Raw genomic sequence first — 144,179 nt, 5'->3', positions numbered from 1 at the left:
CAGTTGAATGTGAGTTTTTTAATCACACATTTGATGATGAAATTGGGTGAACTGTGCAAACTTTGCCGCTCCTCCACGCTCAGGCACAACATTGCCACCGTGAAAAACTAAAACCCTTGGTCGTAGATACGTTCTGGGCATTCATCCTCTACGATCATATTGTGCATGATCACACAAAACAGTCATCACCTCCCACGACTTATTGGTGCTCCAAATTCTAACAGGATGTCGAACGATGCCCCATCGAGATTGCAAAATACCGAAGGGCTCGACAACCTTCCTAGCACTGTCTTGCTCTTGGGCAACTCTTCCTCTTCTCTCCTACAGGGTTGGAGATTGTCTTCACCATGTAGTCCATTGAGAATAGATATCGTCAGCTAGATAGTACCCTTTATTGTAGTTGTGGCCATTGATGTTCCTGTTCTCTCCGGGCAGTTGCCTTCGGCAAGCCTTGCAAAAATCAGATAGCGTTGAAGCACGTTGATATCATTCTGTGATCCGGCCATGCAGAAGGGCGGTTCTTCCACTCCCAGTGCATTGTGCATACAATCTCTGCTACCAAGTATCTCCGGAAAGTCCCTGTTGGCATTCATCATCAACAAGAGGGTTGTATCTGCAACATTTGGCTCTATTAAATACTCAAGGCCAAACACTGTGATCACAGCTTTGTAGAACTTTTACATGGACTCTAGGCACGTGGACTCGCTCATACGGACATACTCATCAATGAGATCATCGGCGACTCCGTATGCAAGCATCTGAATAGCTGCAGTCCATTTTTTGATAAAAGGAGAAGCCAATCTTTCCAAGGGTATCCTCCTTGCACTCGAAATACTTATCTTATGCCACCACCCCCTCAAGGATATACTTGAAAACATGCCTAGCAATATGGAAATGACGGTGGAATAGGTAATGTTTGAAGAGCAGGTTCGGTGTCTCGAAATAGTCCTTCCAGAGAAGCAAATGGCCGCTCTCTCGGTTGCGATTCAACGCAGGAGTGTGCCCCGGGATCGAGCCCCGGAACAATGGTCGTTCCCTACTTAGGTGGTCATGGACAACCAATACAGCAGCTACCATCTCCTCATCGTCGGATGAAGAATCATCCGAGTCACAAATGAAATTGTGGAAAAAGAACCCACCGGCGGAGTCCATTTGTACCTTGTGGGAAAACCGTCGAACAACTTGCGGGTGTCGTCGAAAAAGCAGATAGGCGAAGACCCCGCGCCTCCCATGGACCAGGTAGCTGGCCTGGCGGTGTCCGACGAGCTTGGTGGTGGCGCGGGGGCGCAAGGTGGCGATGGCGGCAATGTTGGGAGGGGGCCTACTGTGGGGAGGTATGTGGGTGTGGACGGATGGCGTGAGCACTAGAACTGGGCGATGGCGACGACGGGGTGGGGCAGCCGGGTGGTTGCTATCATGGGAGGAAGAGAATGGCCCACGTGCCACCTGATGGGGAACATCGCATGGAAATCAAACAAAAAATCCTACGGAACACCCAATATCTAATCTAGAAGATGCATTGCCATCCGATATAATCTATATATTAGCGAAGTTGAGTGTAGAAATTGATGAGATTGAAGGGGGACCAAATATCTTAACATGGGTTTACCTTAAGTTAAGTAGTCACGGATGCTTACTAATAGTTTAAACCATAAGTGCATAAAATTCCAAGTAATGGTTGATATGCTAGTAGAGACCTCTCCCACATATAAAATTGCAATGCCGATAATCGATTTAGTAAGTTAGCTAATTGCATATGGACAATTACACACAACATACCACCACTACTCCACACTTGTTATTTGTATTATATTGTACTATTATTTGGGCATCACCTACTTTTATGTTTACGTTCTTCGTTGTCTTGCAAAACTATCCTTTTATACCCAATTTATACTTTTATTTCTCGTTACAAGATAAAGTAAATACTCAGTGTACTTAGGGTTGTATCAGTGGCAGATATGATCTAAGAAAATATTGATCTTACTTTTAGCTTCCTGTGGGATCGACACTCCATACTTACCATCTCCATCATAGGAAAGTGATACGACAATACCTTCCACTTGGGGATTATCTTTTGGATTTCCTGGACCCTAGCCGGGTCTCATGTCATCATGGGCCTACATGATGGGAAATAACCTCATTAGGTTGGATGACCGCCCCCTATCCACTGTTTGCGGACATGTCTGAAGGTGTCCGCGGACGTTTGGAGTTTCCGTTTTGATTGACGACCTTGGAAATACCCTTATCTTTAGCCCAGCCAACAAGAGCACAATAGATAGAGGCGTAGGGGCGGACCAAAACATCGTAAAACAAGCAAGGATGAGGGAGGAAGGGGAGGGGAGCCAGCTAACGAAGGAAACTCGATGGATAGGTAGGATCTCAATGACTCACCGACCGCCGTCGGCCTCGCCTGTCGATGACTCCGGTGCCTCCTCCTCATCGGCCACCAGGATGGTCGAGATATCCGACGACGAGGAGGACCACTCCACCACGGCCGTCGTCACACGCCAGTTCCCCTCCAGCCATACTTGGTGCTGGCGCTGGCAGCGAGCGCATGGCGTGGCTTTATCGGCCGCCATGGCCGCAGCAGCGGCCGACGGAGGTCGAGGAGGCCTCGCCCGAGTGTCCAAGAATGGTAAAAAATTGTCTTCTACTCCCTTTGTTTTAGATATAAGGTGGATTGGTTTCCATGCAAATCAACCATTTGAACGTTTAACCAAGATTATAGAACAAAACAACAACTTCTGCAATACCTAATTGATAAAATATGAAACTACTTTTCATGATGGATGAAAAGATATAAATTTTGTATTGTGGATATTGATATATTTATCTAAAAAACTCGATCAAACATACACTCGTTTGACTTTTAAAAAAACAAATGCACTTTATATAAAGGAACGGATGAAGTATATAGGAACCTCTTATCAGCGTGCTCGCACAAACGTGTTATCTTGCTTCATTAGTGCTAGGGGACTGACTTCTAGTATCATTTTAAGTGTTCAAAAGCAGGGCAGCGCTAGCTAGGCTAGTGGCGGACCTAGCCCACTGGGCCAGGGTGGGCCGATAGTGCTATTGTACATATACATTTATTTTTATTTTATTTTTTAGCCTTTCTCCTATGGTATAAAAGCTATTTTCAAATCTCAGGATGGGCCATGGCCCACCCTGGCCACCCTCTACCTCCGCCACTGAGCTAGGCGCCCGCTGGCCGGCCGAAATTTAGGCTAGTCGGCTTGCAGTCATTCTATTGGCGTGAGTAGGGCCGCATGATTTGCTCTTCTCCTTTCTCCCGAACAGGGTCAAAATCCCCCATGCCCCTTCATCTTTGCAGCGAGCTTGTCCGCTCCCCCCTCTGCACCCGCGCCACCATCCTGTCCTCATCCACGAATGCTGGCCACCACTGCTCACTCCTTGGTCATCGTGTTCGCCATCTCCCACCGAGAAACAACCCGCGTTGCCCGCAAAACCAAGGTCGCCATCATGGAAGCATTTCCAATGCCGGTCATAGCAAAATGGAGACACGGTTGCAACAAATATTGTGTTTACTGTCGCGCTGGTTGTAGCTCGGCATGCAGGGGGCCGCAAAAATATCGCCACCGTTGTGTCAACTGGTTGTAGCTTGGCATGCAGGGGGCCGCAAAAATATCGCCGCCGTTGTGTCAACGATTTTCGTTGCTGGTCGTAGCAAAATAGAGAAAATAAGTGCCGCCGTCGCCGCCGGTTGTATCTCGTTGTGCAGGTCGCAACATTTGTGTTGCCGGTCGCAACATTTGTGTCGCTGGATGTAGCAAACGACCTCACAGGTTCCAGCCAAATTACACCATGGTTCCAACATTTTTTGCTGCCGGATGCACAGCCCCCTGGTCGTAGCCGTCCGCCCGGCGCGGCCATCGGCTTCGTGTTCCAGCAAAATGCATAGTCGTATCCAGCAAATGGTGTTGCCGGTTCCAGGAAAAAAACCCGGTCCGTGGCAACACGCGGCCGCAACTTACCCGTCGAGAACGTTTCACCGTACTTGCTTGACGAGTTGACGTTGCTGTTTTCGCCGTCTGTTTCAAACAGTAGCCCATCCGAATGCGATCGGGAAACGTCACGTCTCACAAGCAGTAGCAGCTCGATCGGCCGGTCTCTGAGTGAGATGGATGGAGTCACAGTAGAAACCAACGCCAACATTGCTCAAACTTACAGTGAGCAACTATTTCAGCATCTCGGAACATTCCACCTACAACGACGGGCGACAATGACGGCCGCGCCGGTCTCTCCGCGCGCTGTTGTGCCACTCCGGGACGGGACGGCTCGGCCGGCCATGGTAATGTAACATCAGCGATGGTGGCAGCAAGTATAGTACGTACGCTGCAGGTAGGTCAATCATAACTCTGGGTTCTGGATCAATCAGGTGCATGCATGTCTGCATGTTGTGTAAAAATATGTGATTCTTCGAACGACCCAAGCTATATGTTTATGTGCTAGTTGAGTTATGATAAGCCGGGGTCGATAAGGATGAGATCAGATGGTGCGTTGACACCCTGATCAACGAGTGCAACAAAACGAAGCATCGGTTGTTTATGTGTGGCCCTGTCCTGAGAATGAGATAATCAGTGAGACAAAATCAAGGCTGTTTTATTATAGCATTAGGGCTGCTGGTGACGAGACGAGGTACCACCACCATGCCTAGTTTAGGCTCGCGGCAATGCCCAAATGCGTCAGCCGTGAGCTCATTCCCTAACCACCTGGACAAACCCTGAGTAACAAAGACGATCCATCCATCGATCCATTGCATGTTTAACAATGCGACGCACGACGGATCGATGTCGACGGAGAGGTTGTTGTGGTCCGAGGAAGTAAACAAGGCGCCACTTGTACGATGTTTATGTTCGTGGATGCCATGCATGCATGACTGCATGTGCCAGCGGTCACACACGAAATAAGTACTCGAGATCTTTGGATCGATCCAACTCAGCCCACCTCTCTGGCTACCTGTGTCTGAATGCTAGTACTACGTCGTACAAGGGACTTGAATGAATGGATTCATCTAGAGATGCTTGCCGTAGCAACAGCTGATAGCCTTGTATTCCCTTGCGATCGAGATCGAATTACTGCCGTGTCGGAAACAGGTAGTGTATCAACGTACGTGTCGCCCCGTCCGTCCATCCGTGCCGTGCCGTGCCCTGCGTGGCACGGTAGCATATATAAGTTCTCTGACGAAAGGCAGTGCGTGCGTACGTACGTTGCAACAGGAGTTAATGGAACAGTGTAGGAAGAGCCTGGGAGCGTACACGTAGGCAGCTGGAGACGCGACGGTACAAAGCAAAAATACTTGCACTGATGCGTGTCCCCAAGTTCCCCCGTCTGGCGAATCAACCTATGGTTGAGTTGGTTAGGTGGACAGTGGTATTCCCAACCCATCAGGGTTTAAATCCTGATGCTCGCATTATATCCTGAATTTATTTTAAGATTTCCGGCGATGCGCTTTCAGTGGGAGAAGATGTTCCCGTCGACGACGAGGCGCCTACGGTGACTTCGTAAATCTCAAGATGATATGCCGGCTCAGTCTCTCGGAGGTGCTCATAGGGGTAGGGTGTGCGTGTATGCGTTCATAGGGGTGAGGATATACGCGTGTATATGAGCGCTTGTGTCTGTACTGATGCTAAAAAAAAAGTTCTCCCGTCTGCGGTACTTGTGGATCTTGCCTAACGGTTTAAGATTTGAGTTAGTACTGACTAGCCGAGCAACCAACCGCAACGCGTCTCTTGTGTGTAGAACCGAGTACTCGTACAGTTGTATTGCACTTGAATACGCACCCTCGCTTTGTATTTGAGGGATATTGTATTTATGTAGAGAATATGAATAGCACTATATGCTTTGATGTGGGCTCCGTTGGGTGTACAACGGCGTGCGTGGAGTGCGTCTGTGCGTTTGGTGCATGGCTGCGACTCGGAACCGTGGCGGTTATTGGTCTCGGGCAGCGCTCCTCTTTGCCTTGCCGGCATGGTGCTCAGCAGGTTGCGGCGGCTCGTCCTGCGTCTGCTCGGTCATCGGTAGATCTGGTGGCCCGTCATGATATTGAACCGTCGACGGTCTCCGCGAGGTGCGGCTGGCTATGGCAACTTGATGTTCTTTTTCGTCGACGGGATTCTTCGAGGGTGGTGGTAGTTGGTGGGCTTGTCAGCGTTGATGCGGGATGATGTGCGGTGAGGAAAAGCGCGTGCTTGGGTGAAGACATGGCTTCTGAAGGGACCAATGATGGTGGCGGCTATGGCTGTCGTTGACCTTTTTGAAGACATTGTTGCTTTGTTGCCACACCCTTCTCGCACGGATCCGCCCAACGTGGCCTCTCCAGGGGAAACCCTTGATCTTGTGATCGGACATTGACAATGCTTTGGTGTGCCCTTTTCCCTCTTGGGTGTTCATCTCGCAGCTCTGCATTGGCAAGCGGTACTAGTGGTTGGTGGCGGTCGTGGCGTCCAGGCTTCAGTGACAAAGATGATGGCGGGAGCGATGTCAGCAACGCGGCAATGATTGCGGGAGTCAGCTCTTCTCCGACGTGTCTGCGGGATGGTCTCGATTTGTTTGTTGTTGTGGAGTCAGCCATACCTACAGAATATGGTAACTGGCTGCATGTGGCTAGTTCAGCAATCTTTCGTGTGGTCAGCCGTACTTGCTTTTTGTCCTTCGGCGTCCTCTGTCAAAATCGCTACGTTGCCCGGTTGTGTGTGGCTGAGTTTTGGCGTGGATGTTCATTCAGCTTCACGTGTCCGTTGCGATGTGGGTTGTGTTGAGATCGCCTACGGCAAAGTCGAAGTCGATTGCTCAAAGATTAGGGATGGCGATATCGCCTTTAGGGAAGAAGTGATGACGATCTGGTTGCCGCTCGGTTTTTTCTAATTAACTAAGGAACTATTTTTTTCTTAATGAATGCAGAAATTCTGCCATTTCCAAAGGAAAAAAATCGGCTGCTGGTGGCGATGCGACGTACGACTCGACAGCCAGAAGGTACCGCCTACCATAAATGATTCCCTGCGGTTTAGTAGTTCAGAAGAGCGTAACAGAAGGATGGAAGGAAGAAGAAGCCGGTTGCTTCCTTGCTTGAGCCCGGTGGAATGCCCGTAACGCAACCCAAGTTCCCCTTTTCTTTCCTTTCCTTTACTGTGACTGTGAGACGCCCCGGTTTTTTCAGACCACGGCCTGCATTGGTTCCGCGTGTCTCGCCCACGGAAAAATTTGAGTTCGCCTGCGCATGCACGCATGCATGCATGCCGCACCCTGCACGCGTGCCGTGCATGTCCTACGCGGAGTTGCTGTTTTGGCACAAATACGGGCCCGGCTGGGTTGTCGCCATGCAAGAGAGAGCCGCAGGGATCACGCGCCTGATGCTGCTGCCGCCGCATGGCATGCCGAGGTGCAGTGAAGGTGACCGGCCAGGCCAGGGAGACATGCACCGAAAGGCGCTTTGGTTTCAGTTTCAGGACGCCGTGACGTGTATCAGTTGAGATCAGCCGGTGAACCAGGGAAAGTGGCCGGCGACTGGTCCTCTCCCCTTCGTGTTTGTCTGTGCAGAACGAGAGGGAGAAGAGGTGAGTGGCGTGACGTGATCGGGGCAGAGGATAATAAAGATGGGTTTGAAGAGGAGCCAGGCAGAGGTAGACGATGACCAAAAGAGCAGATGCGTTGCTTCGTGACGCGACACTTGCAGCAGACCCATGCATATAGGATTATATCTTTGTTTGCGCGGTCATACAACTTTTGTGGTTGATGATGGAGCAATGGCTTGACTGCATACGTGGGCAGTAAATCCGCATCCTTTTTTACTGGTCAAATCTCGACCTTGTAACGGCTGCCGCTACCACTACCCCCCTGCTGTTGTGGCTCACATGTAACGTTGCAAGGACAAATAGTCTGAAGTAGACGGGCCTTCGTAGTATAGTTGTATTGGTACAACTCCTCCGGCCTGGCCCTTCCACGCTGTCCAGCGGAGCAGAAGCAGGATATCTTATCAAGTTAGAGCATCTCCAACATGTGCATAAAAATTCCGTGCCTAAAAATAGTTTTAGCGTGTCACTGTAGTACTTTTAGTGCTGCGGATCCAACATTGCTTTAGAGCATCTCCAACCGTTGGCCCCATAGGAGGCGCTAGAAATCGCCCCCTGGGGGCGCACCAGCGATAACCGCGTGCTGGGGGCGTGATGCCCCCCAGTCGCGGCGCCCACGAGGTATTTGAAAATACAAACTAGGCGCAAATTCATCCAAACTTCGACAAGTTCATTCATATTTAAAATATTTTACAAAAAAAGAAAAAAAGCTACTCGTTGTGGCCCGCTCTCGCCCTCGCCGCCCGCCGCCCTCGAAGCTCTGCATGCCGAGGAGCCTGTAGAACTTCGTGTAGTCGCCGTCGTCGTCGCCCCCTCCGCGGCCGCCGTCCCTGTTGCACCCCTTCCCAGGTTGGCGCGGCGGGTTGGACGGTCCGGGGGCGTCCTCGTCCTCGTCGCTGTCGAGGATCACCACGCCGTGCTCGTACTCGCAGCCACGCTTGCGGGCGGCTATCTCCTCCAGGGCTCGGCGCTGCCGGACCATCATGTCGCGAAGGTAGTCGCCCCGTGCCCACTTTAGGGCCTCCTCGTCGGAGAAGCCGCGCCTGACTATGGCCTCGTACTCCACGGGGAGGCCGGGCTCCGCCTTCGGCTTGGCGAGGACGAGGCGGCCTGAGGTGGGAGAGGAGTCGGCGATGCGGACGCCGGAGCTGCGGGTGCGGTGGCTGACCGGCGTGTCCTGGGGCTCCGGCTTGACGGGGCGGAGGCAGGGAGAGGTCGAGCGGCCGGACGAGGAGGAGGACGCCCCCGGGTCCATGCACCTCGGCGTCCACGACCTCCCACGCCGACGGGGGAAGGACGGGGGAGCGGGGTACTCCAGCCTGGGCGTGTTGCCACCCTCGATGTTCTCAAGAACGGCCTCCAGCGTGCTGCCGGGCACGCCCCACCATCGGCGGTGGCCTTCAGAGTTGAGCCTCCCGGAGGGCACGACGCCGTTGGTGGCGTCGAGGTGCTCGGTGTGGCGGCGGCGGAAGTACGGCTCCCACAGCGGGCTGTCGGAGACGTACCGTGGGCCTTCCCTCGCCGCCTGTGGCAGAGAGGCGCGGATACGCGCGATCTCCGCACGCCGCGCCGCTCCGGTGGGCGGTGGGGGCACCGGGACCCCGCCGACGCTGACTCTCCACGCCCCGGACACCCGCATGTCCGGCGGGACCGGGTACTCGTCTTCGTAGAGGAGCCGAGTTTCGTCCTCGTGGAGGTGGCGGCGGCCGAATCCGTTCGCCGCCGCGCCGTCGCCAGGGAACCTCTCGGCCATCTTTCTTTTGTCGGCGGAAGAAAGAAGAGTGCCGCTTTCTACGTCGGGGAGGGGGGGAATGAGAGCTGTGGCGTACACCGGTGAGGAGGCCACCTTTTATAGCCGTGGCTGGGCGGCGTCGGCGATGCGTGGCTGGACGCGCGTCGCGGCGCGTTCACTGCGCCGCCCGTTAGGCATCAATGGAGGCTGACCGGTGCGGCAGCGCGGCAGCCTTCACATTGATTCCCGCAGGAACCAAGACGATGAGGGCGACGAAGCGGCGTGTCGCTGACTCAGCGGGCCCATCCGCTTTCGCGCTAAAACGTCTCGCCCCGGCGCCCCTAGCGCGCCAGGTTCGGCCTGGGTCTGCCGGCGCCAATTTCGGCCCAAGCCGGCGAAAAACGGGCTCTTGGGGGCGCGACTAGGCCGATTTTTCGGCGCCGGCGCAGAAAAAACGCCTGGGGAGGGCCCGTTGGGGGCGCGGCTGGAGATGCTCTTAGCACATACCCAAAAAATTCCTCAAAAAAAGCACATACCCAAAAACGCGCGCCCAAAGAAACACACAGTGTAAATTGTGAAGTGCGCGTAATCCGGTGCCTCAAATTTACAGCTTTTGATAGCGTTTTTCAGCGCGCGCACTGTTTTACAGCTTCTGCTGGAGCTGTCCGACGCCCAAAAAACTCAGATTTTAGCGCGCGACCCAGTTTTTAGGCGCATGTTGGAGAGCTCTTAGGCACATGGTTTGTTTTGTTTATTTAAAGCATCTACAGTCGGGTGCCCCAAACCGGCCTCAAACGGCCAAGCGGCACGCCCGGTCATTGACTAGTAAGAAAAATCTTACCCAAACGCTAGAGTGCTGGCTCGAGCTCCTTGAGCAGAGCCGGGCAAGGCACGAAGACCGGATCGCCGTGGGGCTACCTCCGAATGCAGTGAATCCGGAGAAGGTGGAGGAGGACGACGACGAGGAGGAGGAGATTGAGGAGGGGGAGAAGGATGAGCAGGAGGAGGAAGAGGAGGAGAAGATTAAGGAGGGGGAGAAGAATGAGCGGGAGGAGGATGTGGGAGACGCTGGCGAAGCGGATCTACAGGCGGAGCAGCAGACCATCCTCGATTCCTATCGCTCGGAGTCGGCTACGAAGGACAAATGCCGTCGGCAGCAGGAGATGGAGGCCGTGGAGGAGGCGAAGATGCTCGCTACATGGATGATGTCGAGCAGGAGGAGGATGAGCTCCTACCCGCCCGTCCAACCGACGTCTGGCAACGACACCGTCGTCGTGGACATCTCCGACGACGAAGATTAGTAAGGGTAGTATGTAGGATTTCTTTTGCATGTTTTGTATGGATCTAGGATCACGGTCCACGGACACGCCTGGACGCGTCTGCGTGTGTTTTTTTAGAAAAGGAGGATGACCCCCGGCCTCTGCATCTGGGAGATGCATACGGCCACTTTATTAATTATTCTCAGGACCTTACAAAGTATTACAACAATGAGTCTGAATCCACCATCTTGGCAACACATGCCGCTACTTCTATCCAAAATGATGAAGGGGTGCTAGCTGGGCCACTACCCAAACCACTCAGCTAAGCCTAACATCAAAAACCGGAAACCGAAACATATTCGGAAGCCCCAGCCGAGCCACATACCGGGTCTGGGGCACAATCCGGTCAGACGCACTCGTGTGTCGTCACCGCCATCTTCCACAGGTCCGTATTCAGATCATATTGAGGCTTCTACCTTGACTGGCCACTCTGCCATCGACGTCACCATGACGCCAGACAGCAACCTCCTCCTGCGCGAGTCCATGTCGGCGCATCGGGCGGCGAGCCTCCACAGCGCCATGCCGCCGATCTTCGCCGCCATCAATGAGTGAGATGAAGTACCGCTCCACCACGACATGTACAAGATGAGGAAGGGCGAGGTCCCCATCGGAGACACGGCCGGAAGAGAAGCACCGCAGCCCCGAGACACTGCCCGGAGCTGCGACGCAGTAGTCAGGCGGGCCGCCACCAGGAACCAGACAAGCTCACCATGCACACCCAGCATCCCATGCCCAAGTCGGTGCCTTCAAGAAGGTGACGACGTTGTGGCGCCGCCGCCGCTTAGCCATTGGGGCTAAGGTTTTCACACGGGCGCAGGGGAAGGGGGGAGGCAGGGGAGGTTTAGCCTCGGCGCCGCCACCAAGGAGGGAATGGCGTCCGGGACGCCATCGACGCCGTGATCGCCACCGGCGGCCAAGGGTTTCCCCCGGCCAAGCGCCCTGTGCGTCCACCACCGAACCAGCCACAACGTCAGCAGGCGCATGTATGCTGGAGATCCAGGCCGGCCGGAGGTCATGCATCACGAGCAGAGCAGGATCGCCTCCGATCTGACGAGGGGAGCCCAGGGCCTCCCCGCGCCATGACCTGCGCCCACCGGGACCTCGCTGCCCGCGCAGCCGAGGGGATCCGGCCTACCTCACCGACGAGCACTCCCCGCCGCCGGAGGAGTGTCGTCCGCACCAACGAGGCCGCCGCCTCAGATCCGGACCCTCACCACCGAAAGGGAGCGGTCTCGCCCCGCCGCCACCATCCCGGGAGCCGGCGCCGGCTTCGCCGGCCATTCCTCCAGTGGCGGCGAGGTGGGGAGGGAGGTGGGAAGGGTGTAAGGCGCCGGATCTGGGTTCCCCCATCGCCGCCAGGGTGGGTGACGCGGGGGACGCGGGGTGGGAATGTAAAAAACTGAAACTCACATATTATTGTTTGCCAAAAAAGGTGAGTGTCTTAAAATGGGAGAGAATTTCACTTCCCGGCCTCTGCACCAACTAGAGATGCATACGGCCATTTTAGTATGAGTATCAAGATAAACATGGTCTGAGTATAAACATATTTCTTGATGTGTGATTCCATCACACACCAAACTTGATCCTCAATAAACAAGGGAAAACCCTTGTGCATCACCTATCAATTCTAGGATTTGAACTCGGATCGTTAGGCTGCACAACTGCATACCCAACCACTGAGCCAAGGTTCTCTTTGCGTCTGCGTGTGTTTGAGTGACCGAATTTGTAAAGTCCGACTGTAGATGCTGTGACATGATTACTAAGTTTAACACACGGAAAAGAGATGATGCATGCCTTACGTTCAAGTCTGAAGCTGCAACATTTCAAGTTTGAATCTCTCGACTAAACCCAACCACCACATTACATCCATCGACAAGATGCTACCCCCGGAAGGCGTCCCTTCACCTGACACTTTCCTAAGTGACAGCGAGGACTTAATTGTATTGAATTGCTACTTGTAACAGCCAACAAACAACATGAGATTAGTCACAATGGAGAGTAACATATACTAATAACGTACACATATCCGTAGACTATGTTACTACCTTCATATTAACATATACTAGTAACATTACTACTTTCATAGTGGATAGTAACATAGGTGAGGTGTCATGCAAAGCTTCATTTATTAGGTTATAGACTCATGCTGCATTGGGATATGTGATGTTAAATTAACTAGCTAAGTTACTAGAACTACCTCTCTCTTCATTAACTCATTGTCACATACTAAACAAATTTGCTGAGTTGGATTTGAAGTTACTGCTGAAGTTCCTCCCATTATGGCTAGTCTGAATGTGTGTCCGTCAGCGCAGGGGAGAGCTATCACCCAAAAAGAAAGGGTAATCAATGAAGAAAGCCGCTCCACTGTACAGCATCGTACTAACTCCTAACTTCTACTACTAAATTCCGTGCTAGCTATAGTTAGCTAGCTGCACTCCGGTCGGTCATGTCGCCACCTTCGTCCTCCATGGTTGCTATTAACTTGCAACTCTACATCTAGTGTGTTTCAAGAAAAGAAAAGAAGAAACTGTATAAATATAGAGTCGGTTGGATTTTCGTGTTCATGTTAACCTCTTGACAACGACCTCATGTCGCGATGCTTAAACTTTGGAGGGCGTTCGACGACTAGTCATGGTCAAGGATAACAATGAGGCTATACGGCATCAATAATTCAGAAAAGGAGGGAGAAAAGGATAGGGCGACGTCCATGACCGCTACCGGCATCATGTTCTCTTCCCATAAAGATAACAGTAGCCACCTATTACCTATAACTTTGCATGGAACAGTTAAGGTAAGACGTTAGTAAAAACCTCATGTTCTAGCTCCAACAAAAAGATCATAGGGTTCTGGGGCTTGAACTAAATGGGGTACTATACTTGCCCTCTTGTGTTTATAGGGTATATAGATAAACATTGATCCTGCTTTATGTTTCGCATGGCCACACCCACCGGCCACCAGATCATGTTGCCCTTTCATCATCACCATCACTGTGGCGGTACCAAGTTAGGTCTAGATTAGATGGATCAGGAGCGGTAGCTAATTTCGTGAGCATCTATATTGGTCCACCTGCAGCTTGGGTACTAGGAATGGGACATGGGTTGTGATGCCTACTTCCCAATAAGGAATACATTAACGTCTAAACTGACATCCAGCTAGATTTTCCTCAGCAAACTCTTATAGCCATACGTTGAGCATCTTCCAAATGTGGAGTTTGTGGCCACACTCAAACTTCCACTGTTCCACACTTGGTCTGTCCCAACTACCAACAATAATTAAGAAAAGCCCATACGACACTTGGCAAGATTTCCAATATTGGGGTTATATAGTTCCCCATGGCAGGCGCGTTGTTTCTGCGAAATAGCCGCGTTGCAACTAGGAAATTTTGCCTACGGAACAGTTATTTTTGCAGAGTGTATGAGAATAACTTCACAAGAGAATTTTTTGTGTGTGGATATTTTGTGCCCCTCTGCTATTGCCGAGTCTATCTGTTTGAGAGGAGTTCTAGTGCTATGAACACTATTCTTTTTCCCAAAACAAGGAAGACCTCTGATCTCCCCATCAATCAAACAATATAACTACTTTTTATTGTGTAGTTCTAATCACAAACAAAAGGGGCTAAAAACGCTGATTAAGCCTATGACAACCACAATAGAAATTTCATGTAGCACTTGTGTGTCCGTAGTCATGTTGCTATATCTTTATTCACACTAGTTGAACATAGTCCGTGCTACCATCTCTAAGATGGTTAGAGGGACCTAAATGATTGCAAGGCCTAACGACTAGTGATACGTCTTCAACGTATCTATAATTTTTGATTGTGTCATGCTATTATCATACCACTTTTACATACTTTTGACAATAATTTATATTATTTTTAGTTGGACTAACCTATTAACCTAGTGCCAAAGGTCGGACCTTCTTTTTTACTCCCTCCATTCCATAATATAAGGAATATTTATTTCCGTGCAAGTCAACCATTTAAATGTTTGATCAAGATTATAAAATAAAACAACACCATCTACAGTACCTAATAGATAAAATATGAAATTACTATTCATGATTGCTCAAATGATGTATATTTTGTATTGTGGATATTGATATATTTTCCTAAAAACTAAGTCAAACATTCAATCATTTGAATTTTGAAAAAACAAATACAACTTATATAAAGGAATGAAGGGAGTTTTTTTTGGGGGGGGGGGTTATGTGAAAAATTCACGGAGCTGGAAATGACCTGAATTTTTTTGTGAATTTTGTATGGAATACATCTAAATTTTGGTCGAAAATCAATGCATGGCGGTACTCGTGGGGTCCACAAGGGCATGCCGCGCGGCCTGGGGCCCACCCGCACCATGTGGGCTTGTGGGAATATCGTAGGTCGGTTGGGGCTCTAGTTTGGGCACAAGAAAGCTAATTTATGGGCAAAATCGTGTAAACATTTCTGTCCGATCGGAGTTATAGATCTCTGGATATTTAAAAAATGGTGCTCAACCGCATAAAAAATTTCAGAAAGTAACAAAAATAGTGAAGAAATCCGAGAGAGGAAGAGATCCAATCTTGGAGGGGCTCTCGCCCTCCGTGAGTCATGAAGGCCAAGGACCAGAGAGGGAACCCTCTCCCCGTCTAGGGGAGAGGCGAAGGAAGAAGAAGGAAGGGGCCTCTCTCCCCCTTTCACTCATGGTGGCGCGAGAGCGCCACCAAGGGAACCATCGTCATGTCGACCATATTGTCTTCATCAATACATCCATAACCTTCCTCCCTCTCTATTCAACGGTCCACTCTCCCGCAACCCTTTGTAATCCCATATTTGAACAAGGTGTTTGTGAAGGAAATATGCCCTAGAGGCAATAATAAAGTTGTTATTTATATTTCCTTATATCATGATAAATGTTTATTATTCATGCTGGAATTGTATTAACCAGAAACTTAGTACATGTGTGAATACATAGACAAACAGAGTGTCACTAGTATGTCTCTACTTGACTAGCTCGTTAATTAAAGATGGTTAAGTTTCCTAGCCATAGACATGAGTTGCCATTTGATGAACGGGATCACATCATTAGAGAATGATGTGATTGACTTGACCCATCCATTAGCTTAGCACTATGATCGTTTAGTTTATTGATATTGCTTTCTCCATAACTTATACATGTTCCTGTGACTATGAAATTATGCAACTCCCGAATACCGAAGGAACACTTCATGTGCTATCAAACGTCACAATGTAACAGGGTGATTATAAAGATGCTCTACAGGTGTCTCCGATGGTGTTTGTTGAGTTGGCATAGATCGAGATTAGGATTTGTCACTTCGATTGTCGGAGAGGTATCTCTGGGCCCCCTCCGTAATTCCCATCACTATAAGCCTTGCAAGCAATGTGACTAATGAGACAGTTGTGGGATGTTGCATTAAGAACGAGTAAAGAGACTTCACGGTAATGAGATTTGAAGGAAATATGCCCTGGAGGCAATGATAAAGTTGTTATTTATATTTCCTTATATCATGATAAATGTTTTTTATTCATGCTAGAATTGTATTAACCGGAAACTTGGTACATGTGTGAATACATAGACAAACAAAGTGTCACCAGTATGCCTCTACTTGACTAGCTCGTTGAATCAATGATGGTTATGTTTCCTAACCATAGACATGAGTTGTCATTTGATTAACGGGATCACATCATTAGAGAATGATGTGATTAACTTGACCCATCCGTTAGCTTAGCACGATGATCGTTTAGTTTGTTGCTATTGCTTTCTTCATGACTTATACATGTTCCTATGACTATGAGATTATGCAACTCCCGAGTACCAGAGGAACACTTTGTGTGCTACCAAACGTCACAACGTAACTGGGTGATTATAAAGGTGCTCTACAGCTGTCTCCGATGGTGCTTGTTTAGTTGGCATAGATCAAGATTAGGATTTGTCACTCCGATTGTCGGAGAGGTATCTCTGGGCCCTCTCGGTAATGCACATCACTATAAGCCTTGCAAGAAATGCAACTAATGAGTTACTTGCGAGATGATGCATTACGGAACGAGTAAAGAGACTTGCCGGTAACGAGATTGAGCTAGGTATTGAGATACCGACGATCGTGTCTCGGGCAAGTAACATACCGATGACAAAAGGAACAACGTATGTTGTTTATGCGGTTTGACCGATAAAGATCTTCGTAGAATATGTAGGAACCAATATGAGCATCCAGGTTCCTCTATTGGTTATTGACCGGAGATGTGTCTTGGTCATGTCTACATAGTTCTCGAACCCGTAGGATCCGCACGCTTAACGTTCGGTGACAATCGGTACTATGAGTTTATATGATTTGATGTACCGAAGGTAGTTCGGAGTCCCGGCTGAGATCGGGGACATGACGAGGAGTCTCGAAATGGTCGAGACGTAAAGATCGATATATTGGATGACTATATTCGGACATCGGAAAGATTCCGAGTGATTCGGGTATTTTTCGGAGTACCGGGGAGTTACGGGAATACGGGGAAGAAGTATTTGGCCTCATGGGTCAAGTGGTGGAAGAGAGGAGGCAAGGCGCGTGGCCCCCTAGCCCAAACCGAATTGGACTAGGGGGTCGGCCCCCCTTTCCTCCTTTCCTCCCTCTCCTTCCTTCTCCCCTTCCCCCTTCCTTTCCTCCTCCTAGTAGGAGTAGGAAAGGGGAGTCCTACTCCTACTAGGAGGAGGACTCCTCCTCCTGGCGCGCCCTAGGTGGACCAGCCGGCCTCCCCCCTTGCTCCTTTATATACGGGGGCAGGGGGGCACCCTAGAACAAACAAGTTGATCATTGATTCCTTTGCCGTGTGCGGTGCCCCCCTCCACCATAATCCACCTCGATCATATCATAGCGATGCTTAGGCGAAGCCCTGCGTCGGTAGCAACATCATCACCGTCATCACGCCGTCGTGCTGACGGAACTCTCACTACTAGGAAAAGGGCTATAGATGATATGGCCATTAATGATGCACCAGACATGTGGTGCGCCACTACTATATACTAATGGCGCACCATGTGTTGGTGCGCCATTAGTGTCCAAATACTAATGGCGCACCACACCCACGGTGCGCCATTAGTAACAATTCTTTTTCATTTTTTTTTCAAAACTAGTAATGGCGCACCAGTGGATAGTGCGCCAAGTAGTAATGGCGCACCACATCCACGATGCGCCACTAGTAATTTTTTTCAATTTTTTTATTTTTTTTCAAAACTAGTAATGGCGCACCATATCTACGGTGCGCCACTAGCAATTTTTTTTTCAATTTTTTTTCAATTGTTTTTATTTTTTTGTCAAAACTAGTAATGGCGCACCGTGTGTGTGGTGCGCCATTACTAGTTGAATTAGTAATGGCACACCACTCCCACGGTGCGCCATTACTAACTTGGCCCAAAAATTCCACCGAATGCACCCCCCTTGGACCGCCTTTTCAGTTTAAAAAATAAATAAAAGAAAATGATGGAAATATCAAAAAATAAAAGAAAATGGTTTCCCATGTGATATGTGGTCTACTTGTTGGGAAAATTTACAAATATGAATTTCGACTTTATTTACAAAATCTCTCTGGAATTTGTAAAATGGGCATAACTTTTGCATTCGAACTCGGATTAAAAAGTTTTTTATATGAAAAATCATCTACTCGAAAAGTTACATCCAAATTTAACTGGGGGAACCCCGTTAAAATTTTTCAAAATCCCCAAAAACCTAACAGAAAAAAAAGTTACGGGGCTTTTAAGATCTAGAGGGAAAAAATGGAAAAAAAATTGAAACTTATTAGTGGCGCACCGTTTGCTAGGTGCGCCACTAGTAACAGAAAAAAAATGGTTTCGAAAAAAAAATTCGATTTTTTTTTCAAAATATGATACGTAATATGATCAGGAAGTTTGAAATATTTTTTCAAAATTTCATCATACTCACGAATATGAACAAAGTCCTAGATATCAATAAGGTTTAATAGGATTGATATGATAGATATATCAACAAGTGCCTGTGAAGTGAGCTGGTGCTGGGGTTGGATAGAACTGTGAAGTTAAGCTCGCTCGGGCTGGAGTAGTGTGAGGATGGGTGACCTTACGGGAAGATTGACCACAGAGTGCGATTTGACTTGAGATTAAGCATATTGACCCGAGATTAAGCCATAGTGACCTGAGATTAAGAAAAAAACAAAAAAATTAAATAAAATTTTAAAAAAAATCTTATTTTTTTAAAAAATTGTTACTAATGGCGCACTTCTATGTGGTGCGCCATTAGTATACCAGATACTAATGGCGCACCACTGGTGCGCCATTAGTAAAAAATTCTAATGGCGTGGTGCTAGTGGCGCACCTGTAGTGCGCCATTAGTAGCGAAAACAGGTGCGCCACTAGCAGCCATTTTCCTAGTAGTGTCTCCCGTGAAGCTCTGCTAGATCGGAGTTCATGGGACGTCATCGAGCTGAACGTGTGCTGAACTCGGAGGTGCCATGCGTACGATACTTGGATCTGTCGGATCGTGAAGACGTTCGACTACATCAACCGCGTTCTCATAATGCTTCCTCTTACGGTCTACGAGGGTACGTGAACGATACTCTTCCCTTTCGTTGCTATGCATCACCATGATCTTGCGTGTCCGTGGGAAATTTTTGAAATTACTACGTTCCCCAACAGTGGTATCAGAGCCAGGTTTATGCGTAGATGTTATATGCACGAGTAGAACACAAGTGAGTTGTAGGTGATACAAGTCATACTGCTTACCAGCATGCCATACTTTGATTCGGCGATATTGTTGGATGAAGCGGCCCGGACCGACATTACGCGTACGCTTACGCTTGACTGGTTCTACCGACATGCTTCGCACACAGGTGGCTGGCGGGTGTCAGTTTCTCCAACTTTAGTTGAATCGAGTGTGGCTACGCTCGGTCCTTGTGAAGGTTAAAACAACACATACTTTAGGAAATATCGTTGTGGTTTTGATGCATAGGTAAGAACGGTTCTTGCTCAGCTCGTAGCAGCCACGTAAAACTTGCAACAACAAAGTAGAGGACGTCTAACTTGTTTTTGCAGGGCATGTTGTGATGTGATATGGTCAACACGTGATAAGATATAAGTTGTTGTATAAGATGATCATGTTTTGTTGAAGTTATCGGCAACTGTCAGAAGTCTTATGGTTGTCTTTTTTGCATAAGATGCAAGTGCCAAATAATTGCTTTACTTTATCGTTATGTGATAGCAATAGTTGCAAGAGCAATAGTTGGTGAGACGATCATGTGACGACACGTTGATAAAGATCAAGATGATGGAGATCATGGTGTCATGTCGGTAACAATGAAGATCATGACAGTACTTTGGAGATGGAGATAAAAAACACAAGATGATGATGGCCATATCATGTCACATATTTTGATTGCATGTGATGTTTATCTTTTATACATCTTATTTTGCCTAGTTCGACGGTAGCTTTATAAGATGATCTCTCACTAAATTTCAAGGTACAAGTGTTCTCCCAGAGTATGCACCATTGCGAAAGTTCATCGTGCCGAGACACCACGTGATGATCGGGTGTGATAAGCTCTACGTTCACATACAACGGGTGCAAGCCAGTTTTGCACACGCAGAAATACTCGATTTAAACTTGACGAGCCTAGCATATGCAGAAATGGCCTCACAGGTGCAGCACACAACAGTATACATAGTGAGGTATGCTACCTCTTGAGCACTACGTTGGTTTTCCCTTGAAGAGGAAAGGGTGATGCAGCAAAGTAGCGTAAGTATGTCCCTCAGTTTTTGAGAACCAAGGTATCAATCCAGTAGGAGGCTACGCGCGAGTCCCTCGCACCTAGACAAAACAAATAAATCCCCGCAACCAATGCGATAAGGGGTTGTCAATCCCTACACGGTCACTTATGAGAGTGAGATCTGATAGATACGATAAGATAATATTTTTGGTATTTTTATGATAAAGATGCAAAGTAAAATAAAAGACAATGAAAATAACTAAGTGTTGGAAGATTAATATGATGGAAGATAGACCCGGGGGCCATAGGTTTCACTAGTGGCTTCTCTCAAGAGCATAACTATTTTATGGTGGGTGAACAAATTACTGTTGAGCAATTGACAGAATTGAGCATAGTTATGAGAATATCTAGGTATGACCATGTATATAGGCATCACGTCTGAGACAAGTAGACCGACTCCTGCCTGCATCTACTACTATTACTCCACACATCGACCGCTATCCAGCATGCATCTAGAGTATTAAGTTCAAGAGAACAGAGTAACACTTTAAGCAAGATGACATGATGTAGAGGGATAAATTCATACAATATGATAAAAACCCCATCTTGTTATCCTCGATGGCAACAATACAATACATGCCTTGCTGCCCCTACTGTCACTGGGAAAGGACACCGCAAGATTGAACACAAAGCTAAGCACTTCTCCCATTGCAAGAAAGATCAATCTAGTAGGACAAACCAAACTGATAATTCGAAGAGACTTGCAAGATAACCAATCATACATAAAAGAATTCAGAGAAGATTCAAATATTGTTCATAGATAAACTTGATCATAAACCCACAATTCATCGGTCTCAACAAACACACCGCAAAAGAACATTACATCGAATCAATCTCCACAAGAGAGGGGGAGAACTTTGTATTGAGATCCAAAAAGAGAGAAGAAGCCATCTAGATAATAACTATGGACCCGAAGGTCTGAGGTAAACTACTCACACTTCATCGGAGAGGCTATGGTGTTGTTGTAGAAGCCCTCCGTGATCGATGCCCCCTTCGGCGGAGCTCCGGAACAGGCCCCATGACGGGATCTCGTGGATACAGAAAGTTACGGCGGTGGAATTAGGGTTTTGGCTCCGTATTTGATCGTTTGGGGGTACGTAGGTATATATAGGAGGAAGGAGTACGTCGGTGGAGCAACAAGGGCCCCACGAGGGTGGAGGGCGCGCCTGGGGGGGGGTAGGCGCGCCCCCTACCTCGTGGCTTCCCTGTTGGTAGCTTGACGTAGGGTCCAAGTCTCCTGTATCATATTCGTTCCGAAAATCACGTCCCCGAAGGTTTTATTCCGTTTGGACTCCGTTTGATATTCCTTTTCTTCGAAACCCTAAAATAGGCAAAAAACAGCAATTCTCGGCTGGGCCTCCGGTTAATAGGTTACTCCCAAAAATAATGTAAAAGTGAATAATAAAGCCCAATAATGCCCAAAACAGAAGATAATATAGCATGGAGCAATCAAAAATTATAGATACGTTGGAGACGTATCAAGCATCCCCAAGCTTAATTCCTGCTCGTCCTCGAGTAGGTAAATGATAAAAACAGAATTTTTGATGTGGAATGCTACTTGGCATATTTTCAATGTAATTCTCTTAATTGTGGTATGAATATTCAGATCCAAAAGATTCAAGAAAAAAGTTTAATATTGACATAGAAATAATAATACTTCAAGCATACTAACTAAGCAATTATGTCTCTTCAAAATAACATGGCCAAAGAAAGTTATCCCTAATAAATCATATAGTCTGGCTATGCTCTATCTTCACCACAGAAAGTATTTAAATCATGCACAACCCCGATGACAAGCCAAGCAATTGTTTCATACTTTTGACATTCTCAAACTTTTTCAATTTTCACGCAATACATGAGCGTGACCCATGGACATAGCACTATAGGTGGAATAGAATGGTGGTTGTGGAGAAGACAAAAGGGAGAATATAGTCTCACATCAACTAGGCGTATCAACGGGCTATGGAGATGCCCATCAATATATATCAGTGTGAGTGAGTAGGGATTGCCATGCAACGGATGCACTAGAGCTATAAGTATATGAAATCTCAAAAAGAAACTAAGTGGGTGTGCATCCAACTTGCTTGCTCGCGAAGACCTAGGGCATTTTGAGGAAGCCCATCATTGGAATATACAAGCCAAGTTCTATAATGAAAAAATCCCACTAGTATATGAAAGTGATAACATAGGAGACTCACTATTATGAAGATCATGGTGCTACTTTGAAGCACAAGTGTGGTAAAAGGATAGTAGCATTGTCCCTTCTCTCTTTTTCTCTCATTTTTTTAATTTGGGCTTCTTTGGCCTCTTTTTTTATATTATTTTTCGTCTGGAGTCTCATCCCGACTTGTGGGGGAATCATAGTCTCCACCATCCTTTCCTCACTTGGGATAATGCTCTAAAAATGATGATCATCACACTTTTATTTACTTACAGTTCAACAATTACAACTCGATACTTAGAACAAAACATGACTCTATGTGAATGCCTTTGGCGGTGTACCGGGATATGCAATGAATCAAGAGTGACATGTATGAAAAAATTATGAACAGTGGCTTTGCCACAAATATGATGTCAACTACATGATCATGCAAAGCAATATGACAATGATGGAGTGTGTCATAGTAAACGGAACGGTGGTAAGTTGCATGGCAATATATCTCAGAATGGCTATGGAAATGCCATGATAGGTAGGTATGGTGGATGTTTTGAGGAAGGTATATGGTGGGTGTATGATACCGGCGAAAGGTGTGTGATATTAGAGAGGCTAGCAATGGTGGAAGGGTGAGAGTGCGTATGATCCATGGACTCAACATTAGTCATAAAGAACTCATATACTTATTGCGAAAATCTACAACTTATCAAAGCAAAGTATTACGCGCATGCTCCTAGGGGGATAGATTGGTAGGAAAAGACCATCGCTCGTCCCCGACCGCCACTCATAAGGAAGACAATCAAAAAATAAACCATGCTCCGACTTCATCACATAATAGTTCACCATACGTGCATGCTACGGGAATCACAAACTTTAACACAAGTATTTATCAAATTCACAACTACTCAACTAGCATGACTCTAATATTAGCATCTCTATATCTCAAAACAATTATCAAGTATCAAACTTCTCATAGTATTCAACACACTCATAAGAAAGTTTTATTATTAATCTTGTATACCAAGCATATTAGGATTTTAAGCAAATTACCATGTTATTTAAGACTCTCAAAATAATCTAAGTGAAGCATGAGAGATCAATAGTTTCTATAAAACAAATCCACCACTGTGCTCTAAAAGATATAAGTGAAGTACTAGAGCAAAACTACATAACTCCAAAAGATATAAGAGAAGCACATAGAGTATTCTAACAAATTCCAAATCATGTATGGCTCTCTCAAAAGGTGTGTACAGCAAGGATGATTGTGGTAAACTAAAAAGTAAAGACTCAAATCATGCAAGACGCTCCAAGAAAAACACATATCATGTGGCGAATAAAAATATAGCTCCAAGTAAACTTACCGATAGAAGTAGACGAAAGAGGGGATGCCTTCCGGGGCATCCCCAAGATTTGGCTTTTAGGTATCCTTATATTATCTTGGGGGTGCCATGGGCATCCCCAAGCTTAGGCTCTTGCCACTCTTTGTTCCATAATCCATCAAATCTTTACCCAAAACTTGAAAACTTCACAACACAAAACTTAATGTAGAAAATCTCGTGAGCTCCATTAGCGAAAGAAAAAAAAGGCCACTTCAAGGTACTGTAATGAACTCATTCTTTATTTATATTGGTGTTATACCTACTGTATTCCAACTTCTCTATGGTTTATAAACTATTTTACTAGCCATAGATTCATCAAAATAAGCAAACAACACATGAAAAACAGAATCTGTCAAAAACAGAACAGTCTGTAGTAATATGTAGCTAGCGCAAGATCTGGAACCCCAAAAATTCTAAAATAAATTTCTGGACGTGAGGAATTTATCTATTAATCATCTGCAAAAAGAATTAACTAAGTAGCACTTTCCAAATAAAAATGGCATTAGTTCTTGTGAGCGCTAAAGTTTCTGTTTTTTACAGCAAGTGTAACAAGACTTTCCCCAAGTCTTCCCAACGGTTCTACTTGGCACAAACACTAATTAAACACAAAAAACACAACCAAAACAGAGGCTAGATAAATTATTTATTACTAAACATTAGCAAAAAGCAAGAAATAAAAATAAATTTGGGTTGCCTCCCAACAAGCGCTATCATTTAACGCCCCTAGCTAGGCATAACAAGCAAGGATAGATCTAGGTATTGCCATCTTTGGTAGGGAATTCTTCGATGAGGCATTTACCATCTTTAGGAATTTCTTTATTTTTATTGATTATCAAATTTTTAGGCACAAGATCGAAAAAATCATTTGTAACAAATGTTTCCTTAATGATAGCAAAAAGATTGGGATGAACACTTATAGATTTCAGATCCGCTGTTTCCTTACTAGAGGATTCACCCTTATTCTTAGGAACATACATAAGCTTGGCAATTTTAGCGGGAGCACTTGGAGTGTTCTTTACGGAAGAAAAAGTGGTTCCCAAGTTGGAAATAATATCCTCAAGTTTATCAATTCTAGTGGAATCGTGATTTATTTTCTCATTAACTATGGGTTCCTTCTCTTTAATATTTTTCAAAGTGACCCCTACTTTAGATCCATATTGAGAGATTCGGTTGTGAATCTTTTTATCCAAATTTTCAATTAACTCTACGGTAGCAACCTTATTTTCAATAATTTCAAGCCTTTGCATTACATGCTCCAAAGTTTATACATGTCCATTAACCAAAAGAGGGGGTGAGCCAAACAAATCTAGCATAGCATTATAAGAATCAAAAGTATGGCTACCCAAGAAGTTCCCTCCTGTAGTAGTATCAAGGATATATCTGTGCCAGGGAGTTATGCCTACATAAAAATTGCGAAGAAGAACGGAAGTAGATTGCTTCTTGGTAGATCTATTTTGAGCATTGCAAATTCTATACCAAGCATCTTTTAGATTTTCTCCCTCCCTTTGCTTAAAATTTAGAATTTCACTCTCGGGAGACAATGAAGAAGATAAGGGACTAGCCATAACGACAAGCAAACGAACTATCGCACAAGCAAACAAAAAACACGCGGGCAAAAAGAGGCAAATAGAGAAAGAGATGGAGGATAGAGAGAGAGGGCGAATAAAACAGTAAGGGTGAAGTGGGGGAGAGGAAAACGAGAGGCAAATGGCAAATAATGAAATGCGGGAGATAAGGGTATGTGACGGGTACTTGGTATGTTGACTTTTGCGTAGACCTCCCCGGCAACGGCGCCAGAAATCCTTCTTGCTACCTCTTGAGCACTGTGTTGGTTTTCCCTGAAGAGGAAGGGATGATGCAGCAAAGTAGCGTAAGTATTTCCCTCAGTTTTTGAGAACCAAGGTATCAATCCAGTAGGAGGCTACGCGCGAGTCCCTCGTACCTGAACAAAACAAATAAATCCTCGCAACCAACGTGAATAGGGGTTGTCAATCCCTACACGGCCACTTACGAGAGAGAGATCTGATAGATATGATAAGATAATATTTTTGGTATTTTTGTGATAAAGATGCAAAGTAAAATAAAGGCAAAGTAAAAAGCAAAGGAAATAACTAAGTAGTCGGAGATTAATATGATAAAGATAGACCCGGGGGCCATAGGTTTCACTAGTGGCTTCTCTCGAGAGCATAAGTATTCTACGGTGGGTGAACAAATTACTGTTGAGCAATTGACAGAATTGAGCATAGTTATGAGAATATCTAGGCATGATCATGTATATAGGCATCACGTCCGAGACAAGTAGACCGACTCCTACCTGCATCTACTACTATTACTCCACTCATCGACCTCTATCCAGCATGCATCTAGAGTATTAAGTTAAAAACAGAGTAACGCCTTAAGCAAGATAACATGATGTAGAGGGATAAACTCATGCAATATGATGAAAACCCCATCTTGTTATCCTCGATGGCAACAATACAATACGTGCCTTGCTGCCCCTACTGTCACTGGGAAAGGACACCGCAAGATTGAACCCAAAGCTAAGCACTTCTCCCATTGCAAGAAAGATCAATCTAGTAGGCCAAACCAAACTGATAATTCAAAGAGACTTGCAAAGATAACCAATCACACATAAAAGAATTCAGAGAAGATTCAAATATTGTTCATAGATAGACTTGATCATAAACCCACAATTCATCGGTCTCAACAAACACACCGCAAAAAGAAGATTACATCTTATAGTTCTCCACAAGAGAGGGGGAGAACATTGTATTGAGATCCAAAAAGAGAGAAGAAGCCATCTAGCTAATAACTATGGACCCGTAGGTCTGAGGTAAACTACTCACACTTCATCGGAGAGGCTATGGTGTTGATGTAGAAGCCCTCCATGATCGATGCCCCCTTCGGCGGAGCTCCGGAACAGGCCCCAAGATGGGATCTCGTGGATACAGAAAGTTGCGGCGGTGGAATTAGGTTTTTGGCTCCGTATCTGATCGTTTGGGGGTACGTAGGTATATATAGGAGGAAGGAGTACGTCGGTGGAGCAACAGGGGGCCTGATATGTCTCCAATGTATCTACTTTTCCAAACACTTTTACCCTTGTTTTGGACTCTAACTTGCATGATTTGAATGGAACTAACCTGGACTGACGCTGTTTTTAGCAGAATTACCATGGTTTTATTTATGTGCAGGAGCAAACGTTCTCAGAATAACCTAAAACTTCGCGGAGACACTTTTTAGAAAATAAGAAAAATACCTGCCAAAGATGAAGGCCAGGGGCCCCACCGTCTTGCCACGAGGGTGGGGGCGCGCCCCCTACCTCGTGGGCCCCCTGTTGCCTCTCCGACTCCAACTCCACCTCCATATATTGAGTTTCGATGACAAAAAAATCAGAGAGAAGAAATCATGGCGTTTATGATACGGAGCTGCCGCCAAGCCCTAAAACCTCTCGGGAGGGCTGATCTCGAGTCCGTTCGGGGCTCCGGAGAGGGGAATCCGTCGCCATCGTCATCATCAACCATCCTCCATCACCAATTTCATGATGCTCACCGCCGTGCATGAGTAATTCCATCGTAGGCTTGCTGGACGGTGATGGGTTGGATGGGATCTATCATGTAATCGAGTTAGTTTTGTTAGGGTTTGATCCCTAGTGTCCACTATGTTCTGAGATTGATGTTCCTATGACTTTGCTATGCTTAATGCTTGTCACTAGGGCCCGAGTGCCATGATTTCAGATATGAACCTATTATGTTTTCATCAATATATGAGTGTTCTTGATCCTATCTTGCAAGTCTATGGTCACCTATTATGTGTTATGATCCGTTAACCCCGAAGTGACAATAATCGGGATACTTACCGGTGATGACCGTAGTTTGAGGAGTTCATGTATTCGCTATGTGTTAATGCTTTGTTCCGGTACTCTATTAAAAGGAGACCTTAATATCCCTTAGTTTCCGTAAGGACCCCGCTGCCACGGGAGGGTAGGACAAAAGATGTCATGCAAGTTCTTTTCCATAAGCACGTATGACTATGTTCGGAATACATGCCTAGATTATATCAATGAACTGGAGCTAGTTCAGTGTCACCCTAGGTTATGACTGTTACATGATGAACCACATCCGGCATAATTCTCCATCACCGATCCATTGCCTACGAGCTTTCCATATATTGTTCTTCGCTTATTTACTTTTCCGTTGCTATTGCTATCATCAATACAAAATACCAAAAACATTACTTTTACTACTGTTACCTTTTGCTACCGTTATCACCACTATCATATTACCTTGCTACTAAACACTTTGCTACAGATATTAAGTTTCCAGGTGTGGTTGAATTGACAACTCAGCTGCTAATACTTGAGAATATTCTTTGGCTCGCCTTGTGTCGAATCAATAAATTTGGGTTGAATACTCTACCCTCGAAAACTGTTGCAATCCCCTATACTTGTGGGTTATCAAGGCCCACAAGGGTGGAGGGCGCGCCTGGGGGGGGGGGGGGGTAGGCGCGCCCCCTACCTCGTGGCCTCCTCTTTTGTGTCTTGCCGTAGGGTCCAAGTCTCCTGGGTCTTGTTCGTTGAGAAAATCACGTTCCCGAAGGTTTCGTTCCGTTTGGACTCCGTTTGATATTCCTTTTCTTTGAAACCCTAAAACGGGCAAAAAACAGCAATTCTGGGCTGGGCCTCCGGTTAATAGGTTAGTCCCAAAAATAATATAAAACTGGGTATCATTATTCTTTATAGCATACAAGTCATCACAATAATCATCATAGATAGCAACTTTGTTCTCATAATCAATTGGAACCTCTTCCAGAATAGTGGACTCATCACAAAATAAAGTCATGACCTCTCCAAATCCACTTTCATCAATATAATCATCATAAATATGAGGCATGCTTTCATCAAAATAAATTTGCTCATCAAAACTTGGGAGACAAAAAATATCATCTTCATCAAACATAGCTTCCCCAAGCTTGTGGCTTTGCATATCATTAGTCTCATGGATATTCAAGGAATTCATACTAACAAAATTGCAATCATGCTCATCATTCAAATATTTAGTGACAAACATTTTAATGCATTCTTATTCTAACACTTTGGCACAATTTTCCTTTCCATCATACTCACGAAAGATATTAAAAAGATGAAGCGTATGAGGCAAACTTAATTCCATTTTTTATAGTTTTATTTTATAAACTAAACCAGTGATAAAACAAGAAACTAAAAGACTCGATTGCAAGATCTGAAGATATACCTTCAAGCACTCACCTCCCTGGCAATGGCGCCAGAAAAGAGCTTGATGTCTACTACACAATCTTTTTCTTGTAGACGTTGTTGGTCCTCCAAGTGCAGAGGTTTGTAGGACAGTAGCAAATTTCCCTCAAGTGGATGACCTAAGGTTTATCAATCCGTAGGAGGCGTAGGATGAAGATGGTCTCTCTCAAGCAACCCTGCAACCAAATAACAAAGAGTCTCTTGTGTCCCCAACACACCCAATACAATGGTAAATTGTATAGGTGCACTAGTTCGGCGAAGAGATGGTGATACAAGTGGTATATGGATGGTAGATAAAGGTTTTTGTAATCTGAAAATATAAAAACAGCAAGGTAACTAATGATAAAAGTGAGCGTAAACGGTATTTCAATGCGTTGAAACAAGGCCTAGGGTTCATACTTTCGCCAGTGCAAGTTCCCTCAACAATAATAACATAATTGGATCACATAACTATCCCTCAACATGCAATAAAGAGTCACTCCAAAGTCACTAATAGCGGAGAACGAACGAAGACATTATGGTAGGGTACGAAACCACCTCAAAGTTATTCTTTCCAATCAATCCGTTGGGCTATTCCTATAAGGGGTGCTTTCAATGAGAGTTTCTCTGTGTCGTCGCCGTTAGGCTTGATGGCTCCTACTATCATCGATAGCGATGCGGTCCAGGGTGAGACTTTTCTCCCCTGACAGATCTTCGTATTTGGCGGCTTTGCACTGCGGGCTAATTCGCTTGGCCATCTGGAGCAGATTGAAAGCTACGCCCCTGGACATCAGGTCAGATTTGGAAGTTTGAATTACACGGCCAACATCCACGGGGACTTGATCTTCGACGGATTCAAGCCACAGCCGGGCGTGCCGCACTGTCGCGATGGGTATGACCTAGCTCTGCCACCTGACGGTACCCCAGAGGCCGCGCCCGCATCAGCTCCGACCCTTAGCTCCGAGCCAACTGCGCCAACCGAGGACGGGTGGCTAGACACCGCCTCAGGGGCTGCAGTCTCGACGGTGATCGAGCCAAACACCAGCATAATCCTCTGCGCGGCCCGTGACTCCAAGGTGCCGGACTCTCTTCCGGACCCCGAACCATCCGCGCCCCTGCCAATCGAATCCGATTGGGCGCCGATCATGGAATTCACCGCCGCGGATATCTTTCAGCACTCGCCCTTCGGCGACATTCTGAATTCACTAAGGTCTCTCTCTTTGTCAAGAGAGCCCTGGCCAGATTATGGCCAACAGGATTGGGATGCGGACGACGAAGAAATTTGACGCCCACCCACCACCCACTTTGTAGCCATTGTCGATGATTTAACCGACATGCTCGACTTCGACTCCGAAGACATCGACGGTATGGACGACGATGTAGGAGACGAAAATGAACCAGCACCTATAGGGCACTGGAAAGCCACCTCGTCGTATGACATATACATGGTGGATACACCCAATGAAGGCAATGGCGACGAGATAGTGGAGGATGACCCCTCCAAGAAGCAACCCAAGCGCCGACGTCAGCGGCGCCGCTCTAAGTCCCGCCAAAGCAAAAGTGGTGATACCGGCACAGGAGATAATAACACTCCGGATAGCGCCGAAGACAACAAAAATCCCCTCCAGCAAGATTTAGAGCAGGAGGATGACGGAGCCAGCTCTCCTGAGAGAACGGCTGGCGGAGAGGAGGAGGACGACAATTACATGCCCCCCTCCGAAGAAGAGGCAAGCCTCGGCGACGATGAATTCACCATACCAGAGGATCCCGTCGAACAAGAGCGCTTCAAGCGCAGGCTTATGGCCACGGCAAATAGCCTGAAGAAAAAGCAGCAGCAGCTTCAAGCTGATCAAGATCTGCTAGCTAACAGATGGACTGAAGTCCTCGTGGACGAGGAATATAAACTCGAGCGTCCCTCCAAGAGTTACCCAAGGCGCAGGTTACTACCCCGACTGGAGGAAGAAGCGTATGATACGGCTGATCGGCCACCTCGTGGCCGCGATAGAGAGGCATTCCAGCAAAAAGCTCAGCCTCCACCCTAATGCCATCCAAATAAAAAGGCATGGGGAGATACGCCAGACCTGCGAGACATATTGGAGGACAAAGCAAAGCATTCAAGATCGATCTACGGATCACGAGGGCGCACCACTCTGCGAGACGGTAAACGTCACGCCTGAAGGAAATATGCCCTAGAGGCAATAATAATGCTATTATTTTATTTCCTTATATCATGATAAATGTTTATTATTCATGCTAGAATTGTATTATCCGGAAACATAATACTTGTGTGAATACATAGACAAACCAAACGTCACTAGCATGCCTCTACTTGACTAGCTCATTAATGAAAGATGGTTATGTTTCCTAACCATAGACATGTGTTGTCATTTGATTAACGGGATCACATTATTAGGAGAATGATGTGATTGACATGATCCATTCCATTAGCTTAGCACCCGATCATTTAGTATGTTGCTATTGCTTTCTTCATGACTTATATATGTTCCTATGACTATGAGATTATGCAACTCCCGTTTTCCGGAGGAACACTTTGTGTGCTACCAAACGTCACAACGTAACTGGGTGATTATAAAGGAGCTCTACAGGTGTCTCCAAAGGTACATGTTGGGTTGGCGTATTTCGAGATTAGGATTTGTCACTCCGATTGTCGGAGAGGTATGTCTGGGCCCTCTCGGTAATGCACATCACATAAGCCTTGCAAGCATTTCAACTAATGAGTTAGTTGCGAGATGATGTATTACGAAACGAGTAAAGAGACTTGCCCGAAACGAGATTGAACTAGGTATTGAGATACCGACGATCGAATCTCGGGCAAGTAAAATACCGATGACAAAGGGAACAACGTATGTTGTTATGCGGTCTGACCGATAAAGATCTTCGTAGAATATGTAGGAGCCAATATGAGCATCCAGGTTCCGCTATTGGTTATTGACCGGAGACGTGTCTCGGTCATGTCTACATAGTTCTCGAACCCGTAGTGTCCGCACGCTTAAGGTTTCGATGACAGTTATATTATGAGTTTATGAGTTTTGATGTACCGAAGTTAGTTCGGAGTCCCGGATGTGATCACGGACATAACGAGGAGTCTCGAAATGGTCGAGACATAAAGATTGATATATTAAACGGCTATATTCGGACAACCGGAAGTGTTCCGGGTAATTTCGGAGAAAACCGGAGAGCCGGAGGGTTACCGGAACCCTACCGGGAGAAGTAATGGGCCATATGGGCCTTAGTGGAGAGAGAGGGGCAGCCAGGGTGGGCCGCGCGCCTCCTCCCCCCTGGTCCGAATTGGACTAGGAGAGGGGGGGCGGCGCCCCCCTTTCCTTTTCCCTCCCCACTTCCTTCCCCCTCCTAGTAGGACTCCTACTCCTACTAGGAGGACTCCTCCTGGCGCGCCAATAGGGGCCGGCCGGCCTCCTCCCCTTGCTCCTTTATATACGGGGGGAGGGGGCACCCCTAGAGACATAAGTTGATCCACGTGATCATATTCTTAGCCATGTGCGGTGCCCCCTTCCACCATAATCCTCGATAATATTGTAGCGGTGCTTAGGCGAAGCCCTGCGACGGTAGTACATCAAGATCGTCACCACGCCGTCTGCTGACGTAACTCTACCCCGACACTTTGCTGGATCGGAGTCCGGGGATCGTCATCGAGCTGAACGTGTGCTAAAACTCGGAGGTGCCGTAGTTTCGGTGCTTGATCGGTCGGGCCGTGAAGACGTACGACTACATCAACCGCGTGGTGCTAAGGCTTCCGCTGTCGGTCTACAAGGGTACGTAGATCACACTCTCCCCTCTCATTGCTATGCATCACCATGATCTTGCGTGTGCGTAGGAAAATTTTGAAATTACTACGTTCCCCAAGAGTGGCATCCGAGCCTAGGTTTTATGTGTTGATGTTATATGCACGAGTAGAACACAAGTGAGTTGTGGGCGATATAAGTCATACTGCTTACCGGCATGTCATACTTTGGTTCGGCGGTATTGTTGGACGAAGCGGCCTGGACCGACATTACGCGTATGCTTACGCGAGACCGGTTCTCCCGACGTGCTTTGCACAAAGGTGGCTAGCGAGTGATAGTTTCTCCAACTTTAGTTGAACCGAGTGTGGCTATGCCCGGTCCTTGCGAAGGTTAAAACAACACCAACTTGACAAACTATCATTGTGGTTTTGATGCATAGGTAAGATTGGTTCTTGCTTAAGCCCGTAGCAGCCACGTAAAACTTGCAACAACAAAGTAGAGGGCGTCTAACTTGTTTTTGCAGGGCATGTTGTGATGTGATATGGTCAAGACATGATGCTAAATTTTATTGTATGAGATGATCATGTTTTGTAACCAAGTTATCGGCAACTGGCAGGAGCCATATGGTTGTCGCTTTATTGTATGCAATGCAATTGCGCTGTAATGCTTTACTTTATCACTAAGCGGTAGCGATAGTCGTGGAAGCATAAGATTGGCGAGACGACAACGATGCTACGATGGTGATCACGACGGTGCTTCGAAGATGGAGATCACAAGCACAAGATGATGATGGCCATATCATATCACTTATATTGATTGCATGTGATGTTTATCTTTTATGCATCTTATCTTGCTTTGATTGACGGTAGCATTTTAAGATGATCTCTCACTAATTATCAAGAAGTGTTCTCCCTGAGTATGCACCGTTGCGAAAGTTCTTCGTGCTGAGACACCACGTGATGATCGGGTGTGATAGGCTCTACGTTCAAATACAACGGGTGCAAAACAGTTGCACACGCAGAATACTCAGGTTATACTTGACGAGCCAAGCATATACAGATATGGCCTCGGAACACGGAGACCGAAAGGTCGAGCGTGAATCATATAGTAGATATGATCAACATAGCAATGTTCACCAATGAAACTACTCCATCTCACGTGATGATCGGACATGGTTTAGTTGATTTGGATCACGTAATCACTTAGAGGATTAGAGGGATGTCTATCTAAGTGGGAGTTCTTTAGTAATATGATTAATTGAACCTAAATTTATCATGAACTTAGTACCTGATAGTATCTTGCTTGTTTATGTTTGATTGTAGATAGATGGCCTGTGTTGTTGTTCCGTTGTATTTTATTGCGTTCCTTGAGAAAGCAAAGTTGAAAGATGATGGTAGCAATTACACGGACTGGGTCCGTAACTTGAGGATTATCCTCATTGCTGCACAAAAGAATTACATCCTGGAAGCACCGCTGGGTGCCAGGCCTGTTGCTAGAGCAACACCAGATGTTATGAACGTCTGGCAGAGCAAAGCTGATGACTACTCGATAGTTCAGTGTGCCATGCTTTACGGCTTAGAATCGGGACTTCAACGACGTTTTGAACGTCATGGAGCATATGAGATGTTCCAGGAGTTGAAGTTAATATTTCAAGCAAATGCCCGGATTGAGAGATATGAAGTCTCCAATAAGTTCTATAGTTGCAAGATGGAGGAGAACAGTTTTGTCAGTGAGCATATACTCAAAATGTCTGGGTATAACAATCACTTGATTCAATTGGGAGTTAATCTTCCAGATGATTGCGTCATTGACAGAATTCTCCAATCACCGCCACCAAGCTACAAGAGCTTCGTGATGAACTATAATATGCAAGGGATGAATAAGAGTATTCCCGAGCTCTTCGCAATGCTGAAAGCTGCAGAGGTAGAAATCAAGAAGGAGCATCAAGTGTTGATGGTCAATAAGACCACTAGTTTCAAGAAAAAGGGCAAAGGGAAGAAGAAGGGGAACTTCAAAAATAACAGGAAGCAAGTTGCTACTCAAGAGAAGAAACCCAAACCTGGACCTAAGCCTGAAACTGAGTGCTTGTACTGCAAGCAGACTGGTCACTGGAAGCGGAACTGCCCCAAGTATTTGGCGGATAAGAAGGATGGCAAGGTGAACAAAGGTATATGTGATATACATGTTATTGATGTGTACCTTACTAATGCTCGCAGTAGCACTTGGGTATTTGATACTGGTTCTGTTGCTAATATTTGCAACTCGAAACAGGGACTACAGATTAAGCGAAGATTGGCTAAGGACGAGGTGACGATGCGCGTGGGAAATGGTTCCAAAGTCGATGTGATCGCGGTCGGCATGCTACCTCTACATCTACCTTCGGGATTAGTATTAGACCTAAATAATTGTTATTTGGAGCCAGCGTTAAGCATGAACATTATATCTGGATCTTGTTTGATGCGAGACGGTTATTCATTTAAATCAGAGAATAATGGTTGTTCTATTTATATGAGTAATATCTTTTATGGTCATGCACCCTTAAAGAGTGGTCTATTCTTATTAAATCTCGATAGTAGTGACACACATATTCATAATGTTGAAACCAAAAGATGCAGAGTTGATAATGATAGTGCAACTTATTTGTGGCACTGCCGTTTGGGTCATATCGGTGTAAAGCGCATGAAGAAACTCCATACTGATGGGCTTTTGGAACCACTTGATTATGAATCACTTGGTACTTGCAAACCGTGCCTTATGGGTAAGATGACAAAAAACACCGTTCTCCGGTACTATGGAGAGAGCAACAGATTTGTTGGAAATCATACATACAGATGTATGTGGTCCGATGAATGTTGAGGCTCGTGGCGGATATCGTTATTTTCTCACCTTCACAGATGACTTAAGCAGATATGGGTATATCTACTTAATGAAACATAAGTCTGAAACATTTGAAAAGTTCAAAGAATTTCAGAGTGAAGTTGAAAATCATCGTAACAAGAAAATAAAATTCCTGCGATCTGATCGTGGAGGAGAATATTTGAGTTACGAGTTTGGTGTACATTTGAAACAATGCGGAATAGTTTCGCAACTCACGCCACCCGGAACACCACAGCGTAATGGTGTGTCCGAACGTCGTAATCGTACTTTACTAGATATGGTGCGATCTATGATGTCTCTTACTGATTTACCGCTATCGTTTTGGGGTTATGCTCTAGAGACGGCCGCATTCACGTTAAAGAGGGCACCATCAAAATCCGTTGAGACGACGCCTTATGAACTATGGTTTGGCAAGAAACCAAAGTTGTCGTTTCTGAAAGTTTGGGGTTGCGATGCTTATGTGAAAAAGCTTCAACCTGATAAGCTCGAACCCAAATCGGAGAAATGTGTCTTCATAGGATATCCAAAGGAAACTATTGGATACACCTTCTATCACAGATCCAAAGGCAAAACTTTTGTTGCTAAATTCGGAAACTTTCTAGAGAAGGAGTTTCTCTCGAAAGAAGTGAGTGGGAGGAAAGTAGAACTTGATGAGGTAACTGTACCTGCTCCATTATTGGAAAGTAGTACATCACAGAAACCAGTTTCTGTGACACCTACACCAATTAGTGAGGAAGCTAATGATGATGATCATGAAGCTTCAGAACAAGATACTACTGAACCTTGTAGATCAACCAGAGTAAGATCCGCACCAGAGTGGTACGGTAATCCTGTTCTGGAAGTCATGCTACTAGATCATGATGAACCTACGAACTATGGAGAAGCGATGGTGAGCCCAGATTCCGCAAAATGGCTTGAAGCCTTGAAATCTGAGATGGGATCCATATATGAGAACAAAGTATGGACTTTGGTTGACTTGCCCAATGATCGGCAAGCAATTAAGAATAAATGGATCTTTAAGAAGAAGACTGACGCTGACGGTAATGTTACTGTCTACAAAGCTCGACTTGTCGCAAAAGGTTTTCAACAAGTTCAAGGGATTGACTACGATAAGACCTTCTCACCCGTAGCAATGCTTAAGTCTGTCCGAATCATGTTAGCAATTGCCGCATTTTATGATTATGAAATTTGGCAGATGGATGTCAAAACTGCATTCCTGAATGGATTTCTGCAAGAAGAGTTGTATATGATGCAACCGGAAGGTTTTGTCGATCCAAAGGGAGCTAACAAAGTGTGCAAGCTCCTGCGATCCATTTATGGACTGGTGCAAGCCTCTCGGAGTTGGAATAAACGCTTTGATAGTGTGATCAAAGCATTTGGTTTTGTACAGACTTTTGGAGAAGCCTGTATTTACAAGAAAGTGAGTGGGAGCTCTGTAACATTTCTGATATTATATGTAGATAACATATTACTAATCGGAAATGATATAGAATTTTTGGATAGCATAAAGGGATACTTGAATAAGAGTTTTTCAATGAAAGACCTCGGTGAATCTGCTTACATATTGGGCATTAAGATCTATAGAGACAGATCAAGACGCTTAATTGGACTTTCACAAAGCACATACCTTGACAAAGTTTTGAAAAGGTTCAAAATGGATCAAGCAAAGAAAGGATTCTTGCCTATGTTACAAGGTGTGAAATTGAGTAAGACTCAATGCCCGACCAATGCAGAAGATAGAGATAAAATGAAAGATGTTCCCTATGCTTCAGCCATAGGCTCTATCATGTATGCAATGCTGTGTACCAGACCTGATGTGTGTCTTGCTATAAGTCTAGCAGGCAGGTACCAAAGTAATCTAGGAGTGGATCATTGGACAGCGGTCAAGAACATCCTGAAATACCTGAAAAGGACTAAGGATATGTTTCTCATATATGGAGGTGACAAAGAGCTCATCGTAAATGGTTACGTTGATGCAAGCTTTGACACTGATCCGGACGATTCTAAATCGCAAACCGGATACGTGTTTACATTAAACGGTGGAGCTGTCAGTTGGTGCAGTTCTAAACAAAGCGCTGTGGCGGGATCTACATGTGAAGCGGAGTACATAGCTGCTTCGGAAGGAGCAAACGAAGGAGTCTGGATGAAGGAGTTCATATCCGATCTAGGAGTCATACCTAGTGCATCGGGTCCAATGAAAATCTTTTGTGACAATACTGGTGCAATTTCCTTGGCAAAGGAATCCAGATTTCACAAGAGAACCAAGCACATCAAGAGACGCTTCAATTCCATCCGGGATCTAGTCCAGGTGGGAGACATAGAGATTTGCAAGATACATACGGATCTGAATGTAGCAGACCCATTGACTAAGCCTCTTCCACGAGCAAAACATGATCAGCACCCAAGCTCCATGGGTGTTAGAATCATTATTGTGTAATCTAGATTATTGACTCTAGTGCAAGTGGGAGACTGAAGGAAATATGCCCTAGAGGCAATAATAATGTTATTATTTTATTTCCTTATATCATGATAAATGTTTATTATTCATGCTAGAATTGTATTATCCGGAAACATAATACTTGTGTGAATACATAGACAAACCAAACGTCACTAGTATGCCTCTACTTGACTAGCTCATTAATCAAAGATGGTTATGTTTCCTAACCATAGACATGTGTTGTCATTTGATTAACGGGATCACATTATTAGGAGAATGATGTGATTGACATGACCCATTCCATTAGCTTAGCACCCGATCGTTTAGTATGTTGCTATTGCTTTCTTCATGACTTATACATGTTCCTATGACTATGAGATTATGCAACTCCCGTTTGCCGGAGGAACACTTTGTGTGCTACCAAACGTCACAACGTAACTGGGTGATTATAAAGGAGCTCTACAGGTGTCTCCAAAGGTACATGTTGGGTTGGCGTATTTCGAGATTAGGATTTGTCACTCCGATTGTCGGAGAGGTATCTCTGGGCCCTCTCGGTAATGCACATCACATAAGCCTTGCAAGCATTTCAACTAATGAGTTAGTTGCGAGATGATGTATTACGAAACGAGTAAAGAGACTTGCCGGTAACGAGATTGAACTAGGTATTGAGATACCGACGATCGAATCTCGGGCAAGTAAAATACCGATGACAAAGGGAACAACGTATGTTGTTATGCGGTCTGACCGATAAAGATCTTCATAGAATATGTAGGAGCCAATATGAGCATCCAGGTTCCGCTATTGGTTATTGACCGGAGACGTGTCTCGGTCATGTCTACATTGTTCTCGAACCCATAGGGTCCGCACGCTTAAGGTTTCGATGACAGTTTTATTATGAGTTTATGAGTTTTGATGTACCGAAGTTAGTTCGGAGTCCCGGATGTGATCACGGACATAACGAGGAGTCTCAAAATGGTCGAGACATAAAGATTGATATATTAGACGGCTATATTCGGACACCCGAAGTGTTCCGGGTAATTTCGGAGAAAACCGGAGAGCCGGAGGGTTACCGGAACCCTACCGGGAGAAGTAATGGGCCATATGGGCCTTAGTGGAGAGTGTCGGTGTCAAAACCGGCGGATCCCGGGTAGGGGGTCCCGAACTGTGCGTCTAGGCTGGATGGTAACAGGAGGCAGGGAACACGATGTTTTGCCCAGGTTCGGGCCCTCTCGGTGGAGGTAAAACCCTACGTCCTGCTTAATTAATATTGATGATATGGGTAGTACAAGAGTAGATCTACCACGAGATCAAGGAGGCTAAACCCTAGAAGCTAGCCTATGGTATGATTGTTGTATATGGAGTTGATTGCCTACGGACTACAACCCTCCGGTTTATATAGACACCGGATAGGGTTAGGGTTACATAGAGTCGGTTACAATGGTAGGAGATCTTGAATATCCGCATCGCCAAGCTTGCCTTCCACGCCAAGGAAAGTCCCATCCGGACATGGGACGAAGTCTTCAATCTTGTATCTTCATAGTCCAGGAGTCCGGCTGAAGGTATAGTCCGGCTACCCGAACACCCCCTAATCCAGGACTCCCTCAGTAGCCCCTGAACCAGGCTTCAATGACGACGATTCTGGCGCGCAAATTGTCTTCGGCATTGCAAGGCGGGTTCCTCCTCCAAGTCCTTCATAGAAGATTGTAAACACCAAGAGTAGTGTCCGGCTCTACAAAGTAAGCTTCCACATATTGCCATAGAGAGAGTAATATTAACACAAATCAAATCTGCTGACGTATTCCGCAGTGCGTCATCATACTACAGCCAAGTCCTTCACTCGAATCGTTTTCACTTTTCCACCTCAGCGTGTTTTGCGAGGCGGTTTCCTTGGCACGTCTTGTCAAAGCAGAGATCGTGTGCCCCCCTTTTACGGGATTCTCATCAATACAGACGTGGGTAACCCAATCGTGCCCGTTAGCATGTTTTCTCGATTAAAGGCGAGTCCCAAACGGTTACGAGGAGGGCTCCTGGTATTCAACCTCTTATAAAGAGACCAGGGCCTTACTCATTTTCTCCAATTCCAAAACGAGTTCGCCCGTCACCTTGAGTTCCAACACCCTAGGCTCCAGATTCCGGGCGCCTCAGACCTTCGACAATGTCCAGTTCCGACCTTCAAGGCCGATGGATGCCCTCCTCCGTCACGGAGGAGGACGTGCTAAAGTTTAGAGAGGCTAAGTTCTTGACCGCCGAAATTTTGCACAGGTTGCCTGCTCAAAGGCAGGCTATCCCCAGTCCCCAGCCCGGTAAGAGCGTAGTGTTCGTGTCTCACTTCCTTCGGGGGTTAGGCTTCCCGATGGATCCCTTTGTGAGGGGACTGCTGTTTTATTACGGGCTAGAATTTCACGACTTAGCTCCGGAGTCCATCCTCCATATCTCCTCGTTTATCGTTGTATGCAAAGCGTTCCTCCGTGTTACCCCTCACTTCGGATTATGGCTCAAGACTTTCAAAGTGGAGCCGAAGATGATCAAGGGACGACACACAGAGTGCGGATGCGCTGTTATAAGCAAAAATGCTGATGCTCCATGGCCCGAGGGCTCTTTTCAAGAGGAGCTAGGCTTGTGGCAGCGAGAGTGGTTTTATATCACCACTCCCCGGAGCACCAAGTGGGTGGCGCTTCCTGCCTTTCGCTCGGGTCCCCCACCACGGCTAGCGTCATGGGTTAACAGAGGGTTAGATTGGGGTTTGCCCAAAGACGTGCCCTTGTTACAGGGCCGAATTAAGGATCTCTTGGAAGGAGACCTCAGCTTGGTCAAGGTGACGCAGGTCATGCTGATTCACCGAATATTGCCCGGCAAACGTCGCCCCCTTCGCCTGTGGGAGTTTAATCCAGAGGGACCGCGAGCTCTCCAGAAATTTATGGGCGCAACGCATGCGGAGATGTATAGACTGTTCTTCGGATCACAAGAGATGTGTCCGGATTTAACCGAGGACGCAGGCCTAAGCTGCAATCGCCCGGATACTCAAGTAAGCAACCTTGTGCCCGGACCTTCTATCCGTATACTTGTCATAAACTTGCCCCTAAAAGAGCCGTCCTTTTAAACAGGAGTGGATAGCGAAGGCAAAGCTGATCAGGTGTCCGGCTCCCCTTCCTGAAACCAGGACGGATCCCGTGCTGGTCAGGATGCTGGAGATAATGCCTTTGGAGGGGGAGGACAAGGAAGCTATGGCCTCCTCGAAGGAGGCTGCTCCGAAGGGAGGAACCGACAATTCCTCTCCTAAGGGGAAGAAGAGAGCCGCCTCTGACGACCCGGAAACCATGGCCTTGAAGCGGGGGAGAAAATCCTCGTCAGAGGGTCCGACGCCGGGGAATTCCTCGGCCGGACTACGCCCTCAAGGGGATCAGCCCTCCAGCGAGCCGTAAGTGGAGAAAGATTTTCCTTTTGAGGGACGAGGGAAATCCTTGATTTATATCTGAGAAGATTAACCAAACCTTTACCTTGTAGCTCGGACCTTAGCCCTTCTCAGCAGAGCTCGTCTTCGGGGGATCTCCTTCTGGAGATGATGGAGAGCGGAACGCCTCCCCCTGCCGTGCCGCCTAGCGAGGCGGGCGACCTTGAGATGTCGTCGCGGAGGGTTTCTCTGAATCCGGCAGGGGCGGAAGGTAGCTATGCGGCCCCCCCGAGGTTCTCCGCATCCGGCCTTCGAAAGAGGTCATGGGACAAGCCCGGCACCGTCTGGTGCTCGGCCGGAGGAGCTAAAGATTCTGCTGGGGCGAGCTTCTATCTCAGAGGAGCACCGCGCATTGATGGGCACGGTGGTTGAAAGGATTTCATCCGCAGAGAGCGGATTGTATGAGGTCGTCAAAAGTTTACTGACGGGTTTCGAGGTACATTAGATAATGTATACTTTTGTCAGTTGCGCATGAATAAGATGCACCCTGTGTAGATAGTAGCCCGTGAGACTCTGCGCGTCGTCAAGAAATGACGGCACGCGGAGGATCATAATCCCAGGTCTAAGATGTTACCTTTGAATGTAGGCGGCAGGGTGTCCGGAATCGAGCCGAACTGACGATTTTGCCGAACTAAAGCGGCAATTGGACGTGGCAGATGCCGACATCATGCTTGTCAATAAGCGGCTTGACGAGGCTCAAGGTATGGAATTCCTCGGGCGGCATCAGGTAAGAACAGTTTTATGCCTGTGTCTTACGATGTGTGTGCTTTGACGCAGATGGTGCAGCCGCCGTGGAGAGTCTTAGGGCAGAACTTGCCCGAGCTAAAGAACAAGGCAGTGAAAGTGATGCGGCCACCAGGAAAGCCCTTGAAGAGCTGAGAGCCGAACAGGCTGCTCATTGCCGAAGCAAGGAAGAGATGGCCGAGATGGCCGAAAAGTTAAAAAGCGCTACAGACCGTTGCAGACTTCTTGAAAAAGAAGACCAGGCGAAATAGACGGACTTAGAGAAGGCCGTTGCCAATGCCAAGGACGCGCGCTCTGCGATGAGAGCTGCGAAGGAGGATCTGCGTCAGGCCGAACAGATTGCGGCTGGAAAGCCCTTTATGCTGTGAAGGAAATTTTGCGATCCGAAGTTTGCTCCGTTGGACCGGATGTGGAGTGTGGAGGATACCTATCTGGACTTGGCAGCGAGTGCTGCTTATGCGACCGAACACTTTCGAGATCAGAAAGATCGCAAAGTGGAAAAGCTTTTCCGGTCGCAGTTTCACAATCCAGAGCATCCACTGGCAGTGGACGATCGTTTGGCTCAATGGGCCGAACTAAATAGGTTGTCTGGACTTGCCATGAAGTACGTCATGGGTCACCTGTGGCCGGGGAGATCGGAGCCGAAGAGTTATTTCAGCTTAGTGCAGCAATTCCTTGACGCGGTGCCGCGTATAAATGCAATGAAGAGGTCAGCATGCATAGAGGGCGCTAGGATGGCTCTTGCCCGTGTTAAGACATACTGGGCAGAGATGGAGACCACCGTTGTTGTGTCCCGAGATTCGGACAAAAGCCGAGTGCCCTCCGAGCACTATTTTCAGGAAGTTCTTGAAGGCGCTCGTCTAATAGAGACGCAGTGCCCGAAAGATGCTATGTTATGATAGCATATGTACTTGTAAAGTAATATTTTGATAAACTGTAGTGGCCTTTTTTATACTTGTGCCTCCAAGTATTGGGAACACCTCCTGTGCGGCCGTTTTAAGATATATATGTATACAAAATCTGAAAGATGGCAGTCGTTGGCTTCAGCCCCCACGCACATAGTGCGGGGGTGCTCGCAGAAGACGCATTTTCACACTTAACCCAACGTCTTGGTCCTACAAAGGAGGTGATAGCGCAGCGGGCCAGGCAACCGGACTATAATGCTTTAACACTTTCACTTAGCCATAGGATCTTGATAGTGAGACTATTTAGGTAGCCCCTTGGTGGCGACTGCACTCGCCCGAGTTCGGGGCGCGTATGTGCCTGACCGGGAAGCGGCCCTTCATTAAAGTGGAGGAATCCGATAGATTCCGATAGGTCCTCGAGTGGCTGACCAGTCTCACGCTACATCATGACAGTCAGTTTTCGGCTTTCTCTACTGAGGTGCTCGCCCGGCCAAACCGGGGCACAATCGCAGTAGTTCTCCTGGTGCTACCTTAGCCGATAGAGCGGAACGGAAGGTAGCCGAACTCAGGAGCCGGGCAACCCAACATTTGAGCAAAGACATGATTCGGAGCTGATGCATATAATGCCAAAACTCGCGACGCCGAACACTCCCTAAGGTGTTCAGTCTTTATGAGTGCGGGCGAAACAACACTCTTTATTATTAAAAAACCCCTAGTGTCCAGGTACGTGCAAAAATTCTGACGTGGCCACATGCCAAGATACCAGCCTCCTCCTTGGTTATATCAGAAAGAAAAAACCAGGGGATGTGTAGCAACAAGAGACAGTAAAAAAGGTTTACGCAGGGTCTTAATCTAAAAAGAATCCTTTAGGACGGGTCCCTACTGCACGTCTGCGCCTGTGTCTCCGTTGTGCCGTATCCTGGACGGGCGCCGCACGACGTTCATCTGTAAAAGAGAGGAACTGAGTTGAAAACGGGTCGTGCCGAAAAAGTTTAAAATAAACAAAGTATAAAGTAAAATATATAAGATTGATCTTTATTGTCTCTTATTGTATATGCGTGGAGCCCCTAGTGCGGGGGTATATGGCTTCTAGGCCTGCATCAATGATGATTTTGCACCGAACTCGTCTATCCGCGTTCGTGGTCTTGAATGACCTATTTCGAAGTTTTTTGGCTGGTGAGGCCATTTTGCTGTGGGGCTGTCAAAGCGGCCGCACAGTCCTCCGCTTGGGGAGGTGCACTTTAGTGCTTCCCCTTCAAAGAGATGATGCCTCGTGGACCGGGCATCTTAAGCGTGAGAGATGCATAATGCGGTATTGCGTTAAAGCGGGCGAAAGCTTCGCGTCCCAATAGTGCTTGATAGCGACTTGATAACGGGACGATATGGAAGGTCAGCTTTTCACAGCGGAAGTTATCGGCAGAGCCGAATATAACTTCGAGCCGGAGAAAACCCATACAATGGGTGTCCGGACCAGGTGTTACCCCTTGAAAGGAGGTTTTGCTGCGGCGGATTCTTGCTGGGTTTATCCCCATGTGCTGGATTGTATCCTGATATATCAGGTTTAGTCCACTGCCGCCGTCCATAAGGACATTTGAAAACTGGAGTCCGCCAATTATTGGATCGAGTATCAAGGCAGTCCAGCCTACATTCTTGATATTTCTAGAGTAATCTAGTTGATCGAAGATGATCGGTTTTGACAACCAGTGGCAGGACCCTTTGGCGATGGGCCGTGTGGTGCGTAGCTTTAAGGGCGCCGCACGTTTTGTTATGTGAAGTGAGTTCACTGTTTTTACTTCTTGTGGGAAGTTCTTTTGTTTCCCGGTGCTCTGCTTTTGGGGTTCGTCCTCGTCTTTGCTTGGTGTGTCGAGCCCCTTGTGTTCGGCATTGAGTCTGCCGGATTGTTTGAAAACCCAACAGTCCCTGTGGGTATGGTTAGCAGGCTTCCCGGGAGTACTGTGTATCTGACATATCCTGTCCAGGATTTTATTTAGGTTGGATGGATCGTCCCTGTTATCCTGGGGGGGGGGGCGATTTTGCCTGATTTTGTCGTGAGCCTTTGAATCCGGCATTGACTGCCATGCTCTTCGGACTTTTGTCCTTAGTCCAGCGATGGTCCTTGTTGCGTCACGGTTTTCCGTTTCCATCCCTAGTTTCGGATGTACTTGGGTCGCTGGGGCTGCACCTTGCCAACCAGCTGTCCTCCCCTGCACAAAAGCGGGTCATGAGGCTTGTTAGTGCGGCCATTGTTCTTGGCTTTTCTTGGCCGAGGTGTCTGGCGAGCCATTCGTCTCGGACGTTATGCCTGAAAGCTTCTAAGGCTTCGGCGTCCGGACAGTCGACTATCTGATTCTTTTTAGTGAGGAATCTATTCCAGAACTGTCGAGCTGATTCTCCGGGTTGTTGAGTTATGTGACTAAGATCGTCTGCATCCGGAGGGCGGACATAGGTCCCTTGAAAGTTTTCTCGGAAAGCATCCTCGAGCTCTTCCCAGCTTCCAATTGTGTTTTCGGGAAGGCTTTTAAGCCAATGCCGGGCTGGCCCTTTAAGCTTAAGGGGTAAATATTTTATGGCGTGGAGATCATCTCCTCTAGCTATGTGTATGTGGAGGATATAATCCTCGATCCAAACTCCAGGGTCTGTTGTTCCATCATATGCCTCTATGTTTACGGGTTTGAATCCCTCTGGAAATTCATAGTCCAGGACATCATCGGTGAAACATAGGGGGTGTGCGGCGCCCCTGTATTTGGGTGTGCCGGATTCTGATGATGGCTTCATAGCGTTGCTTACGAGAGCTTGCTTTCTTGGCCCATAAATGGACCTGACTGGGCCATGATGCGAATCCTTAAGTGGGTCGCATGCTGATTTAGGTGCGGTGCCGCTTGCCGCTTTATGGGGTCGTCTATCCGACCGTGTGGCTTTCTCATTTTTTGAATGCGAGGGCTCTAGGGCCTCTTCGTCGAATTCAGGCAGTAGCTTTCTTTTCGGATAGCTTTTAGTGCGGCGACTGTCGCCGTATTTATCTGCGGTATTGATTACTTTGCTCCATCTAATCCGGAGTGCATCTTCTGCTGTTTTTAGCTTCCGCTTCTACTTTTTTAGGCTGCGTGCAGTTGCAACGAGCCTCTCGTGGAGATTCTTCTGCTCCATAGGTTTATTCGGTGTGAGGTCGTCCGGAATGCCGTTTTCGCCGGAGGAGGGATGTTCGGTTTCTCTATCCGTGTTGCCCTGTTCGGACGGTTGCTCTAAGGCCTGCTCGTCGTCTGCCGGCTCGTCCTGCTCTATGGCTGGGTTTTTGTCGAGGCGGGGCTTTGGTCGGCGTTTATGCCGACGCTTTGATTGCTTTTCGGGGGGTCGATCTCCCGTCCCATCCCCTTTTTCCTCGTTGTCGCTTCCTTTAGGGGTATCCACCATGTACACATCGTGAGATGAGGTGGCTGTCCAATGCCCTATGGGCGTTGGTTCGTCGGTATCTCCTGCATCGTCATCCATGCTGTCGATGTCTCCGGAGTTGAAGTTGAGCAAGTCGTTTAAATTGTCGACAGTGGCTACCAAGTGGGTGGTGGGTGGGCTTTGAATTTCTTCATCGTCCGTATCCCATCCTTGCTGACCATAGTTCGGCCAGGGCTCTCCTGATAAGGAGAGAGACTTGAGAGAGTTCAGGATATCGCCAAAAGGTGAGTGCTGAAAGATGTCTGCGGCGGTGAACTCCATTATCGACGCCCAACCGGATTCGATCAGCAGGGGCGCGGGGGGTTCGGAGTTCGGAAAGGAGTCCGGATCCTCGGAGTCACGGATCATGCAGAGTGCGGGGCTAGCGTTCAGCTCGATCGCCTTTGAGATCGAAGCCCCCGAGGTGACGTCCAACCGCTCATCCTCGGTTGGCGCAATAGGCTCCGGGTTAGGGGTCGGAACCGATGCGTGTGCGGCCTCCAGGACACTGTCCGGAGGCAGAGCTAGATCATGCCCCTCGAGATAGTGCGGCGCGCTTGGCGGTGGCTCGAACCCGTCGAAGATCAAGTCTCCGCGGATGTCAGCCGTGTATTTTAAGCTTCCAAACCTGACTTGATGGCCAGGGGCATAGCTTTCGATCTGCTCCAGGTGGCCGAGCGAATTGGCCCGCAGAGCGAAGCCGCCAAAGACGAAGATCTGTCCGGGGAGAAAAGTCTCACCCTGGACCGTATCGTTGTTGATGATCAAAGGAGCCATCGGGCCGAAAGGCAACGACACAGAGGAACTCTCAATGAAAGCACCAATGTCGGTATCAAAACCGGCGGATCTCGGGTAGGGGGTCCCGAACTGTGCCTCTAGGCCGGATGGTAACATGAGGCAGGGAACACGATGTTTTACCCAGGTTCGGGCCCTCTCGGTGGAGGTAAAACCCTACGTCCTGCTTGATTAATATTGATGATATGGGTAGTACAAGAGTAGATCTACCACGAGATCAAGGAGGCTAAACCCTAGAAGCTAGCCTATGGTATGATTGTTATATATGGAGTTGATTGCCTACGGACTACAACCCTCCGGTTTATATAGACACCGGATAGGGTTAGGGTTACATAGAGTCGGTTACTGAAGGAAATATGCCCTAGAGGCAATAATAAAGTTATTATTTATTTCCTTATATCATGATAAATGTTTATTATTCATGCTAGAATTGTATTAACCGGAAACATAATACATGTGTGAATACATAGACAAACAGAGTGTCACTAGTATGCCTCTACTAGACTAGCTCGTTAATCGAAGATGGTTATGTTTCCTAACCATAAACAAAAGAGTTGTTATTTGATTAACGGGATCACATCATTAGAAGAATGATGTGATTGACTTGACCCATTCCGTTAGCTTAGCACTCGATCGTTTAGTACGTTGCTATTGCTTTCTTCATGACTTGTACATGTTCCTATGACTATGAGATTATGCAACTCCCGTTTGCCGGAGGAACACTTTGTGTGCTACCAAACGTCACAATGTAACTGGGTGATTATAAAGGAGCTCTACAGGTGTCTCCAAAGGTACATGTTGGGTTGGCGTATTTCGAGATTAGGATTTGTCACTCCGATTGTCGGAGAGGTATCTCTGGGCCCTCTCGGTAATGCACATCACATAAGCCTTGCAAGCATTGCAACTAATGAGTTAGTTGCGAGATGATGTATTACGAAACGAGTAAAGAGACTTGCCGGTAACGAGATTGAACTAGGTATTGAGATACCGACAATCGAATCTCGGGCAAGTAACATACCGATGACAAAGGGACCAACGTATGTTGTTATGCGGTCTGACCGATAAAGATCTTCGTAGAATATGTGGGAGCCAATATGAGCATCCAGGTTCCGCTATTGGTTATTGACTGGAGACGTGTCTCAGTCATGTCTACATTGTTCTCGAACCCGTAGGGTCCGCACGCTTAAGGTTTCGATGACAGTTATATTATGAGTTTATGAGTTTTGATGTACCGAAGGAGTTCGGAGTCCCGGATGAGATCGGGGACATGACGAGGAGTCTCGAAATGGTCGAGACGTAAAGATCGATATATTGGACGACTATATTCGGACATCGGAAAGGTTCCGAGTGGTTCGGGTATTTTTCGGAGTACCGGGGAGTTACGGGAATACGGGAGAAGAAGTATATGGGCCTTATTGGGCTTTAGGGGAGAGGGAGAGGCAGGCGGCGCGCCCCCAAGGCCTAGTCCGAATTGGACTAGGGGGAGGGGCTGCGCCCCCTCCTTCCTTCTCTTCCCTCTTCCCCTTCCTTGTCTCCTACTCCTACTACATGGAAGGACTCCTAGTTGGACTAGGAAAGGGGGAATCCTACTCCCGGTGGGAGTAGGACTCCCCTAGGGCGCGCCATAGAGAGGGCCGGCCCTCCCCTCCTCCACTCCTTTATATACGGGGGCAGGGGGCACGCCATAGACACACAAGTTGATCCACGTGATCATATTCTTAGCCGTGTGCGGTGCCCCCTTCCACCATAGTCCTCGATAATATTGTAGCGGTGCTTAGGCGAAGCCCTGCGACAGTAGTACATCAAGATCGTCACCACGCCGTCGTGCTGACGGAACTCTTCCCCGACACTTTGCTGGATCGGAGTCCGGGGATCGTCATCGAGCTGAACGTGTGCTAGAACTTGGAGGTGCCGTAGTTTCGGTGCTTGATCGATCGGGCCGTGAAGACGTACGACTACATCAACCAAGTTAACACTTCCATTGTCGATCTACAAGGGTACGTGGATCACACTCTCCCCCTCTCGTTGCTATGCATCACCATGATCTTGCGTGTGCGTAGGAATTTTTTTGAAACTACTACGTTCCCCAACAGTTACAATGGTAGGAGATCTTGAATATCCGCATCGCCAAGCTTGCCTTCCACGCCAAGGAAAGTCCCATCCGGACACGGGACGAAGTCTTCAATCTTGTATCTTCATAGTCCAGGAGTCCGGCTGAAGGTATAGTCCGGCTACCCGAACACCCCCTAATCTAGGACTCCCTCAGAGAGAGAGAGGGGCAGCCAGGGTGGGCTGCGCGCCTCCTCCCCCCTGGTCCGAATTGGACTAGGAGAGGGGGGGCGGCGCCCCCCTTTCCTTTTCCCTCCCCACTTCCTTCCCCCTCCTAGTAGGAGTCCTACTCCTACTAGGAGGAGGACTCCTCCTGGCGCGCCAATAGGGGCCGGCCGGCCTCCTCCCCTTGCTCCTTTATATACGGGGGCAGGGGGCACCCCTAGAGACATAAGTTGATCCACGTGATCATATTCTTAGCTATGTGCGGTGCCCCCTTCCACCATAATCCTCGATAATATTGTAGCGGTGCTTAGGCGAAGCCCTGCGACGGTAGTACATCAAGATCGTCACCACGCCATCATGCTGACGGAACTCTACCCCGACACTTTGCTGGATCGGAGTCCGGGGATCGTCATCGAGCTGAACGTGTGCTAAAACTCGGAGGTGCCATAGTTTTGGTGCTTGATCGGTCGGGCCGTGAAGACGTACGACTACATCAACCGCGTTGTGCTAACGCTTCCGCTGTCGGTCTACAAGGGTACGTAGATCACACTCTCCCCTCTCGTTGCTATGCATCACCATGATCTTGCGTGTGCGTAGGAAAATTTTGAAATTACTACGTTCCCCAACAACGCCGGATAGAGTAAAAGCAAATCCGGCCGGGCCGAACACAGCGGGCAGGACCCATTCGAGCCGCGTCGCGATATAGCCCAATACAGAGGCACCGCACACCCCTTATGCTTCACAGACGAAGTAATGGAACATCAATTTCCAGAAGGTTTCAAACCTGTAAACATTGAATCATACGACGGCACAACAGATCCCGCGGTATGGATTGAGGATTTCCTCCTCCACATCCACATGGCCCGCGGTGATGACTTACACGCCATCAAATACCTCCCACTAAAGCTCAAAGGACCAGCGCGACATTGGCTTAACAGCTTGCCAGCGGACTCCATTAGCTTTTGGGAAGATCTGGAAGCCGCATTCCTCGATAACTTTCAGGGCACTTATGTGCGACCACCAGACGCCGATGACTTGAGCCACATAATTCAGCAGCCAGAAGAGTCGGCCAGGCAATTCTAGACTAGGTTCCTTACAAAGAAAAATCAAATCGTCGACTGTCCAGATGCGGAGGCCTTAGCGGCTTTCAAGCACAACATCCGAGACGAGTGGCTAGCCCGGCACCTTGGTCAGGAAAAGCCGAAATCTATGGCAGCCCTCACGACGCTCATGACCCGCTTTTGTGCGGGAGAAGACAAATGGCTGGCTCGCAGTAATAACATATCAAAGAACCATGGTACCTCAGACACCAAGGACGGCAATAGCAGGTCACATCGCAACAAGCATAAGCGCCGCATTAACAGTGAAAGTACTGAGGATACGACAGTCAATGCCGGATTCAAAGGCTCTAAACCCGGTCAGTGGAAAAAGCCATTCAAACAAAGTACGCCGGGTCCGTCCAGCTTGGACCGTATACTGGATCACTCGTGTCAAATACACGGCACCCCAGACAAGCCAGCAAATCACACCAACAGGGATTGTTGGGTGTTCAAGCAGGCCGGAGTTAATTGCCGAAAACAAGGACAAGGGGCCGCATAGCGATGACGAGGAAGAACCCCGGCAGCCGCACATTGGAGGACAGAAAAGGTTTCCCCCGCAAGTGCGGACGGTGAACATGATATACGCAACCCACCTCCCCAAGAGGGAGCGGAAGCGTGCGCTCAGGGACATATATGCGTTGGAGCCAGTCGCCCCAAAGTTCAACCCTTGGTCCTCCTGTCCGATCACCTTCGATCGCAGGGACCACCCCACTAGTATCCGTCATGGCGGATTCGCCGCACTGGTCCTAGACCCAATCATCGACGGATTTCACCTCACTCGAGTCCTTATGGACGGTGGCAGCAGCCTGAACCTGCTTTATCAGGACACAGTGCGCAAAATGGGTATAGACCCCTCAAGGATCAAACCCACAAAAACAACCTTTAAGGGCGTTATTCCAGGCGTAGAGGCCCACTGCACAGGCTCCATTGCACTGGAAGTGGTCTTTGGATCCCCGGATAACTTCCGAGAAGAGTTAATCTTCGATATAGTACCGTTCCGCAGTGGTTATCACGCGCTGCTTGGACGAACTGCATTTGCTAGATTCAATGCGGTACCGCATTATGCATACCTCAAGCTCAAGATGCCAGGACCTCGCGGAGTTATTACAGTCAATGGAAACACAGAGCGCTCTCTCCAAACAGAGGTGCACACCGCGGCCCTTGCAGCAGAAGCGCAAAGCAGCCTCTCAAGGCAATCTACCAGTTCGGTGTTTCAAAGCCCAGACACGTTCAAGCGCGCTCGGGGCAATCGGCAAATAGACCGCCTGGCGCGATCTGAGCTCGCGTAGCAATATGGCGGCCACCCCAATCCTAGCCCAACGGCGATATTCGTGTCGCGCGTACATAATTACACATTAAAAATACCATGGGCACAGGTGGGGAGGGGGGGGGCACAACTGCGGCACGCCCCAAAATGCGGCCTAAACCGCACTAGGGGCTTCCCGTTTGGTTATTTTTCTTTTTATTTCAGGACTTTAATCTCTGGAAACACTGTCCGGCAGCTCTATTGCCGAACACATGATACATCAACCAAGGAGGCAGACATCTACGTTATACAACGGAATTCTCATGTTGATTACAGATTTCATATCATTCCTCAGCTCGTCCTTGGAAGGGACATAGTCCTACTCTTTTGCTTATTGCACCATCTGTATCACTCTGCTTTAATGCAATTTTTTAATAAACAATGCATGACATTACGACTATTATTGCATTCTTGTTATATATATTTATGTGTTCATTAATGACGCCTTGCAACCGTACACTCTGGTACGGCCAATACACCAGGGGCTTACCTACCCCAGAATGCGGTGTGAAAAGTCCGAACACTTTCACAAGTCTGGCACCCCGAACTTATAGCATTATATGCATCAGCTCCGAATCATGTCTTTGGTCAAATGTTGGGTTTGCCCGGCTCCTATGTTTTGGTACCTTACGTTCCGCTCTATCGACTAAGATAGCGCTAGGAGAACTACTGTGATTGTGCCCCGGTTCTGCCGGGCTGAGCACCTCAGTAGAGAAAGCTAAAACTGACTGTCATGATAAGGCGAGAGACTGGTCGCTGTTCGGCGAGGTTTTTCGAGTCCTTAAAGACTCATGCCGCTTAGGGCGAGGGGCCGGCTCTGTCCGGCTTACAGGCGTGTATCGCGCCCCGAATTCGGCCTTCGAATAACAGGGGCTTCGCCCATATTTAAAATTATAGAATTCTATGGCTAAGTGAGAGTGATAAAGCATCATTAGTCTGGTTGCCTTGTTCGTTGTGCTGAACACCTCCCTCGAAGGACCCAAACATGGGAACAAGAGTGCTCAGGTTTATCCCGAACACCCCAGCACTCGTGGCATGGGGGCAGAAGCCGAGGACTAGCCATCTCTCAGATTGGATAAACAGCCAAATAGAAGGTAATATTTTAAATTTTAACAAGCGTTCCATAGCGAATACGATACACGTTTTCATACATACAGGACCAAACGAGCAAGTCTCATTCAAATATTACATTTTGTGAACACTCATCCGCGATAAGGCGGGCACCCGACAGAACACCCTCGTAGTACATCTCGGGGCGGCGGTGCTCCTTGCCCTCCGGTGGCCCCTCCTTGATCAGCTTCACGTCGTCTAGATTGACCCATTGCATTTTTACACGGGCGAAAGCCCAGCGTGCACCTTCAATGCAGATGGATCGCTTGACGACCTCCAGCCGTGGGCGTCGCCAGGCCGAAGAAGCTGTTCGGAAGGGCGTCGCCAGGCCACAACCGGACTATGAAGCCCTTCATGGCCTGATCGGCCGCCTTATGTAGCTCGACCATCTGCTTCAGCTGGTCGCTCATTGGCACCGGATGTTCGGCTTCAGCATACTGAGACTAGAACAGCTTCTCCGTCGAGCTCCCGTCCCCTGCCTGGTAAAATTGTGCGGCCTCGGACACACTGCGGGGAAAATCTGCGAATGCTCCTGAAGAGCTCCGGATTCGGGTAAGTAATCGGTAATTCACTCTTACATGCTTGCTTTGCATATAGAAAGCCTTACCCGCCGCTATCTTCTTCATCGCGTCGATCTCCTGAAGGGCCTTCTGGGCCTCGGCCTTGGCACTCTTCGCGCTCTCACGGGTCGCGGCAAGTTCAGACTCTCGCATCTTCAAGTCAAGCTCCAACGCCTCGTGCTTCGTCACGAGAGCCTGGAGCTCTTGCTGCACCTCGCCCACCTGAGCCTCGTGCCTCTCCCGCTCGGTGCTCTCCTTGGCCGCTGTATCTTCGGCCTTGGTCAGCGCTTGCTTCAGGGTCGCCACCTCGGCCGTGGCCCCTGGCAAAACATACAATGATCCTGTCATTCTGCAATCATGCCCTTTCTTATATATACATATATCTATAGACGGGGCACTACTTACCCTTGTTCTCCTCGAGCTGCCTCTTGACAAGGCCGAGCTCTTTCTTGGACCCATCGAGGTCCTGCTTCAGTACGGCGACCTCCCCAGCTAGTGCGGCGGACGCCAGCAGAGAAGCCTGCATATGCATATTGACATACTTATATTAGACTCCTGCGATATTATTTGATCCTCTGTTCGACTTTTCTTTGCGAACACCGAACAAAGCATCAGGGGCTACGTTCTATGTGGTAATACTTCTACTACATTTTAAAACACTTACCTCGAAGCCTGTTTGTCGTGGTTTTGTCACGGCAGATGTCCTAGAGAAAGGACTTGGTCGTGGAGCCATCGCGACAGGTTAGCTTGAAGGGGTTAAAGCGGACACAGGGACGCAAGAGAGTTTATACTAGTTCGGCCCCTTTGATGAAGGTAAAAGCCTACGTCTAGTTCTGATGGAATTGATGGGGTTTCGATGACCAGTGAGCAAACAAGCTTCGCCTATGTCTCGAGTTGTTTTCTGTTGTCCTTGAACCGCTGCCGGGTCATCCCCTTATATACACGGGTGACGCCCGTCGGTTCACAGAGTCCCAATACCGGCTCATAGATGTGTCCGGTTTGGTCTCTAATTATTCCTAACTTACAATACAAGTTAAATACCAACGTCGGTTTACGGCTACAGGCCTTGAACCGACTGTGGGCCTTGAGCCCTCATCTGCCTTCTTGGGCTTTAACATACATAACTACTGACGAAGTTAACCCGACCCAGATAGGCCGGTTTACGCCCAGTAGTGATATCCCCAACATTAGGCCCCTGATTGATTTGAACATGTTCATGTCAATCCTTTAGCAAAAATCTTCATCTTCAATATCTGCTTGTAGTTTGTTGAACCGCCGTGATGTCATCTTCTCTGGTCGTTGTAAACCAGCGTGACGTCACCTGTTATAAAGGACCTTAATAGGTCTGCGACAATTAAGGCGACATCTTCATTTCCAAACCCATGGTCCCTTGATTTTTGCGCCTGACTCTTGTCCATTGCCTTATAAATAGGACCGAAGGGTCATTTCTTTTTCCCCTCCGTGCCCTTGTGCTTCGTCTTCCTCGCGTCGCCCAGCTTCGGAGCTCCGCCGCCACCGTCAACCTCTGCATCAACCTTGGCCGTTGCATCAACCTGGGCGCACCAGAGCACCGCGGCAACCTTCCGCGTCTTTCTCATCTCCAGTAAATCTTCAATTCTTTTCAACACAGATCTGCTCTAGGGTTTCATGTTCTTCTAGTGTTCATCGCCTGTTTCATGTTCATACGATAACTCCCAGATGCATCTGTGAATCCTTACTCTGTGTAGCGGTAGTTTTTAGCATCCGCCTTCAGTTTCATGCCTCAAGACCATAGATCTATATGTATCTCTGCCCATTGATTCAGTACTGTTCTTTTTTGAACCTTGAATATTTTCGTTATTTTCTGAACTTGCTTCAGATCCGTCGCTGTAGAGAAGTCTTATGAAATATGTTTCTGTAAACTTACTCATCTGCTTCAATGTTTAGACCAGGCGGTTTAACTTTGTAGAAAAAATTGCCAAACCAGTATATACCATTAGTCCCCTTGTTGAACCGCCAGATGTTGTTGCTTCATAAAACTCCGGTTTAGATAGATCTGTCTCCGGTTTAACATTGCACATACCAATGTACCTTAATCAATGCATTTTTGAACCGGGATCACCTACCTTGTAGATTTCATCATGGCCAAGCAAGTATATGAGTGCAACTGGGTTCCTTCTCGCGTCACAGAGGCTCAACTACACGATTTAGTCCTGATCGGCGCCTTAGGCAGCAAAGATACCATCCATTGGAGAGCTCCTGGCAAAGAATGCCCTCCCACACCTCAAGAAGGAGAGGTCGTCGTTTTCGTAGATCACTTAGCCCGGGGCTTTAAGCCGCCCGGTTCTAAATTTTACCGGGACGTTTTAGCCGATTTTAAACTCCACCCACAAGACACTGGTCCCAACTCTGTTACAAACATGTGTCACTTCCAAGTGCTCTGTGAGGCATTCTTTCAAGAGGAGACCACAGTGGAGTTGTTCAGATACTGTTTCCATCTAAACCGCCGTACTGAGTTTTCTGATGGTTCCAATACGGAATTGGGCGGTGTGGCGATTCAGAAAAGGAAAGAGGTCACATACCCTCATGCCAAGCTGCATAGCCACCCCAAAGAGTGGAATCAAACATGGTTCTATTGCAAAGACACCTCCCCTGCTGGTGAAAATCCTTTGTGTGGCTTTCGTCCGGAGCGGCTTAGCAATACACACCCCTTTCCGCAAAGGTTGACTACCAAGGAGAGAAGCAAATACGCTCCTCAACTGTCAAAGCTCAGAGCCTTTATGGCCAATGGTTTAACAGGGGTTGATCTCGCTCGCTGTTGGATATCATGGAGCATACTACCCCTTAGTCAGCGCTCCGGTTTGATGTGCGAGTATACTGGCAGTGTTGATGACCCACTGCGACATGCTAACATCCAGCTCACCGACGAAGAGATCACAGAGGCCGTGAATAAGATGCTGAATGAACCGGAACACATCTGTGCTAAAACCGGCCTGCTTCCCTTCTGTGCCACCAACAAACCGCCAGCTGTAAGAGTTTGATTTTTCTTTTTGCTGAACCTGTTATTGATATATCTGGTCATTGTTTAATATCAGTGCATGTGTAACCAGGGCAATGATCTGTTTTGGAGCAAGAAACTGCCGCAGGAGAAACCAGAAAAACCAGACAAACCGGAAAGATCAACCCGGCAAAAGACTAAAGCTGTGAAGAAGACTGCCCATAGGAAAAGAACCACTGCATCCTCTAATCTAGCCCCTAATGATGATGTGGATAATCCGGACCTTGAGGTAGGGCTTGACTCACTTGGCTTATTTTTCATGCATCTTATTGATGGTGATATTTGTCAGGGTGATGCCGAAGCCAGCCATGCTAATGCTGCAGAGGTAATTATTCTCTCTTCCGATTCAGAACCTTTGCCTTCACTAAAAATCTGTCAGGCAAACCGGAAAGTTAAATTTTCTCATCCTCTTGCTTACTTGGATCCCAAATTTCTTATGAAGACCCAACAGCACGAAGCTCGCCGCACAACCCAGCACAGCGGCCAGGTAGTTACCTCCACCGGTTTACCGAACAGTCCGGTTCAGAAACGCCGTTCAGAGGTCTCTAATTTGATTCTCAGTGCTTGTCCTAAAGCGGGCTGTTTTCGTCAACCTCTTAATCCATTTGACTCCGATTATTAGGTTACTTCCCACTCATCCTCTGGCGAGTCATCGGCTACTCAGCTGCCACCGCTCAAAACGGTGCTTGGGTAAGCCATACTTATCTTAATATTTCCGGTACATCACCTTGGAACATATGCTGTATTTGACTTTGTTATTACTTTCTGGGTCAGGCCTAGGCCGAGCAAGAAGGCTCGCCTGGATAAAGCGGCCGAGGAGGATGCCGTCCCTGAACCGGGCAAAACACCAGATGTTGAAGCGGCTATTCCTGAAGATATACCCAATGATCCACCGCAGCAAGACGATGATCTTATTGCTGAAGAGAGGCCTATTGATACCTCAAATCCTGTCAACCAGCCCACAAGCCCCATCCGGATTGAGAAATCCACCGGTCCAACAAAGCCTACTGATAATCCAACGGCCCCAGTGCAAACCGGCGACGCCAAGGATGATGAAGTTGTTATCACTGGCATTGGCCATACAGAGCCAAGCAATCCTGTCGCTTTGTCCAAACATACTGCCAAGGAAGAATTTGCTGCCTTTGGCAGAGGAAAGTGGAATGCTGATCTAGCGACTTATGCTGCTCTGAACGCCCAAGATATCCATTCCGGCTACCTGAACCGGCTGTATACCAGTCGTGACTACGAAGCTGGTCTGGTTAACATGATGAAAGATAAATATGAGGTAACGTCCATATGCTCTTTCCTGCTTGTACATTTCAATCTTGTTAACTCTCCTAGCCCCCAAAGGCCGGTTTAGAATCTGCATCCAAACCTGGACTTGCTAATATAAATCCTAATGCTTCGGAACTCGCCGATGTAGCCCCCAAGGGCCGGTTCAACTTAGTTTAGTTAAACCGGGACTTTAAGTAATTGAGATCGCCGCATTAGAATATGTTCGAGCAAATAGCCATTAGCCCCCAAGTGCCAAGTTGAATACTTGTATTGATCTTGGGACTTTATAACCAAGTGAAATATGAAGATCAAATAGGCATTAGCCCCCAAGCGCCAAGTGCATAACTTGTTATGTGGTTGGTGCTTCAATTCTTGTACTGCTTGCTGAATCATATAACTGTCTGTATGCAGGCTAAGCTGAAGACAAAAGAGACCCAAATCGCCGATCTCCAAGAAAATCTGAAGTCCCAACAGACTGAAACCTCAAAAGCCAAAGAGGAGCTGACCAGCGCCTTAAGCGTCATGGAACAGCTTAAGAAGGATTTCAAGAAGGAGCGGGCGGATTGGGCTACTGAAAAATCCGCTTTAACCAAACGAGCAGAAGACGCCGAGGCTCCACTAAAACCGGTGGTGGATGAACTGACCAGCATAAAGCGGCACGTGTATGCCATGACCGTTGCTATCTTTGGTAAGCCGGTTTGATTTTTGAATTGATTCTGCCGTCTTACAGAGCTACCGGTTTGTTAACCCTTGGTCATATTTCAGGGACACACATTGGTCACTTGGGGTCAGATGTGCGGAAGAAATTGAAAGCCGCCTACACGTTGATCGAACAACTGTACGCTGGTGCCCAACGGATCATCTGTACTGCCTCCCACAATAAGCCGGCGCCCACTTTGATTTAGGACACTCTGATGAAACTGTCGGTGCTTCCTGCCCGGGTTGAAGAGCTGAAGAAATATGCTGCTCGAACCGGTGCGATCAATGCCTTAATCCGGGCAAAAGCTTGGGTGCCGGATTTTGATCCTATTGAAGCGGCTCAGGGCTATCCCAGCTTGAAGGAAGACGGGTCAGAGTTTAGTGAAGCGGATCTGCGAGCAATAAACCGGGAGGTGCGTCCGCTAGCTTGTCAATTGGCTGAAGAATCAGACTTGTCTCATTATCAAGCCCAATATGACAATCAAAACAAGCGAGTAGCTGCACCGATTCATGAAGCGGAAAATCTTATCCCTCCAATCCGTAAGCATACTTACGCTCCTGATATTGACCCGTCGTTGCTGATCCATGATGAAGCTGTCTTTCAAGCATTAATGGGAATCGACTGGACAGCTGTTGATTTCCAGCCGCTGGGTAAAGAAACTGAAGCTGAAGCGGTGCGGGATGATCCACAACCATCAGGCCGGGCTGGTGACCAAGCTTGAACCGGAAGCCGGTTTAAAACTACTTCTCCCTTGCGAAAAACAATGATCTTATTGTGGGCACCGTGTTGCCTTGTAATAAGCTAGCTGATACTTTTGATGTTGATATGCCTTCGTGCATAATTACTGCAACTTGCTCTTCCTTTGGGTGATGAACCTTCCAAAGTACTTTCTGCAATAAAAAATCTTAAAGTGCCACCACGGTTGTACCGTCAGGCGGAATATGATGTCTGCATACATCAAAACATCCGAATTTTTTAAGTATATGACCAAATTTTTGAGATACATAATACCTGCCATCGTTGGACGTGAAGTTGGCTTGGCCAATCTTGAAGCGGAGTTTTATAAACCCACACTGTTGGAGGAGATAGCAGCTCCTGTATATATATGATGCCGGTTTACCATGTAAACCGTGCTGGGTTATAATAAACACCGTGTTACTCCATAATAGGATTTTAACAAAAAATCAAACCGAGCAAATAGTCTCCGGATTAAAATGGACCGTGTTCTGTCAATTGACAGTTTGAACCGGCTTAAAACTTTGTCGGTTTAAAAAACACAATAAAAAGAAAGAAATATATTTCCAAAGAAAAATGTGAAGCAAAGGCAATGACAAAACCGTTTGCAAAAAGAGGCTTATTTGAGCTGATCAGATGGCGTTACCATGGTCGGACACGACCAAGCTCCCGATAGGTGTAGCTATGGTTCAAGTCAGCCAGGTCCCCAAATGAAACCGTGGCATTTATGCCGATCAAGTGGCATGGCAATGGTTCGGGTTCGACCAAGCCCCCAAGTGATTCTGTGGCCTTAGGCCGATCAAGAGGCATGACTGGTTCAGACGTGACCAAGTCCCCAAGTGATCTGGTGGCTCTCGCCTATCAAGAGGTATTGCATTGGTTCGGACACGACCAAGCCCCCAAGTGATATAACATGATGCTTTTGAAAAGCTAACTCAAGGGGTAAACCGGAGGCCGCTTTAGAACAACTCCGTGTAACCACACATGATGTAAAAGAACAGATACCCCACTTTAGCTGAGGTTCCGGTTTATTATATTTAATCATAATATATACATCATCGTAATATGTACATAAGTGGAGCCAATAGCTCAGGTATAGTAAGGCCGAAGATGAGCTATGTTCCACGGCCTGTTGGTCTCTTCCTCTGATGTACGTGAGACTTTATGCTCTCGAATATCGATCAGATAGTATGACCCATTGTGCAGATTCTTTTTGGAAACCCAAATCTTCTTCATAGGCGGTCCATTCCTGCAGTTAGTACCAATGTACCTGGCAAACACTTCACCATTCTGATTCTTAAACAGTTTATAGTTTGCATCAAAGGATTCATCAATGATAATGGGGTTAGCACAAGTGAAGCCAGATAAGTTGGATGGATCTGCTGAAAGTTCCTTTGCAGCAACCCATGTGGTTTTGGGGTACTGCTCAGGTTTCCAGTAAGAGCCATCTGCATTGATTTTCCTCACAAATCCAACACCCTCTTTCCTAGGGTTTCGATTCAGGATCTGCTTCTTGAGAACATCACATAGTGTCTGATGTCCTTTAAGACTTTTGTACATCCCTGTTTCAAGCAATGTCTTCAACATAGCATTCTCATCAGCAATAGCAGTGGTATCCTCAGCAGAGGGGTTAGTTACCACGTCAACAGTTGAAGATATTGCAACAGCAGTAGAAGTGGAACATTCAGCAACAAAATTAACATTATCACGCTCAATGCATTTAAGACATGGTGGTTCAAATCCTTCCTGAGCGGGACTGATCTGTTCGGAGCGAAGTGACTCGTTTTCCTTTTGAAGATCTTCATGAGCCACCCTCAATTTCTCAAGTTCTTGCTTCCTTTGAAGATAATCATAGGAAAGCTTTTCATGAGTTGTTGAGAGAGTATCATGACGATCTTCAAGTTCCTGATACTTAACGTGAAGGTTTTTTATGTCTTCAATTAAGGATTCAGATCGAGTCATTTCAGCACCCAATAGATCATCGCTTCTGTCTAACAGTTATTGAATATGTTCCATAGCTTTCTGTTGTTCAGTTGCAATTTTAGCAAGTGTTTTGTAGCTAGGTTTTGAATCACATTCAGAGTCATCGTCACTAGATGTTTCATAGCGAGTAGTGCGTGTGTTTACCTTGGCACCACGTGCCATGAAGCAGTAGGTAGGAGTGGAGTCGTTCTTGTCATTTGCGTTGGTGTTGGTGATGCAGTCATTGTCTTCAGTGTTGAAGATGGACTTGGCGACGTATGCTGTAGCCAAACTCGCAATGCCAGAATCAGACTCCTCCTCAGACTCCACCTCTGCCTCCTCAGATGCGGACTCCTCCTCTGAATCCATCTCCTTTCCAACAAACGCACGTGCCTTGCCAGATGAGCTCTTCTTGTGTGATGAAGACTTTGATGAAGACTTGGAAGAAGACTTTGAGTATTTCTTCTTCTTCTTGTCGTCAGAATCATATTCCTTGCTCTTCTTCTTCCTTCTGTTCTCATTGTCCCACTGTGGACACTCAGAGATGAAGTGTCCAGTTTTCTTGCACTTGTGACATGTTTTCTTCTTGTAGTCATGAGCAGAAGCTTCATCATTCCTTGAGCTTGATCGTGAAGATTTTCTGAAGCCTTTCTTCTTGGTGAATTTTTGGAACTTCTTCACTAGCATTGCAAGTTCTCTTCCAATGTCTTCAGGATCATCAGAACTGCAGTCAGATTCTTCTTCAGATGAGGAGACAGCTTTTGCCTTCAAGGCGCGAGTTCGTCCATAGTTTGGACCGTAGATATCTCTTTTCTCAGAAAGCTGAAACTCGTGTGTGTTGAGCCTCTCAAGTATGTCAGACGGATCGAGTGTCTTGAAATCAGGACGTTCTTGAATCATCAGGGCCAGGATGTCAAACGAACTATCAAGTGATCTCAGCAGCGTTTTGACGATTTCATGTTTGGTGATTTCAGTGGCGCCGAGGGCTTGAAGCTCATTTGTGATGTCAGTGAGTCTATCAAATGTGTGCTGGACATTCTCATTGTCATTTCGCTTGAAGCGGCTGAAGAGATTGCGAAGGACACTGATTCGTTGATCTCTCTGGGTTGAGATGCCTTCATTGACCTTGGAGAGCCAGTCCCAGACCAGTTTGGATGTCTTCAAGGCACTCACACGGCCATACTGTCCTTTGGTCAGATGACCACAGATGATGTTCTTGGCAGTAGAGTCCAGTTGAACGAACTTCTTGACATCAGCAGCAGTGACACCTTCTCCAGCCTTGGGAACGCCGTTCTTGACGACATACCATAGGTCGACGTCAATGGCTTCAAGATGCATGCGCATCTTATTCTTCCAGTAGGGATATTCAGTTCCATCGAAGACAGGGCACGCAGCGGAGACTTTGATTATCCCTGCAGTCGACATAGCTAAAACTCCAGGTGGTTAAACCGAATCACACAGAACAAGGGAGCACCTTGCTCTGATACCAATTGAAAGTGCGTTATATCGACTAGAGGGGGGGTGAATAGGCGATTTTTATGAAAGTCTTCACAACTTGGGAGTTATGAAGACAAACAGTGAAGATTATGCCTATTACTATGCAGCAGAAGTTAGATTACACTAGGCCAGCCATGGTCATGTATTCAATAGAGTGAAAGCACAGTGACAAACAGCTTCAGTGTAATAAGGATCAAGTAGGAAGAAGTTATGAAGCCAAACAGATCATGCATTCACGTTGTGAAGACAAATGATAAAGCAAGCACGCAATGACTTCACAATGAGTAACAACAAGAGAAGGAAGTGAAGATGAAACCAGTGACTCGTTGAATACAATGATATGTTGGACCAGTTCCAGTTGCTGTGACAACTGTACGTCTGGTTGGAGCGGCTAGGTATTTAAACCTTAGGACACACAGTCCCGGACACCCAGTCCTGAACACACAGTTCAGGACACCAAGTCCTCACCGTAATCTCCTTGAGCTAAGGTCACTTAGTCCTCGCCCAATCACTCTGGTAAGTCTTCAAGGTAGACTCCCAAACCTTCACAGACTTCGTTCACTGGCAATCCACAATGTCTCTTGGATGCTCTGAACGCGACGCCTAACCGTCTGGAGGATTCACAGTCCTCAAGTGTAATAAGTCTTCAGATCACACAGACAAGAAGACTTAAGTGATGCCCAATTTACTCTGGCTCTGGGTGGTTAGGGCTTTTCTCCTCACTAGAAATTTTCTCTCAAAGGCTTCGAGGTGGGTTGCTCTCAAACGACAAAAGCCGTGCACTGAAATCTGAGCAGCCAACTGTTTATGGTTGTGGGGGTGGGCTATTTATAGCCACTTGGCAACCCGACCTGATTTGTCCGAAATGACCCTGGGTCACTAAGGAACTGACACGTGTCTCAACGGTCAGATTTCGAACTCTCATGGCAACTTTACTTGGGCTACAAGCAAGGCTGACTTGCCCGGCTCTGGACAAGATTTGCTCTCATTGTCTTCACTCGAAGACATAGGTTTTTGATTTAGGCATCACTTAAGTCATTCTGACTTGTTCTCCTGGACCCCACTTAACAGTACGGTGGTTCCTATGACTCAACAAAAATAAAAAGAACTACGAAAGATCTAAGTCTTCGAGTTCCATAGGCTTCATAACGTGTCTTCTGTTGTCATAGTCTTCAATGTGAATATCTTCATATACCACCTTTGACTTCAATGTCTTCATTCATTTTTAGGGGTCATCTCTGGTAGTAAACCGAATCAATGAGGGACTTCTACCTGTGTTTTCCTGCAATTCTCACAAACACATTAGTCCCTCAACTAGGTTTGTCGTCAATACTCCAAAACCAACTAGGGGTGGCACTAGATGCACTTACAATCTCCCCCTTTTTGGTGATTGATGACAAACTAGTTGAAGTTTTCAACGGGGAATATAAAGTGTGAAGTCTGTAAAGGAATTGTCATCATAAGTTGCAAGTGCTCCCCCTGAAGATGTGCATATAAGTTAATTTTCTTTTGGAATGCAAATGCACATGGCAGGTTGTACTTGTGGAGATCAGCTTCAGCTTATGATGAAAATCTACTATGCATGTGAAAGTATATGAAGATAATAACATGCATAATGGAAAATGGACGTCTGCAGAATGAGATGAGTGCGGAATTTATCGTCACACATGCGGAATTTATCTTCGCAAAAGGAGTGGTAAAACAAGTAGCAGACGACCATCGAGTTTTAGTGTTTACAACTCAAAGGAACCAAATGAAGCAAAACAAGAGTTGCAAACACGAAGCAAGTATAACAAAACAAGGCACCCGCCCATATTGACACGCTTGAAGACTATAAACATCATATGCTTCTCCCCCTTTTGTCAGGAATAACCAAAAAGGTTTGAAGACATAGAGTTTTCTACGCGTTCCCAGGCGCAGCAGGGTCGGTGGAGTTGTTTGGCGGTGCTGAGCTTTGAGGTGCTGAAGCGGGTGGTGGTGAAGTAGCATCATCATCTTCATCAATGATCCTCGCAGTGACGGTGGCAGCAGATGAGGAATACTCAGAGTCTTCAAGTGACGGTGTGTTGCGCATCACAGCCCTCCTAGGAGGTGTGGTGTCAAATTTGAAGCGCTCTGTGAAGTCATCCTCTTCAAGTTCAGCTTCAGTGCAGATCATTGAGAGCCATTTCCACGTACGACGGCAAGTCTCATGCGTAACGAAGGCATTCTTGGTGGCCAGGTTTCGAAGACGATTGACATCCACCAAGAGGCTCTTCATCTGACGTTTCAGCCAGTCGTGATGCCTATCTTGCTTTTGGTGAAGGGCCACAAGAATCTCTCGGTCAGTGAGGAAACGAGCACACTTCTTGGGTCTTGGAGCGTTTGTGCTATCTGTGGCTTCAGTTGATGCTGGTGCACGTGTAGTGCCAGCCATAGGATAGACCCTGGACATGGCTTCAACACCTTCAACATTCTGCGTGAAGCTCTGGTGTTCGGCATTCTGAAGACTTATTGGTTGCTTGGCAGGCTCAGGGTATATTGCTTCAGCAGAGATATCCACATCTGGCAGGAAGATGCGATGGTTTCGGGCTGAGGGCTGATACGAAATTGTAGAGTGTAGTTTGATCAGCCTCATCACCCAAGGGGCATAGATTTTTAGACTAAATAAGTCCGAGCCTGACGCAGCAAGTTGTCGTATGAAAAGATCCTGTGCATTGAAGCATTTGCCATTCATGATATAGAATATGAGAGTCTTCATTGCACCCTCAATCTTGGCATGTGGAGAGTGTCCCTTAATGGGCCAGAGAGTCCGCCGGATAATATGATATATGGTCCTGGGCAGGTACTCTAGGTCTTCAACGAAGAACTCAGTTGGATAGGGTGCATCTTGAGGCAATGGCTTCATCATTGAGAGCATCTGACTCATATTGGGTTCAGGTCTCTGAAATATGCTCTCAATAGCTTCAGAATGAAGTTGACACCCTTCCTCGAAGAATTCGCCTGGAGTGGGCAGGCCAGTGAGCTCAATGATATTGAATGCATTGGCTTCATGATGGACATTTCCGGTCATCCACTCCAGGATCCAAGTCTTAGGATCTCTGTTGTAGCCTTTGATGTGGAGAGTGGCATAAAACTGAAGCAGAAGCTCTTCGTTCCAGTGCTCTTCATCAGTCACGAACGGCAGCAGACCCACTTGCCTGAAGCAGTCCAAAGCTTCCTCAAGACATGGCAGACCAGCAATAGCTTCAACCTCAAGGCGCTTGTGTGGGAAGATGCGACCTTGGTTGTATAAGATGCAAGAATAATAGCTGCGCTGTGAATAGCTCCAGAACCTGTCTGATACAATCCTTTCCCTTGAATAGGCGTTCTTGGAGCTATCAAAAAATGTGTTGTCTGCCTTGAAGCTGTTTACATCAAAGGAGCCAGGTGCTGATGCAGGACCTGGGAACCTTGGAAGCCTTGAGACTGGCTTCTGGATATGAGGCCTATGCTCTATGTGATAGTCAAATTGTGGTCCTGCAGTAGACTCAGGAACCGAAGTGTCTGGCTCAGTGGCTTCGCTGTCCGCTGAAGGATTTGGTGGGGCGGGCTCCACATTGGCTTCAGTGTTAGTAGTTTGAGGGACATCTTCAGGCACGTTCTCTCGGGGAACTGCATCTTGATGGAGCGAGGGAGTGAGTTCTGGAGGTGCTTCTTCATTGTCTTCGGCTGATGCAGCCGGAATCTGGACTTGAGGCCGTGGACCTTTGCGAAGCCTACGGAACGCAGACGACGCTTGTGGTGTCGGAGTGGGCTGGGCCTGAATGTCTTCTTCCTCCTGAGGGCGATCCGCCCATGACTCATCTTGTGCCATTGGCGTCAGAGGACGACCAATGCTGATGGGTTCGCTTGTTTCAAGCTGAGGAAGGGCTGCATCACCTTGCACATTGTCCTGATGACCAATGTCTTCAGCAGCTAGTGGGTCGGCTGCTGGAATATCTTCAGCGTCAGGTGCCTCTGTGGGAGCAGGCTCATGAACTGTTAAACTTCTTTCTGCATTGGGGTGAATGACAGAAAGGGGTTCAACCATCAAGGGCTCTGTGTGAGCAGCCCTAGATTTCTTAGTCTTGCGCTTCTTTTACTGGGGGCAGAAGGAGAGGCTTCAGAGCTCTTCCTTTTTCTGGCTTCAGCTTTTGCAGCTCTTGTCTTCTTTAGCTCTGAAGCTGTTGACCGGCTCTTTGGCTTCGAGCCAGTCGTGGCGGTTGGGAAGACAATGGAAGTGGCTGCTTGTCTTGATGCCTCTGGTTCACTCACAGCAGGCTGCTTCTTCTTCTTTGCGGCCATCTTGGGGTCGATGCCTGGGCGCCCAAGTGCCTTGCGCTTTTCAGCCTCGTTGTAGGCTTGAACACGTTTCTCAGCCAATGACTTCATCCTTTCACGCGAGCCTTGAGCTTCAGCATGCTTCTTCAGAAAGTTTTCTTTGAGATCATGCAGCATGATTTTGAAGCTTCTCACTTCCTGCACGCTGAGACTGGCCATGTGCTTCTTGAACTGAGCTTTTTCGTGATCAATTTTCTGCTTCAGCTCAACAATGCGCTGATCAATGGCCAGTTCTGAAGCAATTGCGCCTTGGAAGGCGACGCTGAGTCCAACAGGCAGCTGCAGATCATTGAAGCTTATATATGGTGTGTCAAACCATTCATCGATGAAGCTGTGGATGATGGTGACATCAAAGAGAGGCAGATTATTGAAGATTTCCGCTTCCTCCTTGCTTTTGATGACCTGTTCTAGTGCGTCATCGCCCAGATCTTCATCGCTTGATAGATCAATGGCTTCACTGCGCAGAATGGCAGCAGTAGTGAGCTCTTTGCCTGTGTGTTGCTGGGGCTCCTTATCCTTCAGGGGCTTGGAGATGCGGGATACATCTTCAGACTGCACACTGACTTCAGGAGGTGTAGTTTTCAATGGCTTCGCCCTTGAGATTTTTGAGGCAGGGGCCGGCTTCGAAGCTTTTGGTTTCTTTGTCTGCTTTGGCTTCGGCACAGCAGGAGCTTCATCAGACTCAGAATCAGCTGGAGGGTCATTCACAGCAGTCCCTTGGACTAAGATGTGGGTGATCAGGCCCTCAAGATTGGCAAACGGACCGTTGATATTGGGTTCCGCGTCGCGTGTGCCATCTGTCCTTGGTGAGGAGGGACCAGGATTGAAGTCAAGCCCAAATTTCTTCTTGTTTAGCTTCGTAGACTGTTGAGCAAACTGAAAGTTGCATTTGAAGAGATTGTCGTCACGACACCAAAGAAGTGACGACGGATGTGCATCATCAGGCTGTGGTCCTCGGACCATGCATGGGTAGAAGCCTTGAGCAATGGCTTCATCTCTGGTTCTGGGTACAAGGTTCTTGTATAAGATATCCCCCCATGGACTCTTGATTGCATTCTTTTCAGCATACTCCTGGGTGACGAAGCGGTATTTGAACCACTGTTCTGCCCAATAGCGTTGAATCCATTGGATTCGGGTTTTGTGCTGCCCATAGCTCTCTTCTGGATTTGTTTTGTACATTTCTGCCAGGTCTTCAGGCAGATCCTTGGAAGTTCCCTCACGTCTCTGTCTGCCCCCCTTTCTTGCTGCTGCAACTGAAGCCATAAACTTTAACTTGAAAGGCTTCAAAACTTTCAAAGGCTTCAAAGGCTTTCTTTTTCTGGACAAACAGGAACTGGCTTCAGGAGAGTTTATGTGATGCTGTAGGAATTCTGCAAATGAATGCAGACTATGAGAACCGAAGGATTCTCCCACGGACATGTACCTGTGACAGCATTAAGGTGCGAGGGAAGGGGAAGAGGTCATATGCATTCTCAGAAGGTTTTGAAGATTAATCAGTTTAGAAGACATTGACCTCATTGTGCGAAGACATTCACTTATAGATAAGAAGTTGGTTCCAGATTTGTACGAACCCATAGATCAGTACAAGTGAGGAATCTAACTACTTTATGAAGCACAAGTGAATATACTAGGCATGTTATGAGATGCAGCGAAAGATCTAACTGGTGTGAAGAGAAACTTCTTATGGTTGAAAGTGACAGAACCAAGAGATCAAAAGAGGCTGTAAAAAGAAGTTTTATTTACCACACAGGAACTGCTAGACGGAAGGAAGTTGATGCCGAGCAGTTCAGTCCTCCGTGCCCTAACTTGGCGACGGAAAACACCTACGGCGACGGCGGAGAGGACGATGTCCGAGGACGGTGTGAGGACGGCGTTGGAGAGGTTGCGGCAGCGAAGCGCTTCGTCTCCGGCGTCGTCGAGTGCTAGCGGTGGCGCTAGGGTTCGTGTGAGGATGGAAGAAGGAGATAATGACTGCGGTAAGTGTGAATTTATAGTCTTAGAGGCGGCACTGTGCTATTACGCAGGTGCCCCTGGCGGTTCGCATTTGAGGCACGCGTGGCCAGTTAGCGGAAGTTTGGGTTTTGTTCCACGTCCCACGCACGCCTAAATTGTCGGGCGGTAGTTCCTGCTTCTCTGGATCTTATGTGGAGGAATGAGCATTAAAAACGGACTTTTATGGTTGTCTCTATGTCTTCAGCTGACAAGGACACAGTGAAGACATTCGACAGTTTCAACAGAATGCATATGACTTGGAGAGATTGAGTTTGAGATAGAAAGCATAGAGAGGTTAGGGTCCGATCACATTCACTTAGTTCAAAAGATTCAACCAAGAAGACATAGCTATAAATGAATGCTGTAGAGGACAGAACACTTAGAGCATATATATATACATAATCATCGTAGTGAAGATGATCATGAAGACATGTTAAGTTCGAAGCCAAACCAATGTGAAGATATTGCAAGGTAACGCCATGAGTTAAACACTTCAAAATGGAACGTTTGGTGGTGGTGTTACCCACCGTATAGGAAGTATTAGACCCAGACACGGCGCACAATTATTGTGGCGCTCCGAAGTCAAATTCCACATTAATGTATTCACACTTAGAATGTATGTCTTCATTGATTGAAGATATACTTTACTTTGTGCGTTGCACATCTAAGTCATCAATATGCATAAGTGTTAGGATGTGTGCCTGATCACAGGACATTTGAGGATTCCAAGATATTTAGCTCACACCATAACTTGCAAAACCTCTTCTCATCCAAGGGCTTGGTGAAGATATCTGCCAATTGCTCTTCAGTGTTGACGTGTATGATATCAATGTCTTCCTTCACAACATGATCTCTGAGAAAGTGATGGCGAATTTCAATGTGCTTTGTCTTCGAGTGCTGAACTGGGTTGTTGGCAATCTTGATGGCGCTTTCGTTGTCGCAGTAAAGTGGCACTTGCTTCAGATGAATGCCATAATCCATGAGTGTTTGCTTCATCCACAGAAGCTGAGCGCAGCAAGATCCAGCAGCAATGTATTCTGATTCAGCAGTGGAGAGAGATACACAGTTCTGCTTCTTTGAAGACCAACATACAAGTGATCGTCCCAGAAAGTGACATGTGCCTGATGTAGACTTGCGATCAACTTTGTCACCAGCATAATCAGCATCCGAAAATCCAACCAAATCAAACTCTGAGCCCTTTGGATACCATAATCCTAGAGTTGGGGTGTGAGCCAAATATCGAATAATTCGCTTCACAGCTAAGTGATGCGACTCCTTTGGTGCCGCTTGAAATCGAGCACACATGCAAACACTAAGCATGATATCTGGCCTAGATGCATATAAATAAAGCAAAGACCCAATCATGGAGCGGTATACCTTTTGATCAAACTCTTTACCATTGTCGTCAGGACCTAGATGATGTTTGGCTGACATTGGTGTTGTGAAGCCTTTGCAGTCTTGCATACCGAACTTCTTCAGGCAATCTTTGAGATACTTCTCTTGAGATATGAAGATGCCATTGCGCTGTTGTCGGATTTGAAGACCAAGAAAGAACTTCAGCTCCCCCATCATGGACATATGATATTGCTCTTGCATCATATATCCAAACTCTTCACTGTACTTCCGATTGGTGCAGCCGAAGATAATGTCATCCACATATAGTTGGCACACAAACAGTTCACCATCGTATGTCTTCGTGAAAAGAGTGGGATCCAGCGAACCAGGTATGAAGCCTTTGCTCTTCAGAAAGTACTTGAGTGTATCATACCAGGCCCTAGGGGCTTGTTTGAGGCCATACAGTGCCTTGTTGAGCTTGTATACCATATCAGGATGTTTTGGATTTTCAAAACCAGGTGGTTGTGCAACATACACTTCTTCTTCAATCTTGCCATTGAGAAAGGCACTTTTCACATCCACTTGATATAGAAGTATGTTATGATGATTTGCATAGGCCAGCAGTATGCGTATGGCTCAAGCCTAGCCACAGGAGCAAAAGTTTCATCGAAGTCAATGCCCTCTACTTGAGTATATCCTTGAGCAACGAGACGAGCTTTGTTTCTGACAACTTGACCATGTTCATCTTGCTTGTTGCGGTATATCCATTTGGTGCCTATTATGTTGTGCTTCCGTGGATCGGGACGCTTAACTAGTTCCCATACATTATTCAGCTCAAACTATTGAAGCTCTTCTTGCATAGCTTGAATCCATTCAGGTTCCATGAAGGCTTCTTCAACTTTCTTGGGTTCTAATATTGAGACGAATGCGAAACGCCCACAGAAGTTTGCTAGCTGAGTTGCCCTTGAACGAGTGAGTGGACCAGGTGCATTGATGCTGTCAAGTATTCTGTCAATCTGCACTTCATTTGCAACACGAGGATGTATAGGGCGAAGACTTTGCTCTTGCTGATCTGCGTTGTTGTTTGGAGGAATGTCTTCATGCTGAGTATTGTCTTCATGTTGATCAGGTGCTGAGATGATGAGTTCTTCTTCAGGATGAGCTTCAGAAGGCATAATCTCTCTAGTTCCCATAAGCTTGATTGATTCACTAGCTGGGACTTCATCTAGCACATTTGGCAGTTGCTCTCTTTGTGAACCATTTGTTTCATCAAACCGCACATCCACTGTTTCGACTACTTTGTAATGGAAGAGATTGAAGACTCTGTAGGAGTGTGAATCCTTTCCATATCCAAGCATAAAGCCCTCATGTGCTTTTGGTGCAAACTTTGAGGTGTGATGTGGGTCCTTGATCCAGCACTTTGCGCCAAATACTCTGAAGTAACTGACATTTGGCTTCTTGCCAGTTAGGAGTTCATAAGATGTCTTGTTCAGAAGCTTGTGAAGATAAACACGATTGATTGTATGGCATGCAGTATCAATGGCTTCAGTCCAGAATTTTCTTGGAGTCTTGTATTCATCTAGCATTGTTCTGGCCATTTCAATGAGTGTTCTGTTCTTGCGTTCGACGACGCCATTCTGCTGTGGCGTGTACGGAGCTGAGAATTCATGTGTGATGCCCAAGGTATCAAGATATGTATCAAGGCCAGTGTTCTTGAATTCAGTGCCATTGTCTCTTCTAATGTGCTTTATCTTGGCGCCAAAATTGTTCATAGCTCGATTGGCGAAGCGTCTGAAGACATCCTGCACTTCAGTCTTGTAAAGGATTATGTGTACCCAAGTATATCTAGAGTAATCATCAACAATGACAAAGCGATAGAGGCAAGCAGTAGTAGTAAAAGTTGAGTAGTGAGTTGGACCGAAAAGATCCATGTGGAGCAGTTCGAAGGGTTGTGTAGTAGTCATGATTGTCTTCGAAGGATGTTTTGCCCTTGTCATCTTCCCTGCTTCACAGGCACCGCATAAATGATCTTTCTTGAACTTGATGCCCTCGATGCCTATGACATGCTTCTTCTTCGCAAGGGTGTGGAGGTTCCTCATGCCAGCATGCCCAAGCCTCCGATGCCAAAGCCAGCATTCTGAAGCTTTTGCAAGAAGGCATACCGCAAGTTGTGGTCCTGCTGAGAAATCTACCACGTACAAATCACCTTTCCGATACCCTTCAAACACTAGAGATTTGTCAGATTCCATTAGCACCAGGCAGCGATATTTTCCAAACATTACAGTCATATTCAGATCGCAAAGCATTGAGAAAGACATTAAGTTGAAGCCAAGGGATTCAACAAGCATGACTTTATCCATGTGTTGATCCTTTGAGATTGCAACTCTACCTAGACCCAATACCTTACTTTTACCAGTGTCAGCAAATGTGATGTGGCTCTTGTCGGATGGACGTATTGTTGAGTCCATAAGAAGGCTTCTTCTGCCAGTCATGTGATTTGTACACCCACTGTCAATAATCCATTCTGAAGATTTTGAAGTCGCTGGTGTCGTACCCTACAGTACAGTTAGGGGGATAGGCTTCACGAAGAGAATTGTGAAGCATAAACATTTGACGAACCGGTGGGTTATGAAAACTTAAATCCAGATTAGGACTAATAGGGAGAGTAGCATGCGATTCAGGAACGAAGTACATATTGATCCTATTCGGGCATTTTATCTTGCGCCCTACAAGATTTTTAAGGTCCCCAGCAATAGCATCAGAAGATTTTGTTTTTCTGCTGGAGACCTTTCCTTGTAAAAGAGAGTTAAGCATTCTTAACCACCCACATCTTCAAGGGTGGCTTAGAAGCAATAAGTCTAAGTGCAGCATCTGAGAATTTTGGCTTTGAAGCCTTAGCAAACAGTCTAGCAGGTGGACAATAATACTCATAGGAATAAGCAGAATAATTTTTGGTCACATGAACACGGTTCGATGAACCGCTCTCATACTCATGTGCCTGAGTATGGTTTCCCTGCAAAACATTTGTGTTAGTGTGACTCAGGTGAGTCCTCTGTTTGTATGAAGCCATTGGACCGTATGAAGCCTTTGGTCTGAGATTTGTCTTCTTCAAGTGAGTGTCATGAAGACATTCACAGGAAGATTTTCCAGACACTTTTTGGAAACCCAAATCTTCTTCATAGGCGGTCCATTCCTGCAGTTAGTACCAATGTACCTGGCAAACACTTCACCATTCTGATTCTTAAACAGTTTATAGTTTGCATCAAAGGATTCATCAATGATAATGGGGTTAGGACAAGTGAAGCCAGATAAGTTGGATGGATCTGCTGAAAGTTCCTTTGCAGCAACCCATGTGGTTTTGGGGTACTGCTCAGGTTTCCAGTAAGAGCCATCTGCATTGATTTTCCTCACAAATCCAACACCCTCTTTCCTAGGGTTTCGATTCAGGATCTGCTTCTTGAGAACATCACATAGTGTCTGATGTCCTTTAAGACTTTTGTACATCCCTGTTTCAAGCAATGTCTTCAACATAGCATTCTCATCAGCAATAGCAGTGGTATCCTCAGCAGAGGGGTTAGTTACCACGTCAACAGTTGAAGATATTGCAACAGCAGTAGAAGTGGAACATTCAGCAACAAAATTAACATTATCACGCTCAATGCATTTAAGACATGGTGGTTCAAATCCTTCCTGAGCGGGACTGATCTGTTCGGAGCGAAGTGACTCGTTTTCCTTTTGAAGATCTTCATGAGCCACCCTCAATTTCTCAAGTTCTTGCTTCCTTTGAAGATAATCATAGGAAAGCTTTTCATGAGTTGTTGAGAGAGTATCATGACGATCTTCAAGTTCCTGATACTTAACGTGAAGGTTTTTTATGTCTTCAATTAAGGATTCAGATCGAGTCATTTCAGCACCCAATAGATCATCGCTTCTGTCTAACAGTTATTGAATATGTTCCATAGCTTTCTGTTGTTCAGTTGCAATTTTAGCAAGTGTTTTGTAGCTAGGTTTTGAATCACATTCAGAGTCATCGTCACTAGATGTTTCATAGCGAGTAGTGCGTGTGTTTACCTTGGCACCACGTGCCATGAAGCAGTAGGTAGGAGTGGAGTCGTTCTTGTCATTTGCGTTGGTGTTGGTGATGCAGTCATTGTCTTCAGTGTTGAAGATGGACTTGGCGACGTATGCTGTAGCCAAACTCGCAATGCCAGAATCAGACTCCTCCTCAGACTCCACCTCTGCCTCCTCAGATGCGGACTCCTCCTCTGAATCCATCTCCTTTCCAACAAACGCACGTGCCTTGCCAGATGAGCTCTTCTTGTGTGATGAAGACTTTGATGAAGACTTGGAAGAAGACTTTGAGTATTTCTTCTTCTTCTTGTCGTCAGAATCATATTCCTTGCTCTTCTTCTTCCTTCTGTTCTCATTGTCCCACTGTGGACACTCAGAGATGAAGTGTCCAGTTTTCTTGCACTTGTGACATGTTTTCTTCTTGTAGTCATGAGCAGAAGCTTCATCATTCCTTGAGCTTGATCGTGAAGATTTTCTGAAGCCTTTCTTCTTGGTGAATTTTTGGAACTTCTTCACTAGCATTGCAAGTTCTCTTCCAATGTCTTCAGGATCATCAGAACTGCAGTCAGATTCTTCTTCAGATGAGGAGACAGCTTTTGCCTTCAAGGCGCGAGTTCGTCCATAGTTTGGACCGTAGATATCTCTTTTCTCAGAAAGCTGAAACTCGTGTGTGTTGAGCCTCTCAAGTATGTCAGACGGATCGAGTGTCTTGAAATCAGGACGTTCTTGAATCATCAGGGCCAGGATGTCAAACGAACTATCAAGTGATCTCAGCAGCGTTTTGACGATTTCATGTTTGGTGATTTCAGTGGCGCCGAGGGCTTGAAGCTCATTTGTGATGTCAGTGAGTCTATCAAATGTGTGCTGGACATTCTCATTGTCATTTCGCTTGAAGTGGCTGAAGAGATTGCGAAGGACACTGATTCGTTGATCTCTCTGGGTTGAGATGCCTTCATTGACCTTGGAGAGCCAGTCCCAGACCAGTTTGGATGTCTTCAAGGCACTCACACGGCCATACTGTCCTTTGGTCAGATGACCACAGATGATGTTCTTGGCAGTAGAGTCCAGTTGAACGAACTTCTTGACATCAGCAGCAGTGACACCTTCTCCAGCCTTGGGAACGCCGTTCTTGACGACATACCATAGGTCGACGTCAATGGCTTCAAGATGCATGCGCATCTTATTCTTCCAGTAGGGATATTCAGTTCCATCGAAGACAGGGCACGCAGCGGAGACTTTGATTATCCCTGCAGTCGACATAGCTAAAACTCCAGGTGGTTAAACCGAATCACACAGAACAAGGGAGCACCTTGCTCTGATACCAATTGAAAGTGCGTTATATCGACTAGAGGGGGGGTGAATAGGCGATTTTTATGAAAGTCTTCACAACTTGGGAGTTATGAAGACAAACAGTGAAGATTATGCCTATTACTATGCAGCGGAAGTTAGATTACACTAGGCCAGCCATGGTCATGTATTCAATAGAGTGAAAGCACAGTGACAAACAGCTTCAGTGTAATAAGGATCAAGTAGGAAGAAGTTATGAAGCCAAACAGATCATGCATTCACGTTGTGAAGACAAATGATAAAGCAAGCACGCAATGACTTCACAATGAGTAACAACAAGAGAAGGAAGTGAAGATGAAACCAGTGACTCGTTGAATACAATGATATGTTGGACCAGTTCCAGTTGCTGTGACAACTGTACGTCTGGTTGGAGCGGCTAGGTATTTAAACCTTAGGACACACAGTCCCGGACACCCAGTCCTGAACACACAGTTCAGGACACCAAGTCCTCACCATAATCTCCTTGAGCTAAGGTCACTTAGTCCTCGCCCAATCACTCTGGTAAGTCTTCAAGGTAGACTCCCAAACCTTCACAGACTTCGTTCACTGGCAATCCACAATGTCTCTTGGATGCTCTGAACGCGACGCCTAACCGTCTGGAGGATTCACAGTCCTCAAGTGTAATAAGTCTTCAGATCACACAGACAAGAAGACTTAAGTGATGCCCAATTTACTCTGGCTCTGGGTGGTTAGGGCTTTTCTCCTCACTAGAAATTTTCTCTCAAAGGCTTCGAGGTGGGTTGCTCTCAAACGACAAAAGCCGTGCACTGAAATCTGAGCAGCCAACTGTTTATGGTTGTGGGGGTGGGCTATTTATAGCCACTTGGCAACCCGACCTGATTTGTCCGAAATGACCCTGGGTCACTAAGGAACTGACACGTGTCTCAACGGTCAGATTTCGAACTCTCATGGCAACTTTACTTGGGCTACAAGCAAGGCTGACTTGCCCGGCTCTGGACAAGATTTGCTCTCATTGTCTTCACTCGAAGACATAGGTTTTTGATTTAGGCATCACTTAAGTCATTCTGACTTGTTCTCCTGGACCCCACTTAACAGTACGGTGGTTCCTATGACTCAACAAAAATAAAAAGAACAACGAAAGATCTAAGTCTTCGAGTTCCATAGGCTTCGTAATGTGTCTTCTGTTGTCATAGTCTTCAATGTGAATATCTTCATATACCACCTTTGACTTCAATGTCTTCATTCATTTTTAGGGGTCATCTCTGGTAGTAAACCGAATCAATGAGGGACTTCTACCTGTGTTTTCCTGCAATTCTCACAAACACATTAGTCCCTCAACTAGGTTTGTCGTCAATACTCCAAAACCAACTAGGGGTGGCACTAGATGCACTTACAAGGTCCCTCCCAAGGTGGGGATAGCTTATGCATATCAGTCTGGTCTTGGATGAGCCGGAGCACCAAATCTCCCTCTTGAAAGGTTCTGGTTTTAACTCGGTGACTGTGATAATGACGAAGATCCTGTTGGTAAATCGCTGAGCGAGCAGCTGCTATGCGACGCTCTTCATCCAACCGGTCCAAAGCATCTTGCCGTGCTGTCTCGTTGTCCGCTTCAACATAAGCCGTCACATGAGGTGAATCATGACGGATATCACTGGGGAGAACCGCCTCCGCTCCATAGACCATGAAGAATAGTGTGTATCCCGTTGATCTGTTGGGTGTGGTATTGATGCTCCATAACACAGATGGTAATTCTTCTACCCAACAACCCGGTGTTCTCTGCAAAGGAACCATAAGGCGGGGCTTGATGCCTCTCAAAATCTCTTGATTAGCCCTTTCTGCTTGACCATTGGACTGTGGGTGTGCCACTGATGAAACGTCAAGCCGGATGTGCTCCCGTTCACAGAACTCCTTCATGGCACCCTTGGACAAATTGGTACCATTATCTGTGATGATACTGTGTGCAAAGCCAAACCGGAAAATCACTTTTTTGATAAACTGAACCGCCATGGCCGCATCACACTTTCTAACCGGTTCTGCCTCCACCCACTTTGTGAACTTGTCAACCGCCACCAGGAGGTGGGTCTTCTTATCTTTGGACCTTTTGAAAGGCCCAACCATATCCAGCCCCCAAGTCACAAATGGCCAAGTAATTGGAATCATTCTCAATTCTTGAGCCGGCACATGAGCACGTCTTGAAAACTTTTGGCAACCGTCACATCGTCTGACCACATCCTCCGCATCAGCATGAGCAGTTAACCAATAGAAGCCATGGCGAAACGCTTTAGCTACCAAAGATTTTGAACCGGCGTGGTGACCACAATCTCCTTTGTGGATCTCACGCAAAATTTCACAGCCTTCTTCAGGAGACACACAGCGTTGAAACGCCCCTGATATACTGCAATGATGCAACTCGCCATTGACAATAGTCATGGACTTGGACCGCCGGACTATCTGTCGGGCCAGAATCTCATCCTGTGGTAACTCGCCCCGGTTCATGTACGCCAGGTAAGGAAGCGTCCAATCCGGAATGACATGAAGAGCTGCCACCAATTGAGCCTCCGGATCAGGAATGGCCAAATCCGCTTCACCAGGGAGCTTGACCGACGGGTTGTGCAGCACATCCAGAAAAACGTTGGGCGGGACCGGTTTGCGTTGAGAGCCCAGCCGGCTTAAAGCGTCCGCCGCTTCATTCTTTCGTCGGTCCACGTGGTCCACCTGCTAGCCTTTAAAATGACCTGCGACAATATCCACCTCACGACGATATGCTGCCATGAGTGGGTCCTTGGAGTCCCAAGTGCCAGACACTTGTTGAGCCATGAGGTCCGAGTCACCGAAGCACTTAACTTGACTTAGGTTCATCTCCTTAGCCATCCGGAGACCATGGAGCAAGGCTTCATACTCAGCTGCATTGTTAGTACAAGGAAACATTAAGCGGAGAACGTAACAAAACTTATCACCTTGTGGGGAAGTTAATACGACTCCAGCCCCCGAGCCTTCCAATTGCCTGGATCCGTCAAAATGGATGGTCCAATATGTGTGATCCGGCTTTTCCTCAGGTGCTTGCATTTCCGTCCAATCATTGATGAATTCAACCAGTGCTTGAGACTTCACCGCCATCTGAGGCACATACTTCAATCCGTGCGGCCCAAGCTCTATAACCCACTTGGCAATCCGGCCAGTCCCTTCCCGGTTCTGGATGATATCCCCCAAAGGAGCAGAACTGACCACCGTAATTGGGTGCCCTTGGAAGTATTGCTTAAGCTTCCGGCTTGCCATAAAAACTCCGTACACCAGCTTCTGCCAATGCGGATACCTTTGCTTGGACTCAATGAGTACCTCGCTGATATAATAGACCGGACGTTGAACCGGATGCTCCTTACCTGCCTCCTTTCGCTCCACCACAATAGCCACGCTGACCGCACGAGCATTAGCAGCAACATATAGTAGTAACGGCTCCTTGTCAATGGGAGCGGCGAGTACAGGCGGTTTGGCCAATTGCCGCTTTAAGTCCTCAAATGCGTCATCAGCAGAAGAACTCCAGACGAACTGATCCGTCTTCTTCAACATCTGATACAAAGGGATTGCCTTCTCACCAAGGCGGCTGATAAACCGGCTTAACGCGGCAATCCGGCCTGCCAGGCGTTGAACATCATTGATACACTTCGGTTTAGCCAGGGAGGTGATGGCTGTGATCTTCTCCGGATTAGCCTCAATTCCCCTATTGTACACCAGAAAACCCAATAACTTGCCCGCCGGTACACCAAAGACACACTTGTCCGGATTAAGCATCATCTTGTACGTCCTTAGGTTATCAAAGGTTTCCTTCAAATCGTCAACCAGAGTCTCCTTCTCCCTGGACTTAACCACGATATCATCCACGTAAGCATGTACATTACGGCCAATCTGCTTGTGAAGACAATTTTGTACACACCGTTGATAAGTTGCCTGGGCACTTTTGAGCCCAAAGGGCATAGACACATAGCAGAAGGCTCCAAAGGGAATTATGAATGCCGTCTTCTCCTGGTCCTTAACTGCCATTTTGATCTGATGATAGCCAGAATATGCATCCAAAAAACTTAAACGCTCACAACCCGCCGTAGCATCAATGATCTGCTGGACAAGCCTTATTGAGATCTGTGTAATCCACACACATGCGCCAGGTGCCGTTTTTCTTAAGGACTAGCACCGGATTGGCAAGCCACTCAGGGTGAAAAACTTCAACAATAAATCTAGCTGCTAAGAGCCTGGCTACCTCTTCTCCAATTGCCTTGCGTCTTTCTTTGTTAAACCAGCGGAGGAACTGTTTCACCGGTTTGTATTTAGGATCCACATTAAGTGTGTGCTCAGCGAGTTGCCTCGGTACACCTGGCATGTCAGAGGGCTTCCATGCAAAAATGTCCCGATTCTCACGGATGAACTCGATGAGTGCGCTTTCCTATTTCGGATCCAAGTTGGCACTGATGCTGAACTGCTTGGACGAATCGCCAGGTACGAAATCAACAAGCTTAGTTTCTGCTGCCGATTTGAACTTCAGGGCCGGATCATGCTTCGTAGTTGGCTTTTTTAATGGAGTCATGTCCGCCGGATCAACATTGTCCTTATAATACTCCAGCTCCTCGGTGGCACAACCGACTCTGCGTAAGACGCATCTCCTTCCTCGCACTCCAAAGTGATTTTACGGCTTCCATGAACCGTTATTGTCCCCTTGTAACGCGGCATCTTGAGCTGCAAATACACATAACAGGGCCGTGCCATAAACTTGGCGTAGGCCGGTCGCCCAAACAGGGCGTGATATGGACTTTGGATTTTAACCACTTCAAACGTCAATGTCTCCAACCTGGAATCATGATCATCTCCAAAGGCCACTTCCAGAGCTATCTTACCAACAGGATATGCTGACTTGCCAAGTACTACACCGTGGAACACCGTATTAGACGGTTTGAGATTTTTATCTGTTAGTCCCATACGACGGAAGGTCTCATAGTATAAGATATTAATGCTGCTCCCTCCATCCATGAGCACTTTGGTGAACTTGTAACCTCCCACCTGAGGTGCCACCACCAGAGCCAACTGACCCGGATTATCAACCTGGGGAGGGTTATCCTCTCTGCTCCATATGATTGGTTGTTCAGACCAGCGTAGATAACGGGGCACGGCCGGTTCAACAGAGTTGACTGCCCGCCTCTGAACCTTCCGGTCTCGCTTGTCCAAGCTAGTGGTGAAGACATGGTACTGCCCACTATTCAACTGCTTTGGGCTGCTCTGGTAACCTGACTGTTGCTGCTGCTGGTTATAACCACCCTGGTTGTTCTGATTATTATGTCCGCCCGGATTACCATTAAATCCTGAACCGGAATTTCCTCCACCGTAACCCGGCCCGGATCCTGAGCCACCGCCGGAACCGTGATCATACCGGAAAGCATTAGTATTCTTGAACTCCTGCATAATAAAGCAATCCTTCCAAAGGTGGTTTGCTGGCACCTCCTTCGTCCCATGTCTTGGAAAGGGCTGGCTCAGTAGATAATTTAGGCGATCCGGGTTAGGGTTGGGTGCCCCACTGCGATTTTTTGGTTTACCCTTGCGTCGCTGGCCATTGTCCTACACGTTGGTATTAGCTACAAAGTCCATGTTACCATCCGCTTTACGCTTGCCTCCACCACCATTGCCTGCCCAGTGATGCTGCTGACCTTTGGAGTTGTTGTTCCTCTTTCCCTTCCCTGCCTTGTCATCATCAGATTCGGGATCCTTGGTACTATCAGAATCAATATACTTTACCAAAGCAGCCATGAGGGTCCCCATGTCAGTGCAACGGCGCTTCATCCGTCCCAACTTTAGCTTTAGGGGCCCAAACCGGCAGTTGCCTTCTAGGGTTAAGACTGCGGTGTCAGCGTTGATGCGGTCTGATGAATGCAACACTTGTGAGACCCGGCGCACCCAATGAGTCATCGATTCTCCTTCCTCCTGGACACAGGCAGCTAAATCTACTATCGACATGGGCTGCTTACATGTATCCTTGAAATTATTGATAAACCGGGCTCGTAATTGGGCCCATGAACTGATAGAATTGGCCGGTAAGCTTTTTAACCAAGTGCGGGCCGTTCCTTCAAGCATCATGGTGAAGTATTTCGCACATGCCGCATCATCCACATCCAGCATCTCCATGGCCATCTCATAGCTCTCCACCCATGTCTCTGGGGGTTGATCCGCCGTGTAATTTGGTACCTTGCGCGGGCCCTTGAAATCCTTGGGTAGGCGCACATTGCGTAAAGCGGGGACAAGGAAAGACACCCCCAAAGAGCTAGAAGTAACACCAGGTTCGACCGAAATAGTTGGACGAACCGGCGTAAGCTGCCGAGCCTGATATTGTGCGGCTAACTCAGCCTCCCTGCGTGCTCGGGCCCGGTCCACCACTTCCTGAGCATTATCAGCACCACCCGCCGGGTTGTTGCCGCGGGGTGCTCCACGTCGTTCATTACTTGACACTGCCGGTTCCTCCATACGCCTGCTATAGCTCCGGCTTGGGCGAGGGGTCGAGTGGATCCGGTCGCGGCTGTACGAGTATGCTTCCTGTTGGTCCAAAGCTGTCCTAAGAAGCTCCTTGACCCGTCGCGTCTCTATCGCCTCCGGTGAGTCACCTTCAATTGGAATGGCCTCCAGCCATGCAGCAGCGGCGATGAGATTATCCATTGGGTTGGAGTAGTGACCCGGAGGTGTTGAAACAGCCTGAGGTATAGCGGTGTTTTGACGAGGCGCATCCATCCGACGAGGCTGAACCGGCGCACCGGTCCCAGGAGCTTCCGCCCGGTTTCCCTCCAGCGGATTACTGGTTCCTGCTCCCGGGGTGTTGAAAAGGTCTCTGGCCTCGAAAACCGGAGGCAAACGGGATCGGTACTTCCTCCTCATGACTTCATGCGACGCGTTCTGGTCCAACATGAGCCTGTAGGCTTGTGCGTCTAGAGCGGCCGCTCTGTGGCCATCCTGGTATCCTCAGCTGCCAGGTCCGCCTTGGCCTGGGTGATCTGTTCCCTTCCCTTTGCAATCTCTGTGTTGTGGACGTCCTGATCCGCCAGATTAGCTTCCGCCATAAGCACAGCCAATGCATCAAATAGCTCTGATAGAACTTGAGCCGGCGGGCGCACAGGGCCTCCTGCCCCGGCAGCCATCACCGCTGCTGAACCGGAGGTTGTTGCCGCAGCGGTCGAAGAATGAATCGCTGCTTGTGTGCCGACCATGAATATTCCAACTCGGTTGGGCAGATCAGAGGGGTCCGAAATACTGTCGCCGTCGAAACAGCCCCCAATCCGGCCATCTTGTAGCTGATATAGAGATTCGGTTTCTCCGGTTGATGACTCATCGCCGGAGTAAATGACGGTCTCGCCGCCAGATCCCGATCCATCCTCATGACCTCCTCCATGGATGACTCCCACGAAGGCACACTTCATGGCCGGTTTAACCCGGGCAGATCGCGCATGCTGAGCCGTTTCGACGAGGTCGGTGCAGATATCCAGCTCAGGGCCCGGTTCTCCGATCTTGCTGATGAAAACTTGTATGCCACCAAAGGGGACCCGATACCCATACTCAACTGAGCCGGCCTCGGGGCCCCAGCCTGCATCGTCGATGTAAAGTTTGCCGTGACGACTCTTAGTCATCCGGCCTAGGGCGTAGCCCTCGAGTCCTTCAAAGCGGCCCTCCAAGAACTTGAAACCATCGTGCGATAGCCCCACGATGGGTGCCAACTGTCGTGGTTTTGTCACGGCAGATGTCCTAGAGAAAGGACTTAGTCGTGGAGCCATCGCGACGGGTTAGCTTGAAGGGGTTAAAGCGGATACAGGGACGCAAGAGAGTTTATACTAGTTCGGCCCCTTCGATGAAGGTAAAAGCCTACGTCTAGTTGTGATGGAATTGATCGGGTTTCGATGACCAGGGAGCAAACAAGCTTCGCCTATGTCTCGAGTTGTTGTCTGTTGTCCTTGAACTGCCGCCGGGTCGTCCCCTTATATACACGGGTGACGCCCATCGGTTCACAGAGTCCCAATACCGGCTCATAGATGTGTCCGGTTTGGTCTCTACTTATTCCCAACTTACAATAGAAGTTAAATACCAACGCCGGTTTACGGCTACAGGCCTTGAACCGACTGTGGGCCTTGAGCCCTCATCTGCCTTCTTGGGCTTTAACATACATAACTACTGACCAAGTTAACCCGGCCCAGATAGGCCGGTTTACGCCCAGTAGTGATATCCCCAACACTGTTAGAAGGCTAGTACAAGCTTCAGTCAATCCGCTCTTGGCGGACTGAACCTTCTGGATCACCGCACTCATGATAGTGCGGTGCTCCTCCTCGATGGAAGCGCTGTGAAGCGCTTCCAATAGATTGTCCGGCACCTCTGGATGGACAGAGGTCACCGGCACAGGCGTCTCACCCCTCTTAGAAGGGGACAGCCTGCCCGAGCCTGGAACCGCTGGAGGTTCCGGCGCGGTGTTCGGCTGAGGGCCGAACTCGGAGCTCTCAAGGGCCCCGTCCCCTCTGCTCCCGGAGTCCATAAGGTCGCCTTGAGGCGCCTCCGGGACTGTCTCCCCTCGATCCGGTGCCTCTTGAGACAACACCTCGGCGTTGTCGGCAGGATGAGGGGAGGTGGCAGTCGGGACTGGATCGCTATCCATGTCCGACGAACCCAGGGAGCCGTCCGATGATACCTCGATATTGGCTCGTGGCGGCCTGCGTAATTATGTTCGGCGATTAGGGAAAGCAATGTGACAAAGGAATCCTATGGGTTACTTTGGTATCCGAATACTTACAATCTCCCTTGGGGCTTGGCCCTGGGCAACCACTCGTCTTCACTTTCGTCGGCGGCGGTGGAGCTGTCCGGAAGGAGAGTCCTTCCCTTCTTGGACCCTCCGGCCTCCCCAGTCGGGGCGGCCTTCCTTTTCTTGTCTCCCACAGTCGGTGGGGGAGCCTCTTCTTCCTCTTCCTCGTCTTCGGGGGAAGAGTGCGCCGTAGAGTCATCGGACGATGAGTCCGACGACGCCTGGCGTCGGGAACTCTTTCGAGCTCCCTTGGCCTTCTTAGTCTTCTCCGGCACCTTTTACGGGGCCGGAGTCAACATCTTCGCCAGAAGGGCGTCTGCGGGGCCTTCGGGCAAGGGAGCCGGACAGTCGATCTATCCGGCCATCTTCTGTCAGTCCTGTCAAAGGCACGGGAGTTTAGATCCCGCATAGAGTCAATCTATATAAAAATAAGTATCATGTGAAAGGTAAAACAACTTACCGCGCTGGCTTGGCGCTTTGCGCTGAATCCGCGATCCTTAATAATGGGGGGAGGGACCTCAGTTCTCTTGAACAGCACCCTCGAGGCATCTTCATGAGTCGTGTCGAAGAGCCTGTTCAGAGTTCGGTGCTGCGCCGGATTGAACTCCCACAAGGTGAACTCCCGTTGTTGGCACGGGAGTATCCGGCGGATGAGCATGACCTGGACTATGTTGATGAGCTTGAGTTTCTTGTCCACCATGTTTTGAATACATGTGTGGAGTCCGGTCAGCTCTTTTGAATTACCCCAGGACAGGCCCTTCTCCTTCCAGGAGGTGAGCCGCATGGGGGTGCCAGATTGGAACTCGTGGGCCGCTACCCATGCGGGGTCGCGCGGCTCGGTGATATAGAACCACCCCGATTGCCACCCCTTTATGGTTTCCACAAAGGAGCCCTCGAGCCATGTTATATTGGGCATCTTGCCCACATGGCGCCTCCGCACTCCGCCTGGCGGCCACCCACCACCTTCGGCTTGACGTTGAAGGTCTTCAGCCATAGGCCGAAGTGGGGCTTGATGCGGAGAAAGGCCTCGCACACGACGATAAATGCCGAGATGTTGAGGATGAACTTCGGGGCCAGATCGTGGAAATCCAGGCCGTAATAGAACATGAGCCCCCGGACGAAGGGATGGAGAGGGAATCCCAGTCCGCGGAAGAAATGGGTGAGGAATACAACCCTCTCATGGGGCCTGGGGGTGGGGATGAGTTGCCCCTCATCTGGGAGCCGGTGCGCGATGTCGTCAGGCAGGTATCCGGCTCTCCTCAGTTTCTTGACGTCTCCCTCCGTGACCGAGGAGACCATCCACTTGCCTCCCGCTCCGGACATGGTTAGAGAAGGTTGAGATGGAAGTGAGGACTTGGGCGCTAGAGCTCGAGTGTGCGGGAGCGGATGAGCATAGGAGGAAGAAGGCGTGGATAGAAAGGTGAATCCTTATCCCTTTATATGGGCGGACAAAACTAAGCGTCCCCACTTGCCTGGTAAAACTCGCTTATCCCCCAAGCGCCATAATTGATGGCGTGGTTGGGTTACCCACGCCCGTATTGATGAGAATCCCGTAATAAGGGGACACGATCTCTGCTTTGACAAGACGTGTCGAAAAACTGCCTCGCGTTATGTGTGGGGCTGGTTAAAAGAAACAGTTCGAATAATCACCGGGCCATGACGTAACGTCCTGTTGCCAAAACAAGCTAGCGAATTAGATCTGCGAAAACATTATTCTCTCTACGGTGGAATGTGGAACTTATTTTGCAGGGTCGGACACTATCCTCGTATTCAAATTCTTCTGTGATGTATTCGGAGAAGGAACCCGCCTTGCAATGCCGAAGACAATACTGCGCGCCGGACTCGTCGTCATTGAAGCCTGGTTCAGGGGCTACTGTGGGAGTCCTAGATTAGGGGGTCTCCGAACAGCCGGACTATCTCCATTGGCCGGACTGTTAGACTATGAAGATACAAGATTGAAGACTTCGTCTCGTGTCCGGATGGGACTCTACGTATAACCCTAACCCTCTCTGGTGTCTATATAAACCGAAGGGTTTTAGCCGTAGGACGATAATCACAACATACAATCATACCATAGGCTAGCTTCTAGGGTTTAGCCTCTCTGATCTCGTGGTAGATCTACTCTTGTAACACCCATATCATCAATATTAATCAAGCAAGACGTAGGGTTTTACCTCCATCAAGAGGGCCCGAACCTGGGTAAAACTTCGTGTCCCCTGCCTCCTGTTACCATCTGGCCTAGACGCACAGTTCGGGACCCCCTACCCGAGATCCACCGGTTTTGACACCGACAGTCACAAACAGCCCTAGAGTTCGTACTAGAATAAAACCTTAAGACACAAATCAACCAAAACCCTAATGTCACCTCAAGTATCCGTGGGTATGATTATACGATATGCATCACACAATCTCAGATTCATCTATTCAACCAACACATAGAACCTCAAAGAGTGCCCCAAAGTTCCTACCGGAGAATCATGACGAAAACGTGTGCCAACCCCTATGCATAGTTTCATGGGCGGAACCCGCAAGTTGATCACCAAAACATACATCAAGTGAATCACGTGGTATCCCATTGTCACCACAGATACGCACGACAAGACATACATCAAGTGTTCTCAAATCTTTAAAGACTCAATCCGATAAGATAACTTCAAAGGGGAAACTCAATCCATTACAAGAGAGTAGAGGGGGGGAGAAAACATCATAAGATCCAACTATAATAGCAAAGCTCGCGATACATCAAGATCGTATCACCTCAAGAACACGAGAGAGAGAGAGCGAGAGAGAGAGAGAGAGAGAGATCAAACACATAGCTACTGGTACTTACCCTTAGCCCCGAGGGAGAACTACTCCCTCCTCGTCATGGAGAGCATCGGGATGATGAAGATGGCCACTGGAGAGGGATTCCTCCTCCGGCAGGGTGCCGAAACGGGTCTAGATTGCCTTTCGGTGCCTACAGAGGCTTCTGGCGGCGGAACTCCTGATCTATTGTGCTCCCCGATCGTTTTAGGGTATATGGAGATATATAGGCGGAAGAAGTACGTCGGGGGGGGCACGAGGGGCCCACAAGGGTGGAGGGCGCACCCAGGGGGTGGGCGCCCCCCTACCTCGTGGCTTCTTCGTAGATCCCCTGACATGCACTCCAAGTCTTCTGGGCTTCTTCTGATCCAAAAATAAGTTCCGTGAAGTTTCAGGTCAATTGGACTCCGTTTGGTTTTCCTTTTCTGCGATATTCTAAAACGAGGTAAAAACAGAAACTGGCACTGGGCTCTGGGTTAATAGGTTAGTCCCAAAAATGATATAAAAGTGTATAATAAAGCCCATAAACATCCAAAACCATAGATAATATAGCATGGAGCAATCAAAAATTATAGATACGTTGGAGACGTATCAGCATCCCCAAGCTTAATTCCTGCTCGTCCTCGAGTAGGTAAATGATAAAAACAGAATTTTTGATGCGGAGTGCTACTTGGCATAATTTTAATGTAATTCTTCTTAATTGTGGCATGAATATTCAGATCCGAAAGATTCAAGATAAAAGTTCATATTGACATAAAAATAATAATACTTCAAGCATACTAATTAAGCAAGTATGTCTTCTCAAAATAACATGGCCAAAGAAAGTTCATCCTACAAAATCATATAGTTTAGTCATGCTCCATTTTCGTCACACAAGAATGCTCTCATCATGCACAACCCCGATGACAAGCCAAGAAATTGTTTCATACTTTAGTAATCTCAAACCTATAAACTTTCACGCAATAGATGAGCGCGAGCCATGGACATAGCACTATGGGTGGAATAGAATATGATGATGGGGGTTATGTGGAGAAGACAAAAATGGAGTAAGTCTCACATCAACGAGGCTAATCAATGAGCTACGGAGATGCCCATCGATTGATGTTAATACAAGGAGTAGGGATTTCCATGCAACGGATGCACTAGAGCTATAAATGTATGAAAGCTCAACAAAAGAAACTAAGTGGGTGTGCATCCAACTTGCTTGCTCACGAAGACCTAGGGCACTTGAGGAGGCCCGTTGTTGGTATATTCAAGCCAAGTTCTATAATGAAAATTCCCACTAGTATATGAAAGTGACAAAACAAGAGACTCTCTATCATGAGGATTCTGGTGCTACTTTGAAGCACAAGTGTGGAAAAGGATAGTAGCATTGTCCCTTCTCTCTTTTTCTCTCATTTTTTTGGGCCTTCTCTTTTTTATGGCCTTTCTCTTTTTTATGGCCTTTCTCTCTTTTTTGTTTATTTATTCCTCACTTGGGATAATGCTCTATGAATGATAATCATCACACTTCTATTTATTTACAACTCAATGATTACAACTCGATACTTAGAACAAGATATGACTCTATATGAATGCCTCCAGCGGTGTACCGGGATAGCAATGATGCATGAGTGACATGTATGAAAGAATTATGAATGGTGGCTTTGCCACAAATACGATGTCAACTACATGATAATGCAAAGCAATATGACAATGATGACGCGTGTCATAATAAACGGAATGGTGGTAAGTTACCTGGCAATATATCTCGGAATGGCTATGGAAATGCCATAATAGGTAGGTATGGTGTTTGTTTTGAGGAAGATATAAGGAGGTTTATGTGTGAAAGAGCGTATCATATCACGGGGTTTGGATGCACCGGCGAAGTTTGCACCAACTCTCAATGTGAGAAAGGGCAATGCACGGTACCGAAGAGGCTAGCAATTATGGAAGGGTGAGAGTGCGTATAATCCATGGACTCAACATTAGTCATAAAGAACTCACATACTTATTGCAAAAATCTACAAGTCATCAAAAACCTCGGCACTACGCGCATGCTCCTAGGGGGATAGATTGGTAGGAAAAGACCATCGCTCGTCCACGACCGCCACTCATAAGGAGGACAATCAAATAACACCTCATGTTTCAAATTTGTTAAATAACGTTTACCATACGTGCATGCTACGGGACTTGCAAACTTCAACACAAGCATTTCCCAAATTCACAACTACTCAACTAGCACGACTTTGATATTATTACCTCCATATCTCAAAACAATCATCTAGCATCAAACTTCTCTTAGTATTCAAAACACTCATAAGAAAATTTAACTAATCTTGAATACCTAGCATATTAGGATTTTAAGCAAATTACCATTCTATTTAAGACTCTCAAAATAATCTAAGTGAAGCATGAGAGTTCATCTATTTCTTCAAAATAAAACTACCACCATGCTCTAAAAGATATAAGTGAAGCACTAGAGCAAATGACAAACTACTCCGAAAGATATAAGTGAAGATCAATGAGTAGTCGAATAATTATGCAACTATGTGAAGACTCTCTAACATTTAAGAATTTCAGATCTTGTTATTTTATTCAAATAGCAAGAAAAACTAAATAAAATAAATTGACGCTCAAAGAAAAACACATATCATGTGGTAAATAAAAATATAGCTCCAAGTAAAGTTACCGATGAACAAAGACGAAAGAGGGGATGCCATCCGGGGCATCCCCAAGCTTAGGCTCTTGTTTTTCCTTGAATATTACCTTGGGGTTCCTTGGGCATCCCCAAGCTTAGGCTCTTGCCACTCCTTATTCCATAGTCCATCGAATCTTTACCCAAAACTTGAAAACTTCACAACACAAAACTTAATAGAAAACTCGTAAGCTCCGTTAGCAAAAGAAAGCAAAACACCACTTCAAGGTACTGTAATGAACTCATTCTTTAATTATATTGGTGTTAAACCTACTGTATTCCAACTTATCTATGGTTTATAAACTATTTTACTAGCCATAGATTCATCAAAATAAGCAAACAACACACGAAAAACAGAATATGTCAAAAACAGAACAGTCTGTAGTAATCTGTAACTAACGCAAACTTCTGGAACCCCAAAAATTCTAAAATAAATTTCTGGACCTGAGGAATTTATCTATTAATCATCTAAAAAATAATTAACTAAATATCACTCTCCAAATAAAAATGGCAGCAATTCTCGTGAGCGCTAAAGTTTCTGTTTTTTACAGCATGATCGCAAAGACTTTCCCCAAGTCTTCCCAACGGTTCTACTTGGCACAAACACTAATTAAAACATAAAAACTCAATCATAACAGAGGCTAGATAAATTATTTATTACTAAACAGGAGCAATAAGTAAGGAACAAAAATAAAGTTGGGTTGCCTCCCAACAAGCGCTATCGTTTAATGCCCCTAGCTAGGCATGATGATTTCAATGATGCTCACATAAAAGATAAGAATTGTAACATAAAGAGAGTATCATGAAGAATACGACTAGCACATTTAAGTCTAACCCTCTTCCTATGCATAGGGATTTTGTGAGCAAACAACTTGTGGGAACAAGAATCAACTTGCATAGGAAGGTAAAACAAGCATAACTTCAAAACTTTAAGCACATAGAGAGGAAACTTGATATTATTGCAATTCCTACAAGCATATATTCCTCCCTCATAATAATTTTCAGTAGCATCATGAATGAATTCAACAATATAACCAGCACCTAAAGCATTCTTTTCATGATCTATAAGCATAGAAATTTTATTACTCTCCACACAAGCAAAATTCTTCTCATGAATAATAGTGGGAGCAAACTCAACAAAGTAATTATCATGTGAGGCATAATCCAATTGAAAACTAAAATCATGATGACAAGTTTCATGGATATGATTATTGTTTATCTCATACAAGTCATCACAATAATCATCATAGATAGCAACTTTGTTCTCATAATCAATTGGAACCTCTTCCGGAATAGTGGACTCATCACAAAATAAAGTCATGACCTCTCCAAATCCACTTTCATCAATATAATCATCATAAATATGAGGCATGCTTTCATCATAATAAATTTGCTCATCAAAACTTGTGGGACAAAAAATATCATCTTCATCAAACATAGCTTCCCCAAGCTTGTGGCTTTGCATATCATTAGTCTCAGATATTCAAGGAATTCATAATAACAAAATTGCAATCATGCTCGTCATTCAAATATTTAGTGACAAACATTTTAATGCATTCTTATTCTAACACTTTGGCACAATTTTCCTTTCCATCATACTCACGAAAGATATTAAAAAGATGAAGCGTATGAGGCAAACTTACTTCCATTTTTTATAGTTTTCTTTTATAAACTAAACTAGTGATAAAACAAGAAACTAAAAGACTCGATTGCAAGATCTAAAGATATACCTTCAAGCACCCACCTCCCTGGCAACGGCGCCAAAAAAGAGCTTGATGTCTACTACACAACCTTCTTCTTGTAGACGTTGTTGGGCCTCCAAGTGCAGAGGTTTGTTGGACAGTAGCAAATTTCCCTCAAGTGGATGACCTAAGGTTTATCAATCCGTAGGAGGCGTAGGATGAAGATCGTCTCTCTCAAGAAACCCTGCAACCAAATAACAAAGAGTCTCTTGTGTCCCCAACACACCCAATACAATGATAAATTGTATAGGTGCACTAGTTCGGTGAAGAGATGGTGATACAAGTGGTATATGGATGGTAGATAGAGGTTTTTGTAATCTGAAAATATAAAAACAGCAAGGTAACTAATGATAAAAGTGAGCGTAAACGGTATTGCAATGCGTTGAAACAAGGCCTAGGGCTCATACTTTCGCTAGTGCCAGTTCCCTCAACAATAATAACATAATTGGATCACATAACTATCCCTCAACATTCAACAAAGAGTCACTCCAAAGTCACTAATTGCGGAGAATGAACGAATAGATTATGGAAGGGTAGAAAACCACCTCAAAGTTATTCTTTCCAATCAATCCGTTGGGCTATTCCTATAAGTGTCACAAACAGCCCTAGAGTTCGTACTAGAATAACACCTTAAGACGCAAATCAACCAAAACCCTAATGTCACCTAGATACTCCAATGTCACCTCAAGTATCCGTGGGTATGATTATACGATATGCATCGCACAATCTCAGATTCATCTATTCAACCAACACATAGAACCTCAAAGAGTGCCCCAAAGTTCCTACCGGAGAATCATGACGAAAACTTGTGCCAACCCCTATGCATAGGTTCATGGGCGGAACCCGCAAGTTGATCACCAAAACATACATCAAGTGAATCACGTGGTATCCCATTGTCACCACAGATACGCACGGCAAGACATACATCAAGTGTTCTCAAATCTTTAAAGACTCAATCCGATAAGATAACTTCAAAGGAGAAACTCAATCCATTACAAGAGAGTAGAGGGGGGAGAAAACATCATAAGATCCAACTATAATAGCAAAGCTCGCGATACATCAAGATCGTATCACCTCAAGAACACGAGAGAGAGAGAGAGAGAGAGAGATCAAACACATAGCTACTGGTACATACCCTCAGCCCCGAGGGAGAACTACTCCCTCCTCGTCATGGAGAGCACGGGGATGATGAAGATGGCCACCGGAGAGGGATTCCTGCTCCGGCAGGGTGCCGGACGGGTCTAGATTGGCTTTCGATGGCTACGGAGGCTTCTGGCGGCGGAACTCCTGATCGATTGTGCTCCCCGATCGTTTTAGGGTATATGGAGATATATAGGCGGATGAAGTACGACAGGGGGGCCACGAGGGGCCCACGAGGGTGGAGGGTGCGCCCAGGGGGGTGGGCGCGCCCCCTACCTCGTGGCTTCCTCGTAGATCCCCTGGCGTGCACTCCAAGTCTTCTGGGATTTTTTGATCCAAAAATAAGTTCCGTGAAGTTTCAGGTCAATTGGACTCCGTTTGGTTTTCCTTTTCTGTGATATTCTAAAACAAGGTAAAAACAAAAATTGGCACTGGGCTCTGGGTTAATAGGTTAGTCCCAAAAATGATATAAAAGTGTATAATAAAGCCCATAAACATCCAAAACAGTAGATAATATAGCATGGAGCAATAAAAAATTATAGATACGTTGGAGACATATCAATGAACAAATTACTCTTGAGCAATTGGCAGAATTGAGCATAGTTATGAGAATATCTAGGTATGATCATGTATATAGGCATCACGTCCGAGACAAGTAGACCGACTCCTGCCTGCATCTCCTACTATTACTCCACACATCGACCGCTATCCAGCATGTATCTAGAGTATTAATTTCAAGAGAACAGAGTAACGCTTTAAGCAAGATGACATGATGTAGAGGGATAAATTCATGCAATATGATAAAAAACCCCATCTTGTTATCCTCGATGGAAACAATACAATACGTGCCTTGCTGCCCCTACCGTCACTGGGAAAGGACATCGCAAGATTGAACCCAAAGCTAAGCACTTCTCCCATTGCAAGAAAGATCAATCTAGTAGGCCAAACCAAACTGATAATTCGAAGAGACTTGCAAAGTCATACAGAAAAGAATTTACAGAAGATTCAAATATTATTCATAGATAAACTTGATCATAAACCCGCAATTCATCGATCTCAACAAACACACCGCAAAAGAAGATTACATCGAATAGATCTCCACAAGAGAGTGGGAGAACTTTGTATTGAGATCCAAAAAGAGAGAAGAAGACATCTAGATAATAACTATGGACCCGAAGGTCTAAAGTAAACTACTCACACTTCATCGGAGAGGCTATGGTGTTGACATAGAAGCCCTCCGTGATCGATGCCCCCTCCGGCGGAGCTCCGGAACAGGCCCCAAGATGGGATCTTGTGGATACAGAAAGTTACAGCGGTGGAATTAGGGTTTTGGCTCCGTATGTGATCGTTTGGGGGTACATAGGTATATATAGGAGGAAGGAGTACGTCGGTGGAGCAAAAGGGGCCCACGAGGGTGGAGGGCGCGCCTGGGGGGGTAGGCGCGCCCCCTACCTCATGGCTTCCCTGTTGGTTGCTTGACGTAGGGTCCAAGTCTCCTGGATCATGTTCGTTTCGAAAATCACAATCCCGAAGGTTTTATTCCGTTTGGACTCCATTTGATATTCCTTTTATTCGAAACCCTAAAATAGGCAAAAACAACAATTCTGGGCTGGGCCTCCGGTTAATAGGTTAGTCCCAAAAATAATATAAAAGCGAATAATAAAGCCCAATGATGTCCAAAACAGAAGATAATATAGCATGGAGCAACCAAAAATTATAGATACGTTGGAGACGTATCAAGGTAGCGGTACTACTGCTGGGGATAGCGGTACTACCGCGCATTCACGAATGTAAAAAATTACTGTCGCGCCTACATCTGCTGGAGCTAGCTTCGAGTAGAAAGTCGGCACGGTACTACCACTCACAGGGAGCGGTACTACCACGTAGGGGCATGCTACCTCTTGAGCATGCATTGGTTTTCCCTTGAATAGGAAAGGGTGATGCAGCAAAGTAGTGTAAGTATTTCCCTCAGTTTTTGAGAAAAAAGGTATCAATCCAGTAGGAGACAACACACAAGTCACCTAGTACCTGCACAAACAATCAAGAACCTCGCAACCAACGCGATAAAGGGGTTGTCAATCCCTTCACGGTCACTTGCGAAAGTGAGATCTGATAGAGATAGTAAGATAAATATTTTTGGTATTTTGTTGTATAGATTGGAAAATAAAGATTGCAAAATAGTAAACAAGATGCGATAATAAAAGAGATGCAATATAATAAGAAAGAGACCCGGGGGCCATAGGTTTCACTAGTGGCTTCTCTCATGATAGCATGTATTACGGTGGGTGAACAAATTACTGCCGAGCAATTGATAGAAAAGTGCATAGTCATGAAGATATCTAAGGCAATGATCATGAACATAGGCATCACGTCCGTGTCAAGTAGATCGAAACGATTATGCATCTACTACTATTACTCCACACATCGACCGCTATCCTGCATGCATCTAGAGTATTAAGTTCATAAGAACACAGTAACACTTTAAGCAAGATGACATCATGTAGAGGGATAAACTCAAGCAATAGGATATAAACCCCATCTTTTTATCGTCAATGGCAACAATCCAATACATGCCTTGCTACCCCTACTGTCACTGGGAAAGGACACCGCAAGATTGAACCCAAAGCTTAGCACTTCTCCTATTGCAAGAAAGATCAATCTAGTAGGCCAAACTAAACCGATAATTCGAAGAGACTTGCAAAGCTATCAAATCATGCATATAAGAATTCAGAGAAGAACCAAATAATATTCCTAGACAATCAAGTTCATAAACCCACAATTCATCGGATCTCGGCAAGCACACCGCAAAAGAGTATTACATCGAATAGATCTCCAAGAACACCGAGGAGAACTTTGTATTGAAGATCAAAGAGAGAGAAGAAGCCATCTAGCTAATAACTATGGACCCAAAGGTCTGTGGTAAACTACTTACGCTTCATCGGAGAGGCTATGGTGTTGATGTAGAAGCCCTCCGTGATCGATTCCTCCTCCGGTAGATCGCCGGAAAAGGCCCCAAGATGGGATCTCATGGGTACATAAGGTTGCGGCGGTGGAAAAGTGGTTTTGTGGCTCCCCTGATGTTTCTAGGGTATAAGAGTATATATAGGTGAAAGAAGTACATCGGTAGAGCTCCGTGGGGCCCACGAGGGTGGGGGCGCCCACCCCCCTAGGCGCGCCCTCCTATCTCGTGGCCGCCTCACGGAGTTCCAGACTTCCACTCCAAGTCTTATGGTTTGCTTTCGGTCCAAGAAAGATCATCGCGAAGTTTCATTCCGTTTGGATTCCGTTTGGTATTCCTTTTCTGCCAAACACTGAAATAGGCAAAAAAAACTGGCATTGGGCCTCTAGTTAATAGGTTAGTCCCAAAAAATAATATAAAAGAGCATATTAAAGCCCATTAAACATCCAAAACAGATAATATACTAGCATGGAACAATAAAAGATTATAAATACGTTGGAGACGTATCAGGGCGGAAGTAAAAAATCACTTCCGCACCTACTTCCGTGTGTGACAGTGTTCTGGACTAGAGGTAGCGGTACAACCCCTCACCAGGAGCGGTACTACCGCTGGACCCTGCGGTACTATCGCTCCCCTGAGCAGTACTACCGCATGCCACAAAGGCTTTAGCACTTGGCTGCCTTCATATTGCAGCTAATGACAACAGAAGGATACAAAAAGACCAGAACTGCCATAACTTCTACAAATAAGCTCCGAATTGAGCAAATTCAGGCTTGTTGGATACAAGACAACGAGTAGCATCAAAACAGCGAGGGGAGGTATGCCCAACCGAGGGAGGAGTGAAACCTCCAACACAAAAGAACCGACATAACCTCCAACATCGAAAACATCATAGAAGATGCATGTGAACTCCGTTTTCGATGAACTCGAGCTTGCCATCAAGATGACAAAAAGCTCTAAGACTCTCAAATAAAACCAAACAAGAACCAAGAAAGATGATGCAAGGATGAAATGGTTTCAGATCTCCACGAATGATATGATCAAGCTACTCATCGAGAGCCCCCTTGATAGTACGGCAATCGATCCTATAACCCGGTCTCTCAACTACCACCATGAGACCGGTAAAATAGAAAACCTGTCAAGGGCAAACCTTTGCCTTGCACATGGTCCACTTGAGCTAGATGATGATGATCTTGACTCCCTCAAGTTGGACCACCTTTCTTGATTGTGTTGGCTCGATGAAGACTAGTTGATTGCTCCCCCATACTCCACTATGGGTGAGCCACTCTTCTGCACATCTTCATAAGTCCATTGTCACCACAATGGATGGCAAGCTTCAAGCACTTGATCTCTTCGTGATGCATCACTTGAACTTGCACACGGCAACCTAACCCCACAAAGGACTCTCACGAAGACCATGGGTTAGTACACAAAGCATAATGGATGATGCTTACCATACCATGGGATCACTTGATCCCTCTCGGTACATCTTCTATGCTTTGTGAGTTGATCAACTTGATTCACTCTTGACTTAGTCTTGATCAACCTTGAACCTTTCCAACTCTCTTCATTTGGATGATGCCTTGAAGGTAAGCATGAATGATCACACAATCTTCTTCTTCAAGACATGCTTGCAATAAGCCCAATACTCACATGACCAAACTTTGGATAATTCGTTAATATAACCTTGGTCAACTCATAAACTCCTTGAAACCAACACACGGACTTCAAGAAATGCCTAGGGACAAATCTTTCAAATATAACTCAATGCAACCATTAGTCCATAGAGATTGTCATCAATTACCAAAACCAAACATGGGGCAACCGCATGTTCTTTCAGTATCAAACATATCCCCTATCTGGACTTGGTTCAAATTATATTGCCATGGAGTCTCATGGCCATCGTTCATAGTAAGGCCGGTGGATATGTCTTGATTCCATGCAGAAGGAATCAGTACCTCCACTTCATCCTCGGAATTTTCAGAATCTAGATCCTCCGCATATCCATCCTTGTCCTCTTCCTCCATCACCCTCTGCATTTCATCGCCTTCCTCATCCCCATCAGCAACACCAGAACCAGCTAATATTATCGACTGAATATTCTGCCCAGTATCATGACCACAAACATTGTCCAGCACGTAGTCTAACTCTTTCTCGGCTTGGCTAGGATCCACATCCGGTGGCTGTGACCTAGATAAATGAATCTCGTTAGCAACTTGATTACCCTGGTCGAGTTCATACCCCACACGGAGTTGTACGGTATTCTCCTCCTTCGCCACTGGTTGCACTAGGGCATATGGGTGGATTCTTCGGTCTCGGCAACGACTTAACAGGGTCAACCAATGTTGGCTCCTATCTATCGGCTTCAACTCCCACTTGACATTTTTACAGGATTTGGTCCACAATGCATGAATATTGAAGGAACATACTTCAGGATCCGGCCCAAAACTAGTAGTCAACCAGTGCTTCAACTGTCTAATGTCTGGTCTGTCCGGGTCTGAAAGTGTCATGACGCCATTTTTAAACTCGCTAAGATCAACCCCCAACTCATTATATCGAACATTACCAGGGCCGTAGTAAACAGTCAAATTTACTTATACAGACATTTTCACCTGGCAGACACTGCCACCTTCTAATTAATCACAACGAACAAAATTATTACCGGCTACACTAACTATTCGCTAAAATGCTAGCACAAACCAATTAACACTAAAAATGTGACACGTGATTATACCTTCGACGCATGTGGCCACCTCATGGAGGACTTGCACCAACGGACAACACCAACGCCGCCCCCTCGGTGGCACGAAGTTGCACCTCCTCCTCACCAGCCAAACCGCCTCCTCCTCCTTCTCAGCCCACCATGGCTTCTCCTCCTCCTCACCCCACCATGACCCCACCTCACTTGTACGCACAAATAGCTATCCCATTGGGAAAAAATGACCTTGGGCCAGTGGAGATGGCTACGATCTACTGTTTCTGTGGTTTGGATTCGAAAATAGGTGGAGAAATGAAGAGATCAGCGAGGGGGGCAATGTACAGAGAGGAACGAGAGAGAGAGAGAGAGCAAGAACAGCGAGAGGAAAAAGAAGAACATGCTCGGGCCTTATCCAAAGCTCTTAGGCCGCTGGTTAGCCGAAGAGGTCTTCGGTCGCGGGCTGGCCGAAGAGGTCTTCGGTCGCGGGCTGGCCGAAGAGGCCCGTCTTTGGCCCAGTTCACGCGCTCTTCGGCCACACTTAACCGAAGAGGCCTCTTTGGGCTTCGGTCGGCCGAAAAGGCCCACTTCGGCCAACGGTTGACTGACGGGGTTCTAGTTTTGCAAATAATGTGTTAGCACTACTAGTTTCCGAAATTGCTATAAAAATGTGCTACTTTTGAAAAAAAATCTAGGTCTTGTTACCATCACACACTTCTCTAAAACATGAGCATTTAGAGAAACTCCAACGGGTTGACCCAATTCGTTCATGCGTGTCTGTTTGGGTCAAAACAAACAAAAGTGTTGGCCCAATGCGCAGACCCAAACCCAAAACGCGTCCTTTTGTTGTCCGCGCTGACACATTTCAGGCCCCAATTTGCGTCTGGCTTGCGTATGCCCGGGCTTGAAATAGACACATTGCGCATCCCCTCGGTGTCCGCCGCGGGCCCACATGTCGGCCGGTCAACCACCACATGTGGTCATATTAATTGTGGCCGCCTAAAGTGGGTCCGCACGTAAGTGAGTGGAAGCTACAGGAGGTTGTCCTTTTCTAATCCACGCTTGCAGGGAGAGGGTGGCGTCATCCACTTCCATCCCCTGTCCACATATGGCCATGCCTGCTCCCTCGCCGGTGAGCAGAAACCCTAGCAATCCAGCCAGCCAAGGGCTTCTTCAGCGGGAAGGGGAAGAGGAAATTCAGCGCTGGCGCAAGCTCTTTCCGGGCGCCTCCTCCTTCTCCTTCGTCACCGGTTAGACGCGGCTAGACACCGCGGGAGTAGGAGCAGCTGGACATACCAGTCTGCCAAGCGCGGTGGCACTAGCAGTACCACCGTCCCTCGAGTATCCAGATGTCAACCTACCGCACGGCTGGCATCTAGAGCTGTAACGGATCCCCATTTCGGCAGTGCCACGCTCGGCGAGGGCGCACGCCAAGGAGGTTCGCCCGCGCCGTGGGCTCCTTACGTCGGAGCAGGGCGTGATGCATGCCTACGTGCTAGATGATACGTCTCCAACGTATCTATAATTTTTGATTGCTCCATGCTATATTATCTACTGTTTTGGACACTATTGGGCTTTATTATCCACTTTTATATTATTTTTGGGACTAACCTATTAACCGGAGGCCTAGCCTAGAATTGTTGTTTTTTGCCTATTTTAGGGTTTCGAATAAAAGGAATATTAAACGGAGTCCAAACAGAATGAAACCTTCGGGAACGTGATTTTCTCACCGAACATGATCCGTGAGACTTGGACCCTACATCAAGCAACCAACAGGGAAGCCACGAGGTAGGGGGCGCGCCAACCCCCCCCCCCCCCCCTAGGCGCGCCCTCCACCCTCGTGGGCCCCCTGTTGCTCCATCGACGTACTCTTTCCTCCTATATATAACTACGTACCCCCAAACGATCAGATACAGAGCCAAAAACCTAATTCCACCGCCGCAACCTTCTGTATCCACGAGATCCCATCTTGGGGCCTGTTCCGGAGCTCCGCCGGAGGGGGCATCCATCACGGAGGGCTTCTACATCAACACCATAGCCTCTCCGATGAAGTGTGAGTAGTTTACCTCAGACCTTTGGGTCCATAGTTATTAGCTAGATGGCTTCTTCTCTCTTTTTGGATCTCAATACAATGTTCTCCCCCTCTCTTGTGGAGATCTATTCGATTTAATCTTCTTTTTACGGTGTGTTTGTTGAGACCGATGAATTGTGGGTTTATGATCGAGATTATCTATGAACAATATTTGAATCTTCTCTGAATTCTTTTATGTATGATTGGTTATCTTTGCAAGTCTCTTCGAATTATCAGCTTGGTTTGGCCTACTACATTGATCTTTCTTGCAATGGGAGAAGTGCTTAGCTTTGGGTTCAATCTTGCGGTGTCCTTTCCCAGTGATAGTAGGGGCAGCAAGGCACGTATTATATTGTTGCCATCGAGGATAACAAGATGGGGGTTTTATCATATTGCATGAATTTATCCCTCTACATCATGTCATCTTGCTTAAGGCGTTACTCTGTTTTCATGAACTTAATACTCTAAATGCATGATGGATAGAGGTCGATGAGTGGAGTAATAGTAGTAGGTGCAGGCAGGAGTCGGTCTACTTGTCTCGGACGTGATGCCTATACACATGATCATACCTAGATATTCTCATAACTATGTTCAATTCTGTCAATTTCTCAACAGTAATTCGTTCACCCACCGTAAAATACTTATGCTCTTGAGAGAAGCCACTAGTGAAACCTATGGCCCCCGGGTCTATCTTCATCATATTAAATCTTCCAATACTTAGTTATTTCCTTTGCTTTTTTACTTTGCTTTTATTTTACTTTGCATATTTATCATAAAAATACCAAAAATATTATCTTATCATATCTATATGATCTCACTCTCGTAAGTGACCGTGAAGGGATTGACAATCCCTTATCGCGTTGGTTGTGAGGAGATATTTGTTTTGTGCAGGTACGAGGGACTCGCACATAGCCTCCTACTGGATTGATACCTTGGTTCTCAAAAACTGAGAGAAATACTTACGCTACTTTGCTGCATCATCCTTTCCTCTTCAAGGAAATCCAACACAGTGCTCAAGAGGTAGCAAGAAGATTCTGGCACCATTGCCGGGGAGTCTAAGCAAAAGTCAACATACCAAGTACCCATCACAACCCTTATCTCCCGCATTACATTATTTACCATTTGCCTCTCGTTTTCCTCTCCCCCACTTCACCCTTGCCGTTTTATTCGCCCTCTCTCTGTCTATCCTCCCTCTCTTTCTCTATTTGCCTCTTTTTGCCTGCTTGCTTTTTGTTTTCTTGTGTGTTGGATTGCTTGCTTGTCACGATGGCTCAAGATAACACTAAACTGTGTGACTTTACCAATACCAACAACAATGATTTTATTAGCACTCCGATTGCTCCTCTTACCGATGCTGAATCTTGTGAAATTAATGCCGCTTTGCTGAATCTTGTCATGAAAGATCCGTTTTCCGGCCTTCCTAGTGAAGATGCCGCTACCCATCTAAATAGCTTCGTTGATTTGTGTGATATGCAAAAGAAGAAAGATGCGGACAATGATTTTTTTAAGTTGAAGCTATTTCCTTTTTCGCTTAGAGATCGTGCTAAATCTTGGTTTTCATCTTTGCCTAAAAATAGTATTGATTCTTGGAACAAGTGCAAAGATGCTTTTATCTCTAAGTATTTTCCTCCCGCTAAGATCATCTCCCTTAGAAACGATATTATGAATTCTAAGCAACTTGATCATGAACATGTTGCACAAGCTTGGGAGAGGATGAAATTAATGATACGTAATTTCCCTACTCATGGTTTGAATTTGTGGATGGTTATACAAATTTTTTATGCCAGATTGAATTTTGCTTCTAGAAATCTTTTAGATTCGGCCACGGGAGGCACTTTTATGGAAATCACTTTAGGAGAAGCTACCAAACTCCCAGATAATATTATGGTTAATTATTCTCAATGGCACACCGAAAGATCTACTAGTAAAAAGGTGCATGCAATTGAAGAGATTAATGTTTTGAGTGGAAAGATGGATGAACTTATGAAATTGTTTGCTAATAAGAGTGCTCCTACTGATCCTAATGATACGCCTTTGTCTACTTTTATTGAGAATAATAATGAATCTATGGATGTGAATTTTGTTGGTAGGAATAATTTTGGAAATAACGCGTATAGAGGTAATTTTAATCCTAGGCCGTTTCCTAATAATTCCTCTAATAATTATGGTAATTCCTACAACAATTCTTATGGAAATTATAATAAGATGCCCTCTGATTTTGAATCTAGTATTAAAGAATTTATTAGTTTGCAAAAGAGTTTCAATGGTTTGATTGAAGAAAAATTACTTAAGATTGATGAGTTGGCGAGGAACGTTGATAGAATTTCTCTTGATGTTGATTCTTTAAAGCTTAGATATATTCCTCCTAAGCATGATATCAATGAGTCTCTCAAATCCATGAGAATTTCCATTGATGAGTGCAAAGAAAGAACCGCTAGGATGAGTGCTAGGAAAGATTGCTTTATAAGAGCGTGTTCTTCTAGTTCCTATGAAAATAAAGATGAAGATCTAAAAGTTATTGATGTGTCCCCTATTAAATCTTTGTTTTGCAATATGAATCTTGATAATGATGGGACTGAATATGATCAACCTTTACCTAGAAGTCGTTCCAAAAATTCGGAGTTTTTAGATCTTGATGCTAAATTTGATGAAAGTGGGATTGAAGAAATTAAAACCCTAGATGCTGCTAAACCCACTATTTTGGATTTCAAGGAATTTAATTATGAAAATTTCTCTTTGATTGATTGTATTTCCTTGTTGCAATCCGTGCTAAATTCTCCTCATGCTTATAGTCAAAATCAAGTGTTTACTAAACATATCGTTGATGCCTTGATGCAATCTTATGAAGAAAAACTTGAGTTGGAAGTTTCTATCCCTAGAAAACTTTATGATGACTGGGAACCAACTATTAAAATTAAGATTAAAGATCATGAGTTCTATGCTTTATGTGATTTGGGTGCTAGTGTTTCCATGATTCCAAAGACTTTGTGTGATTTGTTAGGTTTTCGTGATTTTGATGATTGCTCTTTAAACTTGCACCTTGCAGATTCCACTATTAAGAAACCAATGGGAAGAATCAATGATGTTCTTATTATCGCAAATAGGAATTATGTGCCCGCAAAATTTATTGTTCTTGACATAGATTGCAATCCTTCATGTCCTATTATTCTTGGTAGACCTTTCCTTAGAACGATTGGTGCAATTATTGATATGAAGGAAGGAAATATTAGATTCCAATTTCCATTAAGGAAAGGCATGTAACACTTTCCTAGAAAGAAAATTAAATTACCTTATGAATCTATTATGAGAGCCACTTATGGATTGCCGACCAAAGATGGCAATACCTAGATCTATCCTTGCTTTTTATGCCTAGCTAGGGGCGTTAAATGATAGCGCTTGTTGGGAGGCAACCCAATTTTATTTTTATTCCTTTCGGTTTGCTCCTGTTTAGTAATAAATAATTTACCTAGCCTCTATTTTGGTTGTGTTTTTTGTGTTCAATTAGTGTTTGTGCCAAGTAGAACCGTTGGGAAGACTTGGGAAAAGTCTTGTTATCTTGCCGTAAAAAACAGAAACTTTAGCGCTCATGAGAACTACTGCCATTTTTATTTGGAAAGTTCTATTTAGTTAATTATTTTTGAAGATGATTAATAGATAAATTCCTCACGTCCAGCAATTTATTTTATAATTTTTCGGGTTCGACATCTTGCGCTAGCTACAGATTACTACAGACTGTTCTATTTTTGAAAGATTCCGTTTTTCATGTGTTGTTTGCTTATTTTGATGAATCTATGGCTAGTAAAATAGTTTATAAACCATAGAGAAGTTGTAATACAGTAGGTTTAACACCAATATAAATAAAGAATTAGTTCATTACAGTACCTTGAAGTGGTCTTTTGTTTTCTTTCGCTAACGGAGCTCATGAGATTTTCTACTTTAAGTTTTGTGTTGTGAAGTTTTCAAGTTTTGGGTAAAGATTTGATGGATTATGGAACAATGAGTGGAAAGAGCCTAAGCTTGGGGATGCCCATGGCACCCCAAAGATAATCTAAGGACACCTAAAAGCCAAAGCTTGGGGATGCCCCGGAAGGCATCCTCTCTTTCGTCTACTTCTATCGGTAACTTTACTTGGAGCTATATTTTTATTCACCACATGATATGTGTTTTGCTTGGAGCGTCTTATATGATTTGAGTTTTTGCTTTGTAGTTTAGCACAATCATCCTTGATGTACAAACCTTTTGAGAGAGACATACATGATTTGGAATTTGTTAGAATACTCTATGTGCTTCGCTTATATTATTTGAGTTATATAGTTTTGCTCTAGTACTTCACTTATATTTTTTAGAGCACGGTGGTGGAATTGTTTTATAGAAACTATTGATCTCTCATGCTTCACTTAGATTATTTTGATAGTCTTAAATAGCATGGTAATTTTCTTAAATAATCCTAATATGCTTGGTATTCAAGAATAGTAAAAACTTTCTTATGAGTGTGTTGAATGCTATGAGAAGTTTGATACTTGATAATTGTTTTGAGATATGAACATGGTGATATTAAAGTTGTGCTGGTTGAGTAGTTGTGAATTTGAGAAATACTTGTGTTAAAGTTTGTGATTCCCGTAGCATGCACGTATGGTGAACCGTTATGTGATGAAGTCGAAGCATGATTTATTTTTTGATTGTCTTCCTTATGAGTGGCAGTTGGGGACGGGTGATGATCTTTTCCTACCAATCTATCCCCCTAGGAGCATGCGCGTAATACTTTGCTTTGATAACTTGTAGATTTTTGCAATAAGTATATGAGTTCTTTATGACTAATGTTGAGTCCATGGATTATATGCACTTTTCTTCCTTTCACCATTTCTAGCCTCTCTAATACTGCGCACCTTTCGCCGGTATCATACACCCACCATATACCTTCTTCAAAACAGCCACCATACCTACCTATTATGGCATTTCCATAGCCATTCCGAGATATATTGCCATGCAACTTTCCACTGTTCCGTCTATTATGACACGCTCCATCATTGTCATATTGCTTAGCATGATCATGTAGTTGACATCGTATTTGTGGCAAAGCCACCATTCATAATTCTTTCATACATGTCACTCTTGATTCATTGCATATCCCAGCACACCGCCGGAGGCATTCATATAGAGTCATATTTTGTTCTAAGTATCAAGTTGTAATTTTTGAGTTGTAAGAAAATAAAAGTGTGATGATCATCATTATTAGAGCATTGTCCCAGTGAGGAAAGGATGATGGAGACTATAATTCCCCCACAAGTTGGGATGAGACTCCGGATGAAAAAAAAGGGAAAAGAGGCCATAAAAAGAGAAAAGGTCCAAATAAAAATAAAAAATGAGAGAAAAAGAGAGAAGGGACAATGTTACTATCCTTTACCACACTTGTGCTTCAAAGTAGCACCATGATATTCATGATAGAGAGTCTCTCATTTCGTCACTTTCATATACTAGTGGGAATTTTTCATTATAGAACTTGGCTTGTATATTCCAATGATGGGCTTCCTCAAATTGCCCTAGGTCTTTGTTGGGGAACGAAGCAGAAATTCAAAATTTTCCTACATGTCACCAAGATCTATCTATGGAGAAACCAGCAATGAGGGGAAGGAGAGTGCATCTACATACCCTTGTATATCGCTATGCGTAAGCATTCAAGAGAATGGGGTTGAAGGAGTCGTACTCGTCGTGATCCAAATCACCGGAGATCCTAGTGCCGAACGGACGGCACCTCCGCGTTCAACACACGTACAGCCCGGTGACGTCTCCCATGCCTTTATCCAGCAAGGAGAGAGGGAGAGGTTGAGGAAGACTCCATCCAGCAGCAGCACAATGGTGTGGTGGTGGTGGAGGAGTGTGGTACTCCAGCAGGGCTTCGCCAAGCACCGCAAGAGACGAGGAGGAGAGAGGTAGGGCTGCGCCAGGGAGAGATCAAATCGTGTTGTGTTGGGCAGCCCCAAACCTCAACTATTTATAGGAGGAGGGGAGGAGGGTGCGCCCCCTCTAGGGTTCCCACCCCTAGAGGGGTGGCAGCCCTAGATGGGTTTGAGGGGGCGGCCAAGAGGGGGAGAAGGGGAGGCGCGCCCTAGGGTGGGCCTTAGGCCCATCTGCGCCTAGGGTTTCCCCCTTCTCCTCCTAGCTGCGCCGTGGGCCTTGTGGGAGGCGCACCAGCCCACTCAGGGGCTGGTCCCTTCCCACTCTTGGCCCATGCAAGCCTCCAGGGCTTGTGGCCCCACTTGGTGGACCCCCGGGACCCTCCCGATGGTCCCGGTACGTTACCGATAAAACCCGAAACTTTTCCGGTGACCAAAACAGGACTTCCCATATATAAATCTTTACCTCCGGACCATTCTGGAACTCCTCGTGACATCCGGGATCTCATCCGGGACTCCGAAAAACATTCGTAACCACATACAAACTTCCTATATAACCCTAGCGTCATCGAACCTTAAGTGTGTAGACCCTACGGGTTCGGGAACCATGCAGACATGACCGAGACGTTCTCCGGTCAATAACCAACAGCGGGATCTGGATACCCATGTTGGTTCCCAAATGTTCCATGATGATCTCATCGGATGAACCACGATGTCGAGGATTCGATCAATCCCGTATACTATTCCCTTTGTCTAGCAGTATTGTACTTGCCCGAGATTCGATCGTCGGTATCCCGATACCTTGTTCAATCTCGTTACCGGCAAGTCTCTTTTACTCGTTCCGTAACACATCATCCCGTGATCAACTCCTTGGTCACATTGTGCACATTATGGTGATGTCCTACCGAGTGGGCCTAGAGATACCTCTCCGTTTACACGAAGTGACAAATCCCAGTCTCGATTCGTGCCAACCCAACAGACACTTTCGGAGATACCTGTAGTGTACCTTTATAGCCACCCAGTTACGTTGTGACGTTTGGCACACCCAAAGTATTCCTACGGTATCCGGGAGTTGACAATCTCATGGTCTAAGGAAATGATACTTGACATTTAGAAAAGCTTTAGCATACGAACTACACGATCTTTGTGCTAGGCTTAGGATTGGGTCTTGTCCATCACATCATTCTCTTAATGATGTGATCCCGTTATCAACGACATCCAATGTCCATGGTCAGGAAACTGTAACCATCTATTGATCAACGAGCTAGTCAACTAGAGGCTTACTAGGGACATGGTGTTGTCTATGTATCCACACATGTATCTGAGTTTCCTATCAATACAATTCTAGCATGGATAATAAACGATTATCATGAACAAGGAAATATAATAATAACTAATTTATTATTTCCTCTAGGGCATATTTCCACCAGTCTCCCACTTGCACTAGAGTCAATAATCTAGTTCACATCGTCATGTGATTAACACTCACAGGTCACATCGCCATGTGACCAACATCCAAAGAGTTTACTAGTATCACTCAACTAGTTCACATCATCATGTGATTAAGACTCAATGAGTTCTGGGTTTGATCATGTTTTGCTTGTGAGAGAAGTTTTAGTCAACGGGTCTGCAACATTCATATCCGTATGTACTTCGCAAATCTCTAGGTCATATTATAAATACTGCTTCCACGCTCCACTTGGAGCTATTCCAAATGGTTGCTCCACTATACGTATCCGGTTTGCTACTCAGAGTCATTCGGATAGGTGTTAAAGCTTGCATCGATGTAACCCTTTACGCCGAACTCTTTATCACCTCCATAATTGAGAAACATGTCCTTATTACTCCAAGGACAATTTTGACCGCTGTCTAGTGATCCACTCCTGGATCACCTTTGTACCCTCTTGCCAGACATGTGGCAAGGCACACATCAGGTGCGGTACTCAGCATGGCATACTGTATAGAGCCTATGACAAAAGCATAGGGGACGACATTCGTCCTTTCTCTTTCTTCTGCCGTGTTCGAGCTTTAAGTCTTAACTTCATACCTTACAATTCTGGCAAGTACTCCTTCTTTGACTGATCCATCTAGAACACCTTCAAGATCATGTCAAGGTATGTGCTCATTTGAAAGTACCATTAAGCGTTTTGATCTATCCTTATAGATCTTGATGCTCAATGTTCAAGTAGCTTAATCCAGGCTTTCCATTGAAAAACACTTTCCAAATAACTCTGCATGCTTTCTAGAAATTCTACATCATTTCCGATCAACAACATGTTAACAACACATACTCATCGGAAATTCTATAGTGCTCCCACTCACTTCTTTGGAAATACAAGTTTCTCATAAACTTTGTATACACCCATAATCTTTGATCATCTCATCAAAGCATACATTTCAACTCCGAGATGCTTACTCCAGTCCTTAGAAGGATTGCTGGAGCTTTGCATACTTATTAGCATCTTTCAGGATTGACAAAACCTTCCGGTTGTATCACATACAACCTTTCCTCAAGAAAATCGTCGAGGAAGCAATGTTTTGACATCCTATCTGCAAGATTTCATAAATAATGCAGTAATCGCTAATATAATTCCAACAGACTCTTAGCATCGCTACGAGTGAGAAAGTCTCATCATAGTCAACTCCTTGAACTTGTCGGAAAAAAAACTTAACGACAAATCGAGCTTTCTTAATGGTGATACTTACCATGATTGTCTGTCTTCCTTTTAAAATCCATCTGTACTCAACAGCCTTACGACCATCGAGCCGTTCTGCCAAAGTCTACACTTTGTTTTCATACATGGATCCTCTCTCGGATTTTATGGCCTCGAGCCATTTATCGGAATCCGGGCCCACCATCGCTTCTCCACAGCTCGTAGGTTCATTGTTGTCTAGCAACATGACTTCCAAAACAGGATTACGTACCACTCTGAAGTAGTACACATCCTTGTCATCCCACGAGGTTTGTTAGTGACTTGATCTGAAGTTTCATGATCACTATCATAAGCTTCCACTTCAATTGGTGTAGGTGCCACAGGAATAACTTCCTGTGCCCTGCCACACACTAGTTGAAGAGACGGTTCAATAACCTCATCAAGTCTCCACCATCCTCCCACTCAATTCTTTCGAGAGAAACTTTTCCTCGAGAAAGGACCCGATTCTAGAAACAATCCCTTATTGCCTTCGGATCTGAGATAGGAGGTATACCCAACTGTTTTGGGTGTCCTACGAAGATGCATTTATCCTCTTTGGGTTCGAGTTTATCAGCCTGAAACTTTTTTCACATAAGCGTCGCAGCCCCAAACTTTTAAGAAATGACAGCTTAGGTTTCTCTAAACCATAGTTCATACGGTGTCATCTCATCGGAATTACGTGGTGCCCTATTTAAAGTGAATGCGGTTGTCTCTAATGCCTAACCCATAAACTATCGTGGTAATTCGATATGAGACATCATGGTATGCATCATATCCAATAGGGTGCAGTTATGATGTTCGGACACACCATCACACTATGGTGTTCCAGGCTGTATTAGTTGTGAAACAATTTCCACAATGTCTTAATTCTGTGCCAAACTCGTAATTTAGATATTCATCTCTATGATCATATCATAGATATTTTATCCTCTTGTCACGACGATCTTTCAACTTCACCCTGAAATTACTTGAACCTTTCAATAATTCAGACTCGTGATTCATCAAGTAAATATACTCAACATCTACTCAAATCATCTGTGAAGTAAGAACATAACGATATCCACTACATGCCTCAGCACTCATTGGACTGCACACATCAAAATGTATTACTTCCAACAAGTTGCTTTCTAGTTCCATTTTACTGAAAAACGAGGCTTTCAGTCATCTTGCCCATGTGGTATGATTTGCATGTCTCAAGTGATTCAAAATCAAGTGAGTCCAAACGGTCCATTTGCATGGAGTTTCTTCATGCATATACACCAATAGACATGGTTCGCATGTCTCAAACTTTTCAAAAACGAGTGAGCCCAAGGATCCATCAACATGGAGCTTCTTCATGCGTTTTATACCGATATGACTTACGTGGCAGTGCCACAAGTAGGTGGTACTATCATTACTATCTTATATCTTTTGGCATGAACATGTGTATCACTACGATCGAGATTCAACAAACCATTCATTTTGGGTGCAAGACCATTGAAGGTATTATTCAAATAAACAGAGTAACCATTATTCTCCTTAAATGAATAACCGTATTGCGATAGACATAATCCAATCATGTCTATCCTCAACGCAAGCACCAATCTCGATGGTAGAGGGAGCGTACGATATTTGATCAACCTTGGAAATACTTCCAACACATATCGTCATCTCACCTTTCAGCTAGTCTCCGTTTATTCCGTAGCCTTTTGTTTCGAGTTACTAACACTTAGCAACCGAACTGGTATCTAATACCCTGGTGCTACTAGGAGTACTAGTAAAGTACACATCAACACAATGTATATCCAATATACTTCTATCGACCTTGCCAGCCTTCTTATCTACCAAGTATCTAGGGTAATTCTGCTCCAGTGGCTGTTCCCCTTATTACAGAAGCACTTAGTCTCGGGTTTGGGTTCAACCTTGGGTTTCTTCACTAGAGCAGCAGCTGATTTGCCGTTTCATGAAGTATGCCCTTTTGCCCTTGCCCTTCTTGAAACTAGTGGTTTCACCAACCATCAACAATTGATGATCCTTCTTGATTTCTACTTTTGTGGTGTCAAACATCGCGAATATCTCAGGGATCATCATATATGTCCCCGATACATTATAGTTCATCACGAAGCTCTAGCAGCTTGGTGGTAATGACTTCGGAGAAACATCACTATCTCATCTGGAAGATCAACTCCCACTCGATTCAAATGATTGTTGTACTCAGACAATCTGAGCACAAGCTCAACAATTGAGCTTTTCTCCTTAGTTTGCAGGCTAAGAAAGTCGTCGGAGGTCTCATACCTCTTGACGTGGGCACGAGCCTGAAATCCCATTTTCAGCCCTCGAAACATCTCATATGTTTCGCGATGTTTCAAAACGTCTTTGGTGCCTCAACTCTAAACCGTTTAACTGAACTATCACGTAGTTATCAAAATGTGTATGTTAGATGTTCGCAACATCCACAGACGACGTTCGAGGTTCAGCACACTGAGCGGTGCATTAAGGACATAAGCCTTCTATGAAGCAATGAGGACAATCCTTAGTTTACAGACCTAGTCCGCATAATTGCTACTATCAACTTTCAACTAAATTTTCTCTAGGAACATATCTAAACAGTAGAACTGAAGCGCGAGCTACGACATAATTTGCGAAGACCTTTTTGACTATGTTCAGGATAATTAACTTCATCTTATGAACTCCCACTCAGATAGACATCCCTCTAGTCATCTAAGTGATTACATGATCCGAGTCAACTAGGCCGTGTCCGATCATCATGTGAGACGGACTAGTCAACATCGGTGAACATCTTCATGTTGATCGTATCTTCTATACGACTCATGTTCGACCTTTCGGTCTTCTGTGTTCCGAGGCCATGTCTGTACATGCTAGGCTCGTCAAGTGGGGAGGAGTCCTCGTCTTGATCACCAAGTCTTGTGGAATCTTCCATGTATGCGGCAGCTATCTGAACTGTCCCATGAGTATACGGCCATGGGGGTCCTCGACCCAATCTAACAGATCGGGAGACGACGTGGTGAGTGCCCCTAGTCCAGGACACCGTCAGTAGCCCCCTGAACCGGTCTTCAAGTTAGGGACGCTCCTCGATTCTTCCGAACTGTTCTTCATCTTCGGTTGTCGGTCTTGAAAACTGCTTCAACAAATCTTCTCTTCTTCGATCTTGAGGATCACCGAAATGCATTCAACGAGTTTACATGTCGGGTATCTGAGGAGCCCCTTTAAGTTTCCGGCCTTTATCAATGCCTTGTTATATTTATGCCACACCTCGGGTTTGAAGTTGTTCCCGGGAGGCAGTGTCCTCTTGCGTCCGAGCTCTAACGCCGAACTATATTCGAGGTATCTTTCGCAGCCGAGCACCAATGTCGGACCGCTTCCGAGCTCCAACGCCAGAATGTATCCGAGCTCCAACGTCGGACTATGTCCAAGCTCCAACGCCGGACTGTATCCGAGCTCCAACGCCGGACTATGTCCAAGCTCCAACGCCGGACTATATCCGAGCTCCAACGCCGGACTATATTCGAGGTGTCATAAATCACCTTGGTTCAAAAAAGTTGAAGGAGTTTAGCTGAACTTAATGCCGGAAATGCCCTCTATGGAGCCAACCACTAGCGCCCGAGCTTTATGCCGGACTGCTTCCGAGGTGGTGCACCACCCCGACTGTGGGCCAATTTTTTTGTTAATATTTTTTATTGGTGCAATTTATTCTCTGCTGAGATATATAGCCAATAGCCCTCAAGGTGTGTATCGGTCTAAAACCCGAGATGCACTTGAAGGATGACCTAAAACCACTAATCCCAGTAGCCGCTGAGACTCAGGTTGATTTGCAAAATCGGTCTGAGGACCAACTCCTAGCTCGGCATGATACTTCGGGACAAAAAGCGGTGTGCAGAGTCCTCGAGACTCAGGTTGGGTGCGGCCGACCAACCTGAGGATCATAATCTCCTCGAAAACTATATTGCACTTAAATTTTCTGCAATGGATTGCCAATGCAGTAGCCCCCGAGACACTGGTCGGGTGGCAACACCAGATCAGGGGATCGTTGTGCCCCTTTAATATTTGTAAATAATAAGTCCGATGCCCAGTAGCCCCCGAGCCTTAATGCGGGCACGGGTGGCCGAATTAGGGATCAGTATCCATAGTAAAATCATAAATTATGTGTAATGACTCTATGTATCCAAGTACTTTATGTCATTAATGCTCGGATCCGCATTGTACAAAACTTTGTTGACCGACCATCGGCTTCCACCTCCTCGGCTAGTAGCCGAGGAGTGTTTGTCCTACTTTATAAAGCCTTTATGAGGGCAAAGATTTACGACAAACAAGGCAATCTGGTCATACGGTTTTATAAACAAAGGTACGCAGAGATATATGTTATATTACTGTTTAACATAAGAAATGTCTTCCAAAGAAAATAGTCCCGCTATCGGTTCCTTTCTTTGGGTTGTCATGCTAAGCATGATCATGAAACCTCAGCTCCAACGTAAGAGCAAAATATCGAGGATTTAGTTTGGGAGGCCTGTTAATAGCCCCCGGTAGTGTTTGGCGACAGTTGAGGTCAAGTCGTAAACACTTCGGCCAATGTTATGAATGGCCCGTCATTTAACACAGTCATCAGATCGCTGACCAGTTTACGCTTATTGTGACAGTCAGTTTTCGCCTTTCTACACTGAGGTGCTTAACCATGTGAGCTGGAAGCACAATCGCAGTGGTTCTCCCTTTGCACGCCTAGCCGAACAAAGCGAACGTAGGAAGCAAGTGCAGGAGCCGGGCAGCCTAACTATTGACCGAAGACGCAATTCGAAACCGATGCATATATAGCAATATCCGAGAATGTTTTTGCCGAATCTCTAAAGGTGTCCGGCGTTGCACTGCGTGACTTGTGCTGAAAACACACAAACAGTTTAAAGGTGTCCGCCATAAGCTTGGAAAACCAAAAACGTCAGTAAAAATGTGACGTCCGAACAAGATCAAGTGTTCGGTGCCAATCCGAAAATTGGACTTAGAAAAAAAAGAGTGCTTCTGTCGTGCTTTAATATGACACATCCTATCTCAAGACTTCAAGCGGGTCAGCCTACAGCTTCAACCTCCTATCCCGAAGGCGGAGTACTTCTCATTAGGCTAGTTTAGCAAACTAAACTCTAGCGGCTTTGAGAGAGAAATTAGGCTCCCCGGCTAGTGACCACACACTCGTGTCGAAAAAAGGAGTGATGAATAATAATAGTAATAAAAACTTTGCAACAACTGCGAAGAAGAACACTTATTATAAAACGACTCATATAAATTTAAGAGCCCCCAAGTGAGTTGGGTAAAAGAATTTTATGTATAATGATTGTATGTACCAAAGTACTAATATCATATCTTTGTTCACCCGAGCTTTAAACGCGTCTTAACCGACCGTCGGCTTCTCCCTCTTCGGTCAAAGACCGAAAAGTGTTATGTACTCCACCTGTCGAGAACATCGACAGTGTTTCCGATAACCAGGCAACCGGGTCATAAGGCTGTAACAGAGAAAGCGCGCTCAGGGAACCTATGCTATGTTACAGACGAAGTGTAAGAAGCATCTTCGAAGAAAATAGTACCCCCACCGATACCTTTCTTCGGTGCTCATTATTACTATGAGACTTGTGCAATAGATTTTTTGTACTCATGAGTTACGTTGTGTGCCGACCATGATTGAAAACAATAAGAGCGCTAGCTTTCAGCTTCACCCAGTCTGAGGTCAGAGCTCGGATGACCCGGTCGTGACAATCGCAGAGGTGCTCCCTTTACTCCCTAGCCGAACAATCGGGAACGTAGGGGTAAGCACAGGAGCCAGGCAACCCAGCTTGCAAATCGCTTATGTCAATATGGTGCATATTGTGGCGTAATACACGAACAAGGAACGAAGCCGTATAAGTATAATCATATGCAAGAGGAAAAGCTCCGTCAAGGGAGCCCCCAATTAAACGGGGTATTTGAATTTGCATGTCACAAACAAAGTTTTGACAAGGAGATTTTTTACAAGCAACTTTTTTTCAAAAAAGTATAATGCTTGGGCGAACCGAACACAAGTTAAAAATTAAAACTTTGAGCATGAAAGCGACTTAGCTGGTTAATGTGTTCGGCATTGATGACGCGGTCCGAGCTTGATGCGGGACAAGGTTCCATCCCCCAAGCCGGTCCCGAGGTGGCGGAGCGGAGAGCTCGACACGCCGAAGTGGTGACATAGCGCGGTCAATGCAGGCCGGCAGAGTGATGCCGAAGTCCCCGGCATGGGGTAATGAAGTGTTGACGAAGCCCTCCGTCTAGCCGAGGTGGCGTGGTATGTCAGTATGCTGAGTTGACGATACTGCCCAACTCGGATCATTTTCTTGTGCACAAAAAATAGTGCAAACCAGAGATAATAATAATAATGATAATAAAAAATGTTGCATAATAAATAATTTATGCAAAGTGAGTAATAAAAGAAATATGGCCTGGCGCCGAAGTCGATGTCGATGCAGGGCGTCGGCGTGATGCGGTAAGGCGTGGTAAAGCCTGAATTCACAGGTCGGTCCGAGTTCCGGATGCGGCGTTCGCCGGACTATGTACGGAAACTGACCGAACCACCATGCGATCGTCGTTAATGCGGCCACCATTTGATAGACATGCGTACATATGATGGACAAACCAGAGTAATAATTCCTTGGGAAAAATGAACCCAAACAAGCAAAAAATACTAGGATTAATAGCACCTGGTTTATTTGTTGTAGCAATCCGAAGAAAGGTGATTCCTAAAATTGGGAATCGATCCGCACACCCATTGCCTGATGGGCAATAAAGCGACGGCACGACGATGCTGGCAAAGGTTGGCTCGCCGAGGCAAAGCCCTCGGTCCAGCTAACGTGACGGAGCTGGTCGGCTAGTGACGCCGAAGTCTCCGGAGTATAGGTTGATGAAGAGATGGCGAAGCCCCCGGTCCAGCCGAGATGTCGAAGCCTCGATGTCAGCCGATGAGTCGAAGTAGGTCGGCATGATGGACACCATCTTGAAGAAGCAATAGTGCTGCCCTGCCGATGCAGGTCGTGACGTGGTCGATGCTGGCTTGATGAAGTGACCGTGCGGCGATGCCGGTATGCCCGCTTCGTGTAATCCATGGGGCGGCGATGTTGGTGATGATTTATCCTTCGCGATGCCGGACTCTTGTTCGGTTTGCCGAGATGATGATCCGAAGAAGTTGAGCTCGGCTCAATAAAGTGACGACGTGTCTAGCGCAGGTCGGCAGCCTTGGAGCAATATCGCCGGACTGGTTTGACACCAGCATGATGATGAAGGCGACTTCAGGGGAGGCTTAAAAATTTACAGGCGCGTGTTTAAAAACAACGCACAATACCCCAGAAGAGAATTCCTCTAAAAAGGTTGTCCAATGTCACGTTCATAAAGAAACATGAATTCGGATCGGATCCGTATTCGCGTAGAAAACGGATCCGAAAATTGATCCACTCATCGGAAGGTTCCCGGAGTTTGAACCGTCGGATCGAGCTGAAATTTGGAGGTGTGGTAGATATGGGAATTCCTCAGTAGATGAACGGTTGGATCTTCCAAAGGACCTCCGAGCTAGGCTCTGGAGACCACGCCCTAAACTCGTCCAGATTCCCGTCCAGATTTGACAGGGCTCCGGTATATCGTAGATTGTCGGAGATTCCTCCATCGGAACTCGACGAAATTTTGCATGGCTGTTGTAGACTCAATTCCGCACAATTCCACCAAAGGGATCGTCAAAGCAATGCTCTAAGAGGTGGTGGCAGCGGATACAAGTTTGTTGTTCGGAAAAATAGGACGGTCGCCCGAGGGCAATGTTGACGTTGAGCCCCCGAGCTCCATGGATGATTCCTCCATGATCTTGATAGAGATCGGAGTTGATGTTGATGAAGGCCCTCGTCCTAACATGACGATCGAAGATGGAGCACGGTTCTCGGTCGAGCCAAGGTGACCAGTCGAGCCGGCAAAAGATGCCGGCATCGCAGTTAACCTACAGACGAGTTATCGATCTTTTTGCTGATCACACAGCGGAACTCTCAATGAAAGCATCAATGTCGATGTCAAAACCGGCGGATCTCGGGTAGGGGGTCTCGAACTATGCATCTAGGATCGATGGTAACAGGAGGCAGGGGACACGATGTTTTACCCAGGTTCGGGCCCTCTTGATGGAGGTAATACCCTACGTCCTGCTTGATTGATATTGATGATATGAGTATTACAAGAGTTGATCTACCACGAGATCGTAGAGGCTAAACCCTAGAAACTAGCCTATGGTATGATTGTATGTATATCTATCGACTAGCCTGGCCTCGGTTTATATAATGCACCAGAGGCCTAGGATAACAAGAGTCCTAACCGAATACGCCGGTGGGGAGGAGTCCTCGTCTTAATCACCAAATCTTGTGGAATCTTCCATGTATGCGGCAGCTGTCCGAACTGGCCCATGAGTATACGACCATGGGGGTCCTCGGCCCAATCTAACAGATCGGGAGACGACGTGGTGAGTGCCCCCTAGTCCAGGACACCGTCACTCATCGAACATGATCCGGGAGACTTGGACCCTACGTCAAGCAACCAACTGGGAAGCCACGAGGTAGGGGGCGCGCCTACCCCGCCCCCCCCAGGCGCGTCCTCCACCCTCGTGGGCCCCCGGTTGCTCCACCGACGTACTCCTTCCTCGTATATATACCTACATACACCCAAACGATCAGATACGGAGCCAAAAACCTAATTCCACCGCCGCAACCTTCTGTATCCATGAGATCCCATCTTGGGGCCTGTTCCGGAGCTCCGCCGGAGGGGCATCCATCACGGAGGGCTTCTACATCAACACCTTAGCCTCTCCGATGAAGTGTGGTTGTTTACCTCAGACCTTCAGGTCCATAGTTATTAGTTAGATGGCTTCTTCTCTCTTTTTGGATCTCAATACAAAGTTCTCCCCCTCTCTTATGGAGATCTATTTGATGTAATCTTCTTTTTGCGGTGTGTTTGTTGAGACCGATGAATTGTGGTTTATGATCAAAATTATCTATGAACAATATTTGAATCTTCTCTGAATTATTTTATGTATGATTGGTTATCTTTGCAAGTCTCTTCGAATTATCATTTTGGTTTGGCCTACTAGATTGATCTTTCTTGTAATGTCAGAAGTGCTTAGCTTTGGGTTCAATCTTGCGTTGTCCTTTCCCAATGACAGTAGGGGCAGCAAGGCACGTATTGTATTGTTGCCATCGAGGATAACAAGATGGGGGTTTTTATCATATTGCATGAATTTATCCCTCTACATCATGTCATCTTGCTTAAGGCGTTACTCTGTTTTCATGAACTTAATACTCTAGATGCATGCTGGATAGCGGTCGATGAGCGAAGTAATAGTAGTAGATGCAGGCAGGAGTCGGTCTACTTGTCTCGGACGTGATGCCTATACACATGATCATACCTAGATATTCTCATAATTATGCTCAATTCTGTCAATTGCTCAACAGTAATTCATTCACCCACCGTAAAATACTTATGCTCTTGAGAGAAGCCACTAGTGAAACCTATGGCCCCCGGGTCTATCTTCATCATATTAAATCTTCCAATACTTAGTTATTTCATTTGCTTTTTTACTTTGCTTTTATTTTACTTTGCATCTTTATCATAAAAATACCAAAATATTATCTTATCATATCTATCAGATTTCACTCTCGTAAGTGACCGTGAAGGGATTGACAACCCCTTATCCCGTTGGTTGCGATGAGTTATTTGTTTTGTGCAGGTACGAGGGACTCGCGCGTAGCCTCCTACTGGATTGATACCTTAGTTCTCAAAAACTGAGGGAAATACTTACGCTACTTTGCTGCATCATCCTTTCCTCTTCAAGGAAATGCAACGCAGTGCTCAAGAGGTAGCACTAGACTCTCTCAATTGGGAGAGCTGGTTTGCACTAGAGCACGACGAAAAGCGCCGCCGCGGTGTCCATGTCGACCATGCCATGGCCCCGCCGCCCCTGACATCTTCCCAGGGGAGGAGGCGGAGGCGGCCTCCAGTGCGTAGGTTGTGCTGGAGGCCGGCATGCAGCGCGCCCTCGAGGAGAGCCAGCGTAGGGAGGACACACACTGGATTGACATGGAGGAGGCCCTCCCGCTCTCCACGGCCGGTGACTACGTCATGCCCCCGCTGCTGCCGCCGGCGTTTCTCCCCGAGCCGAAGCCCGAGCCACAGTCCACGGAGCGCCAACCGGAGGCCTACCGGTGAAGTGGCCAAGCCGACGAGTGGGTCAGCGCTCTGTCCTTGTGGCTCGGGGCGACGCCGAAGCAGGAAGCCGCATACCTCCAACAATGGAGGGCGCGCGCTGGCGGACGAGCGGCAGATGAAGCTGGAGCGCGGCTTGGCGCGTGAGGCGGAGGAGGAGTTCTTGGAGAGGGAGGATGGAGAACGCGCCCGTGCAGCAGCAGTGCAGCCGCCGCCCCTGCAGCCGACGTGACAGCCTGTGCCGGCACGACAAATGACGAAGAAGGCGGCACGTGGCTAAATTTCGTGTTTTGACCCTTTTCTAAAACCTATTCGAGATTTGACCCTAGTTTGAAAAAAAATCGAGATCTGACCCTTTTGCTACCGCCAGGGACCATGGCGATAGGGTATAACAGCCTACCGCCAAGGTCCCTGGCGGTAGGATTGCATGCCCTACCGCCAAAAACCTCCTAAGTATTGAACACAGTGCGTGCTCGTGCCTACTGCCAAGCACCTTGGCGGTAGGGTTGTGCAGACTGCCACCAGCCCGGTTGGCGGTAGCGATGTTTCCTACCGCCAAAGTCCGTGGCGGTAGGCTGTTAGACCCTACCGCCATGGACTCTGGCGGTAGCAATGTTTACTACCGCCAAAGTCCCTGGCGGTAGGCTGTTAGACCCTACCGCCATGGACTCTGGCGGTAGCAAAAGAGTCAGATCTCAAAAAGAATATTCAAACTAGGGACAAATCTCAAATAGGTTTCAGAAAAGGGTCAAAACACGAAAATTTGCCGCGGCACGTGCAGCGTGGGAGACCGCTTCCCCTGGGCTGGGCCGGCACCGGCGTTTATCGACCTCACCGGCCCCAGGAGGAGGAGGACAACGACGATGCCTAGGATTGCGTGCTGACGAATCAATTTTTTTTAAAATTTATTAATGCTTAAGTGGACTTTGGCTGGCAAATTGACCGGCCATTTATGTTTAATTATGCTTATTTCGGCCACGTGTTTACGAAGGTTGTTTTATGCCGCTCACAAATTCAGGTCTTCCACCTGTTGGGTAGACCGGCCGACCCGAATGAATAAGCGGACGCGTCCGTTCGCTCGGCCGATTCAAATAAACAAAAGGCGAATAAAACGTGCGTTCATTAGGTTCACCGCGTCGGAGTTGCTCTTACACTACGATAGTTTCAGTGAGATGTTCCCAGAAGACAAGAACCTTTATTTTGAAATTAAAAAATATTGTTCGCTGCGGTGTTTCTCCTGGTCCTGGTGGCCTCAGTCACGTACCAGCAAGTGTTAGGGAAAAGGCATGACTTGACTCTTGGCCACTCCTGGTGTGTTGCAATTTGGTGCGTGCTTTTGGTTAGGCGCCCTCCCCCTCCCACTTTCGAGGGAACATCTCGGTGTAGTACTACTACGTAAAATAAAGGCCTTTCCATGATCAAAAATCGACTACGGATCCACTCCTTTTGCTCTGACACGCACCATGGAACAACGAGAGCAGCAGGCAGGCAGACTCATCAATAATCACCGGCATCTCGCTCTGGCCGCATATGCATGGCTGGCTGCCGACCGGCCGGTGTGCTCCACTCAAAGATCATAATATTTATTTGTATACGATATTTTGTTCATCCAACGTACGTAGCGGTCGAAGGCTGCTTGTGGGCAGGCAGGCGGCCACGAGGTCCCGAACTCGCCTCTCCCATTTAACTAACCAAACTCCCCCCGACTTGCCCGAAACGCCCAGTGGACCATCACGCGCTCCCATGGCCCCCTCTGCTTTGCACTGCCAATAATAGCATGTGGGATACCTATATTGTATTCTCCGACAAGACCCCATTCATGGCCAGCAGACTAATTATTTGTACCCGTACTAGTACTGGTAACTCGTGTCGATATCCTACTGGCTAATGGCAGGCAAAGTTATGTTTTCCTTGCTTGGCGCTGCGGTTACCAGGAGAGGCTGATTAGATAGCCCTCAAAGATACCAAAGGACTAACAGTGACTGCTTTGGTGGGAAAGAGCCAAATATTCGTGCTTTGATCCTTTTCTGAAACCTATTTTACATCTAATTTTAGTTTGATTTTTTTTCAAGATATGACGTTTTTGCTACCTCCAAGGTTCATGGTGATAGGGTGTAACAGCCTACCGCTAGAGGCCTTGGCGGTAGGAAACAGCCCTATCGTCAACAGACTGGCAATAGTCTGTACAACCCAACCGCCAAGGTGTTCGGCGGTAAGCACGAGCACGCACTGTGTTCAATACTTAAAAAGAATTTGCGATAGGGCATGCAACCCTACTCCAGGGACCTTGGCGGTAAGCTGTTATACCCTATCGTCATAAGCTCTGACAGTAACAAAAGGTCAGATCTTGAAAAAAAATATTAAACTCGAGTCAGATCTTGAATAGGTTTCAAAAAAGCATCAGAACATGAAATTTAGCCGTGGAAACATACATGCGTCGGACCGCATCAGGTCATCTGGCACTTTGGCCCGGCCGGTCTAGCTACTACAGCATCTGCAAAAGGAGGGAGATAGATTTCCAAACACGGACACATCTATATCGATGGATCGATCGGCCGGAAATGTCATGATCCGTGCTAGAAAAACACCAAACCGTTCAATCAGATTGGCCACTCTAGCTCCCCGGTGTCATGCTCATGCACGGCAGCTCCGGAAATTGCCATGCATGTGTGTGGGCTAGGGCAGCTCCAACGCGCCATCCTATTTTGTGCGGGCGTGTAAGTTTGGCCTTAATCAGACAAACGCGACCACCCAATGCGCAACCGCAATCAAAATTTTTGTGTCAGTTTGGTGTTCAACTTGATCCATTTTTAGAGCAAAAGTGCTTCCAGTTTGCGTCGAGATGGACACCAAACGAACGCGCATGCGTCCTTTCCTTATCCGTCTTGGGCCCGCATGTCGGCCGTCCAACTTCTTCCCACCAGCCTCATTTAGGCCGCATGCATGAACTAACCCGCTTGTCATCCATCCAGCCACCCAGCCGCGTCCTGTTTAATGGGAAGCCGTGACCGCTCCGTCCACACACTTCCACTTCCATCAACGCGTGCCACCTCAAGCCCCGACACCCCCTAGCTCGGTCCACCGCTCCACCATCTCCCACCAATCTGTTCACGCACTTTCACTTCCATCAACGCGTGCCTCCTCGAGCCCCGACACCCAAACCCTAGCGATGTTTGCCGCTCCACCATCTCCCACCGATCCGTTCACGCACTTTCACTTCCATCAACGCGTGCCTCCTCGAGCCCCGACACCCAAACCCTAGCGATGTTCGCCGCTCCACCATCTCCCACCGATCCGTTCACGCACTTCCACTTCCATCAACGCGTGCCTCCTCGAGCCCCGACACCCAAACCCTAGCGCTATTCGCCGCTCCACCATCTCCCACCGGTCCGTTCACACACTTCCATTTCCATCAATGTGTGCGTCCTCGAGCCCTGACAGCCAAGCCCTAGCTCCGACCGCCTCCCCACCACCTTCCACCGGCCGCCTCCCGCCATGGTGTGGAAGTGGATCATCGACAAGAGGAAGCACGACCATGAGGCTGGCTCGCCGCCCGGCTGCTCGCTGCTGCCTCCACCACCACCGCCCCAAGACCTCCTCGCCCTCCGTATTCAGTAGCTACCTGCCGGCAGCCCTGCTTCGCGTGTGGTCATACGTGAAGATTGAGATTTGCCAATGGTATTGGGAGACGGAAATGCCGCTGCCGTGGACCTACGTCAATCTCCCGAACAACTGGCACCTGTCGGCAGATGAGGTACCCGTGTTGCCGGTCCCGGTGAGCGTATGTGCCCTCCTTGAGGAGATCAATCGCCGCCGCCGGACCTCGTCAACACTGCCAGGTACGCCGTGGATTCCCCACTCTGGGACATGTGGTTCCGGGATGAGCACCACCTGCGCGGCAATCCTATTTTGTCGGGAATACTTCAAGCCCGCCATGGGAGCGCTCTTCCAGCCACGCGTGTGCTCTGAGCCCGTCCCGGTCATGGGCGGGTGCGTGGCCTAACGCCGACGCCCTCCCCCTCGCCATCCCCGCCATCACCAGCGCCCACCATGTCCGCTGAGGAGGACAAGGAGCTGGTGAGGAGGGTGCTCGAGGACTCCATCCGGGAGCACGATCGCGCCCAATGGGAGGGCCTCGACATGATGGTGGTTCTGTAGGCCTCCAGTGATGTCGCCATCCCGATACTGGAGGTCGAGGAGGAGGTGCAGGAGAAGCCACCCACCGAGGCCTTGGCAGGGTACTCCTGGACGTGGATGGAGACGGTTCCTTGCACGCTGGAGTATGTGTATGTGCCGAACGCGTGGGTGGGCGCCGACACATGCTCACCGTCCCCGCTATGGCCATAAGGGTGCAGGCGCCTCCTGCCTGGTAGCCACTGCGGGGGCCGCCAACCCACCTATGGCAGTCACTGACGTACATCGACCTCACGATGGACGATGAGGATGGCGGCGAAGGCCATCAAACTAGTTTTTATGTTCCTTCTTTCGAGTTCAGTTTGAATATGCGGCCCTAAAACTTTGTGGACGTTCATGTAATATATATCGTGTTTAAAATATTCAAAATTTCTATTTGGGTTGATATTTAAAAGTCCGAAAGCAGACAAATTTTGAGATGCGGCGGCCGGTTCGGTGCATTGACGGTCGGACAATCGCATTCGGACGCTCGCTCATGTCCGTTTGCTCGACTAAAATGGATAAAACGAACATATGTTTGGGGTCACACGTTGGAGTTGGCCTTAACGTCATGGTGCATCACCGGCCGGAGAGGCCGATCCAGGCACGCATGCATGCATTTTGTGCTACCTACAGCTAGTTAGGGCATCTCCAGCCGTTCGGCCCCCAGGGCGCTTCAATATAGAGCGGCCTGGGGGCGTGCCGGTGCTAGTTCGGCCCCTGGGGGCGACCTAGCTCCCAGTTACGCCCCCAAGCGCCGGCCCCGGGATGCGGGAAATTTGAACTAGGTCGTTCTCGCTCACAAAAGACGCCACAAATCCGGCGATCGGACGTAGTATGGCGTTACAAAAATCAGAGCGTCGCACGCCGCAAGTTCACGTGCGCAACAAATCACTCGGCGGGGTCGGCTCCAAGCGTTGGCGGAGTCGGCGTGCGCAGGCTCAGCGGTGTCAAAGCTGCTTCGGTGCTGGGATGTGTCGGCGTGGCTTCGGTACTGCTGGGCGGCGATGTAGAGGCGTCATTCGGGCTTGGCGTCCGAGCGGCCGTGGGCGCGGGAGCTGGCGTCGTCGGCGTTGCCGTCTGCATCTGGTTCTGGATGAGGCCGCGCTCCGCCATGTACCATGCCCTGAGCTGCTCGTCGTTGCTCTGGAGCATGTCCGCCCCGCCCATCAGAAAAGCCATGTCGGTGTTCCTCTTCTTCGCAGCGACGTTGGTCCGGAGCAGGTCGACGTTGGTCCGGAGCAGGTCGAGCTTGATGGCGCTGTTCGTCGTCAGCGACGACCACCGTGCCTCGGTCTTCTCTTCACGTAGGACGGCCCGGGCCTGGGCGTCGGCGAGGCAATGCTCGATGGACTCCTGCACTCGCGCGGTTGCCGCGTCGGCGTTTTTCGCCTTCTTTGCCAACTTGTGGCCGTCCGGCCGCCCCTCTGACGCGCCCGGAGTCGTCGCGACCGGCTTGTATGTCTCCTTGGCCTTGTCGAGGGTACGTCGGACTTTCGCCCACTTCTCGCACTTGTCAATGCGCTTGTAGACGTGGAGGAACTTGAAGTCGACGTCGAGGTTGTCGCGCCGATACATGGTGAACATGCGCAGCAACTGCGCGGAGGAACAAACAGTTGGCGGGCGGCGGGCGTAGACGATGAAGAGATGCGGGTGAACGGCGTGCGCACCTGATCCTCAATGCTGGCGCCGCTCTCCGGGCGAGCCGCGACCTCCTCGACGATTCCATGCCATTTGTTGCATGCCCCTGAATACGCCCCCAATGGTTCGCCATCGCCTTGGAGCCGCGCTGCATGTAGACGCCTTTGAAGTAGGGGTCGACGAGTTTCCGCTCGTCGAACTCGGCCTTGATGCGGTCCCAGTACGTCTCGAAGCTCTGGTTCATGCCGGTGGTCGGGTCGAGGCAGACGACTTTCCATGCTTCGGCGAGGCATTCCTCCTCCTTGGACGTCCACTTGATGCGCGCTTCGCCTGTCCTAGCCGCCCGCTTCTTCTTCTGGCGCCCCTTCGTCGGATCAGGAGCTGGCTCCTCCTCCTCCTCGTCCTCCTCCTCCTCCTCGGGTTCCTGCGCTTCGTGCGCGTCCTCGCCGTAGACGTAGCCGAGCTCGGCCTCCATGTCGCCGCTGAGATCCACTACCTCGTCCTGGGTGGCGAACCCGGGAGACGCGGTGGCCGCGGTCGATCCTGTCACGATGATGTCGTCCATGTCGGCTCCTGTATCGTCGGCGTCGTTGAGGTGCGAGAAGGGCAGTGGTCCACGGCGGAGATGGGGCGTCGGTGTGGACGCATAGGCGGGCGGCGAGTAGTTGTATGGAGGGTGCTGCACGCCGACGAAGGCGGGCGAGGGTGTGTGCGTCGCGGGGTGGCCATGGGGAAAGGTCACGTTTGGGTTGAACCCACCGTGCGCGTCGCCGTCGGCGTAGCCGGGCGACGACGATCTCCATGGAGATCCGACGCCTTGCTGTCCCCAGGGCTCGTACTGGGCGTGGCTGACGACGGGTGGATTCATCATCCCCGCGTGGTCGACCGATGAGGAGGACGCCGCCGCGCGCGCCGCGTTGTCGCGGGCCTTCTTGGCGATGGCCCTGTTCCGCCGGTCGGCGGTGACTGCGTCGCGTCGCTGAACTTCCACCCTCCACTCGGCGTTCGACATGCCCGGTGGCTTCAATGGCGGCGCCCTCGGCTTCCTCTGCTTGGGCTGGGCTACGGTGCCAGTCGTGGTTGCCGCCGCGTGCGGCATGCCGTACTTCTTCGGCGGCATGGCGGCGACTGGAAGGCGAGCGGAAGGGGGTTTGGAGGGAGAAAGGGAAGGAATGGCGGGAGGAAGGCGAGCGAGCGGGAGGGATGCGAGGGAAAAGCGTCAAGAAACGGCGGGAAAAGGCCCTCGGGACGCCGCCAGGGCGGACCCACGCGCCTTTTTTGCTTGTGCCGGCTCCCCAAGCGCCCACCAGGGCGCGGGTTCGGCCTGGGTCCGCCGGCACTAGTTTTGGCCCGAGCCGGCGGAAAATGGGCTTCTGGGGACGCGACTAGACCATTTATTTGGCGCCGGCGCGGCAAAAACGCCTGGAAGAGGCCTGTTGAGGACGTGGCCGGAGATGCCCTTAGTGCTGCCTATGTAGTACGTCCAATGATGCATGTCGTACATGATGCATGTGCGGCGGGAGTCTTTGATTCGAGTCGAAGGGATAGAAAACGATAAAGGTGGTGGGCTGGTCTAGATATGTAGAGCCGGGCGAGCTAGCTATGAAGAAGCTATGTAGCTCGTGGACCTCGCTAGCGTGACTCGTAGTCGGAGCGTCGGAGAGTTCGCTGTAGTCCTCTCCCATGTTCCGATGGACGAGCATGCATCGGTGCAGACTATGGTTTCCTTTTTCGTGTGTGGGTACTAGCATGGCTTTCCACCCAGCCCCAGCCAGCGCCATAGCTGCCAACGGGCAACAATTCCATCTCATGCACCTTGCATCGTCGCGGCTCAGTAAATCGGGCAAAACTCCCAAGAGACCACGCGCCCGGCCCGGGGGTGTTTTTTTTTTTTGGCAAACCGGCCGCTGGCCGGTAGGAATTACGTACTTAAAAAGAATTGCTAAATCTCAGTTGACTAAGACTTAATCAAGTTTCAGTCGATGCAATATTCGTAGAATCCTACGTAAAGATTCATGTATTTTTTTTCTTTTTCCTTCTTACATGTTATATCATTTAACTTAAATTTGATTAAGTCTCAATCGAGTGAGACCTAGCCACACCTATAATAAAATTATACTGCCAAGCACTCCCTATTTCATCACTCTAATGGTCAATCGACCGGTCGATCTAATTAAGCTGGCGGAAAGTTAAGAAAAAAACACAGTACGTGCCTGGAATGGAGGAAGGACAAGACACACATATTTGCGAATCGAAATCACTCACCAGGGTTCGTAATGTACGTGCCAACTCACGTGGCTGTTGGTCAACAACGGAAAGGCCATGGCCACTGTTTGAACAGTCCTTTGCGTAGGCATCTTCCCTAGTCTTACTGTTAAAAAGAAAGGCATCTTCTCTAGTCTTTAGACCTATCGCGTTGCAGCAGAGGCTCCTTTAATCTTGGCAACAGGGGAGAATATTCGTACTACGTGCTACCCGCCATGCACGGCGTCGACATTGCAACGCGAACTCGACGGGTCGACCCATGTCGTCCTACGGCTCCCAGCCAACACTCAATGGCAGCACGGCTTCTGTCGATCCCGTCGCGGAGGCCGGTCAACATCCATCTGCTTGCATGCCATGGCTCACCCCAAAGTTTCCCAGTGTGCACAGGGCAGCAGTGAGTCACGCATGACACTACTCATTTTTCTTTCCGTGTAGTGACTTTTTCCCAAAGCCTCTGCACGCACGGCAGAGGAAAAAAGCGTGGTAAAATCAGATCAGCAGTCCCGTCCATCTACTTTCAATCAGCAGCTTTCAAACGCCAGCAGATGACTAGTTACTTCCTCTGTTCTAAATTACTTGTCTTGAATTTATCTAGATACGGATGTATTTAGACTTATTTTAGTGCTAGATACATCCATATCTAAACAAATCTAAGACTAAGTAATTCGGAACGGAGGGAGTAGATCACACCCGCGAACAGCCAAAAACACGTGAGAGATTTGGGATCATGATAAAGCCAGGGCGTGTGTGGCGAGCACTCTGCCATGACCGTACGGCTTTGCGATTAACGTCTGAAAAAGGCATGAGAGGAACCCGCACGGCTCGCCGGAGTTGAGCCGCCCTGTCGATCAAAGCGAAGGGACGGGGTGGATCGATGGCGCCAAGACGGCGCAACGAGACGACGCGAGAGGGCAGCTCGTCGCTTTCCGTTTTCAAGGACGACAACGAGCCGGTGGCCTGTACCGTAGTACTAGTGCGTGATGTGGTTGTGGGGGTCCGGGCGTGCCCATTGGGCACCAGCGCTAGCTGACGTTTCTAACGTAGTACCACGACGACGACGACGACGACGAGCCTGCTCATCCACGCAAACTCACCCTGGGATTTCCGCGGCAGACCAACCAAACCATGAGTGGCGTGTACCACAGAGTAGTCTCATGCATGCATGTGACCGTCGATTTGGAACGGTGCACATGAATGAACGAGTGAAACAGCGGAGCTGCTCATTGGCCGCTGAGGGGCGACACGTACACATCGATCGCATGACAGATGCTCCCCAGCTACTACCTATTTGCCTGTGCTCGGCCATCCGCAAAAAAAAAAAAAAAAAAAAAACTGACCGTTGACATGCGGGGCCCACCGGTCGGAGCGGGGCGTCGAGGGCCCGACACCGAGGCGCGAAAAGAGGAGAATATCTACGCCTACTTACGTATTTTCGATACCTCCTAGAAGAGATAAGAGGAGATTTCCGCGCGCATCGCCGTCGGACGTCGACGCGAACCAAATATCTGAAATCCGAAACACTGTAGGCGATCTGGACCGGAAATTATGGCCGTCCTTGTCCTGATGGCTGGACAGGTGATGAAAAATGGAACCGAGTACCGGTCTGGTACCTGGCTTATATGGAACTCCCGATCGGTACACGCGCGCCGGTCGAGCTTGACCTGCCAAGCGATCGATCGATCGGGCACGGACATGTGGATGCGCCCAGGTCCTTGTTGTCCGCCCGGAGGGCATTTCCTTGATCGGCGACGGCTCACCTTGTGTCCGACGACCGCATCGAAAGGAATCGGGGGGACATGGACTCCCCAGCAGCTACTACTTTAAAACAATTCTGGATGATGATCTACTACTACTAGTTAGTAGTAGTAGTAAACCATGTCTGTATCGGACATGCCTGAATTGGCTCCGTCAGTCAGTTTCGTGATATATATACTGCAGCACCGGCATATTGTATTGTGGCCGACAGGGCGCAAAGGAGATGCATGTGGTATGAGTGGGTATGCTACTCCTAGTTTCTGTGAAGATTCCAGCCGAACGGGTGGGTTGAGCGTGACGGGTTGGTGCTCCCGCCCGGTCACGGACCGGCTGATTGATGTCAGGCCGTGGACGAGATACTCCATGGCAGCCTAATGCCTAGCGCAACGGGGTCTACCACTGCCGGAGACCCCTACAAAAGGGAGATGGAATTTACCGCGACGATTCCCGGTTCCCCACTGTCATTTCGGGGTCACATGGCTCATGACCAAGGACGGTAAAAGGGGATGGAAAAGGGCAAGGTCTCACGAGTCACGAGTCGCACCTCTGCCGACGAGCAACAACGGCCGGCCGGCCCCCCCGAGTGCCGCCCCCCAAACCAGCAGGTTGCGACGCGACGGGCGGGCGGAATCGCATTGGATCCAACCAGCTAGAGAACACGGCCGGGCCAAGTGTACGTCCACAAGTGTAATTTTTTTATAAGTCCACCCTCCGGCGTTCATTCATGCAGCGGCGGCATATCTGCGTGCAAAGTACACGTAAAAGGCAGGGGCTGAGTGATCCAATTATGGACTTGCTATCACATTCCTTGGACGCCACAAAAATCTACCGGTTTTCTTATCAATTTTCTCAATAAAAACTAGCGATTGATTTGAGGTGAATTAATCCAATTTCTGACACGTCGGCTCGCTAGTTAGGTCCTCATGGCACAAAATGTGCAACACAAACGGATTGGTTGTTAAGTTAAAGGCCGGCCCGCCTGCCAGGGTTCCATCCACACCTCTAGTCCACCTCCTCACCACCGTGGCGAGCATCGGCAGCAACAATACGCCATGGTGGCTGGAGAACACCAGCCGCGCATGGCTGCCAAGGTGAACACAAGCTGGGACTCGTGCGTCAAGGAGCAAGGCTCCCGCCGGACTCGTCGTCACCGTCCATCCTCTCATTCAGTGACCACCCCAACACCATTGCACCTCATGAACGTCAGCTGTAAACTGTCGCCATGAGCCTGGAGCCATAGATCCCCACGCAAGCACTAGTAGAAAGGGATTTCTATTTTCGTGCCCCTAGTTCCTTAGTTGTGCTCAGTTTTGCCCCGCCACTTTTAACGCTTCTGACTTCCCCCTCGTCCCTTGGCCACAGCCTATCAAATGCCCAGATGAAGCATTCAGTCGGGTCAAAGCCCATCATTGACCGTTACATGGATGACAACCTGACAAGTGGGACCTGAAGAGTGCGCCAGCGACGTCGCATCCCAACCAAGGGCTGAGCCAGTGCGACACATGTGCGTATGTGCTTAAAAGCCTGGGTCGGACCGTTCAACATGCGTGAACATTGTCAAATACCATTTTCCATTTCTAATCAAACTAACAAATTCATTGAACATTCATTTCAAATCCAGTTGAGTTGATTCAAGTTCCTAAATTCATCATATCTGCAGGCATATGTAATAGCTAATTTTTGTAATTATACACGAAGCTTTTATATGTATTTTAATTTAAATTATATTTAATATATATAGGACTTCATTAGAAATTCCTAATCAATTCCTTATTGGTCCAACTCTAGTACGATTTTTTATTATAAATCCTTAGTTGACCTCATTAATTTGCATAACTATTTTCATAGAATTGTGCCTACAAAATAACACTGAAAAGATAGCTTCCAAAAGTGGCAGTTTCCCAATTTTTGCTACAATAAAAAAATCATTTCTCAACTGCCAAAAGGAGGGCTTTTTGTGCGAAATGAGTGGAACAAATATGGCAATAAAATATAGCGCACTTGCCGTTTAAATTTGAATTACTTTATGTAAATCTCTAGAAATAGTGAATGATTTGGCACAAGTCCAAATTTGGCCATCTACTAGGCTCACTAGTAGAAAAAGGGGCTTTCGTTTGGGCCTGGCCAGCCCATTAGTCCAGGTTCTTCCACGAACCGGGACCAATGGATGCATTCGTCCTGGTTCGTGAGCCCGGGGGGCCGGCCGGGGCATCGTGGGCATTGGTCCCGATTCGTATCGACCCATTTGTCCCGGTTCTAGGCACGAACCGGGACCAATGGGCCTCGCTCCTGGCCCACAAATATTGGTCCCGGTTCTTGGCTCGAACTGGGACAGAAGGCTGAGCTTTAGTCCCGGTTCCAGCTGTTGGGGAACGTAGTAATTTCAAAAAATTTCCTACGCACACGCAAGATCATGGTGATGCATAGCAACGAGAGGGGAGAGTGTTGTCTACGTACCCTCGTAGACCGGAAGCGGAAGCGTTATCACAACGCGGTTGATGTAGTCGTACGTCTTCACGGCCCGACCGATCAAGCACTGAAACTACGGCACCTCCGAGTTCTAGCACACGTTCAGCTCGATGACATTCCTCAGACTCCGATCCAGCAGAATGTCAGGGAAGAGTTCCGTCAGCACGACGGCGTGGTGACGATCTTGATGTTCTACCTGTTGGGTTTCGTAGTAATTTCAAAAAATTTCCTACGCTCACGCAAGATCATAGTGATGCATAGCAACGAGAGGGGGAGAGTGTGATCTACGTACCCTTGTAGATCAACAACGGAAGCGTTTGGTTGATGTAGTCGTACGTCTCCACGGCCCGACCGATCAAGCACCGAAACTACGACACCTCCGAGTTCTAGCACACGTTCAGCTCGATGACGATCCCCAGACTCCGATCCAGCAAAGTGTCGGGGAAGAGTTCCGTCAGCACGACGGCGTGGTGACGATCTTGATGTACTACTGCAGCAGGGCTTCGCCTAAGCACTGCTACAATATTATCGAGGACTATGGTGGAAGGGGGCACCGCACACGGCTAAGAATATGATCACGTGGATCAACTTGTGTTTCTCTGGGGTGCCCCTACCTTCGTATATAAAGGCTCAAGGGGGGGGGTGCGGCCGGCCAAGGAGAGGCGCGCCAGGAGGAGTCCTACTCCCTCTGGGAGTAGGATTCCCCCCCCCCCCCCAATCCTAGTTGGAATAGGATTCGCGGAGGGGGGAAAAGAGAGAGGGGGGCCGGCCCCCTCTCCTTGTCCTATTCGGACCAAGGGAGGGGAGGGGCGCGCGGCCCATCTTGGGCTGCCCCTTCTCTTTTCCACTAAGGCCCACTTAGGCCCATATAGCTCCCGGGGGGGTTCCGGTAACCTCCCGGTACTCCGGTGAAATCCCGATTTCACCCGGAAAAACACTTCCGATATCCAAACATAGGCTTCCAATATATCAATCTTTATGTCTCGACCATTTCGAGACTCCTCGTCATGTCCGTGATCACATCCGGGACTCCGAACAACCTTCGGTACATCAAAATGCATAAACTCATAATATAACTGTCATTGTAACCTTAAGCGTGCGGACCCTACGGGTTCGAGAACAATGTAGACATGACCGAGACACGTCTCCGGTCAATAACCAATAGCGGAACCTGGATGCTCATATTGGCTCCTACATATTCTACGAAGATCTTTTATCGGTCAGACCGCATAACAACATACGCTGTTCCCTTTGTCATCGGTATGTTACTTGCCCGAGATTCGATCGTCGGTATCCCATACCTAGTTCAATCTCGTCACCGGCAAGTCTCTTTACTCATTCTGTAATACATCATCCCGCAACTAACTCATTAGTTGCAATGCTTGCAAGGCTTTAAGTGATGTGCATTACCGAGAGGGCCCAGAGATACCTCTCCGACAATCGGAGTGACAAATCCTAATCTCGAAATACGCCAACCCAACATGTACCTTTGGAGACACCTGTAGAGCTCCTTTATAATCACTCAGTTACGTTGTGACGTTTGGTAGCACACAAAGTGTTCCTCTGGCAAACGGGAGTTGCATAATCTCATAGTCATAGGAACATGTATAAGTCATGAAGAAAGCAATAGCAACATACTAAACGATCGGGTGCTAAGCTAATGGAATGTGTCATGCCAATCAGATCATTCAACTAATGATGTGATCCTGTTAATCAAATGACAACTCTTTGTCCATGGTTAGGAAACATAACCATCTTTGATTAACAAGCTAGTCTAGTAGAGGCATACTAGTGACACTCTGTTTGTCTATGTATTCACACATGTATTATGTTTCCGGTTAATACAATTCTAGCATGAATAATAAACTTTTATCATGATATAAGGAAATAAATAATAACTTTATTATTGCCTCTAGGGCATATTTCCTTCAGTCTCCCACTTTCACTAGAGTCAATAATCTAGATTACACAGTAATGATTCTAACACCCATGGAGCCTTGGTGCTGATCATGTTTTGCTCGTGGAAGAGGCTTAGTCAACGGGTCTGCAACATTCAGATCCGTATGTATCTTGCAAATCTCTATGTCTCCCACCTGGACTAGATCCCGGATGGAATTGAAGCGTCTCTTGATGTGCTTGGTTCTCTTGTGAAATCTGGATTCCTTCGCCAAGGCAATTGCACCAGCATTGTCACAAAAGATTTTCATTGGACCCGATGCACTAGGTACGACACCTAGATCGGATATGAACTCCTTCATCCAGACTCCTTCATTTGCTGCTTCCGAAGCAGCTATGTATTCCGCTTCACACGTAGATCCCGCCATGACGCTTTGTTTAGAACTGCACCAACTGACAGCTCCACCATTTAATGTAAGAACGTATCCGGTTTGCGATTTAGAATCATCCAGATCAGTGTCAAAGCTTGCATCAACGTAACCGTTTACGATGAGCTCTTTGTCACCTCCATATACGAGAAACATATCCTTAGTCCTTTTCAGGTACTTCAAGATGTTCTTGACCGCTGTCCAGTGATCCACTCCTGGATTACTTTGGTACCTCCCTGCTTGACTTATAGCAAGGCACACATCAGGTCTGGTACACAGCATTGCATACATGATAGAGCCTATGGCTGAAGCATAGGGAACATCTTTCATCTTCTCTCTATCTTCTGCAGTGGTCGGGCATTGAGTCCGACTCAACTTGACACCTTGTAACACAGGCAAGAACCCTTTCTTTGCTTGATCCATTTTGAACTTCTTCAAAATCTTGTCAAGGTATGTGCTTTGTGAAAGTCCAATTAAACGTCTCGATCTATCTCTATAGATCTTTATGCCTAATATGTAAGCAGCTTCACCGAGGTCTTTCATTGAAAAACTCTTATTCAAGTATCCCTTTATGCCATCCAGAAATTCTATATCATTTCCAATCAGTAATATGTCATCCACATATAATATCAGAAATGCTACAGAGCTCCCACTCACTTTCTTGTAAATACAGGCTTCTCCAAAAGTCTGTATAAAACCAAATGCTTTGATCACACTATCAAAGCGTTTATTCCAACTCCGAGAGGCTTGCACCAGTCCATAAATGGATCGCTGGAGCTTGCACACTTTGTTAGCTCCCTTTGGATCGACAAAACCTTCTGGTTGCATCATATACAACTCTTCTTCCAGAAATCCATTCAGGAATGCAATTTTGACATCCATCTGCCAAATTCATAATCATAAAATGCGGCAATTGCTAACATGATTCGGACAGACTTAAGCATTGCTACGGGTGAGAAGGTCTCATCATAGTCAATCCCTTGAACTTGCCGAAACCCTTTTGCGACAAGTCGAGCTTTGTAGACAGTAATATTACCATCGGCGTCAGTCTTCTTGTAGAAGATCCATTTATTCTCAATTGCTTGCCGATCATTGGGCAAGTCAACCAAAGTCCATACTTTGTTCTCATACATGGATCCCATCTCAGATTTCATGGCTTCAAGCCATTTTGCGGAATCTGGGCTCACCATCGCTTCTTCATAGTTCGTAGGTTCATCATGATCTAGTAGCATGACTTCCAGAACAGGATTACCGTCCCACTCTGGTGCGGATCTTACTCTGGTTGATCTACGAGGTTCAGTAGTATCTTGTTCTGAAGTTTCATGATCATCATCATTAGCTTCCTCACTAATTGGTGTAGGTGTCACAGAAACAGTTTTCTGTGATGTACTACTTTCCAATAAGGGAGCAGGTACAGTTACCTCGTCAAGTTCTACTTTCCTCCCACTCACTTCTTTCGAGATAAACTCCTTCTCTAGAAAGTTTCCGAACTTAGCAACAAAAGTCCTGCCTTCGGATCTGTGATAGAAGGTGTATCCAATAGTCTCCTTTGGATATCCTATGAAGACACATTTCTCCGATTTGGGTTCGAGCTTATCAGGTTGAAGCTTTTTCACATAAGCATCGCAGCCCCAAACTTTCAGAAACGACAACTTTGGTTTCTTGCCAAACCATAGTTCATAAGGTGTCGTCTCAACGGATTTTCATGGTGCCCTATTTAACGTGAATGCGGCCGTCTCCAAAGCATAACCCCAAAACGATAGCGGTAAATCAGCAAGAGACATCATAGATCGCACCATATCTAGTAAAGTACGATTACGACGTTCGGACACACCATTACGCTGTGGTGTTCCGGGTGGCGTGAGTTGCGAAACTATTCCGCATTGTTTCAAATGTACACCAAACTCGTAACTCAAATATTCTCCTCCACGATCAGATCATAGAAACTTTATTTTCTTGTTACGATGATTTTCAACTTCACTCTGAAATTCTTTGAACTTTTCAAATGTTTCAGACTTATGTTTCATTAAGTAGATATACCCATATCTGCTTAAATCATCTGTCAAGGTGAGAAAATAACGATATCCGCCACGAGCCTCAATATTCATCAGACCACATACATCAGTATGTATGATTTCCAACAAATCTGTTGCTCTCTCCATAGTACCGGAGAACGGTGTTTTAGTCATCTTGCCCATGAGGCACGGTTCGCAAGTGCCAATTGATTCATAATCAAGTGGTTCCAAAAGTCCATCAGTATGGAGTTTCTTCATGCGCTTTACACCGATATGACCTAAACGGCAGTGCCACAAATAAGTTGCACTATCATTATCAACTCTGCATCTTTTGGCTTCAACATTATGAATATGTGTGTTACTACTATCGAGATTCAATAAGAATAGACCACTCTTCAAGGGTGCATGACCATAAAAGATATTACTCATATAAATAGAACAACCATTATTCTCCGATTTAAATGAATAACTGTCTCGCATCAAACAAGATCCAGATATAATGTTCATGCTTAACGCTGGCACCAAATAACAATTATTTAGGTCTAATATTAATCCTGAAGGTAGATGTAGAGGTAGCGTGCCGACCGCGATCACATCGACTTTGGAACCGTTTCCCACGCGCATCGTCACCTCGTCCTTAGCCAATCTTCGCTTAATCCGTAGTCCCTATTTCGAGTTGCAAATATTAGCAACAGAACTAGTATCAAATACCCAGGTGCTACTGCGAGCATTAGTAAGGTACACATCAATAACATGTATATCACATATACCTTTGTTCACCTTGCCATCCTTCTTATCCGCCAAATACTTGGGGTAGTTCCGCTTCCAGTGACCAGTCTGCTTGCAGTAGAAGCACTCAGTTTCAGGCTTAGGTCCAGACTTGGGTTTCTTCTCTTGAGCAGCAACTTGCTTGCTGTTCTTCTTAAAGTTCCCCTTCTTCTTCCCTTTGCCCTTTTTCTTGAAACTAGTGGTCTTGTTGACCATCAACACTTCATGCTCCTTTTTGATTTCTACCTCCGCAGCTTTCAGCATTGCGAAGAGCTCGGGAATAGTCTTATTCATCCCTTGCATATTATAGTTCATCACGAAGCTCTTGTAGCTTGGTGGCAGTGATTGGAGAATTCTGTCAATGACGCAATCATCTGGAAGATTAACTCCCATTTGAATCAAGTGATTATTATACCCAGAAATTTTGAGTATATGCTCACTGACAGAACTGTTCTCCTCCATCTTGCAGCTATAGAACTTATTGGAGACTTCATATCTCTCAATCCGGGCATTTGCTTGAAATATTAACTTCAACTCCTGGAACATCTCATATGCTCCATGACGTTCAAAACGTCGTTGAAGTCCCGGTTCTAAGCCGTAATGCATGGCACACTGAACTATCGAGTAGTCATCAGCTTTGCTCTACCAGACGTTCACAACATCTGGTGTTGCTCCAGCAGCAGGCCTGGCACCCAGCGGTGCTTCCAGGACGTAATTCTTCTGTGCAGCAATGAGGATAATCCTCAAGTTACGGACCCAGTCCGTGTAATTGCTACCATCATCTTTCAACTTTGCTTTCTCAAGGAACGCATTAAAATTCAACGGAACAACAGCACGGGCCATTTATCTACAATCATACATAAACAAGCAAGATACTATCAGGTACTAAGTTCATGATAAATTTAGGTTCAATTAATCATATTACTTAAAGAACTCCCACTTAGATAGATATCCCTCTAATCCTCTAAGTGATTACGTGATCCAAATCAACTAAACCATGTCCGATCATCACGTGAGATGGAGTAGTTTCATTGGTGAAAATCACTATGTTGATCATATCTACTATATGATTCACGCTCGACCTTTCGATCTCCGTGTTCCGAGGCCATATCTGTATATGCTTGGCTCGTCAAGTATAACCTGAGTATTCCGCGTGTGCAACTGTTTTGCACCCGTTGTATTTGAACGTAGAGCCTATCACACCCGATCATCACGTGGTGTCTCAGCACGAAGAACTTTCGCAACGGTGCATACTCAGGGAGAACACTTCTTGATAATTTAGTGAGATATCATCTTATAATGCTACCGTCAATCAAAGCAAGATAAGATGCATAAAAGATAAACATCACATGCAATCAATAAAAGTGATATGATATGGCCATCATCATCTTGTGCTTGTGATCTCCATCTCCGAAGCACCGTCATGATCACCATCGTCACCGGCGCGACACCTTGATCTCCATCGTAGCATCGTTGTCGTCTCGCCAATCTTATGCTTCCACGACTATCGCTACCGCTTAGTGATAAAGTAAAGCATTACAGCGCGATTGCATTGCATACAATAAAACGACAACCATATGGCTCCTGCCAGTTGCCGATAACTCGGTTACAAAACATGATCATCTCATACAATAAAATTTAGCATCATGTCTTGACCATATCACATCACAACATGCCCTGCAAAAACAAGTTAGACGTCCTCTACTTTGTTGTTGCATGTTTTACGTGGCTGCTACGGGCTTAAGCAAGAACCAATCTTACCTACGCATCAAAAACCACAACGATAGTTTGTCAAGTTGGTGCTGTTTTAACCTTCGCAAGGACCGGGCGTAGCCACACTCAGTTCAACTAAAGTTGGAGAAACTGTCACCCGCAAGCCACCTCTGTGCAAAGCACGTCGGGAGAACCGGTCTCGCGTAAGCGTACGCGTAATGTCGGTCCGGGCCGCTTCGTCCAACAATACCGCCGAACCAAAGTATGACATGCTGGTAAGCAGTATGACTTATATCGTCCACAACTCACTTGTGTTCTACTCGTGCATATAACATCAATATATAAAACCTAGGCTCTGATGCCACTATTGGGTTTCGTAGTAATTTCAAAACATTTCCTACGCTCACGCAAGATCATAGTGATGCATAGCAACGAGAGGGGGAGAGTGTGATCTACGTACCCTGGTATATCAACAACGGAAGCGTTTGGTTGATGTAGTCGTACGTCTCCACGGCCCGACCGATCAAGCACCGAAACTACGACACCTCCGAGTTCTAGCACACGTTCAGCTCGATGACGATCCCCGGACTCCGATCCAGCAAAGTGTCGGGGAAGAGTTCCGTCAGCACGACGGCGTGGTGACGATCTTGATGTACTACTGCAGCAGGGCTTCGCCTAAGCACCGCTACAATATTATCGAGGACTATGGTGGAAGGGGGCACCGCACACGGCTAAGAATATGATCACATGGATCAACTTGTGTTTCTCTGGGGTGCCCCTGCCTTCGTATATAAAGGCTCAAGGGGGGGGGGGTGCGGCCGGCCAAGGAGAGGCACGCCAGGAGGAGTCCTACTCCCTCTGGGAGTAGGATTCCCCCCCAATCCTAGTTGGAATAGGATTCGCGAAGGGGGGAAAAGAGAGAGGGGGGCAGCCCCCCTCTCCTTGTCCTATTCGGACGAAGGGAGGGGAGGGGCGCGCGGCCCATCTTGGGCTGCCCCTTCTCTTTTCCACTAAGGCCCACTTAGGCCCATATAGCTCCCGGGGGGGGGGGGGTTCCGGTAACCTCCCGGTACTCCGGTAAAATCCCGATTTCACCCGGAACACTTCCGATATCCAAACATAGGCTTCCAATATATCAATCTTTATGTCTCGACCATTTCGAGACTCCTCGTCATGTCCGTGATCACATCCGGGACTCCGAACAACCTTCGGTACATCAAAATGCATAAACTCATAATATAACTGTCATCGTAACCTTATGCGTGCGGACCCTACGGGTTCGAGAACAATGTAGACATGACCGAGACACGTCTCCGGTCAATAACCAATAGCGGAACCTGGATGCTCATATTGGCTCCTACATATTCTACGAAGATCTTTTATCGGTCAGACCGCATAACAACATACGTTGTTCCCTTTGTCATCGGTATGTTACTTGCCCGAGATTCGATCGTCGGTATCCCATACCTAGTTCAATCTCGTCACCGGCAAGTCTCTTTACTCGTTCTGTAATACATCATCCCGCAACTAACTCATTAGTTGCAATGCTTGCAAGGCTTTAAGTGATGTGCATTACCGAGAGGGCCCAGAGATACCTCTCCGACAATCGGAGTGACAAATCCTAATCTCGAAATACGCCAACCCAACATGTACCTTTGGAGACACCTGTAGAGCTCCTTTATAATCACCCAGTTACGTTGTGACGTTTGGTAGCAAACAAAGTGTTCCTCTGGCAAACGGGATTTGCATAATCTCATAGTCATAGGAACATGTATAAGTCATGAAGAAAGCAATAGCAACATACTAAACGATCGGGTGCTAAGCTAATGGAATGGGTCATGTCAATCAGATCATTCAACTAATGATGTGATCCTGTTAATCAAATGACAACTCTTTGTCCATGGTTAGGAAACATAACCATCTTTGATTAACAAGCTAGTCTAGTAGAGGCATACTAGTGACACTCTGTTTGTCTATGTATTCACACATGTATTATGTTTCCGGTTAATACAATTCTAGGATGAATAATAAACTTTTATCATGATATAAGGAAATGAATAATAACTTTATTATTGCCTCTAGGGCATATTTCCTTCACTACCGTCGTAGGGCTTCGCCTAAGCACCGCTACAATATTATCGAGGATTATGGTGGAGGAGGGCACCGCACACGGCTAATAGATCTCAAGGATCAATTGTTGTGTCTAGAGGCGCCCCCCTGCCCCCGTATATAAAGGAGCAAGGGGGAGGGGCGGCCGGCCAGGAGGAGGCGCGCCAGGGAGGAGTCCTACTCCTACCGGGAGTAGGACTCCCTCCTTTCCTTGTCCAACTAGGAGAGGGGGAAGGAAGGGAGAGAGGAGGGAAAGGAAAGGGGGGGGGCACCGCCCCTCCCTCCTTGTCCAATTTGGACTAGAGGGGGAGTGGGCATGCAGCCTGCCCTGTCCGCCCCTCCTCTGCTCCACTTTGGGCCCATGAGGCCCATTAACCCCCCCCGGGGGGGGGGGGGCGAGTTCCGGTAACCCCCGGTACTCCGTTTTATATCCGATAACTCCCGGAATCATTCCTTTATCCGAATATAGTCGTCCAATATATCAATCTTTATGTCTCGACTATTTCGAGACTCCTCGTGATGTCCGTGATCACATCCGGAACTCCGAACAACCTTCGGTACATCAAAATATATAAACTCATAATGAAACTGTCATCGTAACGTTAAGCGTGTGGACCCTACGAGTTCGAGAACAATGTAGACATGACCGAGACACGTCTCCGGTCAATAACCAATAGCGGAACCTGGATGCTCATATTGGTTCCTACATATTCTACGAAGATCTTTTATCGGTCAGACCGCATAACAACATACGTTGTTCCCTTTGTCATCGGTATGTTACTTGCCCGAGATTCGATCGTCGGTATCTCAATACCTAGTTCAATCTCGTTACCGGCAAGTCTCTTTACTCGTTGCGTAATACATCATCCTGCAACTAACTCATTAGTTGCAATGCTTGCAAGGCTTAAGTGATGTGTATTACCGAGAGGGCCCAGAGATACCTCTCCGACAATCGGAGTGACAAATCCTAATCTCGAAATACGCCAACCCAACAAGTACCTTCGGAGACACCTGTAGAGCACCTTTATAATCACCCAGTTACGTTGTGACGTTTGGTAGCACACAAAGTGTTCCTCCGGTAAACGGGAGTTGCATAATCTCATAGTCATAGGAACATGTATAAGTCATGAAGAAAGCAACAACAACAAACTAAACGATCAAGTGCTATGCTAACGGAATGGGTCAAGTCAATCACATCATTCTCCTAATGATGTGATCCCGTTAATCAAATGACAACTCATGTCTATGGTTAGGAAACATAACCATCTTTGATCAACGAGCTAGTCAAGTAGAGGCATACTAGTGACACTCTGTTTCTCTATGTATTCACACATGTATTATGTTTCCGGTTAATACAATTCTAGCATGAATAAGAAACATTTATCATGATATAAGGAAATAAATAATAACTTTATTATTGCCTCTAGGGCATATTTCCTTCAGTCTCCCACTTGCACTAGAGTCAATAATCTAGTTCACATCGCCATGTGATTTAATACCAATAGTTCACATTACCATGTGATTAACACCCATAGTTCACATCGACATGTGACCAACACCAAAAGGGTTTACTAGAGTCAATAATCTAGTTCATATCGCTATGTGATTAACACCCAAAGAGTACTAAGGTGTGATCATGTTTTGCTTGTGAGAGAAGTTTAGTCAACGGGTCTGCCACATTCAGATCCGTACGTATTTTGCAAATTTCTATGTCAACAATGCTCTGCACGGAGCTTCTCTAGCTAATTGCTCCTACTTTCAATATGTATCCAGATTGAGACTTAGAGTCATCTGGATCAGTGTCAAAACTTGCATCGACGTAACCCTTTATGACGAACCTTTTGTCACCTCCATAATCGAGAAACATATCCTTATTCCACTAAGGATAATTTTGACCAATGTCTAGTGATCTACTCCTAGATCACTATTGTACTCCCTTTGCCAAACTCAGGCCAGGGTATACAATAGGTCTGGTACACAGCATGGCATACTTTATAGAACCTATGGCTGAGGCATAGGGAATGACTTTCATTCCCTCTCTATCTTCTGCCGTGGTCGGGTTTTGAGTCTTACTCAACTTCACACCTTGTAACACAAGCAAGAACTCCTTTTTGACTGTTCCATTTTGAACTACTTCAAAATCTTGTCAAGGTATGTATTCATTGAAAAACTTATCAAGCGTCTTGATCTATCTCTATAGATCTTGACGCTCAATATGTAAGCAGCTTCACCGAGGTCTTTCTTTGAAAAACTCCTTTCAAACATTCCTTTATGCTTTGCAGAATAATTCTACATTATCTCCGATCAACAATATGTCATTCACATATACTTATCAGAAATACTGTAATGCTCCCACTCACTTTCTTGCAAATACAGGCTTCACCACAAGTCTGTATAAAACTATATGCTTTGATCAACTTATCAAAGTGTATATTCCAACTCTGAAATGCTTGCACTAGTCCATAGATGGATCGCCGGAGCTTGCATATTTTGTTAGTACCTTTAGGATTGACAAAACCTTCTGGTTGCATCATATACAACTCTTCTTTAATAAATCCATTAAGGAATGCAGTTTTGTTTATCCACTTGCCAGATTTCATAAAATGCGGCAATTTCTAACATGATTCGGACAGAGTTAAGCATAGATACGAGTGAGAAACTCTCATCATAGTCAACACCTTGAACTTGTCGAAAACCTTTTTGCGACAATTCTAGCTTTGTAGATAGTAACACTACTATCAGCGTATGTATTCCTCTTGAAGATCCATTTAATCTCAATGGCTCGCCGATCAATGGGCAAGTCAGTCAAAGTCCATACTTTGTTCTCATACATGGATCTCATCTCAGATTTCATGGCCTCAAGCCATTTCGCGGAATCTGGGCTCATCATCGCTTCCTCATAGTTCGTAGGCTCGTCATGGTCGAGTAACATGACCTCTAGAACAGGATTACCGTACCACTCCGGTGCGGATCTCACTCTGGTTTACCTACGAGGTTCGGTAGCAACTTGATCTGAAGTTACATGATCATCATCAT

General features: G+C 46.9%; 1 protein-coding gene across 1 annotated transcript; it reads right to left on the bottom strand.

Moving 5' to 3' along the window:
- Positions 1 to 8,265: 8,265 nt before the first annotated feature.
- On the bottom strand, positions 8,266 to 9,348 carry LOC147987132 (uncharacterized). The gene has a single exon (XM_087542287.1). It carries the CDS (start codon positions 9,346 to 9,348, stop codon positions 8,266 to 8,268), a length of 1,083 nt encoding a protein of 360 aa, XP_087398413.1.
- Positions 9,349 to 144,179: the final 134,831 nt, after the last annotated feature.

The sequence above is a fragment of the Triticum urartu genome, chromosome 2A, assembly GCF_056163025.1.
Source record: "Triticum urartu cultivar PI428250 chromosome 2A, HENAU_Tu73, whole genome shotgun sequence".
Lineage (NCBI taxonomy): Eukaryota > Viridiplantae > Streptophyta > Magnoliopsida > Poales > Poaceae > Triticum > Triticum urartu.
The sequence above is the reverse complement of the archived record's forward strand: the minus strand, read 5'-3'. Positions and strand labels throughout refer to the sequence as shown.

What these genes read in the sequence shown, in the direction of transcription:
- LOC147987132 (XM_087542287.1), bottom strand. Translation starts at nt 9,348, where the DNA reads ATGGCCGAGAGGTTCCCTGGCGACGGCGCGGCGGCGAACGGATTCGGC.